We start from the raw sequence: 121,156 nt of genomic DNA on the forward strand, positions 1-121,156 counted from the left end.
CCTTGGGCAGGCCAGTCCTATATTATTATTGTTTTATTTGTTTTAACAGTGCCCAAAAGTGCCTGAGGAGCTGCCCAACATAAAAGAGATAGCCCCTGCCCTGAGGAATTTACAAACTAGTCTTAGGGGTATGTCTACACTGCAATTAGACACCCATGGCTGGCCTGTGCCAGCTGCCTCGAGCTCACGAGGCTCGGGCTAAGGGGCTGTTCACTGTGATGTAGACCTTCGGATTCGGGCTGCCCCCCCAGTGGGTTTTTAATTGCAGTGTAGATGTAGCCAAGGTAACCCCAATGTGTGAGTTAGCAGGATGGGAGGGAGGGCAAAAGGAGGCCGAAAGATGGGGCTTGTGGGAGCCAAGGAAGGCTCATGGGCGGCAGGCAGGAGTGAAGAGGTTCTTAAAGAAAAATACACTGTGCAGGTGGGCGACTTAGCTGGTCTCTCGGCAGAAGAGTAGGGAGAGGGTAGTGGCGCTGCGGCCCAGCTCAGGCGGGTGTGCCTGGGGGAACTGCTGCCCTGTGGGTGGTACATGTGTGAGCAGGAGAGGAACTCTGGGCCCTGGGCACAGTGGGTGCTCTCCAGGGGCTGGCTCGGGCGTTGGGAAAGGCCTGGCACGGGGCTTGGCACATGCCTCTTTGACTTGCTGCTTTCTCCCCTGCGCCCTGCTGCCTTTTCCCCTGGGGCGAAGGAACGCCTGGCTGCTTTGCCAGGCTAATGCCCATGCCCCGGGCTCCGCACGTGCCTCTGGCTGAACTCCGGCCTCCCCCGGGCCGCTCCCTCTCTGCCCCCTTCTGGTCTCCACCCGGGGCGCCGCCCGTGTGTGCACCGAGCCGGCGGGAGGCCGCGTCTCCCGGGCAGAGCGCTCTCCGCCCTCCGCCCTCCGCCCTCTCCCTGGGGCTTCCATAGGCTGCTGCCTTGTTTGCACGCGGGGCCGGCTGGTTTTAGGGCTGGGCTGCAGGGATGACAAAGCAGAGGCGAGCTGGGCTCAGCCCTCCTCCTCCTCCTCCTCCGGCTGCCCAGCGCTGCTGTTATGGAAACCAGCCCGGCGTGCCAGAGCAGATAATGGGGCAGCCATGGCCCAGGCCGGCAGCAGCGGCGGCGCAGCCCCCCAGGAGAGGGCGGGGGGCCCGGACCCCTGGGAGCTGTCCTTGGAGGAGGTGCTGAAGTCCTACGAGCAGCCCATCAATGAGGAGCAGGCGTGGGCCGTGTGCTACCAGTGCTGCCGGGGGCTGGCGGGCGCGGAGGGGCGCTGGGGGCCGGCGGGCCGGATCCAGGGCACGGCGGGCATCCTGCTGCACAAGGACGGGACGGTGACCGCCCGGGGGGAGCAGGGCTCGGCCGGTGAGTGCCACCCGGGGCGGGGTCTCCAGGGGGTCACAGCGCCCAAAGGCGGGCTGGCGGGGGGCGCAGGACTCCCTCCACCCCCCAATGCAGAGGGGAGTGGGGTGGGGGGGCTGCTGAGGGTAATCTCGGGGCCTGGGGCCCCCTCCCCATATTGCAGAGGCTGCGGGTCTGGGGCCGGCTCTGCAGCCCTCTAATCGCAGCCTCCGGAGCCGAATTTTCCAGGGCCATCCGGAGGGAAAGTCCGAGCCAGGCCTGGCTGTGAGGGGCGCTCCCTGCAGGGACCCTAGGGGTGGGGATCAGTCTGCACCCCAGGCTCCTGCCACCTCGTTTGCAGGGTGCACCCGAATGTCTGCCCCCCACACACACACATACACATCTGGGCAGCTGCTTCTCCTGGGGTCGGCGGCAGAGGGTTGCGGTGAATTCCTGCCTGTTTACAGCCCTGCAGCTCAGCTAGCCGCCTGTCGCAGCCTTGGGGAGGAGAGGCCCCCGGCTACACAGCGCCTGTGGTGTGTGAACACTTCCCCTTGGACATTGGAGACAGCCTCTGAATTACAGACAGCGTGTCAATAGGTGTATTTGTAACTGAGAGTTGTGATCAGCCAACAGCTCTCTGTACAAGACATCTAACGTACAGCAGCCCAGGTGGTGGGAGACCTTAGAGATGTTTGCAGGCACCCCGCATGCAAAGGGTTGTGAGTCAAGTGGATGGAACAGACTTCCCTATAAATTCCTATTGCAACGTATACACATGACCTTGCACCATTGAGATGCTGTGATTGACATTGTCCCATTGTGGCAGGCTTTTCCATTTGAAACCCCCTATTCTTCAGGCATTATAATACTTGAAAAATTAACTGAGTTGAAATCCACCACTCTGATTATGGGAAGTGTGGGGAGGGTGTGAGAGAGAGGACATTTGGGGAGAATCTGTTTGGGCACTTTTTTTAAACGGTCAGAATGAACAAACCCCAAAGTTATTTGGCCCTAGAAAACATGCCTGTGCATAAACAGGCCAGGTCCTGGAAAGTTTATATCACGTGTAACCCAGAGACTTATAAGTATTTTGCTCTTCAGACTCTCTAGCTCTTTCTAGCTCTTTGGGTTAAAAACCACGTTACGTGAAAGTTAAGATTGGGACAGAAAGGAAGAAAACCAAATGAATTCATGTCTAAGTGTGAAATAATAAATATAATTAATAATGGAAATGGACCATGCCCTGTAGTATCTAGACAGAAAATGGCAATATTAAGGAAATACACCAAAGGCTGTGGCATCTGAGGATATGATGCTTTATCTGAATCACCATGCTTCCCTGGGTCTCTCTCAGCCTTAATATTAAAGAAATATCACACTGCATGGAGAAGACAGACACACGATTACTGGGAAGCTCCTCAGTAAGATATTGAAGTGTTGGACACATGACAAGTGCATTGTTTGGGGTGTCAAGATATAGAGATGTTAAAATTCAACATCTGGATAATAATAAATGTCTGGGAGTGCAGATCAGTTAGACTCTTGGTCACAGTCACTGGTCATCTTCGTCCTCCCATGTATTCTTTCTCCATCCACTGTCAAGAAGGGCCAGGCCAGGCCAACAGACTAGTAGGCCTGTAATAATAATGATCATGGTAATAATACTTGTACAGCACTTTTCATCTTCAAAGCTCTGTACAGACATGAATGTATTACTTTTTGCCTCAGTTCTGTTGGGTAGGAAAGTATGAACCCAGTTTTACAGAGGGGGAAGCAGACAGAGAGAGGTAAAGGGTCAGATCCTGTGAGGCACTGAATCACTGTTGGAGCGGGTGCAGAGCAGAGACGCTCAGCACTTCACATTATCAGCCCCTAAATGCCATGTCCAAGGCCACGCAGCACTCTCAAGCTATGTGAAGGAGAAATCAGATGGTTTATGGTTAAAAAGCAAGCCTCTTGCAGCCTGTTCTGGCTGTGACATAGCCTCACTCCTGGAATTCTTGAGGCACTTGGCCCTCAGCCTCACTACACCTGACTGTCTCCAAACAACCACACCTGTCCTGTCAGATGCTGACCTTTGCACGCTCTTCAGCTACTTATTATCAGGGTGATTCAGTGGCATTTAGCTGAGCAATTCCAATGATCATGCCTATGCCACTTGTGAGTTCTTTCTCTTCCTGACGCTTCTGGGGATAAATAGGATAAACAAACAGTTAAAAAACATTAATGTGCATTATAAAATTTTGTGTTATTACTATGCAGCTCTTTGCCTCTGACACAACATAAACTCACTTGCCATCCCCAGATATGTGCTTTTACTGCTGAGCTGAACAGAAGGAGGCTGGGTTGTTACTCTGATAATATTGACTGAAAACTTTTCACATAACCTCCAAAAACTGGCTGATCCTGTTCGGGGACATGCACAATTTAAATAAATATGTGCCCGGATACAAAAGGAAGCCACTTTTCAACACAATACTGAAAATACTGAGTGATCTGAGTTTCGTCTTTGTTCATTAACTCATTATAACTCTACAGCCAGTTTTGTCCACAGGCAATGCTGATCTCTTCAGTGGGAAGGAGGCCAAGAATTGCATCATTTTAATGGTCCCTGAAGGAACAGTATTGCTGTGCCATATTATATGTAGAAGCATCTCCACTCCTGCAGAAAAGCCTCAATTTTTAACATGTCTTTTGCATGGGTGGTGATAGCTTGTGAGTTCAGTTTGCAGCCTCCCTCTCAACACAGTGCAGTTCAAGCACAGGTCTCCAGGTCCTGCCATGTGTGTTTTCATGTATAGTTTGCATGCTAGAAGTGCTTTCTTGTTTGCTTATTATTACAATCTTTATTGCCTGTTCCCCAGCCAAAATTCTGTAATTCTCTTGATAAGTACCACTCTGGGCAGCTTTCAGGGTGTTTAGAAATGGAAATGACAAGTTGCCTCCTTGGGTGTTTAATACAAAATGCACTTAAATTGTTAGGAGCAGTGATACAAGCCTGGAGCATTGTTGGGCTTTCTGTGTTCATTTCCTAGCAGAGTGTTGGCTAAGTAGAGTTGCTTTAGGAGGGAGTCTCTTGGTCCTGGTAGGAATATGGATTTGCGGAGTCCTGAGACTAAGGGGAGCAGTTTTGCCCCTTTTGGTTTCTTGATTGGGAATGAGCAGCACTGGCCATATGGTCCCAGAGGTTGTCTTGTTCTATTGGTATGATAGTGCCATAGGGGAAGCAGGAGGATTTCTACACCTGTGAGATAGGATGAGGGGAGCAGTTATGACAAGGTTTCCTCACTCTGTGTGGCCTCCCAGACACCCTCTCCCCAAACTGTAAACAATGAACTTGTGAAGCACAGCTGTATCGCAGCTGGGCCCCAATGGAGCCCCTGCCCATTGAGCTGTTACATGTTTTGATGTGCACAAGATCCCCTCTGGTGCAATCTGGCTTCAGGATTTAGCATATCCCAGACTCCACTGGATGCAACAATTCAACATGGCGCTGCAGTAGAACTGTTGATAACCTCCTAAACGTGCCCACACGCTGTCAGTTTGTTTCTGCATTAACACCTTACCAAGGCGGCTCCTGCTTGTCAGTGTTCTGCCTGCAACTGGCCCCTGCTGAAGAGCATCTCTGTCTGGTAAGAGCAAAGTATCATTTTCCCAGACCAGAAAGAGTTCTAGGGGACTGGCTTCCTTCCCTAGAAAGACCTGTAAGTGTCACCTCCGAGGCTACGAGCCCTGGCTTCTCTAAATAACTAGTACTGAATGTTAGTTCAAAGTTGTACATTTGCATGGCTTAAGATGCTGGTTTGATGTTTGTAGGGGCAGGAGGCATTCCTCTTGGTGGGCAGGGGAATCTTGTTGGAGTTCTGAGTATCACCCATTTCCCCTTGCTTTAAACTCCTTTAAGGCCCTATCCTTTGTTTTCATCCTTCTGGGCGAGGACTGGATGCTGCTTGTGAATGCAGCCAGAGGGGAGGAGGGGTGCAACTGAGCACCAAGACATTACCCAGCACTGTCTGATAGTTCTAGCGAGTGTCTAGCTGAGAATTGCAGCAGGGCCAGTTTGGAGAGAAAGTTTAGATTGCAGGGAATGCCAGCCAAAGACAGAACAAGAGAGAGAAGGGAACTGTCCTAAAAGTGACATTCATTTTGATCATGCAGTGTGTAAGTGTAGCTGGGCTGCTCCCAGGATATTAGCTAGCCAAGGTGGGTGAGATAGTATCTTTTATTGGATCCAACTTCTGTTGGTGAGAGAGACAAGTTTACTGCACAGCCATGGGAGCCCAGATTCCTGGGCTCTTCTGCTCTGGCTTTGCCACTGACTCATGGTGTGATACTGGGAAAGTCACTGAACTGGTCTATGCCTCAGTTTCCCCATCTGCAAAACCCACTTATTTCTCTCTTAGCAGGGCTGTGACGGTTAAATTAATGCTTGTAAAAGTGCTTTTAGACCCTGGTATAAGAGGATCTATACTAAATGCAAAAAGGTGTTACGGTGGCAAGTTTACTGAATTCATTGGGCCTATGCAGGAGTTATAGAAACCAGGCCCAAGCTGCTTAGCTTGTTCTGCTCACAGCAGCAGCTTCATGTCAGGGCACAAGTAGTATGTTTTGCAGGTGGTCCGCAGAAAGTAACTTTGGCTTCACTGTGGGTATATATGGAAGGCAGGCCGTGGCCTCCTGGAGCACCCATAAAGCTGAACTGCTGGAGGTTATTAAGTTCTTTTTGTATCTCGTCTGAGGGCTTGTCTACACTACTCACCGGATCGGCAGGCAGCGATCGATCCAGCGGGGGTCTAGATGCGATAAATCAACTGCTGAGTGCTCTCCCGTCAACTCCGGTACTCCACCAGAACGAGGAGCGCAAGCAGAGTCGACGGGAGAGCGTCAGCTGTCGACTTACCACAGTGAAGACATCATGGTAAGTAGATCTAAGTATCTCGACTTCAGCTACGCTATTCACGTAACTGAAGTTGCGTATCTTAGATCGACCCCGTGCGGTAGTGTAGACAAGCCCTGAGACTAAGAGGGGTGCTGGGGTCTTTACACAACACACATGATCTGCAGTCTCACACACACAACTCTGGGCCTGCTCCTCCTAAATCCATTGGCATTTAGTTGAGGTACTCAGTAGAACCACAGTATAGTAATTCTCCATTTGCAATTTCCATCCCAGTGCTGAGATTTGTCTGGTCCAAGCAGTGCTGGTATTGATGACACTTGGGATTCTTTGTGATGGCAGCCTTTGGGTCCTCTTGTTTTTGGAGGGGCTGGGAGAAGGTTTAAATTCTTTTCAGCTGTTGTAGATTTCTGAAAACACTCTGGGAGTCCTTAAAGGAATGATGGACATTGCTGTTGTTGCTGTAACCAGCCTTTCTTGGAACATTTCTCTCTCTCTCTCTCTCTCTGTGTTATCCTTATGGCCCTTCATTTTTGGTTTTTATTTAATTTTCCCCAGGAATTTATTGGTGTTTATTACCACAACAACAACAGGTGAAAATTGATGGAAAAAACGATTAATAATTTTTCTGAGTAAATATTGGGGTTTATTTTGGTGGATGGGAAAAAGTATTCAGTAGATTCATGCTTTGATGAATGGAATTCAATGTGGTTTGCTGCAGAACTAAAACAGAACTCAAAACACAATGCCACCTCTGAGGTAAAGAAAACAATATACAGTAAAAGCTTTGTTATCTGGCATATTGGAGGAGTGAGGGATGCCGGTAAATCAAAAATTTTGGTTAACTAAGAGTTATACTTGCCAAAGGAGGGAAGGAGTTTGTGTGTGGGAGGGGGGCTCAGGGCTCTGGGTTGGGGCATAGCAGGGGGTGCGTGGTGTGGGCTCTGGGAGGGGGCTTGGGGCAGGGGTTGAGGTGTGGGAGGGGTTTCGGGGTGCCGGATCTGGGCGGTGCTCACTTTGGGCGGCTCCCCACAAGTGGCAACATGTCCCTGCTGCTCCTAGGAGGAGGCACGGCCAAGCAGCTCTGCGCACTGCCTCCGCCTGCAGGCGCTGTCCATGCAGCTTCCATTGGCCATGGTTCCTTGCCAATGGGAGCTGCAGAGCCAGCACCCGGGGCGGAGCGGGCGCAGTGCACATCATTCCTCCCCCTAGGAGCATCAGGGACATGTCTCCGCTTCCGGGGAGCCATGCAGAGCCAAGTAGGGAGCCTGCTGGCCCCACACCAACCAGACTTTTAGTGGATATCAGAAATGCCGGTTTCTAGAGCTTTCCGATTGGTAAAGAGCCAGATAACGCAGCTTTTACTGTATCTCTAATGCCCAAATAAAACTTTTCATTTGAATAAAGTTTACTGTTGTAGACTTAGAACTATTAGACTATAAATATTTACATGGAATAATTGGGTCACACCATTTGCAGCGCATACACTCAACTTCATCCTTTTCTCTTGTTTTTGTTTTTTTTAAACTTTCAAATATTTCCTTGTCTTCTGAAACATATTTTGATACAGATTTTTGTTTTCTTCCCATTTTAGTGTGTCAGCTCTTTAAACCATTTCCTGCTAACAACTTGAAATGTGTACATGATGGGTGTGAGATTCATCAGTATGTTCAGATGTGCACGCATTTCAGAGTTTGCATGCGTGACAGTTGGTTTATTGGGTGTGTTTTCTAGACTAATACATAGCCTTATTACAACAGGCAACTTTGCATATACACACAGACTAACATATCTCATGCAATGTATTGTAGTTTCTTAATAAAACAAGTTATTTTTTATATATTTGAATGATACAAAAGTAGGGTGAAAATTGGAAAAAAACAAATAATACTTTTTGTAAAACCTGGGAGTTTTTCAGTACAAATTGGTTTAAACTGAAAACGAAGGGGCTTAGTTATTCTCAGTGATTCTGACAAACAGCAATTTTACAATAAACTCCACATCCTCAAACATGGCTGGCGTGTAATAGAGGCATCGGAAGGTTAAATCTGCCCAAACCTTGTGCTGCTGGGGGGGAGCAGTGGCGGATTATCCCAGGGGCCCTGGTCAATTTGGGGGTCCCAGAAGAATCTCCCCCCACCATGTCCCCGGTGCTCCGAAGTGGAGCTCCCACTTCAGCGGGGACACAGAGCTTTTCCGGTCTCAGGGCCACAGTGGGGGGCGGGGCCTTGGAGGAAGAGGTGAAGCGGGATGGAATGGGGGCGGAGCCGTGGGCGGAAGGGACAGAATGGGGGCGGGGCTTTGGGCTCAGAGCTCTGCCACTGTGGCCCCTGGCCAGTGGGAGGGGCTCCGGGCTTGGAGCTCCAGCCAGAGCTGAGAGCTCCATCGTGGTCCTGGTCCTCAAATGTGAGGAGTATGGGGAGTAAACAGGAAGAACTGGAAGTATTAGTTCATAAACTAAATTACGACTGAATTGGCCTCACAGAGACTTGGTGAGGATAAAATCTCTTGCCTGGAATATTGGTATGGAGGGGTATAGCTTGTTCAGGAAGGGCATGCAGGGGAAAAAAAGGAGAAGGGTTGCACAGTACATCAAGAATATATACACTTGTTCAGAGGTCCAGAAGGAGGTGAGAGGCAGAGTACTTGAAAGCCTCTGGGTGAGGATAAAAGAAGAAAAAAAACAGGAGCGATGTCTTGGTAGGAAGAGGAGGAGGTGGGTGAGGCATTTCTAGAGCAAATAACAGAACTATCTAAAACACAAGACCTAGTCGGAATGGGGGACTTCAGCTACCCAGACATCTGTTGGAAAAGAAATACGGCAAAACAGAAAATATCCTATAAGTTCTTGGAATGTCCTGGGGACAAGGTTTTGTTTCAGAAGGGGTAGGATGTAACCAGGGCAACTGCCATTTTAGGCTTGTTTCTGACCAACAGGGAGGAAATCTGAAGTGAATCTGAAGGTGAAAGGCAACTTGAGTGAAAGTGGTTATGAAATGATAGATTTTATGATTTTAAGAAAAGGAAGGCGTGAGAGCAGCAGAATAAGGACAATGGACTTCTAAAAAGCACACTTTAACCAACTCAGAGAACTGGGTAGGTAAGGTCCTATTGGAGAAAATCTAAGGGGGAAAAAGAATTCAGGAGAGCTGGCAGTTTCACAGGTGCTTCCGCAAACTATCTCAATGCAAGGGAAAGACATGAAGATTAATAAGAGGCCAGTATGGCTGCATCAGGAACTCTTGAATGACCTAAATCAGAAAGGATCCTACAGAAAGTAGAAACATGGATAAGTTGTTAAGGAGGAGCACAAAGGAATCACACAAGCACGTAGGGACAAAATGAGCTACACTTAGCTAAGGACATAAAAAGCAATAAGAAAAGATTCTATACATTCATTAGAAGCAAGAGAAAGAGAAAGGAAGGTGGAGGTTCTCTGCTTAGCGGGGAAGGCAAGCTAAGAACTGATGACATCAAGAAGGCTGAGGTGTTTACTGCCTACATTGCTTCATGACAGGTTTCAGAGTAACAGCCGTGTTAGTCTGTATTCGCAAAAAGAAAAGGAATACTTGTGGCACCTTAGAGACTAACCAATTTATTTGAGCATAAGCTTTCGTGAGCTACAGCTCACTTCATCGCTGTAGCTCATGAAAGCTTATGCTCAAATAAATTGGTTAGTCTCTAAGGTGCCACAAGTACTCCTTTACTTTGCTTCAGTCTTCCCTAAAAAGGTAAATTGTGACCAGATACTTAATGCAATTAATATTAACAAAAAGGGGGAAGGAACACAAGCTAAAATAGGGAAAGAACAGGTTAAAGAATAGTTAGATAAGTTAGATGTATTAAAGTCAACTGGGCCTGAAGAAATGCACCCTCTGGTACTCAAGGAACTAGCTGAAACAATCTCGGAACCATTATTAGTTATCTTTGAGAACTCATGGAGGACAGGAGAGGTCCCAGAGGACTGGAGAAGGGCAAACCCAGTACCTAGCTTTAAAAAGGGGAACAAAGAGGACCCAGGGAATTATAGACCAGTCAGCCTAACTTCAATGCCTGGAATAATACTGGAACAAATTATTAAACAATCAATTTGTAAGCACCTAGAGGATAATAGCCAGCATGGATTTGTCAAGAACAAATCATGAATTTTTTTCTTTGACAGGATTACTGGCCTCGTGGATGGGGGAAGCTATAGATGATATATCTTTATGTTAGTAAGATTTATGACACAGTCCTACATGACATTCTCATAAAGAACTAGGAAAATGTGGTCGAGATGCAATTACTATATGGTGAGTGCACAACTGTTTGAAAGACCGTATCTGAAGGGTTATCAATGGTTCACTGTCAAATTGGGGGGACATATCTAATGGGGTCCTGCATAGGTTTGTCCTGTCTCTGGTAATGTTCAATACTTTCACTGATAACTTGGATAATGGAGTGGAGAGTATGCTTATAATATTTGTGTAGACTTCAAGCTGAGAGGAATTGCAAGCACTTTGGAGGGCGGAATTAGAGTTCAAAATCACTGTGACAAATTGGAGAATTGGTTTGAAATCAGCAAGATGAAATTCATTAAAGATGTGTGCAAAGTACTACACTTAGGAAGGACAAATGCACAACTACAAAATGGGGAATAACTGGCTAGGTGGTCGTACTGCTGAAAAGGATCTGGGGGTTATAGTGGATCACAAACTGAATATAAGTGAACAATGTGATGCAGTTCCAAAAAGGCTAATATTGTTCTGGGGTGTATTAACAGGAGTGTTGTGTGAAAGACACAGGAGGTCATTGTCCTGCTGTATTTGACACTGGTGAGGCCTCAGCTGGGGTACTGTGTCCAGTTTTGTGTGCCACACTTTGAGAAAGATGTGGACAAATTGGAGAGAGTCCAGAAGACAGCAACAAAAATGATAAAAGGTTTAGAAAACCTGACCCATGAGGAAGGGTTAAAATACCAGGCATGTTTAGTCTTGAGAAAAAAAGACTGAGGGGGTCCTGTTAACAGTCTTCAATAGTGTTAAGGGCTGTTACGAAGAGGAAAGTCCATTGTTCTCCCTATCTAATGAAGGTAGGACAAGAAGTAATGGTATTAATCTGCAGCAAGGGAGATTTAAGGTTAGATATTAGGAAACTCTTTCTCACTACAGGACAATTAAGCACTGGGATAGGTTGCCAAAGGAGGCTGTGAAATCCCCATCATTGGAGGTTTTTAAGAACAGGTTAGATAAACACCTGTCCGGGATGGTCTAGTGTTATCTGGTCCTGCCTTGGTGTGGGGAGCAGAACTTGGTGACCTCTCAAGGTCCCTTCCAGCCCTACAGTTCTGTGATATTATGATCCCCTGTTTTTCCCTCATTTGCTGTTTAAACAGGAGCTTTATCAAGCTGCTTTCCATTTTCTCTTAATGGCAGTGTGCTTTACTGCTGAGATCATGTTGTTCTGATTCCTGAGTGTATTGATTGTCTGAAGTGTGAGTAGCTGCTGTGGTGATGCCCTCAGTTCCATTCAGTCGCTGCCTTGAAGTCCTGTCCACACTGGTCAGGGGAGCTGTGCTAGAACAGTGGTTACAATGCCATGTTTAAGCACAGTTGTTCCTCTTCTCTGTGTGGCTTGGTACGCATGAGCAAACCAAGCTGCCTGCTTCATCCACTTGTGAATGACTCTCCAGTAGCAAACTAACATGTCCAGCCCAATGCTCATGAGAGACCCTACAATAAAAAATCGACAAGCACTGCACAGAACTCTTGAGATCTGCTAAACTCAAACTGGTATGTGTGCAGCCCAGCATTTGTAAATGTCCCTTCAGTAACATGGTGCTAACACATCCCTCCACCTGTGAGTCAATCGGCAGGAGCCATATGCTCTCGCAGACAATGGTGAATAAAACAATGTGTGAAGGGGAGAAGCCTCCTAAAGGGAAGGATTCACATGCTGTCATTGGGTGCCTGTTACTCCTTCTCAGGGCTGGTGCTGTGACCCTCCAGGTGTCCAGCACCCACTCAGATTGCCAAGGCTTGCACTGAGCCAGGGGCTCCTTTTGCACTGAGTGACAGTGGATGATCTCCAAGGGTGAAATTCACCCCCGGACTGAGGGCTGGCCCAAGCCCTGCACCACTTAAATCCTCTGTGCTCACATAGGGCCATGGGGGCACAGACCTTGTGCTGGGCCTGTGCCCAGGGGTAAATCTCACCCCACCTGAGAAAACAGGCATTTCTGTTGAAACCCTCCTGGAGCAGATCTGCAGGGCTCTGCAAAGTCCACTCGCTGTTCTGGACTGCAGTCGCACACTGCAGTGCTGCAGCTCCCTTCCTGCCTGCTGGCTTTTTCGGAGCCCTGTACAAGACTTTGACCACTGCCCTGCTTGCGGGTGTTGCATGAGCTCTTTGTCTGGAAGTCACTCAGTGTGCTATTGACTAAATAAATGGCATGTTAATGGCCCGAGCTCCCTTGTGAACACAGATCCAGTATGTGGCTTTGAAGTTGTGGCTATCACAGAAAGTGCAGCTGGAAAGGGCCTATTAGGTCACTTTATCCTCCCCCAGGGCCAGTGCAGCATTGTTCCTTTAGTGTTTTCATTAGTGCTTTAGCCAGTCTAATTTTAAATGACCCACTTTCCTTGGGAAGAGGATTCCACATGCTAATAAACCTCACAATTAAACAATGTCCCTGAAGTTGGTCTGACTTTCCCTTTACTTGGCCCCCCATCACCGCTAGTTATACCCACTGGGGTGCTTCAGTAACTCCTCTCCCTCTGTGGTGCCTGCACATAGGGGTTTATCATATTTCTCCTCTCCTCTCTAATCTTCATTTAGCCCAGCCAAACACATTTCATCCCTTTAATCTTTCCTAATAAATCAATCTCTCCAGCCCCCTCATACCATTTGTTGCTCCTCTCCAGACTTCTGCCACTTTGCCAGTAACTTTCTGGTGTTTAGAAACCCAGGATATTTGTATTTGGACCACGTCTCACAAAGGCGGCCACACCTCATTATCCCCATTTCACTGATGGGACAGAGGGTGAGTGACTCCCCCAAGATCGCTCCGCAGGTCAGGAGTAAAACCCAGGCCTCCTGATTCCTGGTTCAGTGCCTTGTCCATTGGCCTGCTGAGGACCGTACCCAGAATAGCTTTTGATTTCCCTGCTCTTAGATGACACCTCTACATGTGCAAGCCGAATGAGAATTGGGATTTTAGCATAAACTAGCACAGCCATACTGCACTCCAAGCGTTCATCCAATTTGCTGTCCATTATTAGCCCGACGTCTTTCCCCACATTATTGCTTCCCAGCTACCTGCCTCCCATGGAATATCTGTGTTCTGGGTTATTCCTCCCCGAATGTATGAGCTGCAACTGCCCAGGTTGAATCTCATTGTCTTTTCTGCCCACGTTTCTACTCTCTCTTGGTCCCTGGGGGTTATTTCTCTGCTCTTCCTGGTATTTGTGGTGCTTCCCTATTTAGTGTCATCTGCACAGCTAATTAAATGTGCTGTTTACCTAAAAGGCTGATCCCTGCTGCATCCAACTTCTCTGCCCCCTTTGCCCTCCAGCCTCAGTACATTGCTGTAAGAACCTGCAGGACCAGAACCTGAGACTATGGGGGTGCCAGGCGATGACACTTCTACATCGGGTTTCCACTGGGGGACCCTGTGGAGCTAGACACTGCAGGAAGTACCGCCCAGCAAGGCCTGAGCGGTGCCCCCCACAGCCCACTGATTGGCCCATGCTGGTGTATAAACCAGGAAGTCATCACAGGGAGCTGTCTGAGCAGTGGTGCATAGTGGCTGCTTGCTTCTGCTCCGGACATTGGCTTGTTCCGAACCCCAGACTCTCGCTCCTGACCCTAGCTCAACCTTGCCTCCGCTGCTTGCCTCCTGTCTGCAGCTTGGTTCTTGATCCTGACTTCCTGGAATCCTGACCCCCCCCAACTCCTCTACTTCTGTCCTGACCGTAACTGACCTGTGCACACAGGCTGCCCGTGGCCCGGCCTGACATTACCCCGCATCGCATCGCAATCCACATGACAGTGCACCATTTCCAAGACAATTAAAATGAACTGTTTCAAGTAAAGTTTTCTGAGACTGTGACCAATGTTTTATACATGCTCTCGAGGTACTACAGTACTGTGGGCCACAAGGGCCTTATCCAGCGTGGAAGGAATTCAAGAGCAGGCCTTAAATATGCAATGGCAGTTAAGCTTGTCTGGAATGACTTGTCCTTCTTAAATCCAAGCTGCTCATTACTTCTGGTGGTACATCTTCTAGGTGCTTGGTATTTGTTCCATTGCTTTACTAAAGACTGTAGGTAGAGTTATTAGCCATTGCCAGGAGCACCCCCTTCCCCTCCTGCTCTTACCCCTTTGAAAAGGACATTTACCACATTTGCTTTCTTCTGCCTACTAGTACTTGCCTGGTTTTCCATGACTTAATCAATAATAGCCAGTGTTGGAGGAAGTTTATAACAATTTAACACTTTTCCTCTGTAAAAGCTTGAGAGTAGGCTTGGATGGATTAGATTTTTATTGGTAAATGTCAGTAAACATCGATTTCACCGTACACATATACCAATAGACAAAACAAGTTTCCATCTATGATGATCAAGATTTACCAGGTAGGCAAAGTAAGACGAATGCTGCTGAAGAATTTGGAGTTTGATTTAAGAATATTTCCTTTGTATATTTTGACATTTTGTGTTTTAATGGTTATAAAGTTTTAACTTTTTGAGTCACATTTACTGTCATTAAATAATTGTCTAACCCCCCCATAATTTTCTGAAACTATGAATATTCACATAGATTAAATAAAAGTACTATAATTTTTGTTTTGTCCATTTTGTCACAGCCACCATCTTAGAGAGTGATCTCATGGGTTCCTGTGCGATACTTTAAGATTATTTTTTGGGGGGTGGGGGAATTGCTTATTACTTATATAACATCTATATTGTGGTAGGGCCTACAGTCTCCAATCTCATAGTGCCAGGCCCTGTAAGAACATAGAAAACAGACCTTTCTCCCGAGCTGACATTTCTTCTACTTGTGCAGCGAGGAATGAAGCAGGTACATGGAATGGATAGTTCACTATCTGTAACAACGGTGGATGTGAGGCAGCATCTGCTAAACCTTTACGTTTTCATATCAACAGCTGAGATAACTTATCCCCAAGAGTCTTAAGAGAGCTAGCTGAGGAGTTATCTGAACCACTAATGTTAATTCGTAAATTAGCTGGGGCAATTCCTAGGGGTTGCAGGACAACTAATGTAATGCCAATAATTGAAAAGGATAAAAGGGATGATCTTAGGGTTATTAATGGGTTAGCCTGATGTCGAGCCTAAGTAAAATTAGAGAACCGTTAATTCAAGACTCTACTAATAAAGAATTAGAGGCTAAAAATACAATTAATACCAGAAAGCGTGGTTTTGTGGATGGTAGTTCTTGTCAGACAAGCCTGCTGTCTTTTTTTTGACAAGTTTACAGGTCTGGTTGATAAATGCAGCTCCATTGATACAGTATACTTAGATTTCTTTAAGGCATTGGACTTAGTACAACATAACATCTTGATTAAAAAAAACTTGCATCATACGGATTTAACAGGGCACAAGTTAGATGGATTAAAAACTGGCTCACTGACAGACCTCAAAATGTGGTTGTTAATGAGGAGATATCAATGAGTGGGGCCATTACTTACGGGGGCCCCCCAGAGATGGGTTCTGAGTCCAACTCTATTTAAAACATTTATCAATGATCTAGAAGAGGATATAAAATCTCTTCTGGTAAAGTTTGCAGACAACACAAAGATTAGTGTGGTAGTAGATAATGAAAGTAGAGTGATTTGATTTGCCTGGGTAAATGATCACAATCCAACAAAATGCACCTGAATACAGCCAGTGCAAGGTACTATGTCTGAGAACCAAGAAGGCAGGATATATCGACAGGGTGTGTCTTGGAAAGTGGTGACCAGAGAAGCATTTAGTGGTCGTCATAGGTAATCACCTCAATATGCAAAAAGAAAAGGAGTACTTGTGGCACCTTAGAGACTAACCAATTTATTTGAGCATGAGCTTTCGTGAGCTACAGCTCACTTCATCGGTGAAGCGATGAAGTGAGCTGTAGCTCACGAAAGCTCATGCTCACATAAATTGGTTAGTCTCTAAGGTGCCACAAGTCCTCCTTTTCTTTTTGCGAATACAGACTAACACGGCTGTTACTCTGACACCTCAATATGTGCTCTCAGTGCGACGCTGTGGCGAAAAGGGCTAATGTGATCCTTGGATGTATAAAAAGAGGAATAGCCAGTAGACGAAGGGAGGTGAACTTGCCTCTGTACACAATGCTGGTAAGACTGCTACTAGAACACTGTGCCCAGTTCCGGTGTCCACACCTTAGAAGGGATGTGGAAATCCTGGAGATAGTTCAAAGGAGGGGCACAAAAATGATCCCGGGTCTGGAAAACAAGCCTTGTGGTGTGAGGCTTATGGAGCTCAGTTTGTTCCGTTTGTTGAAGAGAAGGATGAGAGGTGATGTTATCACTTTGCCCTGAAACGTGGAAAAGAGATCTGAGTTGGGTGGGCAGGGGAGGATCTTTTCTACCCTGCTGACAAGGCAGAACAAAAATCAGTGGCCGGAAGTTGAAGTTAGACAAACTCAACCTTAAAATGATGCCTTTTCCTAGCTGTGAGGGTAACAAAATATTAGACCATCTTCCCAGAGGAGCTGGCAGCCTCACCACCACATGGGGCCTTTGAGATTAGCTGTCTTTCCCGAGGCTATGCTTTAATCCAGCTTCTGGGGAACATTCTGCAGCTTCTGGGGAACATTCTACAGGAGAAAGAAAAGGATTACTTGTGGCACCTTAGAAACTAACCAATTTATTTGAGCATAAGCTTTCGTGAGCTACAGCTCACTTCATCGGATGCATACTGTGGAAAGTGTAGAAGATCTTTTTATACACACAAAGCATGAAAAAATACCTCCCCGCACCCCATTCTCCTGCTGGTAATAGCTTATCTAAAGTGATCACTCTCCTTACAATGTGTATGATAATCAAGTTCGGCCATTTCCAGCACAAATCCAGGTTTTCTCTCTCCCCCCTTCCCCCACACAAACCCACTCTCCTGTTGGTAATAGCTTATCTAAAGTGACCACTCTCCTTACACTCTTATCTAAAGTGACCACTCTCCTTACTATTTTTTCATGCTTTGTGTGTATAAAAAGATCTTCTACACTTTCCACAGTATGCATCCGATGAAGTGAGCTGTAGCTCACGAAAGCTTATGCTCAAATAAATTGATTAGTCTCTAAATTGCCACAAGTCCTCCTGTTCTTTTTGCGAATACAGACTAACACGGCTGTTACTCTGAAACCTAATTCTACAGGAGCTCAGTCTAGATGATCACAGTGGTCCCTCTGGCCTTGAATCTATGGGATCGAAGTGTAAATAACTTACAGGCACATAAATTACCAGAGTTATAAAAGCAAAGCTTCAGGAGTTAGATTTATAACCCAAACTCCCAATGTTCTGCAGCTGCCAGAGAAGCATTAATGGTGTCTGTTTCTCCCTTCACAGAGCTTCCCCTGACCCTGTCACCCTCAATGGAAGCACAGGTATGTCGTGAATGTGATTTTTCAGAAAACTGTTCAAGCAAATCTCATTTCGTGTATGTGTATGTGTGTGTGTGCGTGTGTGTGTGTGGATGTGAACAGACAGTTTCTTTTTAAACCCAAACAGAGCTCTGACGACAGCATTAGCATTGGGGGCAGGGCTAGAGATGCTCAGACACTTTCTAGACCTGCTGCTTCCTGCTGTGTCCTGGCCTTTGCCCTGCTGGATCCTGCAGTCAGCATGAATGGTGGGGGCTGAGGGAGGAGGAAGCATTTTTCCCTGTGATTATTGTACACAGGAAAATTCCATTCAAAAAAGCATGATGTGGCCATTTGGGGAACTCCTTTGTCATGGTTGCAGGGCTAGCTGGACCTCTCGCCCCATTCTGGTCTCACTGACTCCCGCTCAGGTGCCAGGTCTCCTGCCTTTCTCTCTCCTGGGGTGAAGTAACGTGATTCTCTCACCGTTAGACCAGGCCCTGGGCTACATCAACCAGCGTATGGGTGATCTGACTGAGTTCAGCACTTGTGGCTCTTCCCAGTGAGAGTCTGAGATCAATGGGGATTCTAGACTGACCAGCCAGCCAGCTTGTTTAATATATTAACAGTAGGGAGAAATCATAAGATAAGAGAAAAGGGGGTTTAAAACAGCAAACAGTCTGCACACATGTCTGTCTTACTTAGAGGCTTACCATTCCCTGATGGAAGCCTAGGAAAGCCTAACATCTTCAGACACCCCAGCACGGTCTGAGTGTCAGTCTGAACACCTTCTCAGCAACAACTGCCCGACCTCTGGACAGACTGCCTTTTTAATGCTTCAGTCCTTTTGATCTTCTGGCCCCAGTACTGGGAGAGCAAGCTTTGTAATGGGGCTTATTGCTCAGGCATTATCTCTTAACCACCCTGGGAGTTGGCGTATCTTGAACTATTTGTTCCACTTCCTGCTTGTTTTTCCAGCAGCCTGCTGCTAATGTAAACCAACACATTAATAAGTGAGCACACCAATACCCCCGTCACACACACAATTCATCAATTGTCACAGAGCAGCCCTGGGTCTGTCACACTCTTCTCAGGAGAAAGATTCAAGGACTGAACTAAGAATATAGGTGGGTCACTGATTGATTCTCCTGCTGTGTAACCATGTGCCCTGACAGAGAGAGGTGAAGAGCCAGAGGCTGCTGTAAATATGGCCATTAAAGTTCTGAGTGGGTGCATAGGTCATGACCTGCCCCGACACACAGAGCCAGAGTAGCCGGGAGGCCTTCCAGGGCATTCTGTCTCTCCCCAGTTGCAGTGACTAGCCTCAAAGCATAAAAATAATGGAACAGGTGCAGTGCATCTTCTGGCGTTATAGGGGACAGTTCCTTTCTGCTGCCGTCTGGCGTGGTGTCAGCAGGCTGGGCAATCGCTGTTCTCAAACCATAGGACCTGGTGTTTTGCTCCCTTTCCCTGCTCCATCCCCACATGTAACCAGTGCATATGAAAGGGCAGCAGCTCCATGCGCTGGCTTGGTTCCAGGCCACGGCTGCCGAGCCAACGCCCCGCTGCATCCCAGGGTGCTGCTTTGATTACCCTGGCAGCTGGGTGGCTCTTGTTTGATCAGCCCTTTCATACTGGTTTTGAAATTGGGGACACATTTTTTTGCCAGCTGCCACTGGCTGCGGTTTCATATTTTACCAGCCAATCAGACTGCAGCATGACTGCCTGTGATCAGAAAAGGAGTACTTGTGGCACCTTAGAGACTAACCAATTTATTTGAGCATAAACTTTCGTGAGCCACAGCAATTGTGATCAGTGCAATTGGCCAAAGAAAGCTCCAGCCAGTTAGAAACGCAGGAGAGCAATCAGGGTGCTTCTACTATGTTATTAACCAATTGTAGAAACGCAGCAGAGCATTTGAAACGGGTTAATTGTCTTATGAACCGCAGTAATATCTCCGTGCTCACCCCTCACCTCTCGATTCCCCACCCACGTACCTACTTCATCTATCTAGGAAGAGCTGCCTGACAGCCTGACTTGAGCAACTGCTCTCCCTGCTCCAGACCCCTGCAGGTCTCAGTTTCTAGGGGCTGTATCCTCATGGGGGATCCCCACCCCAGGGCCTCTCGGTGCCAATTCCATTTGAAGCGACTGGAGCATGGCTGGTCCTGGAGCCTTCCTTCACAGTAACTGCCCACTCCAGGCCTGGTTCCCCAGCCTTGCGCTGACTTAGTAAATGGTGGTAGCAGCAGCTGCAGGCCCATACCCCTCAGTCTGAGCATCGCTGCCCTAGGCTTGCCAAACTCCTTAATGTGCCTCCTGCAGCTCTTTGTAGCACAGGATATTTGGGTGACTGAATTATTAACCCATCTAAATTATTAACCAACCAGGAGGCTTTGACTATGTTATTAACCAATTGTAGTTGATAAAATAATAATACTCGATCAGTCATTTTGCTGTGAGAAAAACATCTGTCTGTATGTACAAATATATATATATATAAAAATAGTGAATGAATTCACAGGACTGTGGATCTTTTGGGTAATGTTGCTCGCTAATTTGACTCCTGAACCCTGTCACTGTCCTAGGTTTAATGGAGCCGTTGGAGTCATTCTGCTGACTTTGGCGGGCTTTGGATCAATCCCTGGTCTGCCTTAGCAGCAGGGTGCAGGCAGAGATAAGCTATCAGCGCAGTGGCCTTTCGTAGACTGCCGTAAGCTGTGTGCGCCCGGGTCAGGAATGTATCCCGGTCCAAAGTTCAGCCCGTTTCCACTCCCCCTGCCTGAGCCACTTTCTCTCCCCTCCCCCAACAGCAAGTGCCTCCTCCCGCAGGGCCTGGGGTAGCTAACAGTGCAGGGCCTGTTGGTCCCAGCAGGACTGTCCCAGAAGTCTGCTGCTGCTTTCCCTCAATGCCCTGGGCTGGCTCATGCTTCCCTCCACTCCCGTGATAATGGAGTCCCAGTAAACAGCAAAGGCCTGGAAGATTCCTGGGGGCAGGAGAGGCAGCCAGCTTCATGGCCCAAACAGCAACATAAGCCTCTCACAGCCAGCTCGTAAGGTCATGGGAGGCTGTGGCTGGCGGCTGAGGGGTGGAGTATCTGTCACCATGTATCCTACAGCTCCCTCCCCACCCACCTGCCAGCCCGGGGAGCACCAGGGGACCCTTTTCTCTCACGCTGCTCCGGACAGCTTTGCATCTGCAGGCTTCATGGGAAAGCGGATGGGCTGTATCTAATACAGACGCAGGGCTGAGGAGGCTGGGGCTGGAACATGGAGCTGTCACTTCCCGGTCACCAGCTGGCCCCATCCCTGCTTGTTACTAATCATATCACTGAGCCTCTCTGGGGGGATAGGGCGGGGCAGGGTCTCACTGGGTGTGGCCAAACTCCCCCAGACTAAGCACTACCCTTAGCGGGAGCCAAGTTTGGGAATACGCAGCAGGCTCCTAGGGGGTGCTACGCAGTGATGGACATCCTTCAAATGGCAGCAGCAGGTGAAACGCACGGGCGGAGGGAAGGAAGGCATGATGCGATACCTGGCCCATTCCAGTGCTTGGCCACAGAGCTTTGTGATGCCTCCTCCCACGTCATGCCCCCCTGCTCTCCTTGGGCCTTTCTCAAGAGCCCTCGGCCGGCGTCCTAGCGCTGAAATCAATGGTTCTAGCTCTTCCTTGCCCTCCAGGCGGGCAGCATAGCGCCTGCTGGCTGCCCAAGATGCAATCGGCAAACGGGAAAGGCTGTGCGCCCGGCATTTAAACCGCACCTTGTGCCCTTCCGGCTGGCCGCCTCCCTGGGGCACACCCTGGCATCATTTGGGGGTAGAGATGGCAGAGCAGCTACACGGGCTGTCTCAGCCTCCTCCCCTCCTGAGGCTTCTCAGTGTAGCTCCCTTTCCCAGCCCCTGCCTCAGCCTGTGCTCTGCTCTCCCATGTCCTTGCAGATGGTGCAGTCGCTGGGATTTGCCATTTACCGGGCGCTAGACTGGGGGCTGGACGAGAGTGAGGAGCGAGAGCTGAGCCCCCAGCTGGAGAAGCTGATCGACCTCATGGCCAACAGCGACTCTGACGACAGCGGCTGCGGCATGGCGGACGAGGGCTACGGGGGGCAGGATGAAGAGGAGGAGGCTGTGGAGGGGCTCCCCCGAGCCGTGCGCACCTTCGGGCAGGCCATGAGGATGTGCGCCGCTCGCCTGACGGCCCCCCAGGAAGCACTGCAACATTACCAGGCTGTGTGCAGGGCCCTCTTTGTGGAGACGGTGGAGCTGAAGGCTTTTCTCACCAAGATCCGGGAAGCTAAGGAGGTGAGAGCCAGCCTTCCCCGCAGGAGCCTGGGGCGACCCGTCCTCCCCGAGAGCCACAGCGTGTGGCAGTGATGCATGGCTAGGTGCCCACACCCTGTGGTACTGCCATAGGGATCGGCTGGGAGGCTTCTTCGCCACTTGCGTTGCCCTCTAAGCCACTGGTGCTGCACTCTGGCCCAGAGGGGGCAGCATCGGAGTGCTGGGTGAAGTCGCCCCTGAAGAAATGCTGCTCTTCGTGTTGTGTTGCATTAAGGACCTGATTCCACACTGCTTTGCTGTAGCGTTATGAGTAGAGTCACCCCAGTGTAAAAGTGGAGTAACACAGAGCTACCCAGGACCCCCAGTGTGTAAAACGCTGCAGATCTCAGGGCCCTGGTAGCTGGGTATCTACTTCCTAAGGAAAATCCTTAGAAGTCTGCATGTCTAACTGTCGGGGGGGACCAGGGTCTGGGGCATCCCTAGGATTTCCTTCTGGCTTTTGTCCTCCGGGACAGCTGGTCAAAGCCAGCCATTTGATGCCAACAGACTGGCTTCTCCATCCCACAGTGGCTCTGGACTTTGCTATCAGACATTGCTCTCATCCAGGTCACGCTCTCCTCAGTGATTCTGGTGCAGGGGCCATACAGTAACTGGCCCACGGCCTAATGTTCTGCCTTTTCCAAGCCTTCTGTTGAAGGGGAGGGTGTACTGGGAGCAGGAATCGGTGATGCGAATACTCAGTATGGCTTAGTTCCTTCTCCCCGGCTCGCACAGCACTTTGCACAGGTTCATTGTGTGCCCTCACCCCATGTGACTCACAACATCAGAGGCTCAAGAGCAGGAGATGACATGTGAGATGCCAGGGCAGGGTTGCTCCCTACAGACTCTCCTCCAGGGCTTTGTTGAGCCCAGCATTGGGTGACTCCATTGACAGGGTCCCTTTGGGAGGCGACTCCCCAGGCTGATACATCTTGCCATGAGGGCGTGTCCCTGGATAGTCCCCAAAATCTCCCTTTGTCTTATTTCATCCCCTGGGTACTGATTTATACCCCCGTGCTGCCTGAGACAGTCCTTCTCCCTGGGAGGGAGGTGTTCTGAGCCCCATTTCACGATGATTGTCCCAGTCACACAGCAAGTCCGTGGCAGAGCCAGGATCCCAGTCCTCTGCTCCATGGTGTGCCAGGGCCCAGAGGAGGCTGCCCACCATGTGCATTTTGCCCTGGCGCTGCACCCAGGGCAGAGCCAGGATGAGATTGTATAAAAATGGGGCACCAGGAGAAATCAGGAGGTAAGCCCCTTGAAACCCTCGATAGCTAGGCCGAGAGGTGGCTCATTAGCTTTCTGTGAGAGGTTTCCCTATATCCTGGTGTGGGGAAAGCCACGAGCATCCCCGAGCCCTAACCCAGAGCTGCCATTCAACAGCTAATTTCAGCTCCTCTGTCTCTTTTTAAAAGACCGTGTCCCACCCCAGCCCTGACTGATAGTGTGCCCACGCAGCTCCCCCAGCCGGCAGCTTTCCAACCCAGGAACTGTGGACACGGCCCAGTGTGCTCAGGCAGGGAATTCCCAGCACAATACCTGCGGTCCCAGTGAGTATCTCAGGTGTGCCATCTGGTGGCCAGATACCACAGAACACTTACACTCTTCTATGGCCGGACTCTCCTGTTAGGTAATTAGAAAAGGAGGACTTGTGGCACCTTAGAGACTAACCAATTTATTTGAGCATAAGCTTTCGTGAGCTACAGCTCACTTCATCGGAGTGCTACTCTGAAACCTGTTAGGTAATTAGCACTGCTGAACAGTGCGCTTAATGCTGTACAAGACACACACCTGCCCCGGTCCCTGTCCCAGAGCTTACAGTCTTTATTGAGCAGCTAGTGCTTGCAATGAGCGGGATGGGGGAATAGCTCCTGGGTCCCCCTGAGTAGGAGAAGTAAAAGCAGTAATACAGGAACGGAACTGTGTGCATCAGAGCACCCTGCTGACTGCTCCATTGCTAAACGCAGAGGGGCCAGACCCTCGGTTCTCTGGCAAGGCCGGGACTAGCGGGAGGAATATCACTAGTTACGTGCAGGTCTGGGAGGGCAGGAGTCTGAATCTTTGGCTCTTCCCGGTGTACCTAGCTGCTCTAGCCTAAGATAATGATGATGACTGGTATCGTAATAGTGCCCAGAGGCCCTGGTCAGGATCAGGGCCCCATTGTGATGTACACACACACAGTACGAGATTGTCCCTGTTCCACAGAACATAGCATCTCACCAAGCAGCAGAGCCAATGAGGGGAGAGAGGGCAGAGCAATTCGGTGGCAGCAGGACCCAGGTTGCAGAGCTGAGCTGTGTGCGTCAGTCACTGGCTTTGAGTCTGTTTGGTTTGCTTTTCTCTGCCTCTCCTCCCAGAGGTTGTAATGACCCCCTAGCGCAATCATTGTGTGTGATGCTGTGTGAGACGCAGCCCCTGCCCCCTAGGAGCTTACAGGCAAACAGACGTGGCAGGACATGCAGGGGAGTCTCCAGGATGCTCCACGAGGCCCAGTATTTGCCTTTGCAGGGGAGTGAATCTGTTCTACAGCGTCACCATTCCCTATGTGATAGGTGGGGTGTTCAAGACCCCATTGGCATGGCAGGGGTTTGGTGTCTTGTGGCACCTGCTCTGGCACAAGTCAGGCAAACCCGCAGTCCCAGCCTCAAGGGGGTTAAAGATAAAGCTGCAGTCTCCTAGGATTGCCTTGAGCTTCAACCTTATGGGTAATCACAAGGCAATAATCTGTTCCAGGAAGTGAGCTCGTAAATCCAACAGCAAAGGCATGTGGTCGGGAATTGTTGGGGTCAGCGGTGTTACCAAAGAGTCTGTTTACTTGCTCATTAAACTTATGAAACAGCTCAAGAACAATGTATCCACCTCCCCTTGCTCATCCATCCCGACACCCGTGTCTCCAGCAATGCCTGGGGCATGAGTTGTGCTGGGCTCCAGAAATGCCACATAGGGAGCCTGATGTCCTGCTGGGCATTGCGGTGCCTGGTGGAGGGGAGAATTTCTGAGATGCTGCAGGGGTGTGGGGGAAAGGCTGTGACCCCATTTATAGGGTGGGAGGAAGCAAGGACCCACTGACTGCAGTAAGCACTCATCTGATGTTGGGCATGTGGCGGAGAGGTTCAGCAGGCGCTCCGCCCACACAGCCTGAACACTGGAAGGGAAACCCTGTATATATTTAGGGTCACAAGGTGATGGCAGGACTATGCCCCATGTCCACATGCTGTGGATGCCCTTCCCACATGGGCATGAGTACCCATTTCCCAGGGCAGCCTGGGAATAAGACGTACCTTTTTTAAAGTGACAGTCATTAACCACTGGGACCATCTACCCAGGGCCATGGCGGAGTCTCCGTCACTGATAACTTTTACATCACGACAGGGTTTTATTTTAGAAAAATCTGCTGTAGGACTTATTGTGGGGCAGTTCTCTGGCCTGTGCTATCCAGGAGTCAGACTGGATGAGCACAGTGGTCCCTTCTGGCCTTGGAATCTATGCAGACCTCTGACACTGCAGTCCACAGGCACGGGCAGCAAGGCATTAGAAGGTTCCCCCAAGTCCTTCGCAGCAGGCCCACACCTGCCCAGATGCACTATCCCTGCTCGTAATGACATCCAGGAGGCAGCTGCAAGCAGCCACCATGTTATTATCCAGCTCCACGCAACAGGCACGCAGGCCATGCAGAATGGGTCGGGCTGTGGGGAGGATTTAAGATTGCCAAAGATGATCTGATGCAGGCAGAACAGGCAAGGTGCCAAATACTGCCCCTAGAGCTGCCCTTCCCACTCTGATGACTTCCTGGCTCTCCCATATGGTTTGAACAGGCTGGCCCAGGTCCTTCCAGCTGAGGGAAATGCACCTTCCATTATTTCAGCCACGGGTTAGAAAGTCTGCAGCATATTCCGGGGCAGTTGTCTGTGCACCAGCCAGAGTGCACGGCTGTCAGCAGCTCCCTGCTGTGGCCAGGTCAGATGCCGCACGGTGGAAGTGGACAATGCTTCAGCATCACATGAGATGAGCCCGGGAAACACAACCACAATTTTCCAGCAATGACAGGGTCTCAGGGTTTTCTCAGTGACGGCTAGGCTCTGAGCTGCGGTGGGTTTATTAGCAATAAGTAATAGTTCTCATTCCTCTGCTGCCTGTCATTCCAAAGGTCCCCAGAGCGTGTTCCAAATTACACACAGCTCCAGTGAAATGCAGCCCCTCTGGGGGGAAGGCAGTAACCATCCATCCATCCCAACGCTGTAGGGAAGTGACAAAACCTCTTCTCCCAGGAAGTGCCATGGGACCTTTAATATCCAGACCGAACAGGCCAGGCCTCAGCTTGCCAAACAGTAAAACTGCATGGAAATCGAAGTGTCCAGAGCTTCTCCTGGGGCGCACGTTGCTGCTGGGGAAGACACAGGGGCTGTGCTTAGAGTCCATTCCAGGTGCTCCCAGAATCCAGGGGGGATGCGAAGCCAGCTCCCATCCTCCCCCAGAGGTGCTTCCACGTGGCTCAGTTGAGATGGAACAGTCCTAGGATGTATTTGGCAAGACCCATAAGCACAGATCATGAATATTCCCTTGGGCCCAGCATGCTCCTGGCTAAGAACCTCCCGGGACTCCAGTCAATGGCACCTGGATGGTCTTCCTGCCCAGATCTCTACCCTAAGCTGTGGTTAACAGGCCCCAGCTAGGGGAATGGGTGGCTGGGGTCAGACCCAATGCATGACCAGACTTGCTGCTGCTGCAGAGTAGCTCCTTGGGGCAGGGACCATCCCTTCTTTGTGACTTGTACCTGGCCAGGCACATTCAGTGCCCAGTAGCCTGCGGAAGCTGAGCCTTGTGGAGCTTTGATGGAAGTCCTCGACACCGCCCAAACCCCTAATGGGAGTGTAATTGTATCCAGGGGGAGGGACTGGCAGTCGGGGCAGATGGGGGCCGAGAATCTGGGCACTCCACTCTTTCCTCATGCCCAGGGGGTCTCTCTTTTTACGGGACCTGTTCAGCCAGGATTCTCCTAGGAGCAGGTTTGGCTGCTGAGGTGTTGGGGACCCAGCATGGGGAACGTGACATTTCTGTGCTGCTGCAGATGCTGAGGAAGCTGAAGGAACAGGAGGAAGAGCTGGAGGAGAGGTCAACGGATGAGCTCGATAACCTGCGGAACACAGATTGGGTAAGTGGTGCAGAGTCGTCTCCCTGCGGGCACTTTGATCAGCACCTCTTGCCTTGCAGGAGACAGAGGTAGTGACGGGCTGATGGAAACCTCCTGTCCGGGCGTTCTTGTTCTGGCAGCCTAATGAACAGAAGAAGCCCCTGGGGAGAAGGGCTGGGACCCGCGGGCCCAGAGGTGTGGGAACCTGCAAACACTGGTGGCTTAGACGTGTTGCAGGGGAGACCCAGTTGTTCCTGGGACAGCAGGCGCTAGGGGTGCTGCAGAGACTACGTGCTCAACCTTGCAGATTTATATCACCTCTGGCCAACAAAGGAGATGCTGATGGACCATTCCATCTAGTCTGCCATGACAGTGTGGGTGGGAGGTCATCACGAAAATGGGGGAGCCCCCCAAGTCCTGCTGGGGACCCCTTCAAGGACTGGATACAGATTCCTGAGAGAGGCAGAATGATTGCGGCCATTGCGGTCACTGGGAGGGGCGTAGAGAGTAGAGAGTGTAGGGAACCCGGAGGGGAGTGGGGGGCACTTGGACAGGTCGTAGCTAGAGAATGGGGCACTGACCCTGCCTCCCCAGCATCAGGGTCATGATCCAGAGCCTCCCCCCACTGCTCCCCAGGGAGCAGGAGAGCTGGGAAGGAAACGGACACTTTTGCAGTACAGACACTGCCCTCTCACCTCAGCCTGCCCAGCCAAGAAAGCCACAATAGCCAGGCCACTGGCTTTGGCATGGACCAGGACATGGGTGGTCAGGCCCAGTGGTCGGAGCAGCGGTGCTCAGAGCCAGCGTTAGGAATCAGGAGCCCAGTGAAGGGCTGAGGAACCAGGAGGAGGGCAGGAACAGGCTGGATCAAGGCAAACGCAGGAGAGATCGGAACTGTGGGCGAGTGCGTTGAGCAGCCATTGGCCAAGTACTGCTGCTGGGCTTAGGAGCAGCCCTGGCAATGTGCTCAGCCAGGCAGGCCGTCTGGCCAGTTTCGGCTGTGGTTGTCAGCTGATCCCAGGCCCAGCTGCAGGCCTTCGTTCCTGACAGGCTTCTGGGCATAGTCTCATGCTCTAGACTGGAAGCCGCTTGCCACCCCCATTGGAGTTAGAGATGGAAAGGGCAGTGTGAGGTGATCCCGTCCATCTCCCTGCCAGCGCAGGACGGTTCCCCACACCAGGGCTAAGCATGCTACCTCCCCCCGACCCTCCCAGCCAAGTCCCAGTGGCGGGGGGAGCACACATAGAGCCCCTGCTGGGCTCCGTTCACAGCGCTCATGTCCCATGGTTAGCCGGGGCTCCCTTCCCCCATGGGGAAGCCAGTGATGCCATGGGTCATCTCCTCGGTAAGGAGCAGTTGCCCATTGTATCTGTTCCAGGCCAGGCTGTGGGTGCAGCTGATGCGGGAGCTACGCGATGGTGTGAAGCTGAAGAAAGTCCAGGAGAAGCAGTACAACCCCCTTCCCACCGAGTACCAGCTGACGCCCTTTGAAATGCTGATGCAGGACATCCGGGCACGCAACTACAAGCTTCGCAAAGTCATGGTGAGCACAGCCATGCCCGAGGGGCCTGAGCCATGGCCACGGGGTGATTGCCATGGAGTGCAAGGGTCACCCGCTCCTAGTGACACACCATCTGCCTTTGGGCTCGAGACCCCGCACCCCACCCTCACATCCTGGCCCTGTTGATGCTGAAGGCCTAGCTCATTGTAGGGCTCATGCTGCTGCTGGGACACCCCGCACTGGACATTTCAGAGCCACCCCCAGGGTAATACATGCCCCTCCACTTAGACCAACTCACCCTAGTGCCTCCGCATATCAGAGAATCCTAGGACTAGATTGGATATGAATTAGCAGATTCTCACTCTAAGAGATGATACAAGCAGGTTGCAGATCCTTAAGGGGCAAGCTGCACTTGCTTTACAGCTTGGAATCCCCAGGTGTTTCATACACAGGCTAGAAATGCCTTTAGCCTGGGTCCAGCACTTCCCCCAGTTCAGTCTTTGTTCCTTAGGTGTTTCCAGGAGTCGTCTTGGATGGGGAGTGAAGAACCCCAGATGATGTCACTCCTTGCCTTATATAGCTTTTGCGTATGGCGGGAACCCTTTGATCCAAAGCTTGGTTCCTAAGCCAGTCTGTGGAAAAATACTGGCATCCCAAGATGGAGTCCAGCATCATGTGGCCTGGTCACATGTCTCTGTAGATTCACAGCAGCCATCACTCACAGGCTGTCTGTAGCATTCTCAGGAAGGCTCACCAGGCAGGAAATAAGCTTCTCCTAAGGCCTATTGTTCTCCCTAATGGCTCATTGCCCTGAATAGGTCCTTCCCAACCAGATATACATCTTGTCCTGTGGGCCTTACCCAGGTGTAACTATATTTGAAGTACAGATACATAGTTAGTTTTTATAACTTCAGATAAAAATGACACATGCATACAAATAGGATAATCATATTCAGCGAATCATAACTTTTCCAATGACACCTCACATGACTTATCTTGCATAAAATACATCATAATTATGCTATAATCATATCATAATATCGCTATGAAGAATATGGAGTGCAGTGTCACAAGATCATCTAGTCCAGTCCCCTGCACTGAGGCAGGACTAAGTATTATTTAGACCATCCCTGACAGGTGTCTGTCCAACCTGCTCTTAAAAATCTCTCACCATGGAGACCCCACAACCTCCCTAGGCAATTTATTCCAGTGCTTAACCACCCTGACAGTTAGGAAGTCTTTCCTAATGTCCAACCTAAACCACCCTTGCTGCAATTTAAGCCCATTGCATCTTGTCCTATACTCAGAGGCTAAGAAGAGCAATTTTTCTCCTTTTCCTTGTCACAACCTTTTCAGTACTTGAAAACTGTTATCATGTCCCCCCTCAGTCTTCTCTTTTCCAGACTAAACAAACCCAGTTTTTTCAATCTTCCCTCACAGGTCATGTTTTCTAGCCCTTAAATCATTTTTGTTGCTCTTCTCTGGACTTTCTCCCATTTGTCCACATCCTTCCTGAAATGCGACACCTAGAACTGGACGACACAATGCTTCAGCTGAGGCCTAATCAGTGCGGAGTAGAGCAGGGGAATTACTTCTCGTGTTTTGCTCACAATACTCCTGCTAATACAGCCCAGAACCATGTCTGCTTTTTTTGCAACAGTGTTACTCATATTTACCTTGTGTCCCCCTCTGACCTCCAGATCCCTTTCCCCAGTACTCCTTCCTAGGTAGTCATTTCCTATTTTGTAGAGTCATTATTTTTCCCTCCTCTATCTGCCCCTTCCTCTCCCCACCAGGTGGATGGTGACATCCCTCCCAGGGTGAAGAAAGATGCCCACGAACGCATTCTGGATTTTATACGGTCACGGCCGCCACTGAAACAGGTAACATCCATGTGACCTCTGTAGTGCCTGGGCTGTGGGTTTCTGACCGACCCGGTGCTCTGGGGCACGTGAGAACCCCCAGGAGGAAACGGGTTCTAAATCGCTGGCTCAGTGAAGGAGCCTCCCTTCTGAAGGAGGCTGTCACACTGTCTGGATTTTCTAGTGGCAGGAGCATTGCTCCAGTGTCCCCTTGTTACCCGGGGTTATCAGAACCCCAACAGGGGCAACTTAACTATTTCACTAGAGGCAGTGTAAGGAATAAATCAACGGGAACTCAGCAACTCTGTCTGATCAAGGAGAAATGCAAGTAAGCATGCTTTTGTCTAACACTGCAGTTTATTAGATTTAAGCACACACAGATATAAGCAATAGGTTTAGAACATCCCACATATTTACCTGTATTCTGAGACGGTATTGAGTAATCAATGAGAGGTCAGTGCCTGCCGGGGAGTAAAGATGTCAGGAAAACGTCTCTCTCTGGATTGCTCCTGAGGACTGCTCCCACTGCTCCTGTATTATCTGAATTTCTTATAACTAACTTCTACTAAACACATAGCAGAGGTCATTATAACCTAAGTCCTCACTTTTCCTAACTTTCAATAAACTTTTACTAGCAGAGGCGTCTAGACTCAAGGCTGTCCATCCACATATCTTTGTTTCAGTCTCTGTTATTTACTCTTTCTTCCCGTCCTCCCATACTGATTAGCAAAACTGCCAGTAGCTATGACCTTGCTTCTGAAAGCCTGTCTCCAAATTAGCCCTTAACTATTTGGTGTTCTGTTTCATTAATTCATGGTGGCTGAGTGCACATAGTATGGTTGCAGTTAGCTTGATCACATTCTGGCGTACATGCACCCCTCAAATCCAGGCAATGCCCTGGTCCCGTGCAGGGTCCCAGCCCTGGAGACTGCTCTCCTCTCCGCTTCATCCTGAGAGCCCCCTTCCAGGGGCACATTCTCCTTTTCCTGACACTTGCCTAGTAAGGAGGAGCAGGTGTGAGGGCCCTGCCTGCTGCCGGCTGGAGCTGTGGAGAGAGGTTCAGCTGGGACCCTGCTGGCATGAGCTAGTTGCGCCCTGGAGCCTCCTGCTAGAGTAACACTGGGCCCTCGCGGCTGGCTCCAGGGGCAGCAGCATGGGCTTTAGGACCGAGAATCCCAGTGCTCTCTGTGGGCCCCATTGTGATCTCTGTTCCTGGGGGCCAAGCATATTACATGGGGTGATAGCGCGGTCGTGGCTACTCCCCTGTCTGGAGAGACGGCAGGTCTCAGGCCAACAGTGCTCTGTCTCCACAGGCCACGCTGTCCTTGTAAAAACAGGAGTGGCAGCCATGTGACCTCTGTAAGGGAAGTGAGGGGCTGCCCTGGGGCTCCTGGCAAGTCGTCCTTGGTTGGGCAGCCTAGGTTCACCACTGCCCAGGGCAGCGTCTCTGTTCTAACCAGCCTGTCTCGTCTGCTCCTGCCCCTGCTGCAGGCATCCGAGAGGCGGCTGCGCCCCATACCCCAGAAGCAGAGGACGCTCCACGAGAAGATTCTGGAAGAAATCAAACAAGAGAGAAAACTTCGCCCAGTCGAGATGCGGCAGCAGGGTCAGAAAGGTACCACCCCAGCCCGCCCCAGCAGGGAGCACGTAGCCACACGGCTCCATCCAGAACCCCCGGCCTTGCCTCAGCGTGTGGGACTTGTGTGGGGCCCACAAACCCTGGCTCATCTGTGAGAGTCCTGAGGGGGGATGCGGGGCGCTCTGAAAGCTGCCCGCGAAGGGAAATCAGAGTGCTGTTGAAATGTGAACCGTTCCAGATGTTCTGTATAAAAACAAACACCAGGTTAACGGTGCCCAGCACTGGCTGCCAGCCGGGTTTGAACCCAGGACATTCACAGAGTTTTACGAGCCCCCAGCCCGCTCAGCTCCCCTCTCCCGCACGCAGCATGCCCAGCTCCTCCCTCCCACCTCCCCTGTGCAGCGTGCTCTGTGCTTCTCTGGGTCTGTGAGGAAATTCAGAGGCCACGACTGCTCCAATTTGAGGGGAAGGCCTGACTGGCAGCTCTACCCCAAAGGTAAATTCCTTCCCGCTGCCTGCTGAGATGTAGCAGTCTGGCATCGGGCTGGCCCTCTAGGCCCCATTTGCTTCATGAGTCCAGGTCTTGTGTGGGGCACGAGCACCCACCAGCTCTGGCCCCCAGTCCCATGGCAGGGATGAGAAGTTCCCTGCACTGTGCTCCGTCCATGCAGAGATGTTTCATAGCTACTTCCCTCCCATATGGGCTCAGGGGGCAGTTTGAAACTGCAGCCCCCACTAAGGTATCCCTAGGCCACAGGGAAGCCCTCCCCTCTAGGTGGATGCCATCCCCCCATCCTCTACCAGCCCTGCCCTGAGCACTTGTGTGAGTCTCTCCCCTCTCCTGCCTTGCAGGTTTTGGCTCCCTTCCCTGCATCCTTAACGCCTGCGCCAGCAACATGAAGTCAACCTCCTGCATCAACCTCTCTGTACCTGACTCAAGCACCCCCGCCCAGCGCCTGCGGCCAAGGGTTCTTCTCAAGGCTCCGACACTGGCCGAGATGGAGGAGATGAATATCTCTGAAGTAAGCGCTGGTTTTCTCTGTGGTCGCTGGTGGGAGGGTGCTCAGGACTGCTGGTATCGGTGTTATCTTCTGAGGCAATGAGGGGATGGCTGGCAGGGAGACACATCTCTTGACATCAGCACCGCAGCATGGCAGAGGGGCTCTGTATCTGAAAGCCATGTGCCCTGAGTCGCTTTGCGGGGCAGAGCTCACCTTCAAGCCTGCCACGTGACCCTTCTTGATGTCAATGGCACGGCCCTGCCCCCAGTACAGTCAGGAGTTCTTCTGTTGGCTTTGGTGGGAGCAAGAGAGGGCTCTACAAGACTGGCTGGGCCAGGCTCAGGAATTGTTTACTGTAAGGAGGTGGGCAGTCCCTGCCTGCCCCTGGCAGCCCAGAGGGCATGCCCTGCCTTATCTTCCCCTGAGTGGGGCAGCAATGGGTTCATGGGAGAGCCCGAGGCAAGGAGAAGCCCACACACACTAATAAATAGCATGTGGCCTTTTACTAGCACTTCAGGCTAAGAGGCCCTCACCACAGGGCCCTGGGTCATCTCCCAAACTTAAAGTTCACAGACACTCTCTGAGTAAGCTGGTTTCCCAGAGCCTGATGAAAAACTATCCCTCACTTCTATCTGCATGACTTCTGCTCAACTTCCTCTTCCTGTTTCTATAGCCCATCTCTAGGGTGGGGCAGGGCCTCCTTCACTTACCCCCCAGGCTGGCCCAGTTGTAGGCTTCAGCCTGTCCCTCAAAGGGGTAGTACTCCCTTCCCGAGGGCGATGCCTTTCACCTCCAGGTCACCAGTTCAAATTCAGCCCAGGACAATAGGGATTACAAGCTGTTGCTTTCTGCTGGTTGGGAACAGCCTGGGTATTGGTCTCTGGCCATCCCACAAAAACAACCAGCAGAGCTGGCCTCATTAGCAGTGTCCGCACAGAGGACCTCATGGTTGGCTGAACAGGACGGGGTGTGGGAGCTTGCGCTGAGGCTGCACGGCTGGAACACCAGTGCGTCTTGCCAGCACAAAATTCTTTATTCAAATAAATGAATCAACGGCACCAGGGTCCCAGCTGGGTGGGAGATCAGGCTCTCAGCCTCTCTGGGGCTTTTGTTGTGTTGCCTCCTTTGTTGGACTGACCAGCCAGTAAAGGGTTTGTGTTGGTGTTGTGGTGGCACAATAAGAATGGCAAAAAGTTCAAAATACAAATTAGGGAGATAAAAGAGAGATTTCTAAGTCAATAAAAGAAAAGACTATCAAAAGGGCTTAGGCAGGAATCATATGTCACAGCTGGTCAGGACCCTAGGCGTCAGCAGCGTGGGGTCTGGAAAGTCCTCCTGATAGGCCAGCGCAAGAGGAGCTGGCGTTCAGTAGGTGTGTGGTGTCCTCCACTGCATCACAGAGGGCTGTCTCTGAATCCCCAGGTGTGGCCATTTATCGCACCCCTCGCCACCCCCTTCTGAAAGAGTGGAGCTTGTCCCAGAGGCAGTGGGGCAGCCTGAAGCCAGGCACTGTCTCATCAGGCTGAGGAGGAAGGAGTTTCCTATAGAGTTTCTAGCTTGTTCCCATTCCTCCGTAGAAGTGATTAGTAACGTGGCCAGTTTGGTCTCTGCTGATGAGATGGGGGCGAGGCGCTTCCATGTGTCTTTGACAAGTGCAGTTGTGGCACCTCCTGGATTTTGTCTTTGCTGGTGTTGGGAGGTGGAATATGAGAGAGGTCTCATTGCTTGATTCAGTTGTATATCATGGGTGGAGAGTTTAACCACATTGAAACACAGAATTCTCCAGCTGAGCAGCAGAGAGCTAGCTCCAAGCTGAGCGGTGTTTGAGAATGCAAGTTGAGCATGCAAGCTTATGTAGAAGGACATTTCTGCTCTTAATCTTCTGATCTATCTTGGTGAGGTGATCCTTGTAGGTCGGTGTGCGGATTGTGCAAGGGTAGAAAGAACAGGAGGACTCGTGGCACCTTAGAGACTAACAAATTTATTTGAGCATAAGCTTTCGTGAGCTACAGCTCACTTCATCGGACGCATTCGATGCTACCTGAACGGAGTAGCTGTAGCTGACGAAAGCTCATGCTCAAATAAATTGGTTAGTCTCTAAGGTGCCACAAGTACTCCTTTTCTTTCTGCGAATACAGACTAACACGGCTGCTACTCTGAAACCTGTCATTATGCAAGCGTAGAGTTACTCCAAGATATACAGGCTTTGGATCATGTGTTAGTCATTCTCCATTCAAGAAAGTGTTGAGTTTCATGACATCTTGAGGTGATGGAAACAAAAGCATGATACCACACAGTATTTGACACACTGGGCTTAAGTCTCCACTTCTTGCAATAGCCACTGACAGCTGCCGTGCGTTAGTTCAGTCTTTTTGTAGTCTCTGTCTCTTGAAATTAGGCATATTTGAATTACCTTGAAATTGTTGCAGGCAGATAGATAATCCACAAATATGATAAAAAAGATTGGTGCAAGAACAGATAGATCCCTGAGGGAGTCCATTCTTCTGGGTCCGGAATGTGCTCAGTTTATTGCCTAGTATCACTTGGAATTGTCTGTCCTGAAGCATAATTTCCATAGCCAGAACAACCCATTGAGGTAACATCTTGATCAGCAGGCCAGTGTGCCAGACGGTATCATATGTTGCTGTCAAGTTGAGAACCACTGCCCCTGTCTTCTCCTCCTGCTGGAAACCATCTCCTATAGAGGTGGTAAGAGCAAGAACTTGGTCACAAATGCTCCTACTGGTCTGAAGCCTGCCTGGTCATCACCCAGAGCCGCCTCTATTGTGAGCATGCTTCTCCCAGAATTAGTTACTGCAGAAGTCTGTAAACATGGCTCAGAAGCATGGACAGTAGCTAGCTGGAAGGGGTTTCCTGGCTTTGGTGTAGCTGTTACCCTAGCTTTCCACCATATCTTAGGCATCTTGTCCAGTTGGACGACACAGGATATGAAAGTGGACAACGATTTGATGCTCTTTTTAGCAAGGTGTAGGAGCATTTCTGCTGAGACCTTGTCAAGGCAACCTGCTTCCCTGTGGCTCCGTGCTCTCTCTGCTTCCCTGCTGTGGGTGTCCATGGCAGGAACAGAGCGGTGCTCCATTTTCTGAGCTCGCTTTACCTGGACAGGGTTATAAGGAAGCAGCCGATGGCGGGTGATGGGAAGGGGAAAGGACAGATGGTGATAAATGGGATCTGTGCAGCCATCTATCCAGTACCATTTTCCCAAGGGGTGGATCGCACCTCTCCATGCCCTCTCCATGGGCTCTCTGGGCACAGTAAGGTGTTGATGCTGCCTCACAGAGTGGGTGCAGAGGGCGCAAGCCAGGCTGAGTCAGGGACCTGGCAGTCCAGAAAGCTGCCCATTGGCAACTGCAGGACAGGGTCACTTTTACAGCACGTCCCCGGCCCAGGGCCTCGTGTTCATGTTGCTCTGTGTGCCTTCACAGGAGGAGGAGTCTCCAAGCGCTGAGATGGGGAGGGAGCCTGGCTTAGGGCTCCCCCTGAAGCGTGATCGCTCCTTCTCTGAACAGGACCTGGCCCAGTTCCAGAGTGAGAGGGGCACCAGCCAGCCTGATTCAGGGTATCTGGAACCACGGGAGTCTGAGCTAAGACCCCGCTCAGGTAGCATGAATACTGCACGGATCAGCACGGAAACCAAGGGCAAGTTCCTCCTACCTTCCCTTCCCTAGCTGATACAGCCTCCCTGTCTTCCCTCTCCTCCCACCAGCTGGAACTGCACCTGCCTAGAGCAACTGTCTCTGGAGGCACTGGGGATTGCACCTGCAAAGGGGACACAGGTGCAATCCCAGCTTGGGTCTCCATTCACACCTCCTCCACTAATGGAAGGTGTGCCCCCCATAGGAGACTTTGCAGTGGGGTGCCAGGCTCCATACAAAGTCCGGGTTTGGGGACCAGCCCTTGTTTGTATTAGCTTGCCAGAAGCTCCTTTGCATCTCAGCTGCACAGTGCAGAACCCTTCAGTGGTGCTGGAACACTCTTTATGGGGGGGAGCTGCACCTGCCCTTACCCCTGTCTGCACCCCTCACTGCCCCCTAGAGCTGGGGCTGGGAGTAGGGCCATGGCTCCAGGAGGGGGGGATGCAGCAAGGGGACCGAGGCTGGGGCCACAACTGGGGATGGACAGGGAGCCCCAGGTGCAAGGCCGGCAGCTGGGACCCTGGGCATGGAACTGGCAGCTGGGACCCCGGGCGCGGGGCCAGGAGTAGAGCCCCATGTAAATCCTGGGGATGCTGCAGCACCCCCCGCACCCTTAGTTTCCGCACCTATGGAACCCTTTGCTGGTTAGCAATGCCCAGAGTCAGCACAGCACTGCGCCCCTGCAGGGAACCCCAAAACCATTGTCAGGGTTCTCCCTGCCTCCCCTTCTCCCTAAGCTCTGCACCTCTAGAGGACGCCTCGTGGCCACACAGCCTTTGGCTCTGGCCCTGTTCTGTGTCACTCCCACATCCGGCTCTGTCCCAGCAAGAAGTGCAGTTGTTGGAGCCCATTCCCCATGCTGGCCACTGCCAGACCCTGTACAGCCTCCTTCCCCCGGGTCCCTCTTGGTTCTGGTCCCAGGCCAGAGGGTTCCCAGCGCTCCTTCTCAGCTGATGTTCAGGGAGGAGCAGAGCTAGCCGGACTGACTCTGACTGCCTGTGTTATTCTCGTCCAGGTTCGTTCCCAGACAGTTACCACCAGATCCCACCCAGCGCTGGTCCGCTCACGTCCGACCGCGGCTCCCTCGGGGCTTTGGCGGAAAGGTCAGAGGGCAGCTCCAGCTCCACCCCAGACAGCAGCTCCAAGCATCTGTGGCTGGTAAGTGTCCGATTTGCATACGTCCAAGCTGTTCAAGGCTGGAGCCCTGAGCCGTGCTGACCAAGTCCCCCAGGATGTCAGTGAGATGCCCGTTCACAGCCAGAAAACTGCCGACTCCTGATTTAATAACGTTCGCTCCCTGCGAGGGGGCAGCCAGGCCACACCTGAGTGGCCCCAGATTGCACCGGGCTGCCACGCCACTCACTCAGATTTGGAGGGGGTAGCCAGAGGGGCTCGTGGGCTAGGGGCTCAAGCTGCTGCTGGTGGAGGGGCACCTGTGGGTGGAAGAGGGTGGTCAGGCTACTGGGGCCGGGGGCAGATCTCCCTGAAACGAATTGGATGGTGTCGGTCAGTTTGCCCTGAGCCCTGACCTGGTGCGGCTTAGTCTCCACTTGCAACATTTTTGAAGGACAGTGAAGCTAGGACGGGAACGGCAGGGAGCTGCGGGTCGGGATTGAGGGGCATCAGCAGAGCTGTGGGTGGGCCAAGCCAGGATTGGAGTAGTGGGGGCTGCAGTGTGAAATTGCAGGGCATCAGTGAGCTGGAGGGAGGGGAAGGCTAGGACAGAATTCACAGGGTGCTGTAGGTCAGGATAGAAATGCACCAACTGAGTTCTGGGGTGAGGGGCGGGGCTGGAGCTGGAGGAGTTGCTGCAGAACAGGACTAATCCCAGACTGCGGGACCTGATCCCCACAGTCATTGTAGGAGAGTAAAGGATGCAAATAAAGAGTGCCAAGTCTGATTTCTCTCCTGAATGAATATGGCTGCACATGGCTGGCCTGGCTGTACATCCCCCCAGCCAGACTCAGCCCTGCAGTGCTGTGGGGCCCTCATGCAGCCAGGTACAAATGCAGGGGAATCATGGGGGGCAGGGCCTGGGAGCTCGTCCATGCTGCTGTCCCTTCAGTCTCCCTTCCACACCTGTGTGAGCAGCTGCATCTCCCTCTTGCCATCTCCTAAGGGACCCTTAAAGGTGCTTGAGCCACGGACACAAGGTGGGTTAGTTCGCTCCCCGCCGAATGCTGTGCCTCCTCTCAGTCTGTGAATTAAAGGGGCTCAGCTCAGGCTGTGGCTGGACAGCGATCAGCCAGGCCTGGGGTGGGACTGCCCCTGCCCCGACTGCTTTGGTGCTTAGTGCCCTCCTGCTCTCTGCACACAGGAGTTCAGCCACCCCATAGACAGCCTGGCTCTGACCGTGGAGGAGATGATCGACGTGCGCAGAGTGCTGGTAAAGGCTGAGATGGAGAAATTCCTCCAGAGCAAGGAACTCTACAACAGCCTGAAGAAAGGGAAGGTGAGGGCTGGGCGATTGCCTTGGTCTAGGGCGTGAGTGTGTGAGGAAAGGGCCAGCAGACAGCCCCTGGGGTGTCGGGATCCTACCAAATACAGACCGTGACCTTTTACCTCGGCCCTTCTCCACCTACAGATATGCTGCTGCTGCAGAACAAAGTTCGCTTTGTTTTCTTGGCCCCCAGCCTGTCTCTTCTGCAAGAGGTGAGCAAAAGGTCCCCTGCTTTGGGGGGCAGATGCACAGGGGGCAGGGGAATGAGGTTCTTTACTGACCCTTGGGATTCTCTCTCTGCTTTTAGATCCGTCTGCGCCTCCTGCAGCCTGAAGGTAAGAGACACTTTCAAGAATCAGTCCCAAGAGAACCAACCGCATAGCTTGTGCCCATTGTCTGGGGCCTCCTGCCTCCTTACTCTGGGGGCACCCCCACCTTGTCTCACTTTCGGAACACCCCCCCCCCATCCCCCCACAAAGTAGCACGTCTGACAGCGATCTCAGAGTGCAGCGTGCCCGTGGGATGGTGAGGGGTTGGGCCCGGGAAGCCCCGCCGAGGGCATGTGAATGTACCCACTGTGCCAAGGAGGCGCCATGCTGAGCTGGCTGTGGGCTGGCAGCGGAAGGACAGACACTGTAGCATTTTGGGGGGCCTGCTTAGCTAACTCCTGGCCACCGTGGTCACCCCACCATATAGGACACTGGCCATAGCACAGTGGGAAGGGTCAGGGAGATGATTCTTTGTGGCCCCCCCATATTTAACCAGGGGTGCTGGACCTATGGGTGCTGCGGGGAGGGCTGCTGCACCCCCTGGCTTGAAGTGGTTTCCATCGTATACAGGATTTACTGTTGTTCAGTGGGTCTCAGCACCCCCAATGTACAAACTGTTACAGGCCCCTCCATTTAACTGACTCGTAAGTGGTGAGAGTAACTTTCAGGCCCCCACCTCTGCTGCAGGAAGTGGCCTGGTCAGAAATGACGCAGGCCCAAGGGGGACCCTCTGCGGGGGGGAGCTGGGGCCTGTCGGAAAGCATTTGCTTGGAGTGATGCTGTGAGCTCAGTATCGGGGAGCTGTGCTAGGCACATTGCGGTCCCTCCTTGGGCACAAGCTGACACAGAATGTGGCCCAATCCCTGCATAAATCACCCAGCATAGGTGAGCCATGGCCTCAGCCAGTAAATCCTCTGGGTGGGAACACAGGACTTCGGCTTCAAGCTGGCTCACTTTTGTGGTTGCCTCTGGCCTGGGGAACTTGCCCCCTTTCCCCATGTCACTTAGCCGTGTCAGGCTCAGGAAAGGAGATACATGTTGGTGCAGCTGTGCCAGACGGACAGTGGCCATGGCAGCAGCTCAGAAAGTGCCCAGGGGCCCATCTGACACTGACCTCTGCTGCTTCTCCTGTGTGCGTGTGCTGCAGATTAAGATGCCTTCGAAGAAGCTTGCTCACATTCCCGTCTATGCCCTGGGCTTCGAGAACCACCCCGGATCTCTGAATGCCAAAGCTGTGCCGCTGAGGAGGAGAGACGCCCTCTAGTAAGTTCCCCCCGGTGCTTCCTGCCGCCCCACCCCAGCTCTGCAGCGAGGTCCTCGTCCAGTACAGGGGGCGCATGGCCTCTCCAACACAACCTTCCCGCTGCTGGCACCCGGCCGGGATCTGGAGCCACTGGACAAGGGGCCATATGTCAGGAGAGAAAGAGGCAGGGTGACCTAGAGGCCTGAGGCTGCATTGGCTGAAGCCATGGGGGATGTGAGGAATGAGGGATCAGGCCCTGGGTAATGTAAGAGCCTGTGCTAGCAGCACCCACTGCTAAAGCCGTGGTGCAGCCCCCGCTGACGGGGGTGAGGGGACGGACGGACTGGGATGAAGTGAACCGTCAGCCTTTCCCCTATGTAGCTGGGCTGATGGGCACCGCACACCGTAGAGAGCCAGGCATCCCTCTGCAGATCCCACAGACATCTGAAAATGGCCCTTTGGCAGAAGTGGTGTGTATTGGGCTGGGCCTTCTCCAGCAAAAGCCAGCTCTTTGTCTCCTGGCGGTTCCTGTGCAGAGCACTGGGTTGGTTGCAGAGCTCCGTGCACCCCGGGCAGGGCATGCAAACCAGAGTGGGGAGCACCATCGTCACTGAGGTTGCTAATAGCAGAAACATCCATCCTGTCTCCTCCCAACACAGCCACCCCCTGTGCTGGTGTCTTCTCTGCCATGCAGCTGTCCCCTACCATCTCCCTGACCCCTCCTTGGCCAGGCTCCCCTTCTGCCTTCCCTCACAGCCCCCGCACCCTCCTCGGCAACTTCGCCCCACACCAGCAAACCCCTGAGCACGCCGACTCTCACCTCCTAGTGTGCCCTTCCACCCTGGCTTGGCTGCTGCCTGCCCTGGGCTCACCAGGTGCTGTTCCCTCTGGTCTCTCAAGAGCTGAGCTCCCTCCTCACCCCCTGCAGTGTCACTCACTGCATCTCCAAACCACCTGTCCATGATCTCCAACCTGTCAAGGCCCACAACTGTTCAGGCTCCTCCCCCACAATGCAGACATGCTGTGGTCTCCTCCCTTGTCAAACCCACCCATCCCCTCCAGGCTCAGTGATCCTGCTGGCTACAGCCATTGCCTCGAATCTCTCCTCCAACTCCTTCCTGGAGGACCCTCCAGTCCAGCTGCAGCTTCTCCACTCCACCAAACCCGCTCCCACCGACATCTCCAGCCACCAACTCCTGGTTAAGTCCAAGGGCTGTGTTCCACCCCTCCTCAACCTCTAGGATGCTTTACACTCCTGTGTGCCGTGATGTGCTCCCTGAGCTTTCATGGCTCCGGGCCCTCCTGGTTCTCATCCTACCTCTCTGGCCGTTCCTGTGGGGTCTGATTTGATGGATCCATCTCCAACTTCCCTTGCATGTTACTCCTGGGGAAATTCTGCACCACTGCACATGTGCAGAATTTATATTCCCCGCAAATTTCTAAGCTTCCCCGCAGAAAAATGACTTTGCAACGGGGAAGCAAAGGGAAACCACAAGAGCGGTCATGCGACCCTCCCCAGCAGTATGTTTTGGGTGCCCAGGGCAGCCAGCAGAGAGGTAAATCACAGTGGTGTAGGAAGCGGGACTGGGGAAGACCCTGCTTCCTACCCTGCGCTGGGCTCAGCTGCTAGTCCTGGCTGGGCTGGGGAGGACGGGACTACTTCTTCCCCTGTACAGCGTCCAGGGCTGGTTCAGACCCACCCCCAGATTTCTTCCCCAGCTACAGGAAGCTCTGCAAACTCTTTCTTCCCTCCCCTGCTTCCTGCACCCATCGCTCCTCAGCTGCAGGGGGAGGAATCCCTGTACAGGGAGCTGTTCCCCCGTCTGCCCAACCCCCGTGCATCCACACTCCCTCATGCCCAGACCCTTCTGCTGATCCTCACTCCCACCCCCCTTCACTCAGAATCCCCCCAATGTGCCCCACTCTCCCTGCAGCTGGACCACCCCGCAGAGCCACCTACACCCCTGCCCCACCGAAACCCAGTCAGCTGCACCTTGATCTCAACCACACTGAGCCCCACTCCCCCAGCATCTGGACCCCACCCCCCGAGTCCCCTTCACCCAGACCCCTCCTGCTGAGCCCCAGCCACCTTCACCTGGACCCCCCTGCAGAGTCAAATTACCTTTGCACCCAGAACCCCTCAACAAGCCCCTGTGCATCCAGATCTCCCTTGCACCTGGATCCCCCACTGAGCTGCCCGCACCCAGATTGCCCCACACAGAACCCTCTCAACCCACAACTGGATCCCCCCACACTGAGCCCCTCCACACTTGGATCCTGCCTTGCTGAGCCTGCCTGACCACATCTGGTGCACCTAGCACAGAGGGGCAGGGCCCTGGGGTGTTTCTGAGGCAGGCCCAGTCCTTGTGCTGTGTCAGGGGTGGGTGCAGCCTCACCACTGAGTCCGTGTCTGGGGTGGGGGGACCTGCACAGTAATCTCCCACCTCTGTGCAGCCAGTGGCCTGTGCTCCCCACTGCCATGTTGGAGCCTCCACATTTATTTGACAAATAACATTTGCAGAATTTTCCAGAGTTTTAAAATATTGTGCGCAGAATTTTTAATTTTTCGGTGCAGAATTTTTATTTTTTTGGCGCAGAATGCCCTCAGGAGTAGCCTGTGCCCCACAGAGTTCTGTCCTCCTCTCCTGCCCCTTTCTCTCTCTGTGTCTGATCTCTGGCAAGCTTCTGAAACTACTGAGGCTACGTCACTAGTATTGGAGAATGCAAATCAGAGGCTTGACAGTTCCCTGGGCTGGGGTGCTCTGAGTCCTTGCACAGAGCGGGGAGGTATTTCCAAGTGGACGGCTGCTTCTCATGATTGTGTCTTGCAGCTCCCTGCACTGGCGGAGGGTGGAAGAGGAGTTCCCCCACATCTACACCCATGGCTCCATCTTGAAGGACATCTGCAGTGACTGCACCAGCTTCGTGACCGATGTCATCAGCTCGAGCCGGAAGAGCATGGACATCCTGAATACCACACCGCGCAAGGGGAGGAAGACGCAATCCCTCTACATCCAGCCCACACACATTGCCAAACACCAGTGAAGGACTCCACTGCCGCCCTGCTGGGCCTGGCCCTGGCAGCTTCACAGGCGCCAGGAGACAGGCTCACAACAACTCCGCAGTTTTAGCACCTTTGCAGAAATTGGCTCTCCAATGAGCACACCTCCCATTGAGCTCGGACTTCCTGGGCATCACCTGCCACTCTCACCGACATTCGTGCTCAAGAACCGAACCAAGATGGCTTCCAGATGACCCTGCTGCCTAAAAATTGCCAGCCATCCTTCCCTGGCGTGCCACAAACACCGCTGCCTGCCCCCAGCCTGACTGCTCGTGCCCCTCTTAGACCTCCATTGAGATACCCTGCTAGTGGGGATGTGTGTATGTACATATATAATATATATACAGCTCTATATTTATAGACATTAGTGACCAGCAAGATGGCACATCAGCCAGCGGGACTCACCAGGCTGCGGGTAGTGTCTGACGCCATGTGTTGCACAGCAGGGACCCCACTAGCTCGGTGTCTCCCCATGGGAGGGCAGAAGGACCCAATCGCTTGCTCTGGCTGAGGATGGGCAGGATCCAGGACGTGACTTGGAGCCCAGCTTCTCTCAGATCTGTCGGAGCAGGACCCAGAGTGTTTCATTCCTTCCCACCTGCGGAGCTGGTACTGCCCAGTTCCTTGGGGTCCCGGAGCAGGCTGGGGCGATCTGTCTGGAAGGTGGGGACCCTAAACATGTCGGGGGAGGAACTGTTCAGACCCTTCTGTTTACATTGCTTCTGATTCGCCTGGAAGGAAAGGAGTCCTTGGGCTGAGGCTCCTGGGCCAGTGTGTGCTGTGGCTAGCATAAGGCAACATGCTGGTTCTGCCACGTGGCCAAACCCCTGCCATTGGGATCAGGGACACAGGCTGTAGACCCCCTCCTCTGCCCACCCAGCCCGGCACCTTTCCCCTCCAGCTCGTCCCTTGGTGTCAAGGGCTGCCTGGGCTGGGAGGCCCCCAGGGCTCAATTCCCACCAAACACATCTGGCAGAGCTGGGCTGGCTAGAAGCCCTGGCTGGGTCTTAGGCCCTATGTTTGAGTCCAGGGCATAGTGCTTGTGATGGCCTGAGCACCTGTCCTGGGCAGCCAGAGGGGGTGTTGAGCCTTTGAGGTTCAGTGAGGGTGGCACATGGCCCTGCCCCGAGGAGCAGACTGGGGCCCTCTGCTCCCCGTGGGGAGACCCCCTGCGCATTACTGAGAGCAGAGGCTTTGCACGGCTCCTTTCTAGCTCAGTCATTGAGCCGGGATCATGGGGATCTCCAGTGTCTGCCTGTCCCCACTGCTCCCTTCCCTTCGCTGCCCTCCTCCCTGCAACCTCGCTCTGGCTGCCTGTCAGGGCCCCTGTCCCTGGGGTAACAAGGAGTCCGGTGGCACCTGGAAGACTAACAGATTTATTGGGGCATAAGCTGAAGAAGTGGTGCTTTACCCACAAAAGCTTATGCCCAAATAAATCTGTTAGTCTTCCAGGTGCCACCGGACTCCTTGTTGTTTTTGTGGGTACAGACTAACACGGCTCCCCCCGATACTTGTCCCTGGGGTGCCGCCCACCTGCTGTGCCACTGGCCGTGAAGCCGGCGCTGGCCATATTTAGTCAGACACTCGGCTGTGAGTATATATTTCTCTCTGTGCCGCAAGGCTGCGCATGGCACCGGGGCCTTTCCCCAAGGGGCTCGCTCCGGGAAGGGCTGGGCTGTTTGTCCTGTTCCCAGTGCGGGTGGCTGTGCCGTGCCGGTGAGTGACCCCGTGCAGCAGCAGGGGAGAGCAGCTGCAGGCAGCCAGGGCAAGGCTGGCCGTGTGGTCATGCAGAGCCCACAGGGCTGCTGCTTGCTTCGAATGAAACCGGCCATGCCCCTGCTGCCTGTGAAGCATCCCCAGCCCCCGCCAGCGCTCTGCACTTACCGGTAATAATAGGGAGCAGGGCTCTGCAGCAGCCCAGGGAGCCAGGCCAGCGCCGTCCCCAAGCACAGGGGCGAAGACAGAACAGACGCACAGAGAAGGGAGGTGTCTTGCCCAGGCCACCCCGAGCACAGTCCAGTACCAACAGCCCGAGCGTAACGGAGCTCAGCATGCTCTGCCGCTGCTCCTTGTTACAGGTGCTGGCGTGAGCTGGGGGCGGTAAGCTAGCCGGGCCGCACTGCACTGTCCCTAAAGACTGGCTCCAGCCCCTCTGGGGGTGCATTAGCCAAAAGCCTAGCATGCTAAATCTCACATGCCCCCGCCCCCTGGATCATCTCTGGGGGAGTAGCCAGCTGGCAGGGCTGTCGTGGTAGTAAAGTCTCACCATTGGCCTTTCTCCATCCCGGGAAGAGCCCAGCTGGCCGCCGCTCTCTGAGTAAGGAGCCCAGCGATGAGGAGCAAAGGTTCCTGCCCAGCCTGCTTCACTGGAGGTAGAGGAGATTGCCAAAGACTCTGCCAGCCCCACTCCTCTGGCTCCAGGCATCTCCTGGCCTTTCCAAGGCTGATTTGGGTTACGTGGTCTGGGCCCTGAACCAGACTAGTCACAGAACAAAAGGGAAGCCCTTGAGAAAGGCCTGACCAGTCACAGGTCCATGCTCTCTCCCATCTTAGTGCACCCAGATGTGGCTCAACATCCCCCCGGCCAAGAAGCAAGTGCCTGGAGCCCCGAGGAGTCCAGCTGGCCTTCTCTAAGCTTCATCGTCTGCTGCTTCACCACCGAGGCCTGCACTGAGGAGGCCTGGCTGGGTCACCAGCCACGGCTGCTGTTTAAATGTGCTCACAGAATGTATTTGTCTAGAGCATCCTTTGTACAAAGTAGCCTGGCTTATGGAGGTCTGAGGGACACCATGCCCTCCTCCCTGCCCAGGGCCAAGAGAGGCATGGGGACCTGGGGCAAACAAAATCATGCTCCTGTAGCAGGGTTCCTCAGAGAGCGAGTGTCCAGTGTACTGGGCACACCGTCTCCCCACAGACTGTGCCTGCCCAGATGCTGTGGTCCAGGTAAAGCACCCAAGCCGTGTAACTAAAGGGACTATTCCACAATGTGCCACTAGCCCTTTGTGTACCGCCCCTTGGGTGTGTGTTGTGTCCTGTGACACAGGGTAATACAAACTACACATGCCCAACGTGCCCAAACAAGTCCAGGGGCGGGACCTGATTTTCAGTAGCTCAGAAACCCCGGGCCCAGGCCACCAGTGCCTACTTTGCACTTTCACAGTCTGACTACATGGACAGATTGGGTTTCGTGCCTGCAGGTGGCCAGTTAGACATTCAGGCCTTGTCCACACTAGAAAAGGTTTGCTGGTTATACTGGCAAACCCTTCTGGTGGGGATGCAGCTGAAATGAGTGCTTTGGTAGTATAGTTTATACCAGTTCCCCAAACCAAATAGCTGTGCTGGCCAAAAGCCCCCTTTTGCTGCTATGACGGTCTCTACACTGGGGCGTTAGCCAGCCTAGCGATGTTAGGTAGGAGAGTGAATTTTCACACTCCTAACCAACATAGCTGCCGCAAAACTTTGCAACGTAGATCAGGCTTCAGACAGGCAACTGGCTCGTGCTCATAAATCAAGTAAATAATTGCCAGTGGATCTCTGCATGCAGCATGAAGTGACTGAGCTTTGGCAAACCAGGCCTGGATGGGAACTGGCAGCATTTGGGGGAAGGTGCATCTTCCCTGGGAAACTGCATAACGTGTGAAGGGGAAACAAGGGGGAATGCTCCTGCAGACTCCACGACCTAGCAGCCCCTCTCCACGCTGAAGATGCCATCCTGGCAAAAACCCATGGTCCTCCGCTGCCCATGGGCGCTGGTTTGTGAGGTTAGCCTGCATTGGTGCCGCCCTGCTCGCTTCTCCCTGGTTTGACTCAACCACCTTTTGCTAACACATAAGAACGACAATGCACAAACGCATCCTCCTGCGCGTGTCAGGGTTGACAGGTGCGCGTGAATGGGGGTGACCCTGCCCGCATGTCCTGCCCATGGCTGAGCCATCGGCCAATGTTTTGTACACAGCCCATCCTGTACAGAAGAAATGTATATTGTAAATAACGTGCACCTGGACCGGCATGGTTGCTCTTGTACATACGGTTGCTCCCATACTAATAAATCCCTATTTTGAGCTGCAGTGGCTGTTTCGTAATGCTTTGTCAGCACATACTGATTCCTGTGCTGGGCAAGTGGGAAAGCTGGTGGGGTAGCTATGGGTGGATGGAAGCCGACCCAGACGGCGCTGTAGCTTACTCCTGGGGGAATTTTGTGCCACTGTGTGTGCGCAGAATTAATATCCCCCGCAGATTTCTTTGCTTTCCTGCAGAAAAATGACTTTCTGACAGGGAAGCTGCAAGAGCAGTCATGCACCACTCCTGGCAGAGCAGGTACATTGTTTCAGGCACCCGGAGCAGCCGGCGGAGAGGTAAATCACCATGGGGCTGGGGACACCCCAGCCAGTGGCTCCTACCCTGAGCCGGGATCAGCTGCTAATGCCGACTGGGCTGAAGGCAGGAGAGGACAGGACTTCCTCTTCCCCTGCAAGGAGTGTCTGGAGCTGTGTCAGACCCAACCCCAGAAACCTCCCGCAGCTGCAGAAAGCTCAGCATCCTCCCCTGCTTCCTGCCCCCATCGCTCCTCAACTGTGGGGGAAGGGGTCACTGTATGGGAAACTGCTCCCCCATCCATCCAACTCCTGTGCAGCCGGACCTCCCATACTGAGACACTGCTGCCAAGCCTCACCGGGTACATTCAGAACCTCCATACCCGAACCCCACCTCACTGAACCTCAACCCCTGCATCTGGACCACTCCTGCACCCAGATCCCCTGCCTCCGGACCCCCACCCCTGCACCCAGACCACCCCCAACTAAGCTCCCTACACTCAAACCCCCACACTGATGCCCCACCCCCAGCCCCCCACACCCAGACCCCTCCACTGAGCCCCAACCACCTTCACCTGGAAGCCCTGCAGAGTCCCATTGGTCCTTCACCTGGAACCCACCCCCAACAAGCCTGTGCATCCAGATCCCCCCACACCTAGACCCCCCACTTAGCTGCCTGCACTCAGATTGTCCCACACAAAACCCTCTCTCCCCACACCTGGATCCCCCCACACTGAGCCCCTCCACACTTAGACCCTGCCTGGTTGAGCTGCCTGCCCCAGGGTGTTTCTGGGGCAAGCCCAGGCCTTGTGCTGTGTCAGGGTCAGGTGCCAGCTCACGGCTAAGTCTGTGTCCTGGGAGTGGGGAGGCCGCAGGGTGATCTTCCACCTTCAGCAAATCAGTGGCCTGTGCTCCCCCTGCCATGCTGGAGCCTCTACATTTATTTATTGACAAATAAAACTTGCAGAATTTTAAAATATTGAGTGCAGAATTTGAATTTTTTTGGCACAGAATGTCCTGAGGAGGAGTAGCTGCACCAAGCCCCAGAGAGCTACTGAAATTGGTGGGAGAGGAAATTGTGAGGAAAGGAGCCTGCCCTAGGTGTCCAGGGCAGCAAGGTTGCTGGGCCAGCCCGCGCTCAGCTTGTATTGAGAAGAGGAAGGTGAGCGCTTTTCCCCAGGAACTTTTTCAGCACCTTGTCCCTAAATTCTTATTCAAGTTTCATATGTATTCAAGTGTTCATGTTGGAGTGCCAGCCAGAGGCCGCAGTCAGGGTTGGGGCCCCATTGTGCTGGCTCTACACAGACACATGCAGAGACACAGCCCTGCCCCATAGAACTCACCGTCTAAGAAAGGTCTCAGTCCAAATTCAGCCATAAGAGAGCTGCACTTGTTTACGCTATGGCTGAGTTTGGCGCCTTGTGCGGGAGCCTTCGGCTTGCAGAGTGAGTGCCCTGCAGTGGTTACTGGTGCAGTCAGCCCTGTGGGTCCTGGACCCCAGCAAGGGGCTTTTCCAGACCTCCTGGATTGCTTTGTTCCTGCTGCGGATGGCTGTCTCCTGTCGAGATGGTGAGCTCAAAGGTGGGGACAGGCTTTCCATACCAGGGCTGGCTGGTGCCCCGGACCTGGCACTGTTGTTTGTGTTTGTATGAATTTCAGCGCTGGAGAAAGGCACCTGGGTGACAGCCCAGCAGCAGGAAGGCCTCCTTCTTCAGAGCAGGAGCAGCGGGTGCAGTATCAGTGTGAGCCTCCATTTGCCAGTGTCTCTCACCCCTAGCATGTCTCATTAACATATGTGTAAACAGACAGACATGGCTCTGGGATGCATGATCACCCAGTGCCCCAGCTGATGTCAGTGGCGGGGAGGGGCATGGGAATGATGCAATAAGAGAAGAGCACATTATTACCATAATCATGTCTTTATGGTAGTGCCTAAGGCCCACTGTGCTAGAGGTGCTGTACCTGGAAACAATAGTCCCTGCCGAGAACCACTTACTTGAACAGAGACACGGGGAGGGTCTGGCTGCACGGCTTCCGCAGCAGTCACCTCCTGCCCTGAAACGCCCTGGGTTGCTTTACTTATCAGCACGAACCAGACAAGTGGCTGTTTCTCTCCTTCACTCCTGGAGGTGCCGGGAGTCATGGTGGATTTAAATTCCTTCTGGCAGACGGGCACTTAGCCAGCATGGCATGAAGTGCATGAAGCTACCTCGGGCAGACCAGGCCTGGCAGCACACAGCACACGATGCCAAGATTGTGCCCATTCCTTGTCTCTCTTTCCTTACACAACACCTGGGTTGGCAGAGGGGCAGCAGCAGCAGTGCCCTGTGGCGCCTCTTCCTGCCCCGCACGCTGCAGCCCCCTCCCCACAGGGCAGAGCTGGGTCCAGGGGCAGATGGGGAACTCCTAGGCAGCCTGTGTCTCTGGCCAGGGAGGGGCCCGTCGTGGCCGGCCCCAGAGCTCAGCAGGAGCGAGGGAGCGCCTGTTGTGATGCGAATGGGGAGCCGCAGGGGCGCGCGTCTCCCGGAGAGCCGCTCCGCCCGCGGCCACCTCTAGGGAGCGCGTGGGCCGCGGCTCGCTCCCGCCGCAATTTATCTCACGCCGCTCAAGCCTGGGGGCGGAGCGTGAAACAGGGGGCGGAACGGAGAGCAGCGCATGCGCGCAGGGCCTCTGTTCCGTTCGGCCGCGGAGCCGCGCTCGTCGCCTGTCGCGCAGGCGCAGCAGAGGGGGGGCCGAGGCCGGCTCCATGTCGCGGCGGGCCCTGCGGAGGCTGCGCGGGGAGCAGCGGGGCCAGGAGCCCCTGGAGCCGGGGGGGCTGCGGCTGGGCCCCGAGGGGGCGGGGGAGGAGCCGAGCCGCGGCAGGAGGGGGCCGGAGCGGGGCGGGGTCAGCAACCTGTACGAGCTGGTGAGGGGCCGGGCCGGGCCGGTGGAAGTGCCGGGGGGGGGGGGTGGAAGGACCGGGGGGGGGTGGAAGTGCCGGGGGCGGGAGCGGTGGAAGGACCGAGGGGGGGTGGAAGTGCCGGGGGGGGGGGGTGGAAGGACCGGGGGGGTGGAAGTGCCGGGGGCGGGAGCGGTGGAAGGACCGGGGGGGGGGGAGGGAAGTGCCGGGGGCGGGAGCGGTGGAAGGACCGAGGGGGGGTGGAAGTGCCGGGGGCGGGAGCGGTGGAAGGACCGGGGGGGGGTGGAAGTGCCGGGGGCGGGAGCGGTGGAAGGACCGAGGGGGGGGTGGAAGTGCCGGGGGCGGGAGCGGTGGAAGGACCGGGGGGGTGGAAGTGCCGGGGGCGGGAGCGGTGGAAGGACCGAGGGGGGGTGGAAGTGCCGGGGGCGGGAGCGGTGGAAGGACCGAGGGGGGGGTGGAAGTGCCGGGGGCGGGAGCGGTGGAAGGACCGAGGGGGGGTGGAAGTGCCGGGGGCGGGAGCGGTGGAAGGACCGAGGGGGGGGGTGGAAGTGCCGGGGGCGGGAGCGGTGGAAGGACCGAGGGGGGGTGGAAGTGCCGGGGGCGGGAGCGGTGGAAGGACCGGGGGGGGGGGTGGAAGTGCCGGGGGCGGGAGCGGTGGAAGGACCGGGGGGGGGGTGGAAGTGCCGGGGGCGGGAGCGGTGGAAGGACCGAGGGGGGGTGGAAGTGCCGGGGGCGGGAGCGGTGGAAGGACCGAGGGGGGGTGGAAGTGCCGGGGGCGGGAGCGGTGGAAGGACCGAGGGGGGGGTGGAAGTGCCGGGGGCGGGAGCGGTGGAAGGACCGAGGGGGGGTGGAAGTGCCGGGGGCGGGAGCGGTGGAAGGACCGAGGGGGGGGTGGAAGTGCCGGGGGCGGGAGCGGTGGAAGGACCGAGGGGGGGTGGAAGTGCCGGGGGCGGGAGCGGTGGAAGGACCGGGGGGGGGGGTGGAAGTGCCGGGGGCGGGAGCGGTGGAAGGACCGGGGGGGGGGGGTGGAAGTGCCGGGGGCGGGAGCGGTGGAAGGACCGAGGGGGGGTGGAAGTGCCGGGGGCGGGAGCGGTGGAAGGACCGAGGGGGGGTGGAAGTGCCGGGGGCGGGAGCGGTGGAAGGACCGGGGGGGTGGAAGTGCCGGGGGCGGGAGCGGTGGAAGGACCGAGGGGGGGGTGGAAGTGCCGGGGGCGGGAGCAGTGGAAGGACCGAGGGGGGGTGGAAGTGCCGGGGGCGGGAGCGGTGGAAGGACCGAGGGGGGGTGGAAGTGCCGGGGGCGGGAGCGGTGGAAGGACCGGGGGGGGGTGGAAGTGCCGGGGGCGGGAGCGGTGGAAGGACCGGGGGGGGGGTGGAAGTGCCGGGGGCGGGAGCGGTGGAAGGACCGGGGGGGGGGTGGAAGTGCCGGGGGCGGGAGCGGTGGAAGGACCGGGGGGGTGGAAGTGCCGGGGGCGGGAGCGGTGGAAGGACCGAGGGGGGGTGGAAGTGCCGGGGGCGGGAGCGGTGGAAGGACCGAGGGGGGGTGGAAGTGCCGGGGGCGGGAGCGGTGGAAGGACCGGGGGGGTGGAAGTGCCGGGGGCGGGAGCGGTGGAAGGACCGAGGGGGGGGTGGAAGTGCCGGGGGCGGGAGCGGTGGAAGGACCGAGGGGGGGTGGAAGTGCCGGGGGCGGGAGCGGTGGAAGGACCGGGGGGGGGTGGAAGTGCCGGGGGCGGGGGCGGTGGAAGGACCGAGGGGGGGGTGGAAGTGCCGGGGGCGGGAGCGGTGGAAGGACCGAGGGGGGGTGGAAGTGCCGGGGGCGGGAGCGGTGGAAGGACCGGGGGGGTGGAAGTGCCGGGGGCGGGAGCGGTGGAAGGACCGGGGGGGGGGGGAGGGAAGTGCCGGGGGCGGGAGCGGTGGAAGGACCGGGGGGGGGTGGAAGTGCCGGGGGCGGGAGCGGTGGAAGGACCGGGGGGGTGGAAGTGCCGGGGGCGGGAGCGGTGGAAGGACCGAGGGGGGGGTGGAAGTGCCGGGGGCGGGAGCGGTGGAAGGACCGAGGGGGGGTGGAAGTGCCGGGGGCGGGAGCGGTGGAAGGACCGAGGGGGGGTGGAAGTGCCGGGGGCGGGAGCGGTGGAAGGACCGGGGGGGGGTGGAAGTGCCGGGGGCGGGGGCGGTGGAAGGACCGAGGGGGGGGTGGAAGTGCCGGGGGCGGGAGCGGTGGAAGGACCGAGGGGGGGTGGAAGTGCCGGGGGCGGGAGCGGTGGAAGGACCGGGGGGGTGGAAGTGCCGGGGGCGGGAGCGGTGGAAGGACCGAGGGGGGGGTGGAAGTGCCGGGGGCGGGAGCGGTGGAAGGACCGAGGGGGGGTGGAAGTGCCGGGGGCGGGAGCGGTGGAAGGACCGGGGGGGGTGGAAGTGCCGGGGGCGGGGGCGGTGGAAGGACCGAGGGGGGGGTGGAAGTGCCGGGGGCGGGAGCGGTGGAAGGACCGAGGGGGGGTGGAAGTGCCGGGGGCGGGAGCGGTGGAAGGACCGGGGGGGTGGAAGTGCCGGGGGCGGGAGCGGTGGAAGGACCGGGGGGGGGGGGAGGGAAGTGCCGGGGGCGGGAGCGGTGGAAGGACCGGGGGGGGGGGGTGGAAGTGCCGGGGGGGGGTGGAAGGACCGAGGGGGGGTGGAAGTGCCGGGGGCGGGAGCGGTGGAAGGACCGAGGGGGGGTGGAAGTGCCGGGGGCGGGAGCGGTGGAAGGACCGGGGGGGGGGGGAGGGAAGTGCCGGGGGCGGGAGCGGTGGAAGGACCGGGGGGGGGTGGAAGTGCCGGGGGCGGGGGCGGTGGAAGGACCAAGTGGGGGTGGAAGTGCCGGGGGCGGGAGCGGTGGAAGGACCGAGTGGGGGTGGAAGTGCCGGGGGCGGGAGCGGTGGAAGGACCGGGAGTGGGGGTGGAAGTGCCGGGGGTGGGAGCGGTGGAAGGACCGAGGGGGGGTGGAAGTGCTGTGGGGGGGTCCTAGCAGTGCCCCCCGCCCCAGCAGGCTGTAATGCGGAGCTGCCCCGCTGTGAGGGGAGGGGGCGTAATGGAGGCCAGGCTCTCCAGCCCCTGCTCCATGGCTATCCCCAGGTCTCGGCTGCCCCAGCGGGGCTCCTCAGCCCTTTGCTGGCAGGGGATGGGCCAGGTGGCCGGATCCACCCCATCCCTCTGGCAGTGAGCGAGTCAGGGGTCTGGGCTGTGAGAGCTTCTGCTGCGGGCCCTGCCGGCCCCTGGCTCGCCCGTGTTCACTTGGGACAAGTGAGCGGTGCCCCCGTTCCAGGTACCAGCCTGGACGTGCAGCTGGGTGCTCACAATCTCCTCCCCACCCCGGTGGGCATACAGCCATCCAGGCTGAGCCCCGCTTCTCTCCTCTCATTTGTATTGTGGTATCGCCTGGGAGCCCCAGTTCTGGTCCAGGCCTCCATGGCTCCTAGATGAGACAAGAGAGAACAGATGGATGGGCAGACAGGGAGCAAAGAGACAGCCTTGGTGAGCATGACAGGCTCTGATCTCTGGACACCAGCAGCCAAACTCCTGTCAAGTTTCTTGTAGGCTTCTACCAAATGGCCAAATTTAGCTTCTGCTCCTGTCACGTTGGCAGGGTTTTTCTCTTTCTGTAGATGTGAGTAAAATACAGATCTGTGCTCCTGGTGTACAGCTTTGTGCTGGTGGGAACCAAGGCAATGCAGACTCAGCCAAGTATCCATCCCTCTGTTGTCTCCAGATTCCTGAACCTTGTACCCCTGTCTGCACAGATAACCAATGAAGAATTGGAGGATGATCCAGGATCCAAAGAGGAGAGGGCAGAGTCCAGACTGAACGAGCAAGATGGCACAGGGAACAATGAAGAAGCTGAAACTGGAGAGCCGGAGAGCGATGGGCAGAGAGCTGGAGAAGAGACTCAACAGGACCAGACAGTGACCAAACTGCAGGTACCTGGGAATGTTCAATATCCACACCCGCTAGGGATTGGTCATAATTATGAAGAGAGTTCTTACTCCCTCTTCATACTGGCATCGGTAGCTCCTTGCCTTACTGGGTTAGTGCATCAGTCTGTGACCTCTGGGGACCAGAATTCAAATAAGTGAAATTGACTGGTTTCAACTGAGATGCCATTTGTCCACCTCCCCAAAGCACTGCATACCTTGGCCTGACTGACAGTGTGAGGCCTAGGGTTGGAACAGCAGGGCATAGCTGTGTTGGGTTCTCATCCATCCTCCCCGTGGAAGGAAAAGGCAAGTGGTGTTCTCGTCCATCCTCTCGCAAGTGGTGTTCTCGTCCATCCTCCCCGTGGAAGGAAAAGGCCTGGGTAGGGACCGTCGAATCGTGGAAGTCAACGAATGGCTACGCAGGTGGTGTCGGAGAGAAGGCTTTGGATTCTTTGACCATGGGATGGTGTTACATGAAGGAGGAGTGCTAGGCAGAGACGGGCTCCACCTTACGAAGAGAGGGAAGAGCATCTTTGCGAGCAGGCTGGCTAACCTAGTGAGGAGGGCTTTAAACTAGGTTCACCGGGGGAAGGAGACCAAAGCCCTGAGGTAAGTGGGAAAGCGGGATACCGGGAGGAAGCACAGGCAGGAATGTCTGTGAGGGGAGGACTCCTGCCTCATACTGAGAATGAGGGGCGATCAGCAGGTTATCTCAAGTGCTTATATACGAATGCACAAAGCCTTGGAAACAAGCAGGGAGAACTGGAGGTCCTGGTGATGTCAAGGAATTATGACGTGATTGGAATAACAGAGACTTGGTGGGATAACTCACATGACTGGAGTACTGTCATGGATGGTTATAAACTGTTCAGGAAGGACAGGCAGGGCAGAAAAGGTGGGGGAGTAGCACTGTATGTAAAGGAGCAGTATGACTGCTCAGAGCTCCAGTACGAAACTGCAGAAAAACCTGAGTGTCTCTGGATTAAGTTTAGAAGTGTGAGCAACAAGAGTGATGTAGTGGTGGGAGTCTGCTATAGACCACCGGATCAGGGGGATGAGGTGGATGAGGCTTTCTTCCGGCAGCTCACGGAAGCTACTAGATCGCATGCCCTGGTTCTCATGGGTGACTTTAATTTTCCTGATATCTGCTGGGAGAGCAATATAGCGGTGCATAGACAATCCAGGAAGCTTTTGGAAAGCGTAGGGGACAATTTCCTGGTGCAAGTGCTAGAGGAGCCAACAAGGGGGGGAGCTTTTCTTGACCTGCTGCTCACAAACCGGAAAGAATTAGTAGGGGAAGCAAAAGTGGATGGGAATCTGGGAGGCAGTGACCATGAGTTGGTCGAGTTCAGGATCCTGACACAGGGAAGAAAGGTAAGCAGCAGGATACGGACCCTGGACTTCAGGAAAGCAGACTTCAACTCCCTCAGGGAACGGATGGGTAGGATCCCCTGGGGGACTAACATGAAGGGGAAAGGAGTCCAGGAGAGCTGGCTGTATTTCAAGGAATCCCTGTTGAGGTTACAGGGACAAACCATCCCGATGTGTCGAAAGAATAGTAAATATGACAGGCGACCAGCTTGGCTTAACGGTGAAATCCTAGAGGATCTTAAACATAAAAAAGAAGCTTACAAGAAGTGGAAGCTTGGACATATGACCAGGGAAAAGTATAAAAATATTGCTCGGGCATGTAGGAATGAAATCAGGAGGGCCAAATCGCACCTGGAGCTGTAGCTAGCGAGAGATGTCAAGAGTAACAAGAAGGGTTTCTTCAGGTATGTTGGCAACAAGAAGAAAGCCAAGGAAAGTGTGGGCCCCTTAATGAATGAGGGAGGCAACCTAGTACAGAGGATGTGGAAAAAGCTAATGTACTCAATGCTTTTTTTGCCTCTGTCTTCACTAACAAGGTCAACTCCCAGACTGCTGCGCTGGGCATCACAACATGGGGAATAGATGGCCAGCCCTCTGTGGAGAAAGAGGTGGTTAGGGACTATTTAGAAAAGCTGGACGTGCACAAGTCCATGGGGCTGGACGAGTTGCATCCGAGAGTGCTAAAGGAACTGGCGGCTGTGATTACAGAGCCATTGGCCATTATCTTTGAAAACTCGTGGTGAACGGGGGAAGTCCCAGATGACTGGAAAAAGGCTAATGTAGTGCCAATCTTTAAAAAAGGGAAGAAGGAGGATCCTGGGAACTACAGGCCAGTCAGCCTCACTTCAGTCCCCGGAAAAATCATGGAGCAGGTCCTCAAAGAATCAATCCTGAAGCACTTACACGAGAGGAAAGTGATCAGGAGCAGTCAGCATGGATTCACCAAGGGAAGGTCATGCCTGACTAATCTAATCGCCTTCTATGATGAGATTACTGGTTCTGTGGATGAAGGGAAAGCAGTGGATGTATTGTATCTTGACTTTAGCAAAGCTTTTGACACGGTCTCCCACAGTATTCTTTTCAGCAAGTTAAAGAAGTACGGGCTGGATGAATGTACTATAAGGTGGGTAGAAAGTTGGCTAGATTGTCGGGCTCAACCGGTAGTGATCAATGGCTCCACGTCTAGTTGGCAGCCGGTGTCAAGTGGAGTGCCCCAGGGGTCGGTCCTGGGGCCGGTTTTGTTCAATATCTTCATAAGTGATCTGGAGGATGGTGTGGATTGCACTCTCAGCAAATTTGCGGATGATACTAAACTGGGAGGAGTGGTAGATATGCTGGAGGGCAGGGATAGGATACAGAGGGACCTAGACAAATTGGAGGATTGGGCCAAAAGAAATCTGATGAGGTTCAATAAGGATAAGTGCAGGGTCCTGCACTTAGGACAGAAGAACCCAATGCACAGCTACAGACTAGGGACCGAATGGCTAGGCAGCAGTTCTGCGGAAAAGGACCTAGGGGTGACAGTGAACAAGAAGCTGGATGAGAGTCAGCAGTGTGCCCTTGTTGCCAAGAAGGCCAATGGCATTTTGGGATGTATAAGTAGGGGCATAGCCAGCAGATCGAGGGACGTGATCGTCCCCCTCTATTCGACATTGGTGAGGCCTCATCTGGAGTACTGTGTCTAGTTTTGGGCCCCACACTACAAGAAGGATGTGGATAAATTGGAAAGAGTCCAGTGAAGGGCAACAAAAATGATTAAGGGACTGGAACACATGACTTATGAGGAGAGGCTGAGGGAACTGGGGTTGTTTAGTCTGCAGAAGAGAAGAATGAGGGGGGATTTGATAGCTGCTTTCAACTACCTGAGAGGTGGTTCCAGAGAGGATGGTTCTAGACTGTTCTCAGTGGTGGAAGAGGACAGGACAAGGAGTAATGGTCTCAAGTTGCAGTGGGGGAGGTTTAGGTTGGATATTAGGAAAAACTTTTTCACTAGGAGGGTGGTGAAACACTGCAATGCGTTGCCTAGGGAGGTGGTGGAATCTCCTTCCTTAGAAGTTTTTAAGGTCAGGCTTGACAAAGCCCTGGCTGGGATGATTTAATTGGGGATTGGTCCTGCTTTTGAGCAAGGGGTTGGACTAGATGACCTCCTGAGGTCCCTTCCAACCCTGATATTCTATGATTCTATGGGAGTGAGGTGCCCGGGTAGAGCAGTCTGTTGGGAGGGTAGTGGAATACCTGGATCAGGACATGGTGATTAGCTGTGAAGAGAAAGTTACTGTAGCAGTTATCTGAGGTAAGTGGCTTGTGCCATTCTTACTAGTCCTATATTTTCATGAGGACTAAATTCATGCAAAATGTATGGAAGGGGAAAAAAATCACTGGTAGCTTGAAATAGAAATTATTGTCCTTTTTCCCCTCCATTGGACACTTGAATTAATTGTTGGGTTGCTTACAAGGACAGGTCTGTTGTCTTAACAAAGTACACTGATGCATTTGCTTTGAAGATGCACATATGCAGAATTACATGAAGATTTCAAACAGGTACAAGGGAATGCAGGTTAAATACTGGGTTTTGGGGGGCTTGACAGTAGTGCTTTGTTGGGGTTTTTTGGTTTTGGTCTTAGATTAAGAAAAGTGAGGGGGATTGTCAGGGTCGAAGATGGAAAGCAGCTTCACTGTTGTATGCTGTGGAGGAAGCTCATAAGAGAAGGGGCAAGTTAGTTAAGTTAGTTCCAAATTACAAAAACTACGTGATATTTCAGAGGTGGTGGTTCTGGAGCGCTGCCTAAGCTGTGGATACATCTCCAGATACAATATCTGTGTGGAGCCAATACTCCTGAGAATGAGTTTTAGCTCTGTGTGCCCTGGGAAAAGAGTACGCCTGCCTGCCTTGTTGGATAAGACTAGGGTCTAAGTAGTTGTACCTAGACAGAGTGGAGAGCCCATATCACCTGTGATGTTTTCAGGCAGCTTTATGTTTCTATGGTAATGAGTGATTTTTGAGATACCCCTGTAAAAGGAAAGAATAAACAAAAGAAATGTTAATTACCACTGAGACTTGGGGGAGCAAAGGGAGGTTAAAACAACTCCCTCCAATCCTGAAGAAACCAGAATGTTCCTTGCTTGATCTTGTATTGAATAATCATACCCAGACACTGGTATGAGAATACGGTTTAACCCCTTAAGGCTGAGAATTGATGGTTGATGCATTTTGTGACCTCTTGCCCTCACCCTTCCCTAATCTTGTTCCCCGTTTCAAGTGTGACAGAAACGGCTCTTTCCTAGGCCGAGCCCATGGCAGTCTGTGTTCCTGTTGGAAATGCCACCTCCACCTTCCTTGCTGCCTCCCTCCCATGCACTCACTGGCGCCTGTTGCATTTCTCTCCATAGCCTGTATCAACTAACAAGCCACGGAAGAAAAAAAAGAAACGGAAGAACAAGAGAACTGCAGCTGGTGAGACTCCGGTATGTCTGCATCAGATCTGGGATTTAGCCCCACCCTCTTCTCTCCAGGCTCAGGAGACCCCTGGGAGCGCTCGCCCACATTTGTGAAGTGCTTTGAGATCCATACACAGAAAGTGCTACGTAGTGTGTTGCACTTATTTATTTGGAGGCTGTGATTCGTGTTTCATAGCCTGCATTCGTGTCCCTAGAGCTCAGCTGCAAGTTATTAAAGCAGGAACCGTCAAACCAGCATCTTTCATCTTAATGACTTTTGTGGTGTGGGGCGGTCCTCTGGGATCTTGCTTTTGTGCCCTTCCCTTTTTTCTCTCCCGTATCCTCCCAGGCCCTGCGTAACAGTGACTCTTCCTGCTAGGCAGGGCTAGACACTGCTCTCTCTAGCTGCCAGTGTTCCAGTCCCTGGCAAGAGGGCTCACTTGAGAGCAACACTGGTGTGCTGTCCTCTTGCCTTGCCAGGCCTGGGCACTCGCCCCCTGCATAGCGGCAGTGATCTGTGCAGTATGCAGTACTTCAGGGAAGAGGACAGTGTTCCTATCTGAAGCAGGCACTGGCGGCTGACTGTTGTTAGTAGTCAGTATTTACATAGCACTGTAACTTTTCATGGTGCTTTCGAGTTTTAAAGAACTCGTATAGTTGCAGCACCCAAGAGGTTCTAATCTAAATCAAACAAACATAGAACATGGAAATAAAATCACCAGGGAGGGCACAGACAAGGGTTAAAAAAAGTACAAACTCAAACTTGTAGACACTAAGGCCAGAAGGGACCCTTCTGATCATCCAGTCTGACCTGCCTAGCACAGGCCAGAGAATCTCCCCCAGTGACTCCTGCACTGAACCCAATAACTTGTGACTGAGTTAGAGCACTTCCTTTAGCACCACAGCCAGTCTTGAGTTAACGGCTAAGGATGGAGAGAATAGCCTGAGTCATCGTGTAATGGACGAACAGCAAGGCAAGTGGGGAGGAGCAGCCAGCCCAGAATGGGACTTCAGACAGAAAGACAGGAGTGATCTGTTCTCTTGCGAGCTGGGGTGAGACCGATTCTTTAATGGTTGTGATGTCTTTGCATGGTGCCTTAAGGAAGACGATGACCTGGAAGACATTGACAGCATTCTGGAGAAAATGGAGGATTCCAGTGGGCTGTCGTATGACACCAAGAGTGGTGTAATCGCAGACAGTCGGCCTCTGCTCTACGTAGAGCACAGGTAATGTGCATCACTGCCCGTCTCCCTCCCGCTTTCTGAGGGGGCTTTTGTTGCTCATTGCTCTGAGGTCTTTGAGCGTGTAGGGAACTCCTGTCCCAAGGGAGCTTTGGGAGTCTTGCTGTAAAGTGCTCTCTCTGGCTTTGAGTTGGCACCATGCTGAAAAGGTGCTGCAGCATTGGTAACTGAGGGCAGCTCATAATCTGACCACCTGTTGCTTCAGTCGAAAGGCTGAGTTATTGGTAATGCTTTTGGTGTTCCTCATCCCAGTACAGAGGCACCTCTGAAGAGCTGCCGCAACCTGGCAGGGTAAAGCACCACAACCAAATTAAACTGGGCAGCTGATTTATACCTTGCAGCTGCATCCAGACAGGTTATAATCTTCCTCATTCCAACAACAGTCAGGCTATGTCTACACCACGCGGCTTACAGTGGCACAGCTGTGCCACTAAAGCCTTGCTGTTGTAAGGCATGCAGTGTAGCCACTCTTTGTCGGCAGGAGAGAGCTCTCCCATGACAAAATAAAACCATCCCCAGCACGGGGCAGTAGCTTTGTCCACACCGGCGCTTTTCGTCGGTAAAGCTTTTGTCAGTCAGAGGGGTGGTTTTTTTCATGTCCCTGATCAACAAAAGTTTTACCGATGAAAGTGCAGTGTAGACATAGCCTCAGTGCCAAGCAGAGCATGGTCCATCCTCTGCAGGGGTCTGTATGGTACCATCGTGGCCCCACAGAGCTAATAGAACCAGCAGTGAACTTGTCCACGTGTGACCACCACCAAACTGGCTCATCCGCTGATCTCAACAAAACGCTGAGGAACGAAATGGCCACAGATATTAGAGGGGTCCTGTCTCATCCTGGCCGTACCCCACTGTACAGTCACCAGCGTGTTGTGGATGGGTCCAATCACTGGATCCCATGTGCTTCCAAGCCAGGTGGATCAGTCGAGTCTAGTCACTGTTTCTAGTCCTGGGACCATCGGTCGTGCTCCCAGCTTCTGACCTCTTGTTTGGCACCCATCTTTGGGACATGGGGTGCTACTACTCAGCCTCTCTAGACCCTGAACCCAGTGTCTGAGACCTGCTGAGCCCCCCAGTCACTGACACGCTCCTTCAGAGTTCCCCCGACCTGTGGGCACCCTGGACTTCTAGTTGAATCCCTTGGAAGACAGCATGGCACCCAAGCTTACCCAGGGAATTTTGTAGTTGCAGCGACTTTACCCTTGGGACACTTGAGTGACAGAGCTATGAAAACAATGAAAGTCCTAAGATGCCCTCTCCACTGGTCTGAGCTCACCCTTCTTGTGAGTCTGAGGTTTCTCAGACCTCTCTTTGCTGCAAGTCCTTATGTGTGGTGCAGGTCCGCTCCCTGCAGAGCAGAAGTACCCTGCACTTAAATAGGGCCCCCTGAGCCATGTGCTCAGGCTGAGAAGCTACAGACCCACCAGGTGCTGGCCCCTCTCCCATGACCCCCTGTGTAGAAATGGGGAGGGGCCGGTCATGGACAGACGGTCAAGTTGTTGGCCCCAGACTGTAGCTTGAATGGTTGTTAGTATTAGTCTGTCAGCCCGGTGTGTCACACCTTTCCTGGGCCGGGAGCTGGCTGGAACGCAGGACAGTGTGTGTGTCCAGGGTGGTGCAGTCAGTGTCCAACATTTCCACATACACAACGTGATAGAATTGGTGATTGGATTCGGGCATACACTGCTGTGTCACGTGTCCCTTCCAGGCAGTGGGGTCGCTTGCCCATGCAGAATCTGCTATGTGGATCGAGGACTTGTTCTCCAGGTCTGATAGATTCCTGTTTCCAGCAATTAATTCCAAAGTGTGTACACAATTTGGAAACTGGGGTCCTATGTTTTTCTATTTAGGATCAAGCATAAGTATCCATAAAGCAGCCCTGAACAGAGGGTTCTCTGTTGATGCTTTAGAGTCTAAATTAGTCTAAAGTTTAGACTAATTACACCAATTGCCCTAGAGAGGGCAGCAGTATTATTCCATGACTGAACATAGTCTTTGAAATGTGACCTATGTTCCCTGTAGAAAAACTGGTTGAATCTGAATCTTGAAACATCCTTGCATGGTCCCTAGCTTTGGAGTGTCAGATCACTGATCTGGGCATCAGTGCAGGAGTTTGAAAACAGGTGACTTCAATATTGGTAAAATGGGTGAATGCCGCTTCAGAAAAGCTTGCTCTGGGAATAATTCTTGGTGGTTTTCCTCACCTGTATCTTACATTTTCCAGAAACTTGAATCCAGAGACTGAGCTGAAGAGGTACTTTGGGGCTCGGGCCGTTCTTGGCGATCAGAGGTGAGACCAGAGTTGCAATATTAACTATATTTTCAAAGCATGGATCAGTCTCTCTTCATTTCTAGTGGTACCACAGACTGTACCTCCAACCCTTCTCCTAGACGGGCAGGCTAGAGAGAGTGCCCACAGGCATATTGTTTATACCCCTCTTCCAGGGCTCCTCACTTACTTACGAGTGACCCTGAGGGAGGCAGAAATAATCATTTTTTTTTTTAAAAAGTGAAGCACTAGACGTTTGTGTGGAAGAAGGCAAGACTTCATCCAGATTCACACCACATCCTTGCTTTTGTTCCATGACTCTCCTCCCGTTACTGTTACCTGCACTGCGAAAGCACGGTCACTGTTCTGTGTCATTATGGGGCCCTCACATTTTCCTTGTTATTCCTTTTAATTTTTCTTTATCAGTTCTTGCCGCTGTAGAATCTCTGCAGTTTTGCGGGGTGGGGTCAGAGTGGCCCAGTCCCTGCAGCTGGGCTCAGGTACACTTGTGTGCTGTAGACCCAAGGAAGCTGTCCAGCTGTTTCCTCTGCATGTGCTGTACTTGTGCAGGTCTCATTATTTATTTGCAATGTGTTGGGCACCATTCCTGCAAATGAGAAGCTGATGCCCCTTGCTTCAAAGAGCTTGCACTGTGGCTGAGACACATGCAGTACAGTAGGAACGCAAGCTCAAAGCGATGGTGGTGATAGCTGGAGAGATCATCTCTGAGAGGCTCTGTGGAAGAAGGGTGCTCATTAAGAAGGAATTTGAAGGCAGAGAGGAGGTGACTAGTGCAAGGGAAGAGGGAAACGTTTCCAAGTGTGGAGGATTGGCTGTGTTCCTGGAAAGATAGCCCGGGTTTCTTAGCTCCTCCTAATCACTGATCCTATACACATCTAAGTGAGCTGTAGCTCACGGAAGCTTATGCTCTAATAAATTGGTTAGTCTCTAAGGTGCCACAAGTACTCCTTTTCTTTTTGCGAATACAGACTAACACGGCTGTTACTCTGAAACCTGTACACTTGTGTCTTGTGAGTTCAGCCAGAGAGTTTGAGACCCGCTGGCATGGGTCCTGGAGAGAAGGTTGGATTGGACTGACTGACAGGGGATGGCTCTGCGAACTGGGAGTGGGAAGCTGTTCCAGGGGCAGGAGGGAAATTGGCAAAAAGTGGGAGCTGGGGAAGGGAATCAATGGAGCGGAGAGGCTGACAGGCCAAAGCCTAGGTGGAAGCTGGAGTGCAGCCATGCAGAGCCTCGAAGGGACACCTGAGAATGTTCAACTTAATAAAACTACAGCAAAAAACACCAGGGCAAGGGGGAGACCGTGGAGGGATTTGATTAATTTCCTAGTGCTGCAGTGAGATGAGATGTTGGATCTCTTTGTCCCAAATCCAAGCACTGGAGAGCTATCATCTGCTGCCGATCCCCACACTTAGCTTTGGTCCTGTTCCATAGCGTGTGTCCTGTACGTAGAAGCCATGATGTAGTGTTTGGTTCCCACAGGCCACGGCAGAGGCAGCGTCAGTACGTTCGCAGCACGTGGCTGACTGCTCCCAAGGACACCTGGCCACGCTACAGCAAAACAGGCAAGTTCTTCCCGGCTCTTGGGTGAGCCGTCGGTCTCTCTGTCGAGTCCATGGGAGCACTGAGTTCCAACCCTCTGTTTGGAACATGCCTCCACTTCCTGGTTTTGCCCACACGGCTGTTACTAGCGCCTGGTTAGTGTGCAGAGTGCAGCATGCCGAGGCCAGGCTCCCCTCCCTGCTAGAGCAGACAGCGCTGTTTGTCCGTGCTGGGGCATGCCCTCCTTACTGCACTGCAGAGAGGCCTCCAAGGGCTCTTAAGTGTCATGCTGTAGCTTTGTGTTTTTCAGAACATTTTTCCTCCTCTGAAAGGTCCTAAGGTATGTTTGTTTCCTTCCTTGAACGTTTCTTCCCTTGGATGGCCCTGCTGGCTGATCAGAGGCATGCCTGGGAGGGCCCTGCTGCTGGGGTTTTTGGAAGTGGGGGGCAGGGGGAGAACTTGGAAGCATTTGCCCTAAGGGGGAAGTCACCTAGATGAGCTCTGAATGCATAGCTAGTCTGAAAACAGTCCTGTTGTGGCCCCAGTGATGTGAATGGGCTTCCTTCACCCCAGTGCTACCAGCTCTGCGCGGGCAGTGAGAAGCTAATTCTTCCTGGTTGGCAGAAGCTGCCTCTCTCTTCCTGAGGGAGCAATGGCTGTCCATGTGCACCCCTAGGCATTGCCATGAGGCTGCTGGAGACAAGAAGAGGAGTCCAGCACTTCACGTTTGAGCACCATCGAGAGTACCAGCAAGTGCAGTTCAAGTTCCTGGATGCAGTGGAGTCTCTGGACCCAAACAATATCGTGGTATGTCATAAAAGAAGGATGCCCGGAGCATAGCCATCAGGCCAGGTGCAGCTGGCGGAACTGTACGATGCCACCTGCACCCCATTACCTTGACTGTGGGTGTGTGGCTAAAAGTCCCAGCCTTCATTCTACTGAGCTACGCTGCTAGGCACTGTAGGCTGGGGCACGTCATCTCCTGTGCACCAGCAGCTTGGCTCACGACCGGGCTGGGCAAACCTTTTGGCCCGAGGGCCATATCTGGGTATGGAAATTGCATGGCGGGCCATGAATGCTCACAAAATTGGGGTTGGGGTGCAGGAGGGGGCGAGGTCTCTGGGGTGGGGCCAGAAATAAGTTCAGGGTGCGGGAGGGGGCTCTGGGTGGGGGGGAGGGGGGCTGAGGGCTCCAGCTGGAGGTGTGGGCTTGGGGACGGGGCTGAGGATGAGGGGTTTGGGGTGTAGGAGGGTGCTCCAGGCTGGGACTGAGGAGTTGGGAGGGCAGGAGGGGGATTAGGGCTGGGGAAGGGGGTTGGGGCACAGGAGGGGCTCAGGGGTGCAGGCTCCAGGCAGCACTTACCTCAAGCAGCTCCCGGAAGCAGTGGCATGTCTCCCCCTCCAGCTCCTATGCGGAGACATGGCCAGGTGGCACTGCACGCTGCCCCGTCTTCGAGCCAAACCCCTGCAGCTCCCATTGGTTGCAGTTCCTGGTGAATGGGAGCTGCGGGGGCGGCACTTGGAGCGGGGGCAGGATGCGGGGGGACATGCTGCTGCTTTTGGAAGCTCGAGGTCCGGATGTGGCTCAAGATCCCCTGCTCAAGATGGAGTATTAATTGGTGAGATGTGTAATCTCCCTGGACCACAGCTCTGCTGCTCGCTGATCCGTGTCATGCAGAAGAGGTGAGTGCCAGGGCTCCTGACAAGTTGCCAGCATGTCCCTGGGCAGATTTGAGGCCCTGTGATTGAGACAGTAGATGGGTCTGCATGGAGCATTCATTCTAGGTAGCCATTGAGACCAGACCTCCCGAATAAAGCTCTATTGTCTTCACTCTTCAGCTGGGAAAGTCAAAAATACTACAGAGGGGAAAGTGACCTTTTAGGGCAGGATCTAAAATAACAACCGCTTTGTTTATAAAAACTAAATTGCATGGAAGAAAAAAAAGTGTACCCTTTCCCTGGTATGTTGGTTGAACAGTCCCTGCACTGAAACATTATTGAGCGTGTCCAAGCTAATTACAGCGGATGGCACCATTTATAGCACTCAGTAACAAGCTTACAGTGGAATTCTTCTGGGCCCTCATGCAGTATAATTGAGACATGCTTTCTCTGGAAGCCCTGCCCTAAATGAGCACACGTGTGCGTTTAAGAGACTTTTTTTAAAGGGGCCATTGTCCAATAAATAAGGTTCTTTCTGATCCCCTTTCACTTTCCTGTCCTCTTGTGCTAGTTGCTGTTCTCCTGAGCTTGACAGCTCTGCTTATTAGCCAGCCCCCAGGATCACTGTTAAATGGTGCAGGGCACTTCCTCCCTAAGCGTGCTCAACTTGAGAGCAAGAAGTCTGGGCCTGGGTCAAAGCTGGGTCTTCCGTGTAGCAGTGCAGAGCCACGTTGGCCTGCCATGTAACAGTGGGGTTCCACGGTGGTGCACATCCCCCCATGCAGTGCGCATGTTCCACCCCCCCCAATTGGTCAGCGCTGTTGTAGAGTCTGGACGGTATGTATCTTTCCTACAACTTTCTTCTCTTCCATCTTTCAGCTGAATCAAGGTGAAATTTAACAGGACTGGGGTGGTTCATAATGCCAAAATATCTCTGTTTATCTGTGACATTTGTGATGCCTGCAGAATCTTAGGCACTGCATCTAACCTGATCCCATAGAAAAAACATGATTTGTGTAGGTCCTATTAGTAGTGAAACTTTCCAGTTCTCAGCAGTGGAGTAGCTGGATTTCATGGGAGAACCTTTTAAATTTTTAGTGCTAGGAGCAGTTTCTCCCATTGGATTGACACTGGGCACTCTGTTACTATGGAAACTGGGGCCATGTGAGTACCTAGAACACTGAGAGGTCAAAACAATGAGTGTGTAAGGGGAATCTAGGTGAATGCTGCAGCCGTTACGTACCCAACGATAATTCATGCAGCCTTGACCATTCACATCCTTCTACCGAGGCGGGAACATTGGGCAGAACACTAGGAAAAGCGGAGTGGCATCTCCCACAGATGGGTCTTACGTGCTGTCTGAAGGGGCTACCCCAACCCTACTCTGTAGGATCAGCACTGAGCGCCATGTGATGGCCTGGGATCTGATCCCATTTCCTTCAAACCCGGAGGCAGGCATGCGACCAGCTGAGCCTCACTGACACCTCCATAAGATTAATTTTCTAGTGCCTCCCTTCTCCCAGCGTTCTGGTTCCCAAGTCACTGCACAGTGTTTGCCATCCTGCCGCCCTCGCAGTGTGTGACTCCCAAGGTCCCATGCACAAAGAAGCAGCATGTTATGTAAACACTTAATCCAACCCAGCCCACTTCTCCTGTCTGCATGTAGCTTTTGCTCCAGATGAACCCGTACCATGTGGACTCGCTGCTGCAGCTAAGTGAGGTGTGTCGAATGCAGGAGGATCAGGAGATGGCCCGAGATCTTGTAGGTGAGAATTGGGAGTGAGGAACTAGTGGGCAGGTGATGTAGGACTGCACTGCTGCGTGCCTTGATAGTGCTCGTGGTTAGTGTCACAGCAGCTGAGAGAGAGGGGCCCTGCCAGCTCTACAATTCTTTACGATATCTGCGGCTTCTGGCTACTTATGCCAAGGTAGGAGTGGTTCTCCAGTTTTCCTGACTTGTGAGCCAGCTCACAAGCCTCTCCGGGGTTGTAACTTCCAGTCTCTCCTTGTCTCCTAGCTCACACAGTTCTTTCCAAAGAGTAGGTGGGTGCCACGAGTACTGAGCCATGCACCATCCAGCTAGTTACCTACGTTCACTGGGGAGAGAGGAAATTCAAGGCATCTTGCCATATCCCAGTGTGACAGAACACAACTGATCAGCCCCTGCTGCTAGAAGTTGTATAGGAAGAACACAGTGTAGGCAATAGCATTTGAGCTCTGCAGTGTAATTACCATTTCTCATTAGAAACGGACTCTTCAAACCCCCATACGTGACTGGTCAGTGTGCGGCAAGTCAAGGTGTGAACCTACAGCACACCAGCTTGTCACTCAGTCACGTCCCATTTGGGTGCAGTTTGGTGGGTGCTGGTCAGTGGGAGGAGCAGGGTTTGGCCAGACATGAGACCTTTGAGGATGGCAGAGGGCGAAGGGGGACTCTCAGAGGACCAGCCCCTCCAGAAATCTCTGAGGAGGCTGGATTGTGATTTTCAGTGGATAGGAAATGTAGCTGTTGAAAGGTCAGGGGCTTCCAGAGTCTTCATCCAACTTCTTGGTGCTGGCCTGAAGCTAGTGGACCTATATGGGTTGAGCGCTGGGAAGCACGTCTGATCTTAGCAAGTTTCTGGAGTGTAACAGGGTGCCTGTTCTAAGCCCTTCGGTAGGAATGCAGGGTTCAGTGTACCGAGACCTGGCAGTGGGATTCAGGGTCACTGCTGAGTCGTGCTGGTGGGCAGGTCCAGTGAGGACAGAGGAGCTCTTAGATGGGGAGTTCTGGAAGGCAGCTCATACTGAGTTCTCTGCTCTGGTCTCTTGTTGCCAATACAACCAAACCTCAGAAAGGGGCAATAACTCAAGGACCATGTGTGCCGCTGAGAGCAGGCTGGGGACTCTGCCTGGTCCGGGGATGTTTGAGTCCCCGCCGCATGGAAAAGAGAGTGCTGGGTGTGATCCGCAGACCCAGACACGTGCAGATAATGATAGTCTTATCTTCAGTGAGACAGAGTCACTGGCGAGCCGGGGCACTGCTGGGAAACCAGCACTGGGCTGCTGCCGATTGGAAGGTATCAGATGGAGGCAATACCAGGCCCCACGGGCTAGAACAGAATCTGCGGTTTTGAATCCCAAGATAGCTGTGCAGTTGGCTCATCCTTGAGCCCTGAGCCCAGGCCTCCTACCGATAAATTTTTGTTCAAAATCCTAGCACCCAAAACATAGTTCTGGGGAAAGGTGGCTTGCCCACAGTCCTCTGTGCAGGACAGATACAGCCTGGCAGGCATGTTCCACTTGGCCCTGACCTGCAGAGTAACTGGGCTCCCCCAGCCTTTCAGGTCTGCTGAGACTGCCAAACTAATCACTGGTGTGGCCGTGGCCCTTGCTAGGAAACTCAGACTGCATGGTCTGTGGGCTGTAGGCCCCTGAGCAGCCATTTGTCAGTGGTGTCCGGGGGCTGGATTTGACTGCCACATTGAGAAGTGGGGGTGAGGTATGGCCATTCCCCTAATAGTGCTTGTGTTGTGTGCAGAGCGAGCGCTGTACAGTCTGGAGTGTGCGTTTCACCCTGTGTTCAGTCTCACCAGTGGAACCTGCAGGCTTGATTACCGGAGACCTGAGAACAGGTGAGGACCTCCCAGCCTGTCCCTCTTCTGTGCATGGGGTTGGTATGGGGAAATGAGATTCAGCCTAGAGGTGGTTCTGAGTGTGCTGTTCACCCTCATTTAATGTCCAGCTAATCAGAGCCCCAACTTCTGCACCTGGGCAGGAAATCCGTCGGGAAACAGCAGACGGATGCAGAAACTGCTTGCCCCTCAGTACCTTTAATTTGCTCGTGCTTCCAGTTCCAACTTGATGTCAGACTTCTTTTTGTCACAGTTCAGGTGCTTCTCCAACTCTGACATTAGTACCCACCCCTGCAGTTCTCCAACATCTGTAACTTGAAAGCCATGAGGAGTTTGTGGCAGCTGCTGTGGCTGCGGATCGTGGCTGCTGTAAGCCTGGGCAGTCAAATTGGAACAGAATCCCTGACTCCCTCTCCTGTCTTCCAGAGCCCCTGGCCCCAGCTCTGTACCGTCCTGGGGAGTATAGCCTGAGTTCGGGTCCCCCAGCTCATCCCATTTCCATACAATCCAAGAACTCGGGATGGAGACATGGACCAGTTCCTGGAAAAAGGAGTCAGGACCTGGCTGTCCACATTCCCGCCTGGAAGGTCTTCAGCTAGAAGAAGATACCTGGATCTGCCCTTGGCATTCCGGGTAGCCGGGTTCAGGCCCAGTGTTTCCCCTTTTCAGAAGTAGCAGGGTGATGTGGTTCTTTTCTGCCTGTGTATTTTTCAACGTGTTTCTGCTTTGGCCTTTGCAGAGCTTTCTACCTGTCTCTCTTCAAACACATGATCTTCCTGGAGAAGAGAGGCTGTCCCCGTACAGCCCTGGAGTTCTGCAAACTTATCCTGAGGTAAAGAGCGGTGCTGGGCCCTTCTAGTTTGGGCTCCCTTCGGGGGAGTGTGTGCAGAATCCGTACAGCATCCCGGTTGGGCTGGCGCTGAGATTTCTGGTTGCCCATAGAGTGCAGGCTCTGAACACCACACGGGCCTTGTCTGCACCAGGCTTGGCAAAATTTCCCACCATTGCAAGTCCATCATTGCCCAAAGGCCCTGGTGTAGATGTAGCCTGAGCGGTTCCTTGGGGGCAGGTATTGGGCAGAAAGGAATTTCTCCTGCCTCACTACTCTGCTGCTGCTTTTGACAAGTTGGAGGGATGCTGGGTAGCCCAGGCATGGCCATGGAGTTCAGTGCAGGCCTTGGCTGACGTTCCGCCCGGTGGTCTGGCTGATCAGATCAAGATAGAGCCTTGCACACCAGGACCTGTCTTCCCAATGGGCTACACCTGTAATGATGAGTCTGACTACAGTCTGCTCTGACTGCGTGCTCGGCCTCCTGGCCGTTAGCAGTGGGGTTCCACGGTGGTGCGCATCACCCCTATGCTGTGCGCTGGGCGTTGCAAGGTCCAGGAACCAGAGATCAGTGTTGGGTCTGACAGCAGACTCTGCCGGCTGCCTGGGCTGTCTCCGGGCTCTGTGGGACAGTCGGCACACTTGGCTATTCCATAGCTTCTGACGCCAGAAGGGACCTGTGTGATTGTTTAGGGCAGCTGACCTGCATAACAGGGCATAGAATTTCCCTGAATTACTTCCTGCTTCAGGTGCAATAGCTGGGATTGAACTAGTTCAGTGTTTCTCAACCTTTTTGATACCAGGGACCAGCTTGCTGCCTTCCTAAAGTGTCAGGGAGATCTCAGGACTGGGGCTGGTCCACGGACCGATCGTTGAGAAACACTGAGCTAGAGCAGAACAGTTTACACCTCACCTTCAGCATTGACAGGAAAATTGTGCTCTGTACCTGTACTTTTCTCTGCAGATGGCTTGGACTCTCTTTTGGGCAGGCTTCTGCTCTGTCCCCGTCTAGGCCCATAGACTTGTTCTGTATCTGCCTGGTCCTGTGCTTCCTAGCCCTGGCTAGACGCTGCCTTGTCTGAGTGGCCTTATTTTCCTGCCACATGGCAGTGATTGTGCTTCCCTCATCGGTGCCATCCCATGAACTGTGACCAGTTTGTGGGGCTGGCAGGTTGAGTCTTAAGCCAGCAGTCCGGTCTGATTTTGAGTGAGTAACTCTATCATGAGCTTTTGTAATGCTGCTCCTCTGGTTCATCCCCTCCCCCTCTCCTAGCCTTGATCCGGAGAATGACCCACTGTGTGTGCTGCTGCTTATTGATTTGCTGTCGCTCCGAGCTAGAGAATACGCCTTCCTGACACGCATGTTCCAAGAGTGGGAGGTGAGTTGGCAGCCGGCTCCCCTGGCAGGAGGTGAGCGGGAACTGGACAAGAGCAGATTCCTGGGGCTCCACACCCTTCAGTGACCTGTCTCTGCGAGTGCTGGGCTGAGAAGGGAGGGCAGCTGCACCATAGGGGACGAGGGCCAGGCCGCTTGTACCAGAACTGCAGACACTGACTGGAATGTACCCTAAGATACCAGACTTGGCTCTCTTGAACCAGGGGTTCCGAGTGCTGTATAAGCAATAGTGTGAGTTTGGTATCACTTTGTCCATTGTACAGATGTGCACACTGAGGCACAGAATGGGAAGTAATTCTCCAGAGGTCGTGCAATGAGAGGTGGTACCCCCAGGAGTGTAACCGAGCAGTCTTGAGACTAGCACCAATGTTACCATTGCCTGGGAAATCTTTCTTTCATCTGCAGGGTCACCGAAACTTGTCCCAGCTCCCAAACTTTGCCTTCTCGGTTCCGCTGGCGTATTTCCTTCTGAGCCAGCAGGAAGAGCTCTCGGAAGTGGAGCTAAGCCAGGCACGGGAGAGAGCTGCCCACCTTCTCCAGCATGCGCTGATCATGTTCCCGAGCGGTAAGTGTGGTGGCAAACAGCCCCAGAATGTCTGGTTGAGGATTTATGCACACAAACAACGGCCAAACTCTCAGTGACTGAAGACAGACATATTATTCCTGTAATGGAGCAGATGGCCCTGCCCCTTCTCAGTACAGAGACGTGGCTCTCAGGCACTAGGTCCCAAGATGCAGTGCAGCACAGTCCCTCAGGTCAAGGTGGAGTGTTCCATGTTCGGTCTTTAATCTGTGCAAGTGTTGATTCCCAGCTGATGGTGAACGTGGCCTTATGCCCCATGCATCAGATGGCAGTGGGGCTATAGAAAAGACTGTAGAACTTTATGGGCAATATTTGGTGCCCTCAGCCTTCAGTATGTTAGAAAGGGATCAGTAACTGTCCGTGTCTTCTCCCTCCCTCTGCTATTCCCCTCCTAGCTTGCACCGCACTCGGTGCCTCTCCCCCATGTATAAATATACACATCACATGTGCACAGGTTGGGGGCAGGAGCACAGATTCTGTGTCATCACAGGAAGATGCTTTGGTCCAGATTTACTGTCTGTTCCCTCCGAGGCACCATTACACTTTAGATGCTCTGTTTGTGACTCCTATCACATCCACTTTCATCCATCCATCCACTTTCTTCTGTTCCAGAGAGGAGCCATGTAGCGCCTCTGGGCCAGGAGGGGACATAGATTGCCAGAACTGATTTGCCTTTGCAGGCAGGAATATGCATCTCTCCCTGAACAAAGGGGTTCAGTTTGTGTTGACTCTTGACATAACCCATCCTTTCTGCTGCTGGTCATGAGGATGAAAATAAAACCTGTATTCAAGTTCAAAGGCAGTGTTAATGTCACGACATTGTACCTTATTCCTTTTGGCATTTCATTAAATGCTTATGCAAAGCTCTGGACAGTGATTTAAAAAAACACAACTTGAAACATTTTGTGTAGCAGATGTAGCATCACGTAGATGTAGCTATGTGAACAAAGGTCCAGTTTCTGCTGTCTGCTAAATATAATATGTGCAACAGAGTCTTCAGCCATAAATTTGGACGTTGTCCTCTTCCTATGTGTCTGGTGCTTGAGGCCTTATCTACACTTACCAGGGGATGAACTCCTGGTGATCGATGCATCAGTGGTCGATTTAGTGGATCTAGTGAAGACCTGCTAAATCGACCGCAGATCGCTCTGCCGTGGACTCCGGTACTCCACTGGAATGAGGAGCGCAAGGGGAGTCGACAGGAGACGCTCTTTCGTCGACATCGCGTAGCGTGGACCCCGCGGTGAGCAGATCTAAGTATGTCGACTTGAGTTACGCTACTAACGTAACTCAAATTGCATAGCTTAGATCGGCTTTCCCCTGTAGAGCAGACATGGCCTGATTCTAGAAAAGCACCTGCTCTCCCCAGCTGGCCTTTGTCCCAGTTCTAGGAGCTCTTTGCAGCCGCTGGCACTGGGGACCTGGTAGGTCTGGCAGTCCCTGTCTGTGGTGTGCTGAAGGTGGATGCTGATTTTCTCTTGCAGTTCTTATGCCGTTGCTGGATCGCTGTAGCGTGCAGCCAGACTCCAGGGTTGCTTCACATTCTGTTTTTGGACTCCAAGCTCAGATAAGGTAAGAACTGCCCAAGCTTTTCAACGGAAGGAATCAAAGCTTCGCCTTGCACTGCTGGCGGGTTTCTCAGCTCGTTCTGCAGTCTGCATTTCCAGGAACTGAGGAGAGGAGTAACTGCTTGTCCCAGCAGGGAGTGGGAGAGGGAGAGAGGGCTGTTTGCTCATGGGAGGCACTTGGGTAGCAGGCTGATGGGGACCCATAGGAGAACCCAGATAGATAATGCCCAGTAAAAACCCCCAGCTTAATATAGGTAGGCCATAGGTTCATCTTGGGCCTTGCAAGTGTCTGTGCATGTGACCTGGGCAGGCTGTCTCCTCCGGGTGCTTGTCTGGCTCTGGGGCTTCTGTGCCCTGTGGTCATCTCACTGCCTGGATCTCAGGGAAAGGTGGGGCGCTTTCTCATCCTCTCCCTGTCGGGGCTGTTTTGGGAACAGCACTCCGTCGTTCGAGACACAGTAAGCTGGTGGAGGCTGGTGCAAATAGGAAACACAGGAGATTGCAGCTCATTGTTCAGTGTGAGAATCTGAGACAGGTCTCCGGGTGGGCTGGGGTGAGCAGTGCCTGCTGTGTTATAACACTCTGTGTCCCACAGCCAGCCTCCTGCCTTGAACCAGCTGGTCTCCCTGTACGTAGGAAGGACTCACGCCCTGTGGAAGGACCCTGCCATCATGGCCTGGCTGGAAACCAGTGTTCATGAAGTATTACGGCGGGTGGACACGAGTGATCCAGTGGTGGAGGAGTTTGCGCAGAAGTGAGTACGGTTGGCTGAGGCCGAGCGCTCTTCCGTACCAGATAACCTAGAACCTTAGACCTTCAAGATGGAGGCACTGAAATACTCTGATGAGGGGGGATCTAGATTTAGATAAAAGAGCCTTGTTGGTCTTGGACCCTATCCCAGGCCCAGAGTGCTGCGTGCAGTCTGGCATGTAGAACCTCACTGCACAAGCAGTCTAGATCTAACCACGCCAGTGATAAGGTGCTGGAGGTGCTGTTCCCTGTGCCCCTTGGAACTTGCCTCTTAGCTGTGGAGGAGTTCTGTGCCAAACTGCCGATAGCACCTTGGTGTCCCAGGCCTTTGAGCCCTGAGCTGCACTGAGGCTTCGAACTTCCTTCAGCTTGTCCTTTAGAGTGTGTAAAGGCTGGGTCCTGTCCCCTCAGGGTGGACTGGGGGGAACCCCCAAAAGTAGCCAGGACCAGCAGTATCTGAACGGCCAAGTACTAGACCAGAGGTGGCCAAACTGTGGCTCACAAATCACAGGTGGCTCTTTTACCATTAAAGTGCAGCTCACCGAGCCCTCCCAACCCCTTTATTCTCCACCTACTGGTTGTGGGAAGCTCAGGACCTCTGCCTTGCAGCAGGGTGGTGCGGTAGGGGCTTTTGCCCAGTGGGGCGCACCTGCCAAGGCTCGGGGCAGCAGGTGTGCCCTGGCTTTCGAACTTCTGAAGATTGTCATATGTAGCTCAGAGGGCCAGTAAGTTTGGCCACCCCTGCACTAGACAGTGTGCTTTTGTTCTAATATGATTGTCTCTGGATAGCAGACAACAACTCCCAGCTGCTCCTGAGACCTAGCTTAGCTGGGCAAGGGCCACCTGAGTCTGGGCAGCCAAGGAGGCTGCCAGTCTGGGTTCAGACATGTCCTCCTCCACCTCTTCCCCTTTCACTGACCCCAGCACCCATGCCTTGGTCTCATGGCTTCTCTCTCCCTCGCAGCTGCAATTCCTGCTTTCCTGCAGCAGTTTCAGGCTAGATTGTGCCTTGTTTGCAGAATGAGCAGGACTTACCTTGTCCCTCATCTTTCTCGACAGTGAGACTGAGCTACTGGCGTCGATGAGCCCAGTGCTGTCAGGCTACTCTTGTACCGTGTATGCAGTGCACGAGTGAGCTACCCAGCGTCATTACAAATTACAGCATGCATGCCACCAAATAGCTCATTTCTCTGTCCCATCGGGGTTCCCTGGGCTGCTTCCCAGCGATCACATACCACTACGGGTTAAAGCACCTTACCAAAGAGGAAATCTTCCCGCCTCCAGTTAGGGTAGCACGTGTTACGGAGCCATAAACCCTTGGAGCTGTACAGATGTTTGTCTAGACCCCGGTGTCCCTGCATTGGCCTGTAGGCAACTGTGTGGCGTCGCTGATGGCTGTACATCTTGTTGGACAAACAAAGGCTGCATTGGACTGGTGTTACTAAACATGTTGATTACAGTGGTGCCTATGGCCAACTAAGAAAGGGGCCCCATTGTCCAAGATGCTAGACAAACACTGGAGCAACCAGTCCCTGCTCAGACAGACTGGGGGGTGGAAAGGGGTATGTGCAGGCAGAGTGAGCAGTCGATGGCCTCTAGGATCCCTGATTTTTGTGGGGTTACTTAGAGGGGTCAACTGAAGGGAAAGAGAAGTGAAGGTAGAGGGGAACACCGCCTGGGTCCTAGTGCCCTCCAGGGTTAGCAGGGGTGGGGCCTCCTCTGCTGTTCTGGGTCTGGGGGAGGGATGGCCCCATTTTATGCTCTTGCCAAGTAGCTTCTGCAGGTGCTTCCCCTGGTGGGAGAAGCTTTGGTGCCAGGAAGGTGAAGTCTTAGTGAGATAGGGGCCAGCGTGGAGGTGAACTGAGAGTCAGGGGTTCTCAAACTTCATTGCACTGTGACAACAAAAATTACTGTATGACCCCAGGACGGGGAGCCAAAGCCTGAGCCAGCCCAAGCCCTGATGCCCCTGTTGGGGGACTAAAGCCCAAGCCCCACCACTCTGGGCAGGGTGACCAAAGCCCAAGGGCTTCAGCCCCAAGCTGGGGGCCTGTGACCTGAGCCCCACTGCCCAGGGCTGAAGTCCTTGGGCTTTGGCCCCGAGCCTCAGCAAGTCTAAGCCAGCCCTGGCGACCCCATTAAAATGGGGTCCCAACCCACAGTTTGAGAATCGCTATATCTGTGGCTCAGTAGAAGGTCCCATTCTTTGCTTTCCTTGCTCTGACTCTCACCTGGCTGTCACCAGGGCCTTGGAATGAACCTGAGAAGCAGATGGATTTCCTGCTAGCAAAGACTGTGTGTGTAGGCCGCTCCCTCCTTGGCAGAGAGTGACCAGGCCAGCTGGGGGGAGCTCTGACCTTGTCACACTGCTGAGGGCAGGGATGTGCTCATCATAGGCTGACTTATGAGGCAGAGACGGGCAAGGTGTGGGTAGGGTGAGCACTTTGAAGTAGGGATTGGAATGCAGCGGGGGGTGAGGGGTGGGACTGTTGGGGCATCTCAGCAGCGTTCCTTTGAGGCCGCTTGGCTCCCTTGGTCTGGTGGGCTTGCTGGAGAGCACCACCCAGGTGGTATCTGAGCGTATGGCCGCTCTCACCGGGACCGGTGCAGCCACTGAATGCCAGGCGAGGGAGGGTCTGATGAGCACGGCACATCCCGTAGGAGGCTGGGATGAAGCTGACGCTGCCACCAGGGAATGCAAACCCTGTCAGTGCCGTAGTGCATTGTGGTGTGCGTCAGTGACGCCCTTCCCTGTCCGCCCTTAGGCGCAAGGTGCGGTACCAGAGCGCCCCCAGAAACATCTCTCGCCATGTGATTCTCTCGGAGCTGAAAGAAGCCACGGCAGCACTGCCCCTGGTGAGTAAAAATGGAGCATTGTGTCCTCAGCGTCACGCGTGCGTCATGGCCCCCCAGGTGCTCCCTTTGTGCCCCCCGGCCATATCAAACCAAGCCCAGTGGGGCTCTTCAACGGAGACATTGGTCTCCTATACGTCTCTGCCTGTCCCATTGCTCCAGAGCAGGCTTCGCTCTCTGTGGAGCACCCACAGAGAACCCCTCCTCCGGTAGCTGGGCGTTCTGGGCCAGGCCAAGTGCTGCAGCAGGCAAGGGGGAAGCCAAGCCAAAAATAGGTCCCAGGCTTAATAGTGTCACAAAGAAATAGCCTCGGCCCATTGCACCAAGGCATTGCCGTGTGTATTCCCTGAGCGCCTCGCCCCAGGGGTGGGCATAGGGGTGTGCTGCAAGTGTTTGATTGTGGGGGTACCCAGACTTGTCCTGCTATGCTAGGGCAACTGGGGCCATGACACGGCTGCTGTGATTGTCTTAATGCTACATGAGACTATGTGCCCGGGAGGACTTATTGTCCTAGGTCAGTTGTGTGTCTTCTCTGCCCATGCCAGGTGACATAGTTGCTCCATTAGACAGGAGGCATGAGAAGTTAGCAGTGTTTTGACAGGGGTCTGATTTTTGTCCCTCGTTTTGAAGGAAGTGACATCCCAGCCCGTAATGGGGTTTGACCCCCTGCCTCCCTTGGACTCCATCACTTCCTATACAAGACCAGAAAGGTATTTCTCCACTTCGGATTCATGTCTTTCTGCATAGCTCAGCTGTTTGCTTTAATAAGTGCCCAGGCACACAGCGGCGTGGACGCTAATGAAATCGTGGCTTGGAGTAAAATCTTCCTCCATCTGAGAACAGTAGAACCATTAGTTTGACTTACAGTGCTCAATGAGGGGTATGAACCATACAGACAGGGGTTGTGTCCTGCCACTTTTGTGGGGTGGTAGCTGTCTGTGGGTCACCATCTGAGACAGTCCGCAGAGGCCACTCAGTATCAGCACTGCTTCAAAATGTCACTTCGCATCAATCTCTCTGAATGAGGCAGGGATCCCTCCAGGTGGGGTTTGGGATAGACGCCATGAGGGCAGGCTGTTTTGTATCGAAGCTGCTCTGTTGAGTGTCATGCACATTGCAAAGGTGTGCAGAAATCTGACCGCAGCCTGCATCCCTGTGGAAGTGCTCCTGCCTCAAGTAGAGACTCACTAAACTGGGGGTGGTAGAATCCAAAGAAAAGTGAATCTCAGCATTTTGTTTCAGGTAATCCTACCCCAACCTGGCACCGGGCTTATGCAAAGCTATGCATTGCTAGAGAACAAAGTGAGATTGTACAGGAGCTGGGGGTCTTCGTGCAAAGCTGGGATGAGTGTGGGAGAGTCAAATACAAATGTCCTTTGTTTCACTGAATGGGATTGTTTGGGTTTTTCTCTTCCAGGACAAATCATCCATCCAACGAAAGCACTTTATCTCTCTTTTTTCGATCATTGTTGCCAAATTTTACCTTACAGGTATGTTAAATGAACCTATAGCACATGTGTACTAGCATGTGTGTGGAATTCCACACTGAACCTTCATACACAGCGTAGTATTGTGCATGCAAGCAACCCATTTCACCGTTAGCTGGAGGCTACGTGTGTAACTACCACTGTTAAACACACACTTTCAAAATGTCATTCAGTCTTCGTTCTCAAATACGAACACGGGGAGGATTTTGACCTGGGAAGGGGCCTGTCTTCCTCAGTTGCAAAAAGCCTTTTCATCCAGTGTATCCTGGAACATCTACATTTAATGTCTTGTGTCAGTCAATGAAATCCGAAGGCAGCAGTTCGGGTTCTCGCCCTTTGTAAGGTCTGTTTGCATGCAGAACGTGTGTGGGAATCTTCCTTTCCTTCAGTGTGTTCGAGCGTTCTCATCCCTGCAGCTGGTGAAGGGAGTATTCTGAAGAGCATAAGTTAAAGACAGGCTGCTTCCATTCTCCAGGAGAGCTGGGAGGTCAAATCACGAGTGAGGAAGTACCACCGCAGCAGTCATATTAGCAGTGTAACTACCCTCTAATCCAAGAAACAAGGAGGCCGAGTCACGGTTCATGTTGAAATTTTGACTGCAAGCTGCACTAATTCTGTAGAATTGGTTGGGTTTTTGAAGCAGAATTCAGAACTGCACAGCTTCTAGATCTCACCGCTGTGCTGGCGGAGCTTGTGAATAGCTGTAACTAGCTTCTTGCGTAAGGACGCTGCATCCTGATTTTAGTGCTGAGCTTGTGACAAAACGTAACTGCCTGCTCGCTCCTGTGTTTTCCAGTGCTTTTTAGATTAAAAACCAGCAGAGACCAGTCTTGGTGGTAACTATTCATAGGCCAGGCTGGGTGTTTGAGATCCACCATATCAATTAGCCCCCCATAGTTGGGGGAAGACAACAGCTCCCTTTCTGAAGCTGAACTGTGCTTTAACCACCATGTAATTAAACCAGCTGAAGGAATTCTGCACCATGGTTTGAAGTGAGTTTATAATAACTGAGTGTGGAAGTGAGTTTATAATAACTGTTTTTGCTCCCTTAACTGTAGCAGTTGCTGTAATACCTTGTGACTTCACAGCACGTCCTCAGTGCTTCACAACCATTAGAGAGCAAACTTCACAACAGTTGTCCTCCCTCTTGCTCAGATGAGGCACAGAAAGGGGACATGACTGTCCTTCAGAAATAGAAATCACATCTCCTGACTCTCAGGCTTGTGCTTTGACCGTGCTTGCTTTCCCTAAGTGGTCTAAAATTCTGACTCTCTCTTCCTCAAAAGCTGCTCAGGGCGCAAGTGCTTTGAGGCAGAACTGAAATGACTGACTCATAGTGCAAGTCATTCATTGATCTTATACCCCAGGGCAGCCTGAAATCTGAATGCCCTGATTCTTCTGGGTTTAAAGGCCAAGCCATTTTGAGCAGTTCAGCGCTGGGGGCTCTCAATCTCCCTGTTCTCACTACGTGCCTTGCGCTGTGTTGCAGGGGGAGGTCAGACAAGATGGAGATGAAGAGGCTGGAGCTGGCCAGGATCTAAACCAGGGTGTGAACAGGCTAATGGCAGCCATGCGGGACATGCTGGCGAATATCCAGTTCCAGGAGCCTCCGCGAGACGAAAATCCTGACGGAGATGCGGACTGGGATTGAAACCAGACCAAGCCCTTTACCCACACAGTGCTATGTAATTATGTTCCTGATTTGTGGTGCAATGTAATAAAGTCACACAGAGCAGAGAGGCTGGGTCCTTGACGTTCCCTGCTGCTTTGTCCATGGGAAATGGGCCCAGTTTTTTTCTGGATTTAAAAAGCCCTTTTTAGTCTCTCCATAACTTCCAGCCTGCTGGAGCTGGAGTCCTCTCAGGACACTGGTTTGGAGGGGCGAACCCCGAGTCCAAACTGCTGCTGTCCCCTCCCTCCTGCCCGCCTTCCATGCCACACACAGGCCTTAATGAGTAAGATTCCCCTTGACCCTCGATTGCTACCGCCCTCTTCCACAGCTGGCAAGTGGTCCAGGGTGACGACTGGCCCCACGCTACCTCTTCTCTGCCCCCACCGCGGGCATTGCGTGAGGAGGAGCCAGCTGCACCGCGCTGCTCTAGGCTAGTGCGTCGGCAGGGCCAAGAGTCGCTCCCTCTGCAGCCAGAGGTGTCAGCGTGGGTGCAGCTGGGGAGCCAGCTCACAAAGCTCGATCTCGCAAAGCAGGGCCTCGTGGCGTTGATGGGAGCCACTCCAGCTCCTTCGCCCGTCTGGGGACAGCCCCATGGCACAGGCTGGCCCTCGTGCTGCTTTCCCAGAAGTAGAAGCCATGGTGGCTGTGCGTGCTGCCTGCCTCAATTCACATGGCTTGGGAGGAAGGGGGCCTGCTTTTCATCCTGTCCTTTAGCTCCTGTGCATGACGTTAAAGTGGGTCAGGGCACAGCACTGTGGAATGGAGTGCAGGGAGGAAGCGTAGACTGCCCCATGAGGGGAGAGATGCAGGATGCCCAGTCGTGGCCATCTGACCCTGGGGGTATGGAAAAGACGCCTTCCCTGTCCCCCTGCTCTGCTTTCATCTTGGTGCCGCTTCGCGCGTAGTGCCTTGGGGAGTGCAGAGCAAGCTGGGGCACGGACGACATCCAGCTAATCAGACTCATGTGAGCAGCCACTGGCCATTGGGTCGGACAGAGGGAATTAAAATTCCGCTGTAACAAAGTTAGATCTGAGGCATTTTAACTCCTGTCCTGCCGGGAGCCACGCAAAGGGTCTGGTCCTTAGACAAGTGCTGGGGCTTAGCCTCCACCCGGACTGCAGCAGCTCTGCATTTGCCTGCACTCACAGCTCCTCCACCTGCTCACCCCTGCGTGTCTCCCTGGGGGCAGCGGAACAAGCGGCCCTTAGAGGAAGGGTTATACTCAGAGATGGAGTCCTAAGGAACAGCCCAGGCCCATGGCTTCACTCCTGCCAGGCAGCTGTGTAACCTGGAGTTTTAAACCTTCCCACTTCGCATTAAATCATTAAAGCTAAGGAGGCAATGAACCAAATTTTGTTCTCTGCTGTGCGCCTCTCGGTCAGTTCCAGGCACTTTGATTTAGTCGAGGGCCTGGATGGCCCTTTGAATTACAGAACCAACCTCTATTTGAGAGAATTTCAGAGTAGCAGCCGTGTTAGTCTGTATCCGCAAAAAGAAAAGGAGGATTTGTGGCACTAGAGACTAACAAATGTATTTAAGCATAAGCTTTCATGAGCTACAGCTCACTTCATCGGATGCATGCAGTGGAAAATACAGTGAGGAGATTTATATACACAGAGAATATGAAACAATGGCTGTTACCATATACCCTGTGACAAGAGTGATCAGGTAAGGTGAGCTATTACCAGCAGGAGGGGGGGAATACCTTTTGTAGTGATAATCAAGGTGGACCATTTCCAGCTGTTGACAAGAACCTGTGAGGAACAGTGGGGGGGCGGGCAATAAACCTGGGGAAATAGTTATACTTTGTGTAATGACCCATCCACTCCCAGTCTCTATTCAAGCCTAAGTTAATTGTATCCAGTTTGCAAATTAATTCCAGTTCAGCAGTCTCTCCTTGGAGTCTGTTTTTGAAGTTTTTTTGTTGAAGAATTGCCACTTTTAGGTCTGTAATCACGTGATCAGAGAGATTGAAGTGTTCTCCGACTGGTTTTTGAATGTTATAATTCTTGACGTCTGATTTGTGTCCATTTATTCTTTTACGTAGAGACTGTCCAGTTTGGCCAATGTGCATGGCAGAGGAAGTGATCAGTTGGGCAAACAGGCATCCCATGACCATTTACACAGGTCCCTGTGTTATACTCGCGGTCCAAGACGGAATGGTGTATCGATGGGCTGGTAGGCACCAGAATGAAGTGCAGCTTCAGGAGGCTGTCCCACCAAAGGCACCACTATGGTCCTAAGACCTCCCTCAAGGCAGCCTTTTATAGCCATCCTAATATGAACTAAGCTTGAACTGACCTATTCCCATCTCTTCGTTGGCTCTTTACGTTCTGTGCTATTTAATACAGCCATTCCAGTGTCCTTCCCCTGCTACTGACACAGAGCATCTTAGTCAAACTTCCCAAATTCTCTCTCTGACATTGAAAACCCTGCTGGAACCAGTTATAACCTGTTCCTGGCCTTGCTAACTTCAATTCCCATCTTATCTCGAACTCTAGCTCACACTAACAAACTCCATTTCCCATACTCCTCTGGGCTTGGCCTAGCCAAATGCCTCTTACAGGCTCCAGGGGATGTGGACATGGTTTCCTCAGGGCTGGAGGTGAGGCAGGGCTCGCACTGTGCTGCTCAGCCCAACAGGCTCTGCTGGTGTGGTGGCCCATAATTGCCCTACTTAGAGAAGGAAAAGGCCCATTATTCCCACCTGCGGGGGTTGGGGGATCCCCTGCCTGCACACACTTGGGTTTGGCCCCATTTCCTGATTCCTTTCCAGGGGGCCCCTGCTTGCCTCCAGCAGAGCGCCCGTGCTGGGAAGTGTTCACTGTGGCTACATGTAGCACTGCAAGGCAGAGCAGTAGGTCTTGTTCTGACAAGTGGCTCTTGCAGGGAGCCCGAAGATGTGCGCTGCCTCCTCCGTGTCTCGCAGCAGACGCTGTAGCTGCAGACGGTCCTTCCGTTCAGTAGCAGACTGAGGCCATTTATAGCCATGCTCTCAAAAGCCCCGTTGAGAAAGCTGAGGATATTATTGCGGCGTATCACCGTGCTGGCTAGAGTCAAGAAAGCTGCTGCCAGCGGGAGGGGAATGTGCTTCTCCCTTAGCTTCAGTTCTTTCTCCATTTCCCTGCCTCTCCCTGGCTCACCCTAGGTTCTGTTCCTCATCATAGAAGATCAGGGTTGGAAGGGACCTCAGGAGGCCATCTAGTCCAACCCCCTGCTCAAAGCAGGACCTAATCCCCAACTAAATCATCCCAGCCAGGGCTTTGTCAAGCCTGACCTTAAAAACCTCAAAGAAGGAGATTCCACCACCTCCCTAGGTAACCCATTCCAGTGCTTCACCACCCTCCTAGTGAAATAGTGTTTCCAAATATCCAACCTAAACCTCCCCCACTGCAACTTGAGACCATTACTCCTTGTTTGTCATCTGGTACCACTGAGAACAGCTGAGCTCCATCCTCTTTGGAACCTCCCTTCAGGTAGTTGAAAGCAGCTATCAAATCCTCCCTCACTCTTCTCTTCTGCAGACTAAATAATCCCAGCTCCCTCAGCCTCTCCTCATAAATCATGTGCTCCACCCCCACCCCTAATCATTTTCTTTGCCCTCTGCTGGACTCTCTCCAATTTGTCCACATCCCTTCTGTAGTGGGGGGACCAAAACTGGACGCAATACTCCAGGTGTGGCCTCATCCGTGCCGAATAGAGGGGAATAATCACATCCCTTGATCTGCTGGCAATGCTCCTACTAATACAGCCCAATATGCCGTTGGCCTTGACAACAAGGGCACACTGCTGCCTCATATCCAGCTTCTCGTCCACTGTAACCTCTAGGTCCTTTTCTGCAGAACTGCTGCAGAGCCATTCGGTCCCTAGTCTGTAGCAGTGCATGGGATTCTTCCGTCCGAAGTGCAGGACTCTGCACTTGTCCTTGTTGAACCTCATCAGATTTCTTTTGTCTAGGTCACGCTGGACCCTATCCCTACCCTCCAGCGTATCTATGTCTCCCCCCAGCTTAGTGTCATCTGCGAACTTGCTGAGGGTACAATTCATTCCATCCTCCAGATCATTAATCCCATCACTCATGGGAAGCCCAAACCAGCCCTGACTGAGGGTGTGGGCCCCCAGAGTGCATCCTGTCTGCCCCTCCTCTCTTCAGCTCTTCCTGTGTTACCATGGCCCCGGCTGGCAGATGGGGACAGTGGCTCTTCTCTATGCAGCCAGTCCCCCAGTGGATCTGTTGTGGGAGCTGCTCTCCCCTTGACGGGCGTATTGGCTTGGCCAGTGGCCACTGGGTGCAGCTGGGGGTGAAAATGCTTTGGACAAGGTGCTGCTGGTAGGTGGCACCTCACGGCGCATGGGGGTGGCTCTTCCTTTGCCCCGTTATGCTTACAAGAAGCATACTACTTCTTCTTCATCCCCCCCGCCCTGGCAGGGACCGTGCAAGCTCTGGCTCTCCAACCCCCTTGCCCATGGAGGCTTATGCAGCCATCTTGTTCCAAAGACGCCCTCAGATGCTCCAGGCACATGGCAGCTACCAAAGGAAAGCCTGGCAGCTGGGCCAACAGCATGAGAACTGCCCTTGGGAAGGGCATGGCCGGGTCTGGTGACGGCCGGGGAGAACCATGCTGCTGGAACTAATGGGGCTTGTGTGAGCTCGCGCAGCTCCGTACCGCCACGGGCTGTCAGTAACTCGCTGCCCTCTCTGGCACCTCCTGCCAGGGGATCTCGAAGCACTTCACAAACCCCTAACGGATAGAGCATTACCCCATGTTAGGGGGGAAACTGAGGCACAGAACAGTGCCTGAGCCAGGCTGCTGCGGTGAGTCAGCAGGTACACAGAGGGGTACACACTAGGCGCCGGTCCTGCGATGCACCATGGCTGCCTGGAGCCTGCAAGCCCCCACGTGCCCAGAGAGGGCTGTCAGGAAGGAGGAGGAGGTGGACACCGCTGGGATCTGGAAACTGCAGCAGAATCAGCCTTTGGATAATATTTCAGTTCCTCTGGCAGATTTGCCGCTTTGGGCATCAACAAGAACCCGAAGGCACATGACAATCAGCTGGGCCACGTCCCTCCCCTGCCCAAACACACTCGCCTTTATCCCCAGCCCTGGGAGAATCAGAGCCGCGAAAGGCCCTGTGAAATGGGAGCTCCTGCCTGGTGCGCTGGAGCAGGAAGAGCACCAAGCTGGAGCAGGAAGAGCACCAAGCATGGCCACACCGAGGTGTTGGAGAGCAGGGGCAGGACTCCAGCTTCCCTGGTGGCTAGAACGGGAGGTGGGGAGAGGAGCTGGGGTGGTAGATAGGAGGCTACGGGAGCGGAGGGGTGGGGACAGATGGAGGGCAGTGGACTAAGGGGCTGTGGGTGATGGGGTGTGGGAATGGAAACAGGAGGGCAGAGCTAGGTGGGGGGCCAGGCCAGTATTTTCATTGATGTCCTTTTCCAGCTCTCACTCTAGATGGGGTGGGCTTTAGCAAATGAAGGGCAGCAGAGAGCCTGTGTGTACTTTCTCTGCTAGGCCGTAAGCTGCTCTTGGTACTGGGGAGGGAGGCCCAGGGGTGGGCAGTATTAATGTTCCTGGAAATGACAGCATTCAGATTGTGTGTGTAACCTTAACTCTGCACCCTGGCGCGTGTGTCCCATGCCATGGATCTTAACTCCGGGAGCACATTCCCTGCCCAGGTAATGCAGCGTGATGTTTGGCTGGAGGGAGGGACTTGCTACGTGTGGCACGCAGAGCCAGCACGGAGCAGGATGGATGGTGGGGTATGGTGGCCGCTGTGGATCAGGACTGAGAAGCATTGGGGACCCCTGTGGTAGCGGGTGTCTCATGCTGCTGCAGGGGGGCTGGAGTGCGCAGTAGCCTGGCCGAGGTTTGTGCGTGAGGACACTAGTCTTGGAGCTGAAGGCAGGGCCAAGGGTCACAGTCATGGCGCTATTGAGCCCTAACCAAACCCATGGCTGGTGCCGCTACAGTCTTCTCCCGCCTTGAGGTCCTCCAGGATTGGGTCCTTTCCTTGGAGGACGGGCGGTTGGGCTGGAGGGAGTAATGGGAAATGAGCCATTTCAGTGCTGAAGTGCTGCCTCGACCCCTGGGCTCCCCACGTGGCCTGCACTGTACTTGGAAGCTCAGACCAACCCCTGGGGCCATAGATCCCATCTCCGCCCTGCCCCTGCCAATGCCCTCACTGGGGCTGGATCATGCCCGGCCAAAGGCCTGGGTGGCTCCCCTGGCAACAGCAAGGAAAACAAGTTAGATGGCGAGGAGGAGGAGGCCGGAGGTCAGCCCCTGCAGCTTGGGCTGGCTTTGGGCAGAGGAGGGCTTTGAACACGCCACCTGGAGCAGTTCCAGTTCTTGACTTGCTGCGCGGTAGAAGGAACCCACAGTCTGGGCACAGGGGAATGGGCAGCAGCCTTCTAGCAAATTCCTGCAGCTGGGGCCTGGCCTGGCATCCCTGCAGCTTCCCCCGCGGGTACCCAGAGCTCAGGCCTGCCCTGAGGCTGGTTCAAGCAGCAGAGGCCATGAAGAGGTGACAGGCTCATGGGCTGTAAGCCCCTATGTGGGGACAAGGGGTCAGACCCCAGTGGGCTAAAGGCAGAACACAAGGGAAATAAGGCACCAACTTGTAACAGGGAGAGAAATGAGCCCCTGGAGCGAGTGAGCGAGCTGGGGCTGCGGTGGACTCTGTCCCCTGGAGAATTGAAATGGAGGTTGGTTGTTTTTCCCCATTAGCTCAGCCAGGCGTTATTCGGTTTGAGCTGGGGGTCCCTGGAAGTTCTCTGGCCTGTGTTGTGCCCACAGTCAGATGATCAGCTAGTCCCTTCTGGCCTTGCCCCCTAGGACTGTCTGTTCCCCCCGAATTCCCACTGCTGGCACCTGGCATCAGCAGCATGGTCTCCATGAGCCGGCAGCATCTATCACGGCTGCCCACATCCAGTGCTGCATATTCTCCATTCCCTTGAAGTCCCAGGGTCACGGAGTCCTCGGGCGATGCTCTGGAACTGCTCCCTGCGAAGCCAGGCAGGACGCTGGGGGAGTCTCCTCTCTGGGAGCAGACTGTCTGCAGGGCAAGAAGCTCACAAGGCTTCCACCTTCCTGAGCCTGACCTCGGAGCAGTCAGCATCCTCTCTGCCCCTCTGTGTGCTTCCCACAGCGAGTCCGCCCAGGCGGGGTCCTGGGGAAGCCAGAGGGTCCTGCCCCCCAACTCCGCAGTCAGATGGGACTCTCAGCCAGCCAGTAACACAGAAGGTTTATTAGACGACAGGAACATGGTCTAAAACAGAGCTTGCAGTTACAGAGAACAGGACCCCTCAGCTGGGTCCATCTTGGGGTGGGGGTGGGGGGGCTGGTAGGGAGGCCAGAGACCCATTTGCAATTCCCCAGCCAGCTTCAAACTGAAACTCTCCAGTCCCTCTGGCCTTTGTCTCTTTCCCAGGCCAGGAGGTCATCTGATCTCTTTGTTCTCCAACACCTTCAGTTGGCACCTTTGCAGAGGAGGGGCCCAGGCCATCAGTTGCCAGGAGACAGGGTGTCGGCCATTCTCTGTCTAGACAGCCTCACACTGGCCCTCTAAGGCTCTGCAACAATCATGCAGCTTATCCCACCACCTAGACACCTAAGAAATGCACAGGGGAAACTGAGGCACCCACACAGCACCCAGAGAGAACATCAAGAACAGTCCCACTTTGTCATACAGGGTCCCTGGCCAGCTTCTCCATGGCATTCTCTAATACCCACAGTGCCCTGCAGCTGCTGCCTGGACTCGGGGCTCTGGTCTCTGCTGTGCCTTTCCTAGCATCACAAGGCGATTTCCATCAATGGAGACAGTGCTTGGCACCCGAAGTCAGAATGGGTGGGTGGAGAAGTGGATCTGGGGGAACCGTGGATCACACTTACCCACCCTTCCCTGCGCCCCACCTGGGGGTGAGAAGCAGGCACAGTGCTCCACCACCGTGGCTCCTTTCGGTCCAGCTCATTTTTCTGCTGCTCACAACTACAATGCAAATGTTTCTGCACCTGCCAGAGGCCTCTCTCAAGGAAAGGCTTTTCCTGCTTTGTCCTGAGGCTGCTGCAGTTCAGTGCTGGGCTGATCCAAAGCTCTTCTCTCTCCGCTTGTACAGGGGCAAGACATTTCTTGCTACTGAGCCAGCCAGGCTGGGAAGGTCGTCACGGGAAAGCTCAAGAGCTGTGGATTCAAAAGTGAGGTTGGTGCCCAAATGGTCCAAGAGATGGGGCCTGTGGGTGCTTCGCAGGACGGCCTTTGCACCGTTTCTCCAGATTCCTTTACAGACCTCGCCGGCACGACTTGCTGAGGCAGTTCAAGGTTGGTCTCCTTGGTCCCTTTAATGAATCCCACCTGCCTTTTGTTAGGGTGCATGGATGGAGCTGGTAAGAACATAGGAATGGCCCTACTGGGTCAGACCAAAGGTCCATTGGGCCCAGCAACCTGTCTTCCGACAGTGGCCAGTGCCAGGTGCCCCAGAGGGAGTGAAAGGACAGAGAATCATCAAGCAATCCATCCCCTGTCGCCCATTCCCCGCTTTTGTCAGTCAGAGGTTTAGGGACACCCAGAGCATGGGACTGTGTCCCTGCCCAGCCTGGCTAATAGCCATCAATGAACCTGTCCTCCGGAAACTGAGCTGGTTCTTTTTTTGAGCCCAGTTGTGTTTTTGGCCTCCACAACACCCCCAGCAACGAGTCCCACAGGCGGACTGTGCGTTGTGCGAAGTGCTGCCTTTGGCCAAACCACTGCCTCTTAATGGCACTGGGTGACCCCGGGTTCAGGTGTGAAGTGAAGGGGTAAATAACTTCTCGGCGCGTGACTGTCTAGCCCTGCCTGGGGGGCTCCGCAGCACCACAGCTGTGCCCTGCCAGTGTGCACGGAGATGCTGGGCTGGAAAGCGGAAGGGCCGGGGTGGGCCGTGCTGTGAACGTGAGTCACACATCAACACAGCACGGGGCTGAGTGAGTATCCGTGCTCGTGCTGGGCCTTGGCTGAACCCCCGACCCAACACCTCACTGGGGAGCTTGGGGCAGTCAATCAGCTTTTTACAGACACTGCTTACCTCCGCGGCAGGGGGCCGGGGGCAGCTGGGTCTAACCAGCCCTGACCGCCGCAGAGCAAAGCCTTGTTGCCAGGTGCCCTGACTTCTGAGCAGCCAACAGACAGATTGCCCTGGGCACGACTCCGCTGACATTGGCAGGAAGGAATCTGGCCCATCGGCTTTTCCAGCATCTGTTCTGCAGTACAGAATGCACTTGTGCCTCCAGGGAAAGAAAGTATCCATGTGAACAGAGATGGGGCTGTCTGCAGCGAGCGGCCCCGGAGCAGAGCACCCGTGTGGTACCCACCGGGTGTCTGCAGCGAGAGGCCCCGGAGGACAGCGCCCGCGTGGTACCCGCCGGGTGTCTGCAGCGAGAGGCCCCGGAGCAGAGCGCCCGCATGGTACCCGCCGGGTGTCTGCAGCGAGAAGCCCCGGAGGACAGCGCCCGCGTGGTACCCGCCGGGTGTCTGCAGCGAGAGGCCCCGGGGGACAGCGCCCGCGTGGTACCCGCCGGGTGTCTGCAGCGAGAGGCCCCGGAGGACAGCGCCCGCGTGGTACCCGCCGGGTGTCTGCAGCGAGAGGTCCCGGGGGACAGCGCCCGCGTGGTACCCGCCGGGTGTCTGCAGCGAGAGGTCCCGGGGGACAGCGCCCGCGTGGTACCCGCCGGGTGTCTGCAGCAAGAGGCCCCGGGGGACAGCGCCCGCGTGGTACCCGCCGGGTGTCTGCAGCGAGAGGTCCCGGAGGACAGCGCCCGCGTGGTACCCGCCGGGTGTCTGCAGCGAGAGGCCCCGGAGCAGAGCGCCCGCATGGTACCCGCCGGGTGTCTGCAGCGAGAAGCCCCGGAGGACAGCGCCCGCGTGGTACCCGCCGGGTGTCTGCAGCGAGAGGCCCCGGGGGACAGCGCCCGCGTGGTACCCGCCGGGTGTCTGCAGCGAGAGGCCCCGGAGGACAGCGCCCGCGTGGTACCCGCCGGGTGTCTGCAGCGAGAGGTCCCGGGGGACAGCGCCCGCGTGGTACCCGCCGGGTGTCTGCAGCGAGAGGTCCCGGGGGACAGCGCCCGCGTGGTACCCGCCGGGTGTCTGCAGCAAGAGGCCCCGGGGGACAGCGCCCGCGTGGTACCCGCCGGGTGTCTGCAGCGAGAGGTCCCGGAGGACAGCGCCCGCGTGGTACCCGCCGGGTGTCTGCAGCGAGAGGCCCCAGAGGACAGCGCCCGCGTGGTACCCGCCGGGTGTCTGCAGCAAGAGGTCCCGGAGCAGAGCGCCCGCGTGGTACCCACCAGGTGTCTGCAGCGAGAGGCCCCGGGGGAGAGCGCCCGCGTGGTACCCGCCGGGTGTCTGCAGCGAGAGGCCCCGGAGGACAGCGCCCGCGTGGTACCCGCCGGGTGTCTGCAGCGAGAGGCCCCGGAGGACAGCGCCCGCGTGGTACCCGCCGGGTGTCTGCAGCGAGAGGCCCCGGAGGACAGCGCCCGCGTGGTACCCGCCGGGTGTCTGCAGCGAGCGGCCCCGGGGGAGAGCGCCCGCATGGTACCCGCCGGGTGTCTGCAGCGAGAGGCCCCGGAGGACAGCGCCCGCGTGGTACCCGCTGGGTGTCTGCAGCGAGAGGCCCTGGAGCAGAGCGCCCGCGTGGTACCCACCAGCAGCCATTGGACATGAACAGTGGCACAGCCAGAAGGCCATTTCCAGCTGTTATACCCACCACCTGCCCATGGTGGAAATCCCCTTGGCAAGTGCCAGCACTTTGTCGTCAGCCCCCTTGCTGGGGTCCGCACCTGTGGGGCTGGGGCCCAGGCCCTGCACCACCAGGCTTGATGAAGGGGGTACAATTATGCAGGCTCTCAGGGATGTTTCATAACCCCTCCTGTAGCTGCCCTTCAGCACGCTTCTTGCATGCAATGCTGTCATGTGGCTGATCACCCTCCTTTGAAGGAGGAGCTGAGCAAACTGCCTTTAAAGTCGGGAAGAGAAAGGGTTCTTTCTTTGTCCTGCACTCCAGCTAATCGATTACATCGGGCTAGGGATAAATACAGCGGCTGGGCTAGGAAGTGGAGTTGGGGAGAGTTTGGAAGTGGGAAAGGGCTGAGGCACCAAAGGAGCTCTCCCCCTGTTCCAGTCGGGGACGCAGAGAGCAAGGGATCTGCACCCCGAACACAAAGGCGCACAGAACGCAAGCACACTTCTCCAGCTCCTCACGTGGCTGTGTCCAGAGCCCCGGACGCCCCTGGGATCCAGTACATGAACGTGGACGAGCATTTCACCCTCCTAGTCCTGCAGGTGCTTCTCTGGCTTCTTCCTTTTCTGAAGACAGCAAGTGTCGGTGACGAGGAGCTGGTCTCAGAGGCAGGTTGAAATTCCTCAGCCCAGGGCATCTCCCTCCAGCCTTGGGGGTGCCCCATGGACCTGCCCTGTGTGTGTTCCCTCTGCTGAAGTCCCACCACTGTCTGCTCTGAGTATCTTCTGCCCTCCGATGCACAGAGACTGTAAACACCACTTTCCAGGTTGCTGCACTGGGGAGAGTTGTTCTCCCAAGACTTGTTCCTTGAACGCTCCAAGGGAGCAGAAACACTTGGCTTTGGTCTTGCCAGAGCCACGACGCCTGCTCCTGCCCGTGTTTGCCAGCAGCAAAACCTTCCTGAGGGCCCCCCCGAAGCTGTCGCTATGTCAACGCTGGCTTCTCTGCAGATGCTGATCGACTCCCTGAACTCCACTGCCCCCAGCAACAGGACCAACAAGACGGCCAACAGGAGCAGCGCCTGGTGCCAGGGTGTCTTCATCCCCAACGAGCTCTTCCTGACGCTGGGCCTCGTCAGCCTGGTGGAGAACGTGCTGGTGGTCGTGGCCATCATTAAGAACAGGAACCTGCACTCACCCATGCACTACTTCATCTGCTGCCTGGCCGTGTCCGACATCCTGGTGAGCGTCAGCAACCTGGTGGAGACCTTGTTCATGCTGCTGATGGAACACGGAATGCTGCTCCTCCAGACCAGCATCATCCGCCAGGTGGACAACGTCATCGACATGATGATCTGCAGCTCCGTGGTGTCGTCCCTCTCCTTCTTGGGGGCCATCGCCGTGGACCGGTACATCACCATCTTCTACGCCCTCCGCTACCACAGCATCATGACCATGCAGCGGGCAGTGGTTATCATTGTGGGCATCTGGGTTGCCAGCACCATCTCCAGCAGCCTCTTCATCGCCTACTACAAGAACAGCGCCGTCATCCTCTGCCTCATCGGCTTCTTCCTCTCCATGCTCATCCTCGTGGTGGGGCTCTACATCCACATGTTCTCCTTGGCTCACCACCATGCCAGGAACATCTCCAGCCTGCAGAAGAAACGCACCATCCACCAGATGACCAGCATGAAGGGGGCGGTCACCCTCACCATCCTGCTGGGGGTCTTCTTCATGTGCTGGAGCCCCTTCTTCCTGCACCTGACGCTGATCGTCACGTGCCCCAAGAACCCCTTCTGCACCTGCTTCTTCAACTACTTCAACCTCTTCCTCATCCTCATCATCTGTAACTCTGTGATAGACCCGCTCATTTATGCTTTCCGGAGCCAGGAGCTCAGGAAAACCCTGAAGGAAGTGGTGCTGTGTTCCTGGTAACTCAGGCACGGCCGCGGGGCTGAGGAGGCCTGTTGGAGCCGGGGTTCCTGCTCTCAGAGGTAACAGCATGGCCAACTTGCAGCCTGCAGCACAGTGCCCCCTAGTGTGCATGGGAGGCAGAGAAGCCGTTTGCAAGGGGCACGGGTCAGTTCCCATCAGCGGAAAACCGCTGTGGGGTTTCGTTGTGGGTGTTTTGTTTAGGGGGTTGGAGACAGTTTAGCTGCTGAACGGCACCCAGCGCCTTCCTGAGGGGATGCCACTGCTTGTGTCAGCCCATCCCCTCCAGCCTCCCTCCCACCCTGGGGCAGGTGCAGAACGGGGCAGGGCCTTGGGCACAGCAGCTGCTGTTTCTGGCCAGCTTCCTGGTGAGGTCCCAGGGCACGGAATCTACGGTTCTCCCACCACTGCAGCAGCGCGAGTGACTCCCAGCTGCTCCAGGGTTGCTGCTCTGTTCTGTCCCCACGTAACCCCTGTTCCTGTAACTCCCTCTGCTGCTTCCTGCCCGCGCAGAAGGGCTGGTAACTCTAGGCCAGGGTCTCCATCTCGCACAGCCCTCAAATCCCGTTGGCTGCGAACTAGGGAGGCAATGAGTCTGCCCTTCTGCACAGCTCGCTCCTGCTGGCTGCCGCCCACTCCCCCAGTCGCTGGGCAAGGAGTGTGGAGGAGCCAGCAGGAGGGTTGGCAGGGCGGGGAGCATTCCCATTGTCACTGCTCCGACACTATGGCATGCAGGGCTGGAAGGGACCTGGAGAGACCATCCCTGACAGGTGTGTGTCCAGCCTGGTCTTAAAAACCTCCAGCTTCCACAACCTCCCTAGGCAATTTGTTCCAGTGCTTAGCCACTCTGACAGGTAAGATGGTTTTCCTGATGTCCAACCTGAATCTCCCTTGCTGCAATTTAATCCCATTGCTTCTTGTTCTGTCCTCAGTGGTTCAGGAGAACAATTTATCACCCTCCTCTTTATAACGCCCTTTTATATACTTGAAGATTGTTAACTCCCCCCCTCCAGTCTCTCCTTCTCCAGACTAAACAAATCCAGGTTTCTTTTCAATCTTCCCTTGTAGGTCATCAGCCTTTCTAGCCTATAGTCGTTGTTGTTTTCCTCTGGACTTTCTCCAATTTGTCCACAACTTTCCAGCAATGTGGCACCCAGAGCTGGACACAATGCTCCAGCTGCAGGCTAATCAGCATGGAGTAGAGCGGAAGAATTACATCTGGTGTCTTGCTTACAACGCTCCTGCTAATACAGCCCAGAATGATGTTCACTTGTTTTGCAACAGGATCATATTGCTGACTCATATTTAGTTTGTGATCCACTATAACCCCCAGATATTTTTCTGTGGTCCTTCCTAGGTAGGCATTTCCCATCTGTATTTGCACAATTGATTGTTCCTTCCTAAGTGGAGTACTTTGCATTTGTACTTATTGAATTTCATCCTATTTACTTCAGACCATTTCTCTAGTTTGTCCAGATCAGTTTGAATTCTAATCCTGTCCTCCAAAGCACTTGCAACCCCTCTCTCCTTGGTATCATCTGCAAATTTTACCAGTATCCTCTCTATGCCATTAGCCAAATAATGTATGAAGATATTGAATAGAACCGGACCCGAGACAGATCGGTGCGGGTTCCAGCTTGATTGTGAACCATTGGTAACTACTCTAGAGTACGCTTGTCCAACCGGTTGTGCACCCCCTTATAATAGGCTGTATTTCTCTAGATTGTTCATGAGACGGTCATGGAGCCAGTAACAAAGGCCTCACTGAAGTCAAGATATCACATCTTACTTCTCCCCCACCCCAGAGGCTTGTTAAAAGAAGGATGTCAGGTTGGTTTGACATGATTTGTTCTTGACAAATCCACGCTGGCTCTTACTTATCCCCTTATTTCTCTTCCAGGTGTTTACAAACGGATTGTTTGATTATTTGCTCCATTATGTTTCCAGGCACCAAAGTTAAGCTCCCTGGTCTGTAACCCCCTGGGTTGTCTTTGTTCCCCTTTGTATAGCTAGGGGTTGTATTTGCCCTTTCCCATCCTCTGGGCTCTCTCTCATCCTCCAGGAGTTCCCAAGGCACGTGGGAGCCTGTCGGTCTGTCTGGCACTGCCTGACAATGGCGGGGGGCAGTGGACTGGAATGCGTTACCTAGGGAGGTGGTAGAATCTCCTTCCTTAGAGGTTTTTAAGGTCAGGCTTGACAAAGCCCTGGCTGGGATGATTTAACTAGGAATTGGTCCTGCTTCGAGCAGGGGGTGGGACTAGATGACCTTCAGGGGTCCCTTCCAACCCTGATATTCTATGATTCTATGACTATGGTGCCAGCTCTTAACATCGAGGCTTAGCCCCCAGGTTGCAGGAGAGACAATCCTCCTGCTTCGCCCGGGGCCTGCTGGGGGCAGAGGCAGGCTGCTGTGCCCAGCGCCAGGAGCTGTCACCCCCTTGCTCCCCTACCGCTCAGTGCTGAAGCGTGATGGGAATGGTCCCCTCCCCAGTCAGCCAGGTCTCCTGATGCCTGAGCAAACCTCGGGCTTCAGAGCTGGCCCCAGCACCGGGGAGGCAAGGGGCTGCCCCCCTTGGCACTGGCCTCGCCCTGGCCCTGGCACTGTCGTCCCCCCCCAGTGAGGGAGGCAGGGGCACAGGGTAACTGAGGCACATCGCGGGGCAGTGATTCGCCAGAGGCTACACCGTGGGTCAGCACCAGAGCTGAGACAAGATCCTGGGAGTCCTGGCTCCCATGCCAGGGCCCATTCAGGACCAACCATGGAGCTAGCCCCAGGCAGGACATGCCATGCTGTCCTGGCAGGTGCCCTTCTCCCCCATGTGGGAAGGACCAGGAAGCAAGTGAGGACACCTGTGCCCCCCAAGTGCCCTGCTGTGCCATCCCAACTGCCAGGGGTGGGAGGAATGGCCCAGCCTGCCACATGTCCTCAGCCCGTCTGCTCTGAGAGACAGGGGCGGCCCCACGGCACGGCATCCTCAGCCCGGCCCTCTGAGAGACAGGGGCTGCCCCACGGCGCGACTTCCTCAGCCCAGCCCTCTGAGAGACAGGGGCTGCCCCACGGCGCGACGTCCTCAGCCCAGCCTTCTGAGAGACAGGGGCTGCCCCACGGCGGGCGGCGTCCTGGGGGGAGCAATGGCAGGGCCTGGGGAGGGAGCCAGGTCATTTCCCTGAGGAACAGCACACTGGGCCTTCCCTGCAATTCGGGACAGGCCCAGGGGCTGGTAACAGGGACGGGAAAAGCCCAGGATGTCAGGCACCAAAGCACATACCATAGACACCCCCCACGCCAGCACCCCTCACCCCGCTTGCCAAAGACACCCCCACGCCAGCACCTCTCCCCCCTCCTCGCCAGAGACACCCCCCACGCCAGTGCCCCTCCCACCAGAGACACCCCATGCCAGTGCCCCTCCCCCTCATGCCCACCAAAGACACCCCCATGGCAGTGCCCCTGCCAGCCATGCACACTAGAGACACGTCCCATGCCAGCCCCCCTCCTCTTCATGCTAACGCCCCTCCCCCCATGCCCACCACAGACCCCCGCATGCCAGAGCCCATCCCCTTAGGCCAGCGCCCCTCCCCCATGTCCTAGATTAAACACCCCCCATGGTGGTGCCCATTCACCCACAGCCCCCATGATGACACTCTCAGCCCCATACCCCTGGGGCACACGATGGACACACCACACTATACACACCCCAGAGGTAGTACCCCCCTCCCCAAGCACGGCCAGTACCGTATCCCTCTGCCTGTTCACGTACGCCCATGTGCCCCATGGCTGGGGTGTTACCCCACAGAAAGACACCGACTGGAAGCCGTGCTGGGACGCCCGGTGCCCTCTGCCGCCTGGAAATTGCAAAGGCCTTTGTGCTCTGTCACGGGGTCCCCGGGCACTGCTCTGGAACTGCTCCCTATGAGCCGGGCAGACTCTGGGGGTGTCTCCTCTCTGGGAGCAGCCTGTCTGCAGGGCACACAGCTCACACAGCTTCCACCTTCCTGGGTCTGACCTCGGAGCATTCAGCATCCTCTGCCCCTCCATGCGCTTGCGGTCCTGTGGATGCTGATTCATAGAAGTCCTCAGCATCATCCCCAGGGCCCCATAAACTCTCTCCACCAGCCCGTGGGACGGAGGGTGACCTGCAGAGGCCCAAGAGGGCCAGACCCCCCATTTCTCCCACCAGCCCCGGAGCAGGGCTGACAGGACATTGGACCCCTGGTCTGTAAGGACCTCGCTGGGGCCCCCCACTCTGCTGAAGATGGTTAGCAGCAAGTCTGCCCTGGTGTCTGCCTCGATGGAGGACAGAGCCCCCACCCCAGGTAGTGGGTGGTGAAATCCATCACGCCCAGGACATATTTCTTCCCTGACCCGGTCGCCTTGCTGAGGGGCCCCACTATGTCCATAGCCCCCTTCTGAAAAGGCTCCTCTAGGAAAAGGCAGGGGTTTCAAGGGGGCTTCACCCTTATCCCGGCCTTCCCCACCCTCTGGCTGGCATCACAGGACCTGCCGTGCCGCTGGGCCGCATCCCAGACTCCGGGCCAGTCACAGATCTGCAGCAGCCGCTCCCTGGGGCGCTGGATCCCCTGGTGTCCCGAGAGAGGGACATCGTGGGCCAGGTACGACAGCCTGCAGGGGTACTTCTGGGGCACCCCCAGCTGCCTCCTGATCCCCCAATTGTTCTACTTCCCCTGGGGGAGCCCATTCCCGATACAGGAATCCCTTCTCTCGCTGGAATCTGTCCCTGCAGCCTTCCCCAAGGGGGGTTGCAGCCTGTGGCCAGCAAGTTCCCTCAGCTCCTCCAAGGAGGGAACCTTCTGCAGCTCGCTCTGGAATTCAGCTGCTGGGGAAGGGAGTGGCACCTGTTCCCTCTCGCTGACTGCACCTGGGGTCACAGCCCCGCTGAGCTCTGTCCCTGGTCGCTCCCTCCCTGCCGTGGGCTCACTTCCCAGCAGCACCTCTGGACAAGGTGAACCTGGTTGGCAGCCGACCTGGCCTGCCTGTGGGTCCCCCCATTTAGCTGGGGTCTTATCTCCCCCCTTGCTCAGCGTTGCCCTTGCTGTCCCAGTGGGGGCAGGCAGCGAGCTCTCTGCTCTCCTTACGTCATCAGAGCCAGCGTGAGCCTCCTCTCCGGTGTGCAGGGGCACAGGGAGCATCTCTCTGCCCCACCCAGCCCCAGGGGTCTGCTTACAGGCAGGCAGGCAGGTAGCCGAAGCCTAGCAGGTCCTCCCTCCTGCCAGCCAGGTCATCTGCATTTTCACTGACCATTTCCCTCGCCGCCGATTGGTTCCCTGGATTCAAAGTCAAACCCTTGGCCGTTACAGGAGCAGGGCCTGGATCCATTCCCAAAGAGATCCATTCACCACCCAACAGGGTCTCACAGCCGATATCCTGGAGAACCCCAACGACCAGCCAGCTCAACCCCTCCTGGGTCTGCACAGGGATCTGGGCCATAGGCAGGGCGAGGGGCTTCATCCCTGGGACCCTCACCCAGCTCACACAGCCCCTCAGCATCTGAAGCTGCACCACCCAGGGCCTGACAACAGTTCTCTCTGTCCCAGGATCTCGCCACCCCAGGAATGTCTTCCCATTGACCGTCACCTTCCGCTCCCACTGGGGGTCCGAGGGGCCTGACCCCAGGAGACTCCACACAGACATATAGGTTGGGGTCAGGAGTGGGAGCCTGTCCACCTCCCCACCCATCTGGCTGACGGAGTCTATGGCCTTGGGACCCAGCAAGGGAGCTAGACACCGGGGCTTTTCCGCAGGGTCCCCCTGGTTCAAATCGCCAGCCTGCTCAAAGGCAGTGAGGTGGCATCCACATCCCCCCACTCCTTAACCGGGGCAGCAATTTAATCTCGAGGTTCCCTGCGGAACTGGCCCCCCGGGGTCTATCCCCACTCACCCCTGGGAGGTCCCCTAGGCCTCTCCGCTCCCCCACCGCCAGTTCATGCTTCTGCAGCTCTTTCTCGGGCTCTCGCTGGCTCTCTCGGACTCAGCTCGAATCCCGTCCGTCTCCGATCCCTGGATGGGGAACCCGATCGTGAAGACCCTCGTCTGGTCAGGGACAGGAGTCTTCGGGATGCCTGGCTCCCACTCCAGCTGCTCCCAGATCCTGCTATAGCCCCATTTAGGGTCAGGAATCTGTTCCTTAGAGCGGTCATCCTCCTCCAGCTGCACGATTAACTGTGCCTTGGTGAACTTTCCAGTGCTCAACCCTCTCTTTCTGCACAGGGTTACAATGTCCTTCTTCAGGAGACGGTGACAGGCCATCACTCCGCTCTTCCCAAGTTGTTGTGGACTCACAGGCCTGTGTGCTCTCAGCTCCCCACGGTTTCCAGGGAGAACCCCTAGTGTGCCAGCCCTTCTCGAGCTCACCACCTCTTTGCCAGGGTCAAGCTGGAGTCTCCTCCGCCCCTGAGACTGCTCACCACAGTCCCCAGGGGGACCCCATTACTGCACCGTCCTTCTCACTGGTCACACACTCCCAGGGGTTAAGCGTAGCTCCTCCGCCCCCTGAAACCACTTCTCTCTGAGCCTTCAGCACCCCTTAGCCCCCCCTAGTTTTACTGCTCCCCAGTCACTTACTGCAGGAAGCACCATTCACGGATTGCAGTACATCCCACTGCTACCACCAGTTGCCACTGAGTCCCCGGGCCATGTTCTGGAACTGCTCCCTACGAAGCCAGGCAGGACTCTGGGGGAGTCTCCTCTCTGGGAGCAGCCTGTCTGCAGGACACGCAGCTCACACGGCTTCCACCTTCCTGGGTCTGACCTCGGAGCATTCAGCATCCTCTGCCCCTCCGTGCGCTTCCCCCAGCGAGTCCGCTCAGGCGGGGTCCTGGGGAAGCCAGAGGGTCCTGCACCCCAACTTCGCAGTCAGACGTGACTCTCAGCCAGCCAGTAAAACAGAAGGTTTATTAGATGACAGGAACATGGTCTAAAACAGAGCTTGTAGGTACAGAGAACAGGACCCCTCAGCCGGATCCATTTTGGGGGGCAGTGAGCCAGACAACCATGTCTGAACTTCACTCCATGTCCCAGCCAGCCCCCAACTGACTCAACCTCCAGCCCCTCCTCCTCTGGGCTTTGTCCCTTTCCGGGCCAGGAGGTCACCTGATTCCTTTGTTTTCCAACCCTTTAGCTCTCACCTTGCAGGGGGGAAGGGCCCAGGCCATCAGTTGCCAGGAGACAGAGTGTCGGCCATTTATGTACACTGGCCCTTTGCTCTGCAACAATTACACCCCCTTATCCCACCACCTAGAGACTTAAGAACTGCCTAGGGGAAACTGAGGCACCCCTACAGTATTCAGAGGAAACATTAAGAACAGTCCCATTTCGTCACATGCTCCATTCCCCATCCAGGGCCACACCAGCCCTGCCTCGCGCCCTCGCACACGGGCACACACCTTGCGGTTATGCACATGCGTGCTGCCCCTGTGGTACAGGCAACTGTGTGGCCCTCTGCAGGCGTCTTTCTCCAAACCCGGCTAACCCCCATGTGGCCCCCCCAGGCCAAATCCCATGGCCTGGCCAGCAAGCAGTGGGGCCTGGGTGCCGAGCTGGGACTAGGAGCAGGGGAAAGGCCTCTCTTTAAAGCCATTGGTTTGTGGGGTGCTGAGCCCTGGCACTAGATGGGGCATCCTAGGGCCGGCCCAGCATAGGGGCCAGACTCTGGGGCAGCTCAGTGCGAGGCGAGGGGTAGCAATCAGCACACGGGGATCATATTGGCATCTGCCACCACACACCAGCGGAGGGCCCGGGAGGCCGAGTTGCCTGGAACAGGGTGTTCATAGAGCCCAAGGACTCCTCTGCACTGGGGTCCAAAAGGCAGGCAAGGGGGGTGCTGCCAAATGCCCTGACTCAGCATTGGCCCTCAACAGCCCTCCCCAGCAGAGCCCTGTGGGAAGCAGTGGTGGGGCTGGGCACTGGGGCAGGGGCATTTGCACTCCCTGTCCCAGTGTTAGGGAATCCGGAGCAGTGGATTGACTTCTGTGGCTGTTATTCCCTGTGAGCACAGCTGCCTCATGGCTGCGCTCACCTTCCTGGGCAGAGCCCTGGGCTGCACCTGCTGGGAGCCGCCTCCCCACCACTTGGGCTGGGCTCTGGCCGCTGGCCCATGTTCCCAGCAGAGGTGTTAAATGTGACCTGCACAGGACCTGGCCAGCTGGAGCTTGGCCTTCTGTCTTCTTGGCTTTGCCAGGGGCTGAAGAAAGCCTGAAGGGCTCCCTGGAAGGGGGCGCTGTTTGCTGCTTGGGGGCCCAGGGTTGCAGGCCCCATCTGCCTTGTGGCAGGTCTCCAGATGTGGTTGGGCACTGGAAGCAGCAGGGCGGGACTGTGAGGAATTTAATGAGGAATTTACTAAAGCACCATCCACCAGGTGGCTCTCTGCAGCCTTTGGAGTCAGGCCTGTGGGGCCCCGAGAGCCCCAGGCCTACACCGAAAGCAAACGCCGGTCCGAGAGGTGGCGGGTTCGGCGGGTAGCCAAGTCCAGTGGGTGCTGCGGTTCAATGGGTGTTAGCCAAAGCAAGGAGCTGGAACCAGCCTGAGCAGAAATGAGTCGCTGCCCCTCTCTGCTCCCACCAGCATCCGTGGAGCTCAGTGTGTGCAGAGCGCCGGCTCCAGGAAGGCTGCTTATTGCGGGTGGGCGGGGAGGCAGGGGGACAGGACACAGCGCCCCTGGCCAGGGCCTACACCCAGCTACCAACACAGACACAAAGGTGCAGCTGTGCTCGGATGCCCGCACTGGTCACCCAGGGAGCCAGCGGGTCAAGGCTCTGGGATTTGCTGGTAGAATTAGAAGTAGCATCTTTCCAGGGGCCAACTCCCTCCCCAGTTACGTCAGCTCCCTGCTCAGCCAGTGCATCGTTCTGCAGATGGGGCATGTCAGGCAAAGGCACCTCCTGCCCGGGGAGAAGCTAGTACGGGAGCCAGGACCCAGGGCTGCCTCTGGGATGGGTGCACCAGGCCCCTTGTGTTCCTGCTCAGTCACAGGGCGTGGGAAGCTGCTGTGGAAACCTGCACTGGAGAGCCCTAGAGAAAAGGTCACAGGGTTGTGAGGACCCTGGGCATTCAGTGGAAATGGGCAGAGGGTCCCCCAGCACCCACTTCACCCCCTGGCCCATGGCCAGGCTGCCTGTACCACAGTAACAGCCGTGGGGAGACCTGGTGCAAAGAGGGGTCTGTGGGTTCCCTATTCACCGCCCTGCTATGACTCTGGCACTGCTGCGGGGCCTGCTCACTGCCAGTCCCAGAACCCGCAGGACCATGCCCTGCGCCCTCCAGACCCTGTGCCCTTTGTCTGTGCCACCAACACAGGTCCCATGGAGGGACAATCGTGGTGACCCCCCCGGGTGGGGGATGCTGTGAGCCCCCCATCCCCTGGGTGGGGGATGCTGTGACCCCCCATTCCACCCAGCTCAGGGGATTCTTAGCCGGTTTTGTTGTGGCTCCAAGTCCCTTCCCAGCTTGCTGCTTGCTCTGTTTGCTAGCTGGTGATACCAGGCCTCTATCTCCAAGCCCAGAGCTCCAGCCAAGGGGCTTCCTGCCCCAGCCAGCCAGGTTGGACATGCTGGGGGAGCGGTTCCCCTCAGCATGCTGGCAGCTCGGCTGCTCTTCGGGATGAGCTCAAGGTGCAGTCCCTGGGCACATGTGCTGGCCCTGGCTGCCAGGTAGGAGGGTCAAGGTGTGTTCACTGAGCAAGAGCCCTGTGCTGTCTGCACCTGGCAAGGGGTGAGGCTGGGCCCAGGTGCCTCATGCCGTGCAGGGCTTGGAGGTCAGCGTTCCCAGGCCTAGGGGCTCTTCGGAGGGGGGCGGTTGCAGTGGAGCAGTTTGGTGTGAGGGTTTCTTGCAGCATCCCAGCAATGAACTGCCCTCCAGCTCATCTCCCTTCCTGCCATCTCCTGCCAGTGTCCCACAGGGGGGACCCACCAGGGCTGGCAAGCCTGCCCCAAAAGGCAAGTACCTAACCCTGGGGAAGGACTGGGGAATCCAGAACCCAGGGGTGAGGGTGGGGAAGGGCCCCCACCCCACTGCCCCTGCCAGCTTCAGAGCATCTCTCCAGCAGCTCCCACCTCTGGTGGCACCACCAGTACCCATTAATGCCTTGCCCCATGGCATGGGCATCACTCCCCGGGGTGGCTGGGCAGTACCCCACAGTGCAGTGCGAGGGAACTCTCCTTGCTAGTGAGTTGGCATTTTCCCTTTGCCAGTGGTTTGTTAATGGAATTACAGTTCTTAGCATTGTACTTGCTGCATCTCTGAACCCCCTCCCCATGCTCCCAGCTGCACCCTCACCCCCACATGCCAGCCTGGGACAGGCAAGTCCCAATTACCCCTTTCCAGTGGCTCCAGGCCCCAAGCTGTGTCACAGGGATGTAGGCTCAGCCGGCCTGATTCTGCTCTGCTTCCCTGGTGTGAATGGGACTCGCTGGGTCACTGGCACCACCCAGGAGCAATGCAGCTGCCAGTCCAGGGAGAATCAGACCCAGGGCCTGAATTGCTATGTGGTGCCTAAGGGAAGGTTGGACGGGGCCCAGCCTGATGCTGCAGGGGCAGCTGCTGCCCAGAGGCAGCTGGGTTGAGTCTGTACAGACACAATGAGGCAGGCAATACCTAGGGCAACCAGAATCATTGAGCCAGCAGGGTGGGGATGGGCCACAGCAGTTTCTCTCCCAAGCCCTGGCTGCCCAGGGGGAACCACCCGAGTACAATAGCACCCCCAGGGTTTGCAGGGCCAGTTGTGGGGCAGGCTGAGAAAAGCATCTCTCCCTGAAGGCTGTGCCCAGCCTGGCTGCTCCAGCTGGAGGTCTGTGGCTGGAACAAAGGGAGGTGACTAGCAGGCCTGGCCTGCAGCGCCTCTCCCCTCACACCGCAGCTCTGATGGGGTTTTTGTTCTTTCACTCTAGCTGCAGCAGGTCCTCCCACATGTCCTCCTCGAGCAGGAGCTGGCAATTCCCCTCCCTCCAGTGGCCCCAGCAAGGGCTAGTTTTACGCTGTGCAAATATCCTGCTCAGATCTCCCCCCACCCTGCACCCTGTGGCCAGTGGAGCCAGTAAAGCTGCTGTCCCAATCTCTCAGTATGTTAACCTGGGCTGGGGCTCATCAGTGCTTTATGGACCATACAAAAGGGCTATAAAGCACCTGTCCGGCCCCCCTGCCCAGGGAATATCCCCACGGAGGGGTCCTTGCCAGCAGGTACAGTGACAGAGCCACCCCCCAACCCCCCAACACAGGATCACCCGGTGCAGGGCCAAGCAAGGCCAAAGAGACATGGTGAGGCCTGGTTAGCTGCAGCAGAGGGGTAAGGGACTATGTAAGGGGCAAGACAGGAGCCAGCGAGGCCAGGGGAGAGTGGAATTCACTTTGGCCCTGCACCCACCAGTGTCAAGTGGCTGCAAAAGGGGCCATAAATCCCCCTCCACAAAATACCCCCAGCACAGGGGCCTCTGAGGCAGGTACAGAGCCAGTTATAGCAGCTCTGGGCTTCCCCCATCAGAGCCCGGAGACAAGGGAGCAGGACTGGGGTGGGGCAGGAGGGAGGTGGGCAAGGTCAGCCTGTGTCCTGGGGCCACGGCAGCCTGAGAAGAAGAGAGGGCAGCCCTCAGGGCTCCACTCACCAACAATGAGGGTTGAATCACCAGGAGGCACGGACATCACCTCTGTCCCTGCCAGAGGGATGTGACCCAAAGGATCTGTGCACCCTAAAGTGGGTGGATCTGAGTCCCAGAGTCTGTGCTCCCCACCTGCCCCATAGTGGGTGCCTCTGAGGCTGGAGAGCAGTGCCCCTCCTGCGTAGTGGGTGCTGCTGGCGGACTCCCAGGGGGAGATGAATAAGGGGGGCCATGACTCAGTGACATGGAATAATGGCTGGGATACAGACAGTGGCTGGACAGGAACAGGGGCCATGCAAGGAATGGGAAAGGAGCCAGCTGCAAATCAGGATGGCAGGAAATCCTCATTCACACAATGGACAACTAGCCTGTGGAACTCCTGGCCACACGGGCTCCTGGAGGCCAAGGGCTTATTAAGCTTTCAGAACAGAACCAGCTAGTGAGAAGCTCCAGCCATCAGAGTGAGGCTAGAAACCCAGCAGAACATACCTAGAGCTCTGGAAGGAGCCGCCCTCTCCTGGTTCGGTGCAGGACGGGCTGGACAGGGAGCAGCAAGGATCCACATGCCGCCTTCTGAAGCATGGGGTGCTGGTCACAGGGACTGGTACTGACAGGCCATTTGCCACCCCATACACGGCTCACTCTGCCTGCAGGCTGTGCGTCCCTGGTGTCTGTCTGTCTAGGCTGTGAACTCTTCTGGATAGGGACTGGCTGCTCCTGGAGCCACCTCCACCAGCCACAGCCACCACCCCAGGCCAGCACCTGGCACAACAGGGTCCCCATCTCAGAGAGTCCTTGGGCAACTCCACAATAACCCTGATTAACCCTAACAATGCACGCTTGGGCTGATCTGTGCTGGCAGGTCCCACCTTCTGCTCGGGCTGAGGCTGCTCCTGTTTTCATTGGTTGTATAAGAGCAGCAGCTGAGATCAGGGCGCCCCGTGCCAGGCCCTGCACAGACAGGCCTTGCTTCAAAGCGCTCAGAACGGCAAGGGCCCAGGCGGGCTGGGGAGGAAGGATGGAGACACGTGTGGAGACACTGGGGGCCACGATCCAGACTGGCCAGCACCCCACATGAACCCAGCGCTGAGCCCCTCCCAGGGGCCCCTTCGGTGACTTGGGCAGGTCACCCAGGGAGACTGGGTGGGTCCTAGCCCAGTGCCGGAACCACATCAGCACTGCCCAGGGCCTGCCCCCCTCATTCCCCCCCCCCCAGCGGGGGACTCAGGCCGAGGGGCTCTGCCCCCTCCCCCTAACTGTATCTGGGGCTCCCCGGCTGCTCTCCGGGGCGCGGCAGCTGTTGCATTGTGGCGGGGAGAGGCGGCGCCGGGCGAGGGATGCGCTGGTGCTGATGCTGCAGGGATGTTGCAGCATTTGCGGCGGCGCCTGCTGATTGGTGGGCCGGGCCGGGGTGACGTCAGCGGCCGGCCCGGTGCAGCGGGAGGCGCCTATAAAAGGCTCCGGCCGGCGCCCGGCCGCTTTCCGCAGCCCCCAGCCCGCTCTGCTCCTGCGCCCCCGAGCCGCCTGCACCAGCCACAGCCGCCGCCCCGGGCCAGCATGAGGGAGATCGTGCACATCCAGGCGGGCCAGTGCGGCAACCAGATCGGAGCCAAGGTACCGCCCGGGGGGGCGCCTGGCGGGGCTGGGGGGGCGCCCCCTTCCCGGGCTGCGGCTCCGCCTTCTGCCGGGGGCACCCGGGCCGGCCACTGGGCCGGGACGGGCCGCGCATCGCCAGCCTCAGCCCAGCCCGGCGCGGCGGGGGCGGGGGCCGAGCCGCGGCCGGCCTGGAGGGGTGGGCGGTGCCTGCCCCGCCCCGCCCCGGGGCAGGGGCCAGTGGGGGAGAGGGGCGGGCGGCTCCGGGCGCTCGGCGCGGCGGCTGGGAGCGAACGAGCCACGCCCCGGCACTGCGGAGCTGGGAACAAAGGGATTAGCTCAGCGCTGCGCCACCGCGGCCGGGCGCTCGGGGCCGGCTGCTTTCGCTGGGACCCCCGCCCGGGCCTGGCCGGGGGCTCCTCGGGGGCTAGCTGGGCGCAGCCCCGGGTCTGGGGGATGCTGTGGCGCAGGGAGACTGGCTGACACGGGGTGGTGCTCCAGGATCGCTTCTCTGCGCGCTTCCCCCAGCCCCTCCCAGGGGCTTCTCCCACCGCAGGGCTGGGTGTCTGCTCAGCCCCCATCGTGGCAGGGCAGCGCACTGCCTGGGGGGAGCTGGCCCAGATGTTCTGGGGGGCGGGATGCCCGCTGCAGATGGCACTGGGTGGGTGGCACAGACACGTGACACTGCTCCCTGCACAAACCCCTGCCAGCCCTTCCTCCTGCCCTGCCCCCATCTGTGTGAGGGGCTGAGCCCGGTTCCCCAGCCCGAGTGCCAGGGCTCTGACGGGCAGAGCAGGCCTCGCAGCCCTGCTAACTGAGGGGCTAGGAGCTGAGCTCTGTCTGGCCTGCCCGTGGGGTGACTGGCATAGGCATGGCAGCTCCTGCCAGGAGCATCAAAAAAGGCAAAGGAGGTGGGGCCTTTTGTTGAGCATCCGTAGTCTGACGCCTCTTAGGAGGAAAAACTGGAAAAGAAGGAAGCCCCAAAGCTCCCTGAGATGGTGAGGGGCAGGAGCTGCCCTGTGTGCCCTGCATAAGGATGCTGCCAAGCCCGAATGTCTCCAGCAGCGGTTTAACCTGCCCAGCCACCATCAGGGATGCTTGTGTGACTGGCTTTGTTCTGGTTTCACTGGCCAGATGCCCTCCGTAATTGCAGGCTATGTGAGCTGGAGGCTAGAACCAAGGTCTGGGAGCCGAACCCTGCCGTGGGCCCAGGCATACTCTTTGACCTCTGCAGCAGAAAGCAGGGCTGGGCTGAAAGGCAGCTGCTCTAGGGAAGTCAGGAGCCCGGTGCTACCAGACCCCTTTGTCCTGACTCTCCTCCTTGGTTGGAACCCTGGTGATCTCTTTAGAACCCCAGAGCCCTGGACTGGGTCCTCTCTGGATAGCAGCTCGCTTTGTAGAGGAGTCTGAGGGAGATGCTGCAGCCTGGGCTTTCTCGCGCTCTGGAGAAATGGTGACAAAACAACCTCGGTTCTGGGGCAGGACAATAGCATTGAGCAGTCGTGCTCAGCCCCCCCCCCCCCCCCCGACACATCAAATGTAACCAGAAGCCTCCTCCCTACTCAGCGAGGTTCGGCCCCTCTTTGTCAGGGGTGTCTTGTGGGATCTGGAACTGATTTCTCCTCTTAGATTAGCACCATCCTGGGTGTGAAATGCAGCAATAAGAGGGGGGCATTTGTCAGCCCTCTTCCTGTGGCCAAGGGGCGAATGGCTAGTAGGCAAACCAGGCTACAGCTGGGGCTTATGGTACATGGGAAGGTGTCTTTGTTACAGGCGACACTGAAAGACATGGGGGGAGGGGGGAGGAGGGAGGCTCACTAACCCAGCTTGGCAATTCCATGTCAATTGCATGTGTAAAAGATCTTGTTGTCCGCTTCTTGAGACACCTGCTGCGGTGACTTAGTGTGAGACAGCTAATCATCAATCAGGCCTCCGGGGGACATCTGTGCCTGCTCTGAATATAGAACAAGGCAAGTCTGCCAGGAGACTCGGCTGCTTCCTGGCGTCTCCCAGGAGAGCTGGGGAGAGGGGACTGAAATCAAATCAGTGCTCGGGAGTCCTTGTGCAGCTGTGGCTGAGTGCGCCCAGTAGGGATGAAGGGGGAAAGCCTTGTCATTATCTTGGTTGCCCGGAGAACACCTGCCACTAATAGGCCAAGTGGCTGGAGGAGGGGAGGCCAGCTACTAAGTGGAATAATCAGCCCTGGAAGGTTGCCAATGCCCATTTCCAGGAGGGCTTGTGGCAGAAATCTTTGCAGCCCATTTCCCCATGTGTGTTGGGGATCAGCCCCCCCCCCCCCCCGCCGCGCTGGAAATGAAAAGGCTCCAGGGCTGCTGAGCTGGGGGCTCATCCCCATGACTTGTCTCCCCTGGCTGGGACACAGCAGCGTGACAGTGCCCTAGATTCCCCCAGAGGGGATGAGAGGAGGGGGCAGGATTGGTAGTGCAGGAGGGCAAGAGGGACTGAGCCTGGGTCCAGTCCCAGTCTCCAGCTGACCTGTGTCTGGCTGGGGCAGCAAGAACCCTTGCTTAAGCAATCCTTACCTTGCTGCTCCAGAGCATGTCTCACACTCGGCACTTCAGATGTCATTCCCTGAGCGCTCATTGTTTGGGGAACCTCTGTATTTGCGACCTGAGGAGACTCATTTATATGTTAATCAGCATGATGAATTCCTGGGGAATTCATAAGCCCTGTAACTGACATGTCTGCTCAATGCAGGATGCAAGCTGCTTTGAGTGGCAGCTCAGAGGTGAGCTGGAGCCATGTTTGGGTCCTTGGTGGGAGATCCGAGCACTCTCCGCTCCCTGGAGGTGAGGTGGGCTCTGAGCTCCGTGTGGTCCCTTTCACAAAGGGTCACTGGGGAGACGAGGTCAGCTCTGCACAGAGTGAGCAGCTGAACAGAGCCCCACAGCAGGTAGACACGGCTGTGTATTTTAAGATCGCCCTGACCTTGCAATCCGTTCCAATTTGTCCTCTTACAGCCAAGGCTGCTGCTGTAAATTAGCTCAGTTCTGTAATGCTGGCACACAACAGGCAGCACTGTCAGATGCAGGACGCATCCCCGATGCTCCCCCAAACACAGCTTCCTGTCTAATGCATGTTCCCCAATACTCAGTTGAGTGAGCTTTAGTTCTAACTCAGGCATTTGGCAATGAGTGTGTCCCCCCGTCCCCCTCCCCCCCGTGAAGCTCCACACAAACAGCACACCCCTGAGAGAAGGAAGGGTCTCTTCCAAGGATAACGCGCCCCCCCCCCCAAGGCATGCCAGAGGGAGCAGCCCCCAGCCCGCTGAGGTAGGGCACTGGGAGAGGAATGACCTGTCTGAAATGAAATCAATGCAAGGCCTCTGTGCTGTGCACGGGGGGTGCGGTGCAGTCTATAGGCTTGTCTTGGCCAGGGTTTCTCCAGGTAGGGGACTCTGCACAGATGGCGGCTTTTGTATTTGACTAGTTTGCCCCCTGTGAAGGCACAGTGGCAGCAAGCAGCCTGTCCGCCCCTCCTGCAGCACGTTGCTCCCTGCAATGCTGGGCCCTTGCTAAGACCTGGCCAAAGCCCAGGGAGTTGAGAGCAGCAGATTCAAATGCGTTCTGGCTTCAGGCATCTTTTGAACATGAAGCCAAAGCTTCCTTCCCAGGGCACCACTCTCCCTCCTGTCCATCCTCCTTGGCTGTCACTGCTGCCTGTTATGAAATCCTGGAGAACGAAGACGAGTGGCTCAGCTATTCTGGAGGTAACTAGAGGTCAGCGTGTTGCAGCACCATGGCTAGCTCCCGTCTGGTGTAGAGCTGCCTGTTGCTGCACTGCAAGGCAATGCCGCAGTGTAGACATGACTGGCTGCTGGCAGACCTCGGCCCCCATAGGCCGACGGGAGCCCGGCTGAGATGCACACAGCAGGCGTGGGGAGTTCCCTGCGCTGCTAAAAGGACCCGGGCTCCCAATTCTGCAGTCTGAGCCGTTTGTAAGGCATGTTGCTTAACCATTGAACCTCCAGGAACATCTCGCCCACGGGAGCACTCCAGCTGCTGTCAGACTGATGCAGCCTTTGTGCAGGATCTTAGCTCCTGCCCCAGGGCTCACTTGAACTTGGGCTTCCCTTACATGCTGGTCACTGGGCAGTTATACTGTGTTGCCGTTCCATGAAGGGCTCCCCGGCTTGCTGGGGGTTTGAATACCAGCATCTTAGCAGCCAACTCTAGCCCCGGCAGGGAGTCCCCTGGTATCTCGGCCTGAGGAGCTCTGAGCTATTCGAGTGAAGAGTTGAGACTGATTCTCACTTACACCAGGGCCCCTTTACCCCACCACAACATAAGGGCAGTGTCACCTGGTGGATAGAGCACTGGACTGTTCAGGAGACCTGGGTTCTATTCCCAGCTCTCACTGGCCTGCTGAGTGGCCTTGGGCAAGTCAGTTTCCCCACCTGTGAATGGGACTCTGGATGTAAAGCTTTGAAATCTACTGATGCAAAGCGCTGTGTCTCCCAATGACAAAGGAGAGCCCACAGCACAGACCTTCTTGTTGGATCCTGGCAGGTTCTTACCCCACTTGGCGTGTGGAGCCTCAACACAGGGAACAAACATTTCACAGTGGGCTCTTCAGCCAACCGAGAGGTCTAATGCCATTCCATGGCTGGAAGGGGAAGCTTCACAAATTCAGCCTGGAAAGAAGGTGTACATTTTTAACTGAGCATATCTAACCATTGGCACAACTTAGCAAGGGCCATGTTGGATTCTCCATCGCTGACCACTTGTACATCAGGGTGGGATGTTTTCCTAAGCTCTGCTCTAGGGATTACTTGGGGGCAGGTCTCTGGCCTGTGCTGTGCAGGAAGTCAGACTGGATGAGCACAGTGGGTCTGTGGATAACTGAGAATTCAGGCCTTGGTCTCCAAAGCTACCCTTGCCCCTGAGCTGTGACTTGCTTCTGGGCACGGTTGGTCCCATTTGCTGGCTCACTGTGGAGCTCACAGGTGGCACCTAATCGATGTCTCTGGGTCAGTCCTCTAGTACCACAGGCAGCTCTGACTCTCCATGTGTCAGAGGAAGCTTGGCTAGGTTGTGACTGCAGAGCAATTGTCCCCTTCCCAAATCCAGTGCCCTGCCTCTGCCTTGCAAAGCCCCTTGACTCCTTAGCCCTTCCTCAGGCTAGTACTTAGCCAGACTTGCCTCTCTGCCTCCAGGTAGGGGTCAGGGGAATCAATTGCCAGAGACCCCTTCTATCTAAATTGCCAGAGAGGTTTCCTGGCAGCAAGGTGTCACTCCCCAGGGGAGCGTGGTGTGGAGTGTTTAAGGCTAGACAGCATGCTAGGAACCATGCTATTGTAACCAGAGCATGCTATTGTAGGGACCAGCCCTGCACTGCGGTGTAGGGGGGCAGAGGTCACTTCAGAATCTGATTCAAGTCCTGCTCTTGGGTGCCAGGATTCACTCCACACAGGTCAAGCTGAAATCGTTGCTTGGCATTTGGAGTGGAGCAGTTTGGCTTTGTGTTCTGTGGAGAACAAAGGAAACAGGCTGGTGCCTCTCCTAGCCCAGTGCAGGGCCTGTCACTGCCTGGGTGCCCACAGCTAACTGCCTCCTGAATGTCCCCTGCTCTTTCCGCAGTTCTGGGAGGTGATCAGTGATGAGCACGGGATAGACCCCAGCGGTAACTATGTGGGAGACTCCGACCTACAGCTGGAGCGGATCAGTGTCTACTACAATGAAGCTTCCTGTAAGTCCTGAGCTGGCTGCTGCAATCGTCCCGGAATGGGCTGACTGGAGCAGTATGTGAGGTCACGGGGTTTCCCCTCTGGCCCTTAGCAGTGCTGCGCAGGGATACATGTACTTACCCTGAGGCTCCTCTCCCGTGTGCTCTGGCTGATCCTCCACCACAGTAAAGGGAAGCCCTGACCCCTCAGCCCAGGGGGAGCTGTTGTAACTTCCCAGCGTCTCCCAGAAAAGCCCCCACTGTCTCCCTGCAGGCCAGCAGGGAGGTTTGACTGTGAAATGGAGCTGTTCTGGGATGTCTGGCTGGTCCCTTCCATGGCTGCCTGCTCCCCAAGGTGTCATGGTGTGGGAACGCTGGGCAGGTGGCGTGTCCAGCACCTGGGGAGCAGTGGGAGTCTTGCCCCTCTCCTGGCATGCCCTCTTCTGGCCAGTCCTGGCTTGCAAGATTGTTTTGGGAATAGTTCCCTCTCCTCATCCCAGCCAGAGGCGGTTAAGGCGATGCCAGCTGGTTACTGTGGTGCAGGGCCGGCGGCTGGGGTTAACGGGAGGGCAAAGCAGGCCCCCGACTCTGTCTGGAATGGACACTGGCATGGGGCTGAGTGGACTCAGTTGGTGGTTGGCTTGTTGCTGGAAACGCCCCATCCGCCCAGAGGGGATATGACGACTGCCTGGGCTCCTGCCTCCCTTTGTGGCCGCTCGTTGGAAGGGAGGAGATGCCTTCGGGGTGCAGGAATGGGGAAGTTCCCAGCCCTGCCCCAGTGCACGGAGTTCTGAGCTTGTCCCCAAACCCAAACGGCCCTGTGCCGGTGCTCCAGCCCGCAGAACAGAACGAGCTGGGCCCCATTCTAATAGGGACTGGAGGGTGCTGCCAATGCCTGGGGCAGAGGCTGGTGTCTCAGCAGATGAGCTGGCTCTTCTGGACTCTAAGGCTAAGCAGGGGAAGCTGGTCCCATGGAGCCTGCCAGTTTAGAGGGAACATGTGGTCTCTTTTCCAGCTCACAAGTATGTACCCCGGGCGATCCTGGTGGACCTGGAGCCCGGGACCATGGACAGCGTTCGATCGGGGGCATTTGGACATCTCTTTAGACCTGATAATTTCATCTTTGGTACGTCCCAGCCCCGTGCTGCTGCTCTAACCCTGTCCTGCCCTGTGGCACTTCTCTTGGCCCCTAGTTGGTCCATCCTAGCTGCCCACTCAGAGCTCCCTCTCCCTGCTCCCCACGACACGCTGTCACTTCTCGCTGGGCCGTGTCTACCTCCCTGTTCCAGCAGTGCCTACGGGCCGCTTAGCAGGAGGTGCTGCACAGCATGCAGATGGTCCCAGCCCAGAAGGGCTTAGTCTGAGCAGAGTAGCCAGATCGGGGCGGAGGAAGGAGACTAGCAGAGAGTGACCAGTGATGGGGCCAGTTGCCTGTTAGAACCGCATCTCTTGGAGGGAGGCGAATTTAGCTTGGGGGGAGAGAATAAGCTCAGTGGGAGGAAAGTGAAGGAAGAGAGGACCTGGGAGGGAAGTGGGTGAGTGGGACGGGGTGAAGAGGGTGGGGGGTAGCTGAGATGGAGGGGCAGGGCTAGAGCAAACAGCTGATCAGCCCAGGGCAGAAAGTCTAGCCAAACCTGTGGGAAGGTCACTGAACAGGGACGCTGAAGGCAGGGGAACGTAGGAAAATGCCCCTTGTTCTTTGCTGTCCTGGGCCAGTCTACATGAGACGCGCAACGTCGGAGCTGCAGCAGCGCGGCTGGTGCCGGGGCGACGGGGGAGCCCGCTCCTGCTTCCCGAAATTACGCCACCTGTGCACGGGGCAGAAGCTGGGTGGGTGGGAGAGCATCTTGCCCACATAGCGCCCGGGTGGACAGCGCTGAGGTCTCTAACTTGCGTTGCTTGGGGGGCTCGAGCGAGGTAGGTTATAGCCACATAAGCAGTCGTAGGGCATGCGATCAGGTGCTGCAAGGAAGAGCTCGGCTGCAATCCATGGTCCTGCCAGGCCCTCGCTGCCTGCCCATGAGCTTAGCCCCATCTCTCCCATTGCCCAGGAAACACGAGCAGAGTGTGTCCAGGACCTCCAAGAACATCTCCGAATTCACCACAACCACCCCTGCCACTCCCCTTCCTGTCCCCCTCCCTTCAGGGCCTCTACCCTTAGGCAAGGCTGAATTTTTCTTTTTCTGTTCTGAGATCTCGCGCACTCGGCTGGTGGCTCCCCAGTGCCTGCCCTGCTACACAACTAGCCTATAAGCCGGTCCCTGGGGCTGTCTGTCCCTGAAAGCTGGCTAGTTCAGCTCTGGGGAAAGCCCAAAGGTCAGCCCCCCACGGTGACGCCCATAGCATGATCACCTCTGCCTTCCAGTGCCTCCAGACTGGCACATGGCTGCTCTCAGTGGTGGGTGGTGCCAGCCTGAGAAAGTTGATCCAGGCAGCTCCCGGGCTTTGTTCTCATGCAACATCTAGCCTCTCTCATAGCCCAGCTCTGTGGCACAGCAGCCCTCCCTGGCATATTGTGTCTGTTGAACCCAGTGGCTGGGCACACCCAGGAGAGACCGAATTCCTGCAGCAAAAGGCTCTGGTCACTGTTCACACCAGACTCCCTACTGATGAAAGCGAGGCGATCCACTGTCTCTTCTCCCCCACAGGTCAGAGCGGTGCTGGCAACAACTGGGCAAAGGGGCACTACACAGAGGGTGCTGAGCTGGTGGACTCTGTCCTGGACGTGGTGAGGAAGGAGTGCGAGAATTGTGACTGTCTGCAGGGCTTTCAGCTCACCCACTCCCTGGGCGGTGGAACTGGTTCGGGCATGGGTACCCTCCTCATCAGCAAGGTCCGTGAAGAGTACCCCGACCGGATCATGAACACTTTCAGTGTGGTGCCTTCCCCCAAGGTGTCCGACACGGTGGTGGAGCCCTACAACGCCACCTTATCCATCCACCAGCTGGTGGAGAACACGGACGAGACCTACTGCATCGACAACGAGGCCCTTTATGACATCTGCTTCAGAACCCTTAAACTGGCCACACCCACCTATGGTGACCTCAACCACCTGGTCTCCGCTACCATGAGCGGTGTCACCACCTCCCTGAGATTCCCTGGCCAGCTCAATGCTGACCTGAGAAAGCTGGCAGTCAACATGGTGCCATTTCCTCGCCTCCACTTCTTCATGCCAGGCTTTGCTCCCCTCACAGCCCGTGGCAGCCAGCAATACCGAGCCCTAACCGTCCCCGAGCTCACCCAACAGATGTTTGATGCCAAGAACATGATGGCTGCCTGTGACCCACGTCATGGCCGCTACCTGACTGTGGCCACAGTCTTCAGAGGCCGCATGTCCATGAAGGAGGTGGATGAGCAGATGCTTGCCATCCAGAGCAAGAACAGCAGCTACTTCGTCGAGTGGATCCCCAACAACGTCAAGGTGGCAGTCTGCGACATCCCACCCCGGGGCCTGAAGATGTCTTCCACTTTCATTGGAAACAGCACAGCCATCCAGGAGCTCTTCAAGCGCATCTCAGAGCAGTTCACCGCCATGTTCCGGCGCAAAGCCTTCTTGCACTGGTACACGGGCGAGGGCATGGACGAGATGGAGTTCACAGAGGCAGAGAGCAACATGAATGACCTGGTTTCGGAGTACCAGCAGTACCAGGATGCCACAGCTGAAGAGGAAGGGGAAATGTATGAAGACGATGAGGAGGAATCTGAGGCCCAGGGTGCCAAGTGAAGCCTCTGGAGTTGGCCTGCATCAAGTTTCTTACCATGAAGGTCAAGCTTCTCCAGCACCCTGCTGTCCAGCATAGTCCTCCATCTTCGCTACCTGTTAGCTGAGTACTAGAAAACAGCTATTTAGTTGCTTCTGATTAAGGGTTCCAAATTTTAAATCATTCAGTATTTACTAACCATCTCCCCTCCCCATCCTTGAGTTAGCGCAGCTGTACCCCGTCCTCATCACTCTGATCATGTCGATGACCCTGATGTTTGAGGATTTTTTTACTGGTTTGTCGATTTTTTTATTTTTTTGGAATACTTAATAAATGTATTGCTGTCCAGTACGTCCTGTGCAAGACCGTCCTTGTTCCAGCCCCAGGACTTGGCAATGGGGCATCAGACAGGTGGGTGTGGTAGGGAGCAGGGGGTGCCGCTTGTCAGTTGTGAGCAGCGTGGGGGTGCTGTCCATCTCCATGTCCCAGGCAGCACATCTATTCGATTCCCTGGGGGCTAAAGCAAGGGGTTTGGGAGGAGCCTAATGAGGGTCTGTGGGAGTTGTGTGGGTGTCTTAAGCTGCTTTGAAATGCCAGCCTGAATCCAGAGCAGGCAGACCCTTCTGAGCCACCCGCAAACATCACTTCCTAGAACTGTCCACAAAGGTCACGCACAGGACAGCTGTGTATTGTGCCAGCCAAGGACTCCCCACCAGTTTAGTCTGTTCCTCCATGGAGCAGAACTGGGTGAAGGCAATGCTCCCACTCAGGCCCATCGACAGGAATTCTGGGCGACAGGGTCAGGGCCGTCCCTGGCGGGGCAGAGCCTGGGGCAGAAGTGATGAATCCATCACTTCCAGGTCTGCCTATGGGGGCCCCCAAAAGTGCAGGGCTCAGAGCAGTCTCACGCGCCTAGGAGACCTGCAGCCTGCCTGGGCAGTTTCCTCCTCCCTCCCCCTGCCCCCCATCAGTGGGCCTGCACCCACTCCACAAACACCCCTGCAACTGCATTGCTGGAGTTAGCAGGGGGCAACTGTCTGCTTGTAAGAAGCATTTATCCTTCAGTCCTGACACCCCAGAGCCCTGTCCTGGGTCTGAGTTGGCAGAGGGGCCAAATGACAGATGTGGGACAAAGGCTTGCAGAATCCTCCAGAGGAGGCTTTTCTGGCAGGATTTCAGTTCCCTGCCCCATGCTAGCCAGGCCCTGCGGGCTCTGCAGCAGGCTGGGCCCAACTCTATTACGGGGAAGTCTCCAGCAGAGGGGGGTAAAGCAGACGACAGAGGCTCTTCCAGATGCAGCGTGGACTGACTGTCCCCCACGTGTGCTTCACTTTGCCCCTACACTCTTAGGACGCTCTGGCTGTTTGGGTTGATAACTGCTTTGCAGAGGGGGAGACAGGTGCTGGAGGCAGCCCGGTGACGTGGGACCTATGGCATGCTGGCAGGCTGTCTGGAGTTGTGCTCATCCCACCTTTGGGCTGGGGAAATCCACTTCTGATCACTGCTGGAACAACAAACAGCGAGGTAGTGCCCATCTCAGCTACTGTTTCAGGCTCTGCAGACTCAATGCTGCCCAACCTGCCCCTCCATTTGCAGCCCAAAGGCACTTGGGTTCTGGAGCACCATCTGGGGCAATGGCTGGATTTTTGCAGCATCTTCCATGGCTGAGGAAGGGTGGAACAGCCCTGTCAAAGCTCTAGAATTCAGCCCAATGCACATGAGCTGGTACTGCCCTGAGGGTAGGATAGAACTGCCTGTTCCGGGGGTAACTCTAGAATGGTTTGGGTTGGGAGGGGTGGCTGAGGCCTCATGGAAGCCAACTGGGCTCTGAGCTTCATTGCAAGATGTTGGTTGGCACAGTTACCACCATTGCTCCAGCTTTCCCTGTAGACAATTGATGACTTTACAAGTCTGTGAGCACCCCGCTGGAGGGCCAGGGCTGCAGGTGCCTTCCTTGCTTCAAGCTTCCTTCTCCATACTCTGCCCCTCAACTGAAAGCTCTTTAGATTTTAGTGGCCTCCAAAGGTAGAACCTGTCACGGAGTCCCCGGGCGATGCTCTGGAACTGCTCCCTACGAAGCCAGGCAGGACTCTGGGGAAGTCTCCTCTCTGGGAGCAGACTGTCTACAGGGCAAAAAGCTCACACAGCTTCCACCTTCCTGGGTCTGACCTCGGATCATTCAGCATCCTCTGCCCCTCTGTGTGCTTCCCACAGCAAGTCCGCCAAGGTGGGGTCCTGGGGAAGCCAGAGGGTTCTGCACCCCAACTCCGCAGTCAGACATGACTCTCAGCCAGCCAATAAAATAGAAGATTTATTAGATGACAGGCACGTGGTCTAACACAGAGCTTGTAGGTGCAGAGAACAAGACCCCTCAGCTGGCTCCATTTTGGGGGGCAGTGAGCCAGACAACCACATCTGCACTTCACTCCATGTCCCCAGCCAGCCCCAAACTGAAACTCTCTCCAGCCCCTCCTCCTCTGGGCTTTGTCCCTTTCCAGGCCAGGAGGTCACCTGATTCCTTTGTTCTCCAACCCTTCAGCTCTCACCTTGCAGGGGGGAAGGGCCCAGGCCATCAGTGGCCAGGAAACAGGGTGTCGGCCATTCTCTGTGTCCAGACTCCTGCACACACCTGCCCTCTAGGGCTCTGCAGTGATTATACACCCTTACCCCACCACCTAGATACTTAAGAACTGCATAGGGGAAACTGAGGCACCCCCACACTATTCAGAGGAAACATTAAGAACAGTCCCACTTCGTCACAGAACCACAATCAAGTCTCTGGTCCAAACACTAGCAGGGACAAACCTCCAGCAGGCAGCCACCTGGGTGAGGAACTATGGGGGTGGAGAGCACAACAGAATCTTGGCTTAGCGGTGCTCCGTAAAGGGGGTGAGTTGCTGGTGGTAGGAGGGATAAGGCTGATCTGGGGAAAGCTGAAGAGCAGTTGGTGTCTGGGGCAAGAGGCAGGGGTCACTTCAGCCTCCTGTCTGTAGCCCTCCCCTCCCCCACTGACCTAGGTGGGAGCTAGCCCTGCCCTGCAGACCTTGCCTTGGATGTTCTGGGCCCTCCCTGGGAGGGAAGCCGCTAATGGCTCTTATTTCCTTGCTTAGGGAGCAAGTTCCCATTGCAGCATGCACCTTGGGGAGAGATGGGCACTGCTGCCTCTGGCTTGGGTGAGTCTCCAGCTAAGGATCAGTGTGCTGGGCCTCGTGCATTTTATCAGCTGGATTGCAGTGTCCTATCCCCTCTTTCCAATGTACTGCGGTATTAACCCTCTGCTCTCCAGTGCCACAGAATGCAGCTATCACTCCCCGGTGGGCTTGGGACAGGACAGCTCTCGGGTCAGTCCCATCATGCTCTCTTCCAGCTGCTAGCCCATTCCTTGTGCCATCATCTAGCTCATAAGTATCCTGCTCCTTCCCTCTGGTCCCATCTCAGCCTTGGATAGAGATGGGTCAAGCTCATTACCACCTTTAACACAGGTGTTTAAATGCTACTTCCTGCCCCTCCTAGTGCAGGCTGGGGGCAGCCCCTTTAAAAACCTGCCAGCTGGTTGGGATTGATCCCAGCTCCTGAGCAGGGAATTGTGGGGGGGGAGATGCTGCTGCACCAGGGTTTTTAAACACATTAACTTATTGGTTTGCAGAGCATCTCTTTGCTCTGCCTTGAGCAGGCCTGAGCAGCTCTCCCTGAATTGTGCGAACGCCCTTACTGCGCGGGAGGTGCTGGGGCGGATTCTCCATGCAGGAGGAGGGTGTAGCTGTAAAGCAGGGGCTGGGCACTGCATGAGCTGTCTGTATGCAGGAATCTAGTTAGCCCTGTTCATGGGCAGATCCCTGACTTGGGCACTGGGACAGCTGCAGAAGTGGCTGGGAAGGGGCCTCCCCACTCAGCTCATGAGCGTGGGATTAAACACACCATGCTGCCTGTTTCCTTTCGAGTGTTGGCCAGGAGCTGGCTTTGTTCCCTGACCCTGCCCTGTCTGCCCGCAGTTGGGGAGGCATCCCCTCCTGTGGCCCGGCCAGGCCAGCACAGCTGCTCCCTGGGGGGAGCTCCCGGGGAACACAATCCTCTTACCTGCTGTGGGGCAGCCAGAGAGCAGGGGAGCCCTTTCCCGTGTCGGAGGAACCTGTCTCTGCTCAGGCTGGATGCAGCGTCGGGGGAGGGCGTGCGGTGCTGGCAGAGGGACCATCCTCTTGGGAAGTGCCAGACCTGCTTTGCCTGTGAGTTAAGGGATTAGTAACCGCCAAGGAGAGCAGAGAAACAGGTTCCTTTAGCCATCATCTTTGTGGAACAGCGAACAGGTGCTGCCTCCCCCAGTGTAGCCCCAAGTGTCACTCGGTGCATGGCGTGGGGGACACACTTGGTGCTGAGCCCCATGTAACGCGGCCCGGCCCTGGTTTGGGGCCAGGACCTGGTAGGGCCCAGCTGGAGATGGAACGCACCATGCTGGCCAGGGTGAGCCTCCCTTGGTCAGGAGCCGATTCCACCAGCATAGGCAATGGGTGGGCGAGCGCTGAACCCACCAAGGCCACTGTCCAGCCACACAGGCACCAGCGAATGGCCACTCTGCAGAGGGTGCGGTGCGGGCTGATCCCGGGGGCGGGGGGGGAGCACAACACCGCGAGTGAGTTTTAGTC

General features: G+C 55.0%; 4 protein-coding genes across 11 annotated transcripts; all 4 read left to right on the plus strand.

Annotated features, from left to right (window-relative positions):
* Window positions 1-853: 853 nt before the first annotated feature.
* SPIRE2 (spire type actin nucleation factor 2) lies at window positions 854-47,921 on the plus strand. 5 transcript variants are annotated; one of them, XM_048816491.2, is made up of 15 exons: window positions 854-1,341; window positions 17,781-17,818; window positions 21,734-22,093; window positions 27,180-27,263; window positions 28,621-28,785; window positions 30,540-30,626; window positions 32,097-32,220; window positions 33,037-33,206; window positions 36,632-36,806; window positions 37,857-37,999; window positions 39,159-39,293; window positions 39,426-39,493; window positions 39,589-39,616; window positions 40,698-40,813; window positions 43,625-47,921. In XM_048816491.2, exons 1-15 carry the CDS (start codon window positions 1,074-1,076, stop codon window positions 43,836-43,838), a joined length of 2,175 nt encoding a protein of 724 aa, XP_048672448.1. In that variant the 5' UTR covers window positions 854-1,073; the 3' UTR covers window positions 43,839-47,921. The 5 variants fall into 5 exon arrangements, with proteins under 5 accessions (XP_048672448.1, XP_048672450.1, XP_048672447.1 ...); XM_048816493.2 differs by having other exon boundaries at window positions 855-1,341; window positions 36,716-36,845; XM_048816490.2 differs by having other exon boundaries at window positions 857-1,341; window positions 36,632-36,845.
* Window positions 47,922-50,898: 2,977 nt separating this feature from the next.
* TCF25 (TCF25 ribosome quality control complex subunit) lies at window positions 50,899-81,359 on the plus strand. Of its 4 annotated transcripts, none has more exons than XM_048817121.2 (18): window positions 50,899-51,072; window positions 54,831-55,007; window positions 59,766-59,840; window positions 60,916-61,040; window positions 63,280-63,345; window positions 64,828-64,910; window positions 65,564-65,694; window positions 68,212-68,311; window positions 70,066-70,159; window positions 70,899-70,991; window positions 72,262-72,367; window positions 72,790-72,949; window positions 74,452-74,539; window positions 75,131-75,289; window positions 78,048-78,138; window positions 78,766-78,845; window positions 79,553-79,625; window positions 81,112-81,359. In XM_048817121.2, the coding sequence occupies exons 1-18, from the start codon at window positions 50,914-50,916 to the stop codon at window positions 81,271-81,273; spliced, it is 2,022 nt and encodes a 673-aa protein (XP_048673078.1). In that variant the 5' UTR covers window positions 50,899-50,913; the 3' UTR covers window positions 81,274-81,359. The 4 variants fall into 4 exon arrangements, with proteins under 4 accessions (XP_048673078.1, XP_048673082.1, XP_048673079.1 ...); XM_048817123.2 differs by lacking the exon at window positions 50,899-51,072 and adding an exon at window positions 54,303-54,564; XM_048817125.2 differs by lacking the exon at window positions 78,766-78,845.
* Window positions 81,360-92,982: 11,623 nt separating this feature from the next.
* On the plus strand, window positions 92,983-95,337 carry MC1R (melanocortin 1 receptor). The gene is made up of 2 exons (XM_048817127.2): window positions 92,983-93,995; window positions 95,002-95,337. The coding sequence occupies exon 1, from the start codon at window positions 92,989-92,991 to the stop codon at window positions 93,934-93,936; it is 948 nt and encodes a 315-aa protein (XP_048673084.1). The 5' UTR covers window positions 92,983-92,988; the 3' UTR covers window positions 93,937-93,995; window positions 95,002-95,337.
* Window positions 95,338-106,991: 11,654 nt separating this feature from the next.
* TUBB3 (tubulin beta 3 class III) lies at window positions 106,992-116,867 on the plus strand. The gene is made up of 4 exons (XM_048817126.1): window positions 106,992-107,151; window positions 112,731-112,839; window positions 113,831-113,941; window positions 115,464-116,867. The coding sequence occupies exons 1-4, from the start codon at window positions 107,095-107,097 to the stop codon at window positions 116,537-116,539; spliced, it is 1,353 nt and encodes a 450-aa protein (XP_048673083.1). The 5' UTR covers window positions 106,992-107,094; the 3' UTR covers window positions 116,540-116,867.
* The last annotated feature ends 4,289 nt before the right edge of the window (window positions 116,868-121,156 follow it).

Source organism: Caretta caretta, chromosome 12, assembly GCF_965140235.1.
Source record: "Caretta caretta isolate rCarCar2 chromosome 12, rCarCar1.hap1, whole genome shotgun sequence".
Lineage (NCBI taxonomy): Eukaryota > Metazoa > Chordata > Testudines > Cheloniidae > Caretta > Caretta caretta.

Bases quoted from the DNA above. Each gene is read 5' to 3' on its own strand.
- SPIRE2 (XM_048816490.2), top strand. From the start codon at position 1,074: ATGGCCCAGGCCGGCAGCAGCGGCGGCGCAGCCCCCCAGGAGAGGGCG. The intron at 32,221-33,036 runs GTACCACCCCAG...CCTGCCTTGCAG, and splicing joins GCGGCAGCAGGGTCAGAAAG to GTTTTGGCTCCCTTCCCTGC. The intron at 33,207-36,631 runs GTAAGCGCTGGT...GTGCCTTCACAG, and splicing joins AGGAGATGAATATCTCTGAA to GAGGAGGAGTCTCCAAGCGC.
- TUBB3 (XM_048817126.1), top strand. From the start codon at position 107,095: ATGAGGGAGATCGTGCACATCCAGGCGGGCCAGTGCGGCAACCAGATC. The intron at 107,152-112,730 runs GTACCGCCCGGG...CTCTTTCCGCAG, and splicing joins GCAACCAGATCGGAGCCAAG to TTCTGGGAGGTGATCAGTGA. The intron at 113,942-115,463 runs GTACGTCCCAGC...TCTCCCCCACAG, and splicing joins ACCTGATAATTTCATCTTTG to GTCAGAGCGGTGCTGGCAAC.
- MC1R (XM_048817127.2), top strand. From the start codon at position 92,989: ATGTCAACGCTGGCTTCTCTGCAGATGCTGATCGACTCCCTGAACTCC.
- TCF25 (XM_048817121.2), top strand. From the start codon at position 50,914: ATGTCGCGGCGGGCCCTGCGGAGGCTGCGCGGGGAGCAGCGGGGCCAG. The intron at 51,073-54,830 runs GTGAGGGGCCGG...CTGTCTGCACAG, and splicing joins TCAGCAACCTGTACGAGCTG to ATAACCAATGAAGAATTGGA. The intron at 70,160-70,898 runs GTGAGGACCTCC...TGGCCTTTGCAG, and splicing joins TACCGGAGACCTGAGAACAG to AGCTTTCTACCTGTCTCTCT.